The sequence below is a fragment of the Zophobas morio genome, unplaced genomic scaffold (genome assembly GCF_036711695.1).
Source record: "Zophobas morio isolate AGI-343-1 ecotype UQ-CSIRO unplaced genomic scaffold, CSIRO_AGI_Zmor_V1 ptg000119l, whole genome shotgun sequence".
NCBI lineage: Eukaryota > Metazoa > Arthropoda > Insecta > Coleoptera > Tenebrionidae > Zophobas > Zophobas morio.
In genome coordinates, this window is record NW_026972224.1 from 116,036 (window position 1) to 235,973 (window position 119,938).

At 25.2% G+C, this 119,938-nt stretch overlaps 8 protein-coding genes and 2 long non-coding RNA genes across 12 annotated transcripts; 3 read left to right on the top strand and 7 right to left on the bottom strand.

Annotated features, from left to right (window-relative positions):
• Positions 1-7,229: 7,229 nt before the first annotated feature.
• LOC135145055 (exocyst complex component 6-like) lies at positions 7,230-12,480 on the bottom strand. The gene is made up of 28 exons (XM_064077182.1): positions 12,418-12,480; positions 12,254-12,360; positions 12,109-12,200; positions 11,923-12,036; positions 11,632-11,695; positions 11,544-11,576; positions 11,432-11,490; positions 11,278-11,373; positions 11,163-11,208; positions 10,907-11,028; positions 10,770-10,844; positions 10,017-10,122; positions 9,879-9,967; positions 9,578-9,678; positions 9,374-9,446; positions 9,273-9,316; positions 9,006-9,138; positions 8,856-8,950; positions 8,530-8,667; positions 8,448-8,478; positions 8,284-8,396; positions 8,063-8,218; positions 7,931-7,997; positions 7,837-7,876; positions 7,717-7,775; positions 7,553-7,662; positions 7,396-7,495; positions 7,230-7,294 (listed from the first exon to the last, which is right to left on the bottom strand). The coding sequence occupies exons 6-28, from the start codon at positions 11,569-11,571 to the stop codon at positions 7,265-7,267; spliced, it is 1,911 nt and encodes a 636-aa protein (XP_063933252.1). The 5' UTR covers positions 11,572-11,576; positions 11,632-11,695; positions 11,923-12,036; positions 12,109-12,200; positions 12,254-12,360; positions 12,418-12,480; the 3' UTR covers positions 7,230-7,264.
• Positions 12,481-15,565: 3,085 nt separating this feature from the next.
• Positions 15,566-17,133, bottom strand: LOC135145061 (uncharacterized). The gene is made up of 4 exons (XM_064077188.1): positions 17,081-17,133; positions 16,043-16,691; positions 15,829-15,943; positions 15,566-15,770 (listed from the first exon to the last, which is right to left on the bottom strand). The coding sequence occupies exons 1-4, from the start codon at positions 17,081-17,083 to the stop codon at positions 15,566-15,568; spliced, it is 972 nt and encodes a 323-aa protein (XP_063933258.1). The 5' UTR covers positions 17,084-17,133.
• Positions 17,134-17,165: 32 nt separating this feature from the next.
• Positions 17,166-18,466, bottom strand: LOC135145063 (pre-mRNA cleavage complex 2 protein Pcf11-like). The gene is made up of 5 exons (XM_064077189.1): positions 18,370-18,466; positions 18,157-18,236; positions 17,942-18,097; positions 17,450-17,581; positions 17,166-17,390 (listed from the first exon to the last, which is right to left on the bottom strand). The coding sequence occupies exons 1-5, from the start codon at positions 18,464-18,466 to the stop codon at positions 17,211-17,213; spliced, it is 645 nt and encodes a 214-aa protein (XP_063933259.1). The 3' UTR covers positions 17,166-17,210.
• Positions 18,467-32,615: 14,149 nt separating this feature from the next.
• LOC135145041 (uncharacterized) lies at positions 32,616-33,673 on the top strand. The gene is made up of 4 exons (XR_010283309.1): positions 32,616-32,703; positions 32,753-32,813; positions 32,873-32,933; positions 33,578-33,673. It is a non-coding gene; the product is annotated as an uncharacterized LOC135145041 (long non-coding RNA).
• A 171-nt stretch (positions 33,674-33,844) lies between these two features.
• Positions 33,845-39,239, bottom strand: LOC135145069 (nuclear factor related to kappa-B-binding protein-like). Of its 2 annotated transcripts, XM_064077196.1 has the most exons (13): positions 39,180-39,239; positions 39,066-39,117; positions 38,809-39,013; positions 37,905-37,984; positions 37,792-37,835; positions 37,172-37,265; positions 37,032-37,107; positions 36,375-36,462; positions 35,154-35,260; positions 35,004-35,089; positions 34,709-34,756; positions 33,994-34,042; positions 33,845-33,943 (listed from the first exon to the last, which is right to left on the bottom strand). In XM_064077196.1, exons 3-13 carry the CDS (start codon positions 38,936-38,938, stop codon positions 33,864-33,866), a joined length of 882 nt encoding a protein of 293 aa, XP_063933266.1. In that variant the 5' UTR covers positions 38,939-39,013; positions 39,066-39,117; positions 39,180-39,239; the 3' UTR covers positions 33,845-33,863. The 2 variants fall into 2 exon arrangements, with proteins under 2 accessions (XP_063933266.1, XP_063933265.1); XM_064077195.1 differs by having other exon boundaries at positions 37,792-37,984.
• Positions 39,240-48,646: 9,407 nt separating this feature from the next.
• LOC135145064 (uncharacterized) lies at positions 48,647-53,996 on the bottom strand. Its single transcript, XM_064077190.1, has 8 exons — positions 53,987-53,996; positions 53,825-53,932; positions 53,467-53,570; positions 52,826-53,005; positions 50,027-50,140; positions 49,501-49,586; positions 48,835-48,957; positions 48,647-48,772 (listed from the first exon to the last, which is right to left on the bottom strand). The coding sequence occupies exons 4-8, from the start codon at positions 52,932-52,934 to the stop codon at positions 48,647-48,649; spliced, it is 558 nt and encodes a 185-aa protein (XP_063933260.1). The 5' UTR covers positions 52,935-53,005; positions 53,467-53,570; positions 53,825-53,932; positions 53,987-53,996.
• Positions 53,997-54,952: 956 nt separating this feature from the next.
• On the top strand, positions 54,953-64,436 carry LOC135145065 (protein KRI1 homolog). The gene is made up of 23 exons (XM_064077191.1): positions 54,953-55,004; positions 55,055-55,104; positions 55,237-55,348; positions 55,406-55,464; positions 56,965-57,078; positions 57,333-57,421; positions 58,172-58,242; positions 58,310-58,379; positions 59,471-59,603; positions 59,663-59,750; positions 59,806-59,864; positions 60,331-60,378; positions 60,429-60,519; positions 60,579-60,680; positions 61,046-61,108; positions 61,606-61,730; positions 61,791-61,845; positions 62,023-62,110; positions 62,165-62,295; positions 63,277-63,416; positions 63,900-64,007; positions 64,052-64,218; positions 64,268-64,436. The coding sequence occupies exons 1-23, from the start codon at positions 54,953-54,955 to the stop codon at positions 64,434-64,436; spliced, it is 2,184 nt and encodes a 727-aa protein (XP_063933261.1).
• Positions 64,437-66,093: 1,657 nt separating this feature from the next.
• LOC135145072 (uncharacterized) lies at positions 66,094-68,044 on the bottom strand. 2 transcript variants are annotated; one of them, XR_010283310.1, is made up of 6 exons: positions 67,949-68,044; positions 67,450-67,525; positions 66,969-67,143; positions 66,824-66,896; positions 66,442-66,514; positions 66,094-66,254 (listed from the first exon to the last, which is right to left on the bottom strand). It is a non-coding gene; the product is annotated as an uncharacterized LOC135145072 (long non-coding RNA). The 2 variants fall into 2 exon arrangements; XR_010283311.1 differs by having other exon boundaries at positions 66,810-66,896.
• A 7,965-nt stretch (positions 68,045-76,009) lies between these two features.
• LOC135145066 (uncharacterized) lies at positions 76,010-88,444 on the top strand. The gene is made up of 12 exons (XM_064077192.1): positions 76,010-76,043; positions 76,543-76,643; positions 76,711-76,809; positions 77,185-77,277; positions 79,394-79,534; positions 80,094-80,162; positions 83,968-84,017; positions 84,371-84,477; positions 84,930-84,994; positions 85,108-85,203; positions 85,257-85,321; positions 88,300-88,444. Exons 5-12 carry the CDS (start codon positions 79,430-79,432, stop codon positions 88,442-88,444), a joined length of 702 nt encoding a protein of 233 aa, XP_063933262.1. The 5' UTR covers positions 76,010-76,043; positions 76,543-76,643; positions 76,711-76,809; positions 77,185-77,277; positions 79,394-79,429.
• An 11,852-nt stretch (positions 88,445-100,296) lies between these two features.
• LOC135145053 (uncharacterized) lies at positions 100,297-115,561 on the bottom strand. The gene is made up of 8 exons (XM_064077181.1): positions 115,488-115,561; positions 115,265-115,359; positions 115,070-115,176; positions 114,779-114,850; positions 113,995-114,131; positions 108,172-108,255; positions 101,533-101,647; positions 100,297-100,346 (listed from the first exon to the last, which is right to left on the bottom strand). Exons 2-8 carry the CDS (start codon positions 115,357-115,359, stop codon positions 100,297-100,299), a joined length of 660 nt encoding a protein of 219 aa, XP_063933251.1. The 5' UTR covers positions 115,488-115,561.
• Between the last annotated feature and the right edge of the window lie 4,377 nt (positions 115,562-119,938).

Sequence of the window (119,938 nt, forward strand, 5' to 3'; positions counted from 1 at the left end):
CCTTTAGGAGTTTTACAACTTTTTTTTATGGGATTGATAAGAAAATCTGTAGTCTTCTCTAGACCGTCTCGATTTTAATTTGTCGTCTAAGATTAACAAAATTTTAACCACGTTTTGGTTAAGCCTTATCCTATTAAGGTGAATTTGTTGGCCCCTCTCTTTAATACATTAATATCTACTTTTTTTTTAAGTTAAAATTACAACTTGAGACTTCATTTATTCGGCAACTGAGCTTTATAGACCCTTATTCTGCAATAATATAGTGTTCTGCTTACACGCATTCAAAAAGTTATAAGGTCAAGTTTTTATTGTAACTTAAACGGATGACGTGGTCCACGCGTAGTGTCATATGCACATTTTACGTATTAAAGCATGGTAGAACGGACGCAGAAATCAGCTGATATTCAAGCTACAACTTCTCTGTTACGTCTTTAAAATTAGTAAATCACGAAGTTTTTAAAGTTACTTACAGCTGGCTTAAATTAGGTAGACGAGTCCTTATTTGAAACATACTTGGTTTGCGATATATATTGTAAATACTAGAATGACTTCATGTCGTTATTGGTCAGATAAAGACTTTGGAGGAATTTTTTAGATAACCTAAATAATTATGTGCCCTCAGCCCCTGACAGTATTAAGATTATAATTCTAAACAATCTGATCGTGACCCAGACGCATCAGATATATTAGATGAAGTAATCGCTTTTAAGTATGAAGAGGACGGTTTAAAGATGGAACTACAAGGTCTTGAACTCCTCTTCCAAACAAAGTTTCGTAAGATAAAATTTTTCTTCCACCTGGAAAAAATATTGTTAAAATAGTAGTGTTCATTTATTTTTAACTTGGTTTACCAACCAAAAGTTTTTGCGATTTCCGGTCTCCAAAAATTTAAAACGACAGTGAAAAAAAAGAAAAAATTTTGTAAAATCTAAGCATTTTTTTTAAAAAATCTTGTGGTACCTTTTTTACGGTCCTCCACTCTTCGAAGCTGCAATGGGGCTTTGCCGTTTTTAAAGTCTATTAACATTTATCAGACCCTTAAAAAGGATAAGTTAGCTCTATTGTGTAGTTTATGGGATTAGATTGTATGCAATTTCAAGATAATTATTACATTCCTAATAGCAACTTTATTATTAATGAGCAGTTAGTAATTTTCTTGGTTAACTGTAACGTTTAGATAATATTACATGCCTGCAAAGCTAGGCAGGTAGGGCATGGAAGTATGCGATATTCAAAGTTTAATCTTCTAAATGATTTTTCACATGTAAGAAAGATAAGTGAACGAAGGGAACATCAATAAGCTGCTAACTTGGTTTCAAGGCTTACAGATCCATATTATCATACAAATCGCAGTGTAGTTTACTCACTTAAAGTTAGCTTCGTCGTTAGTATCAAGAAGACTACACTGGTTAATACTGTAAGGAAAAAAAATGAGATCCCTTGTTAACAGATTTCTTCCCTATAAAGGTAATAAAATAAATTATATTTTTGGTTTAAAGACATGTCGTTAATTTCCTACGTGCATAAAGAGCTAAGCTGTGCATAAATTCTTCTATAAAAGTTGTAAATGGATGATTAAATAGCTTAGATGATCATTACTTCGAAACTTTATAATTGTGGTGGTAAATTCAAAAGTCAATGTATCATTGCTTTTCAATAATTATTATAAATCATGTCATCTATAAGACTGAAATAATGTGAGATGATGGCATGTGTTTTAATTAATAAAGCTTCGAGTTATTAGGTTAGGTTAGTTTATTTTTTTGGTTGTGGTTAGAGTTTTAATCAGTACTAAACCCTGCTGACAGAAAGAACAATAAAAAAACAGAGAAGGGCGAAGTACTAGAGAAATCAGTCGATTGTTTATTAAGTGTATATGTTTATATATGTGGTCCGCTAAAGCAATAACCATAAAATTTTTAGATCAAATAATCTGAAAAATGTATCATAGCGTTCCAGCAGCGTGTTAAGCCTCCAAGATTGGCTACCGGGAATCTTTAAAACAGTACGCATGATTACTTACAGTGCACACTTAAATAAGTTAGATACCACACACCTGAGGGTATGCGATTTGCGTTTTAATTATTTTTAACTGGTGGATTTAATCAAGACTATTTTTAAATTGTGTATATATATCCATTTTAACCTTTAAAAAAAGGATTTCTGTTCTTTTGTTTTGCGGTGTCCTTTCAGGCTCTGGGGTTGCAAAGAAGTTTTAGCTTTATTTCCTATAGGGCAAGTTCAATTTATTTTGGTCTGTAGGGCGGACAAAGTGTTGTCAGTAATTTGTCTAAGGGATAGTTTTTTGGAAGCTTAACGTCTGTGGGAGTGTGCATTGTTAAAGAGCCTTAAAGCTCAAACAATAATTTAAACATTTTATGCCGAAGTATTTTTTAAAAAGAATTTCTTTTTTCTAGTATATTCTGTTAAATTAAATCTCTCGTAGAGAAAAGAATGGATAAAAATTTACTCATAACTATTAAATAAAAAGTAAACGAATAACAACAATAGCCAACCGGCTAGTAAAAAGGTGTAGGAGCATTTAGGGGATCCTCCGTATATAAATTTGGTCCCAGAGGTTAACAAGCTTTTATAGTACAACTTACAAATGCTTTTTTCCAAAAGTGGATTACCGATTAATGCACCTAGTCTCAACCAATCGGCTTTGAACTAAGAGCGTGCTCTTAGAATCTAGTTCCATAATTGTAAAAAGTGTCAACTTACACCGTTCAAGTGGGTAGTTGAATGCACTGTTACTTTCAAACTTCCGCCAACCTAATAATGTCACCGCGTCCACACAGTACAATCACAATTTTTAAAAATGGTTCACCTACCACCATGCATTAAGTGAAAATGTCCACTTGCATTTAATCATTGGACAATATTTTTAATTTCATCTTTAATAAATGATATCTGATATCTAATTGACGCGAAGTTTCGGCACCCCTCCAGGTATAGGCAGTGTGAATTAAGGGTTGGTTATTAACTTTGCTTGTTAATGGGAAATTAATTTCAGCCACTAACACCGCATAAAATAGTTTTTATCCATTTAGCATTTTTATATATTCCGCTCCGCCAGGGACGTTGCAATATTTTCTTGTTTGGTAGACTCTCAGACGACGGGAGGACTATTTAATAAAATTAATGTTCCGGACATTGATCTTCTATTGGGTTCTGATCCATAGCTTGCACGGAAATATGTCTCAATTTTATGTTTATGTGCTTTCGAAGCCTTAAGGCTAAAATTTTGGCTAGATTTCAGATATTTTAATACCGATTTAGCTGCCTTCCGATGTTGCTCAATATAGGCACTCATTTGCATTGAGAGTTTTTTGACGGCTGTTTGAATATTCGATCTTGAACAGCGTGCAAGGTTTTGAAGTGAACCCACTAGTTCCTGAAGAGGGCCATTATGTGTTACGTTCTCCTGTAGATCAAGTTCACAGTCAAGTGGGTGTTTGTTTGGTTTACAAATGTTCATATCATAGTGGAGTAAAATCCTCGAATGTAATCCATTTGGTCGTTTTGAAGACCGTGGGAGTGTACTTGAAATTTTCCCGATAATAGAGTTTGTAGGAACGTCTTTCAAAGCAATACTTAGACTGTTTATGAGGTCTCGAGTCTTTTGGATAAAATCTTAAAATTTTCACAAACATTTGAAAATATGCAGGATTCCGATTTTTATTGAGAAAACTTAATCCTTTGACTTTAGATACAAAATATTTAAACCAAAGTAGCCTGCTTGTACCGTAAAGAGTATTCTGGAGTTGTAGGCGGTATTTATTGCTGTTAATATTAGGTTCTATTAAAGTAAATTCGGCGGGAAAGGATATATACATCCTCTACTCTATATCTGTATGAAAAATAAGCCTTGCTTACATCAACTGTAAAGATATTTAGTCGCTATTAAGGGCGTAGACTTCAATTAACCTTACAGTTTCTTAGATACCCCGGGAGAAGTCGATTCGCTGAAGTCGTCCCCTTTAGTCCGTGGAAATTCTCTTACGCAAGCCTTGACTTAAATCTGCCGGCATTTTTTTTAATAGTATATTGCCAAATGACTGACTCCAATTTTTCACCTATCAGAGCTTTGACGGTTTTCCATGTTTTAAGGTTTCTAAGAGCTAAAAGTACAGTTTTCCACCGTTTCACCTGCAATAGTTCTTGACGGACTGGAAGAAACAACTATTTTAGAGCACCTGGTATGATAAATTTTCCTTTGATCATCGTTTTCATCGATTTCATCTCAGTCACCAACCACTACATAGGACAATATACCGTTTTTAAATTTGACCAGGAAACCATTTAGGTTCTTACGTGGATTAGAAAATATATGAACGTCAAGTCTGCCTACACTTCTATATTTCCCTATTTTGAGTACTAACATTACCGTTATCCTGCGGGATCATAACCAATGTAGCTGGGTCATTACGATATTCTAAAAATATGTCCCCCTGCCTTCAACTCCCTTTGAACTAATTTGAGGGTCAAGGTCAATAATTCGTGTCATGGAATTATCACGGGTAAAGGGCTTTGAGGAAGTACTCGTTGTGGTCTCCTTTTTTATTTTATAATTTCGAGATTTAATTATCCTACGGGGATTTACACATAAATCCTCATACACCAACCGCAGGAGTCTAAAGCAGGTCCAAGTAAAATGTCTGCACTAGGAGTTGGAGTAATCTTACCGTCTTGTTTACAGCTCTAGTAAACATGCGAACCGAAAGTCTCAAGTTTATCGATTTTTGGCTTGGATTTATAAACATTTTGCTAGCTTCCTGAGTATATGTTGACAATAAAAAAAACGGCGTGTGGCATGGAATCTGCCCAAAAATTCGCTAAATAATCCTGCTCTGTGTATCAAGGCCTTCGTCATTTCTTTGAGTATTCCATTGTGGCGTACAGCGAGAGGATTGTGAGACGGTGTATCAGGAGCAGTGAACGATTGGGTGATTTTACGCTCGTGACACATATTTTTAAGTTGTTGCCTGTTAACTCAGCTCCGTTGTCCGAATGTATGCACCCAACATCTTACCCGTAACCCGAATGCTTTGTCTAAAAAGTCTGAAAAGGAGATGTGTAGTTTACCTCCAAAGTAAATTGGTAAAAACTAGACAAAATTTGTGCTTTTGCATACAACTGTTAATCCATATACTGCCAAGGCCCGTGAATTTCCACATCCAGATGTGCCCAGGGGATAAATTATCATAACGTTGATTTTTCACTCTTCCCACGGATTTTTTGTGAAGTTCATCTCAGCGCATATATATCAGTGTAGACTTACATTTAGGTTGTAATTTTTAAAAAATTTTTCGAACGTTATCAATTTTAATGTCCCAATATGGTGTGCCAATCAAGTATTGACTTCATAGCGTGATTCTCGTTCAAATTAATATCTCTTACTAGCGGTCATTATAGGTATCGAAGTTTCCTCTTCTCTTGGAGGGGTTAATTTTCTTATAGACTCTTGCTCCATTAGAGTCAAACACAACAACATTATTACTATCACATATTAAGCCAACACGGACTAAATATCCACGAATAAATTCTGTTTCATTTGAAAAATATGTAAAAGTCGACTATTACCATCTATGTATATAGTAGTATTTGGTTAACGTGGTCTGCAAAATGTTGAAAATCACGTTTATTTTTTTGTTTTTAACTGAAATTTATCTAAAGATTATTATTTTATTTATGTGTGGTGTACTTTTGTTTAAGTGTATTTGCATGTGCACTTTTTAAAAAAAAACCTTACCTATTATACAATTATTATACAATAAAATGGAATGTAAGGAACCTCCATGTAATTAACTACACCAAGACATCCCTAAATATTCGTTTAATAGGTGTTACTATATAAAAATATGTAGTTTTGACTAATAACTCCAAGTTTAATAATAATATGAACTACAAAATAGTTGATAAATTATCTAAACAAAAAATGATGACCTTAAAAAACATAAAAAAGAGTAAGCGAAGTGGCAACAGAAGCCAAACTAAATCATTTTTAAAAAGTAAAACATAAAGTCACAACTAAATCCTAGAAGAAGAAGCATGTTATAAATGAACACAAAACCTTTTATTTTTTTAAATACTAGTGCTACACAAAAGCAAAGCCATAAAACACATTGAATAGCATGCAGTGAGAAGGTGTAGAAAGCTAACATGGAAATATATAATTTTTTAAATTTTAGTTTTTTTCCTTAACATTGCTTAAGGTATTGATACAACAGGCAAAACATCCAACCTAATATTTTACCAGGTCCGAACTTTTATCTTAGCGTCGCCAGGGAGAGTACATCATAAGGCGCCTTTATGATGAAGGCAGAGCTGTTGCCCTCACATTCCTAACACGTGCTCCACTTAATACTAATATAAACGACCTACAACACTATTGGTTCTTTTAAATTTTGATTTGGTAAGTTATATTACTGGAAAGCAAATTGTCGAGTTTTTAACACAAAAAATTTTTTAAATGGTTTATGTAAATTTTTTGTGGTTTATATTATTATATTGTAGGCTTTATTATTATTATTTTGTTAAAACTAGGATATTATTTTATTAATAAAATATACCAAAAATAAAAAAATTGTTTTTTCCACTGATAGCTAATTGTTGATCAGAGTTTACATAACAACTTATAGGAATAGAAAGAATTAAAGAAAGGCTTGAACAGGTCTTGCCATTTGACCACAAAGGTTACATCTTAATACTTTTATGTATATTTTAAAGTTAGACGCTCATACTTAAATATATTCTAATGCATTTTTTAAAAATGTCTAGCTATCTTAATGGGAAGATCTGCAAAGTTTAAAAAGAGAATTAGTAAGAAGTATAAAAGTTCAGCTGTGAGCGAGCCAAAAACTGTGGAGACTGATGGTAATCCCAAAATAATCCAGGAAAAAAAACCGCTGCCTAAAAACACCAAAGTTAACCCTAAAACTAAAGAAAAAGCTCGTAAACGCCTGTTAAAAGTTATGAAAAAGCAAATGAAATATAATAAAAATTTCATAATTTATTTTAATTTTATTAATTTATAAACTCGCACGGCGTGTAAGACGAGCTTACTAAGCAGAGGTTAACTGCATTTTTTAGTAGTCGAAGAGTAACTTTTAAAATTTTACTTAAGAATTAATAGATAAAATTTTTCAGGTATCTTAACTGGAGTATTTGGTTTGAGTTTGGTGTAAGTAAAGAAATACTTATAAAACTTTAATAGTGGAAATACTAATTTTTTTATTATAATTTAAGAGAATCGAGCAATTCACTGTTTTTCTCTTATAAAGGCCTTTTCCTAATTTAAAAAATTTGTATTTTAAAAGTAAGAAAAAAAAATTAACAATACAAATTAAGTTAAGTATTGCGGAGAGTATATTATAAAAATTAAGATCTGACCTGGATAAGTCTCTGTAAGGCGCTTTCCAGCGTGGACTTTTCTTTGTCGCTCCCCCATAATCGGCTTATCCCAATTTGTCCTCCAGAATCCGCAAGGAGTCTGCAATCAATAAATATTTTTACCAGAAAATTAACATTTTCTAACGAGCTCAAAAACCTCTCCAGTACGGCTATCACGTGTTCAAGTTTTAATTTGGCGTACTTTCTCTGCCGATGGTTGGAATTTACAAAATTATCAAAATCTTTAAGTTTGAAAAGTTGTATCAACTAGAAAAAAAATTGAGAAGGAAAACTTTTCTAAATATTTTTTATAATAAAAACCTGTCTGACGCCCTCAAACAGAATTTTTAACTGCGGCTCCTCGCAAGAATCACAAAACCCTATGTTTTAATTTTTTTTTTTTAATAATCCTTGATTACCAATCGCACTCTATTAGAGTACCTTCGCACATGATTACGTCTTGTTCGAGTTTATAAAAAATCTACAATTAGTAAATTAAAAACTATAATGGCAATCTGTGATGCTGTCTGAAAACCAGAAAATTGATTTTCGTGGCGGGATGCTCCCTTAAAAGTTTGTCTGGTCTTACTTCCGTTATAAGTCTTTTGTAGGTATTTTTTCAATTAATTTAAGTTTATATAAATTTTTAATTAAATTCGATGCTTACGCGAGAAATTCCGCGGCCATTGTGCGGGCAGCCTCGTTATAAGCGTCTTTTACTACATGCCTCGGAAGAATAGCGAAGGGGCCGAGCGTCATCGACAAGCGAAAGACAAGATCGTTGATGTATTTACTGGGAAAAACGTCAGCAGCGGACGGACACCTGGAGGGCGGACGGAGAGGCTAGTGAGCAATCTGATTTTTTTTTATTGAAATTTTTTTAAACACCAAATGTAATCCGCCATAGAAAACTGCTTTTGGACTACCGCCTTCAAAAAAGCAGGTACAGCGGCATCCACGTATTCGCGAATCTCGTAAAAACTCTTGAATCTGTTCTCGAACTTAAAGAAAATAATTTAAATTTTTGAAAAGAAATTGCTAAAAAATTTTACTGAAACGTCGGAAAGTTCCTCTGGATCATTTCTAAAAGATTATTAATCTTTTTAATTTAAAAAAGATTTAATGACTAAAAACTGTAGCGATGCTTTGCTGGAGTCTTCTTCTCTGCGTCGTATATACAAGCACAAACCGGGAAGAATCAGCGGGAGACACCGCAAACTTGTAGACGTAACTGCAATGATTTGTGAGTTTTGCTCAAAATCTATTGCATTACTGTTATAAGAATTAAATTCTACTTGCCAGTAATCGCTCTTGTAGAGAAATATATAAACGTAAATTTATATTTCTTGCCTAATACAAACGTAAAAATTTTATATTGTTTTCAAATACTTTGACTTTTAATTAATTTTCAGAAAAAATTAATTTAATTTTAAAGCTTTGAACAAAAAACGGTTATTCACGTGGCTCCGCAGGCATTGTTGATCTTCAATTGGATCATACGCTTGACTGCCGGCGAAATGGAAACTGCGCATAGCTTTTCAATGGATGCAAAAATCTAATAAAGATTAATTATTATTCGTCTCTGAAGAATAAAAAATTAATGATTTTACATCGTCGCTGGCGGGCTCGCCGGCAGGTTCGATTTTTTTAGCAAACGTTAACGAACAATCCGCAAATTCTTGAAGAGCCGCAAAAAGTTCAAGAAGAAGTTCGGAAAACGAAAGACTTTTCGGAAACACATCGCTTTGCAAAATTTAAGTTTTAGTCAAAAATGGATTTTTTTAAAAAAATATATCAATTTCTTTGATTAAAAAAAAATTGAGATCTTCAATGTTTGAATTAAAATTTTCAGATAAGCATTTAATTTATGTAACTACTCTGTTAACTGAAATGGTTTGGCTTGAAAATTAAACGGTTTGATCTATAAATCAGAATAATAAATTAATACAATTAAAAGCAAATTATATATATATAAAACTTTTTCTTCCCATTCGCGAGCATCTAGAATCACTAGAAGATGACTGTAGTCTTTCATTAATATATTTCCTATTCTTATATAAAATTAAATCGATTTTATTTAAAAATTCGGATTTTTTTTAAATAAAAATAAATTTTTTATTGCAGTAGGAAGTCTTTTTAAATACTAAATTTAATTTTTTTTAATTGATAAATAAATTTATACAAAGCACGAAATTCAAGGATCAGAAGGTAATCATAACGCTCTTTCGCATTTTCGTAGATGCCTTGGAGACGATGCACGCTATACTGGTAGGCTTGCATCCCCTTGAAAAAGTTAAAGGAGAGCATTTTTAATTCAAAGCAAAAGAAATATTAGTAGTAAAAAAAATCTTAAAAAAAATTAAGCGCGATTTATAATTATAAGAAAAAATCTGTTGCAATACTAAAATTTTTGAAAGTCAATAACAATATAATTGTTTTAATTAAATTGTTTTTTTTTAATTTTAATTATTCAAATTCGTTACTGTACTGAAGGCTTCAAGATTATTCTTCAGCTCAAGCAGCTGATCTTTATCAGTACACTTTTCCATTTCTTGCTGTAATGAAGAACTGGCTTTGGATGTTTAGATAAATTAAATTTTTTGCTGCAGAAAGAAAAATACCGAGTCTATCTAAAGCAGAATTCCATAAGTCATCGACAAAAACTTTAGTTATAAATTTTTCAGTCGTGGTTTGCACGCTGTCCAGCACAATAAAGAATCCCATAATCTTGTAATGTTTTTATATTTTTATATAAGAAATTAAAGAGAATTGTAATAAATCATTTATTTTGTTTAAATTTCTATATAAGCAATTAAAAATAGTTGTTACAATTAATAAGGATTACAAATTTAAATAAGAAATTAGAGATTTGTTATAAGTAATTTATTTTGTTTATATTTTTATTTAAGAAATTAGAGAGGTGTAAATAAACTTAAAATAGTAGAAATTTTTAAACAAAAAATAAATTAACTATTATATAGTGAAAGGTAAAATGATTTGGAGATTATGCATACTAATTTTTATAAATAATATGCTTAGATATCTGTTTATAGTATACTTTTTTGTTTAATAACGACAAAGGTAATATTTTAAAGGAAAAATTTTTTAAAATTATATAAGACGTAATTAATTTCTCTAAAATGAATTTGAATAGCTTTAATAATAATTACTTAAACAAATATATTAACTTTAGTGAAAATAAATAACAAAAGTACTCCGAAGAAAAAAGTGCAAAACTTTTTTAAATTATATAATTAGAAAAAAATTTAATTTTAAAATCCAAACCAACTTTTATAATAGATTTAGTTTTAAAAAAAAATAAATATTGGCTTATATGAGTGGCAAAAAATTGTTAAACAGATTTCTTAAGGCACCCTAGCAAGCAAAGCACGACATCTTTCTAGCGGAGTCAGCTCAGAGATGCCAGGATTGTTCAAGATGATTACGATCTACGCTTCAGCCAAAAAAAAAATAATATAAATCGAATAAATTTTTATATTTAGTAAATCACTTGTTTCTTTATGGCGTCCTTATAAAATAATTGGACATCCGAACTAATCCGGAACACTTCAAACACGCGCAAGCAGCGGTAAAGCGGAGTGCAGTCTACGAGCTTCCCAATGTCAGGGACATCTATTTAGTTTTATAATTATAGATTCCTTTTTTATATATAACTTTAAGTTTTAATTAAAATTAATCTTTTTTTTAAAAAGAGATCAGGCAGGTTAAGGCAACGTGTTGAATGGCGAGGAGAAAAAGAAGTACACCTGAAAATCCTAAAAAGCTGTTGGATGATTGATTTTCTTGGCGTAACTATAATAAGGAGAAGTAGATTAAGTAATATAAAAAAAAAAATTCGAGATGCGCAAAATTGGTATCAACCCGAAAAAAATGATTGATTATAGTATTTCCAATTTCACTGGCTCTGGATACCACAATATCCTCCATCCAATCTTGAAGATCAGAAATTACCGCACTCTTAGAAATTTACTATTTAAATTGATTCTAAATTTTTAATGGTAAAAAAAAATGTCACCCTCACAGATTCTCGAATTGTGGGGATACTATCTTGTACGAGCTCGTGCAGGCTAAAACCTAATTTATTGTTCCACTGCAGTGACATTTGTACTATTAACTTTTAAAAGAACCTTGAATTTTTGGGAGAAACGCTTCCATTTGTCCTAAATTTGTTAATAAAAATATTAATTTATTATAAAATTTCGTAAAAAAAATTACTTAAAGCCTTTAAAGCCTGGTAGTATCGCTTAGAATTAAGATGCTGAAGCACTTTTCCATAAGTCTATATCAAAACGTAATATGAAGGCCCTGAAACACAACAGGCTTGTATTTTGCTTCAAAAATTTACTTAAGACAGAGGCGGTACTAACTCAAAAAGATACTAATCTACTTTTCCTCAATTTTAAAATTATAATTCTTACATTGATATCGAACGTTAATAATCATAGTAGTAAAAAGAGGGTTCCATTTGGAAATAAAAATCTCTTTTCATAAATTTATATAAATAGCCTTCAAGACGGGTAAGCAGTTATCTAAAGCCTCCGCAGAAAGTGCGATATTTTTCAAAACTTCTCTATTTTGCAATAGATTTGTAGAAAGAGTCAGTTGTTTGAATCCTGTTTCCTGATAACCGGTTTATGCGAAAAAAAAAAAGATAAGAATTTACGAAATCTAAGAGTAAAAGAAAGATATCACCTGTAGCTTACTATTAACGCCCTTTAAGTCTAAACGTAGTTGAGAAATCTCTTGTTTTATTTGAGTTATTTCGTTTAATGACGCAAGAAAATCTAAAGAAAACTTCAAAACTAATAAAAGAAAGTGTTTTTTTTAAAAAATATACCTTGATAATGCAATTTGCATAATCTTTCGATTTCTACCTCAGAGCTTTTTATTAATTTATTTAAAGATTCGCGGAAGTTACTTAGTTGATTTTTTTCAAGTACCGCCCTGTTCAAAAAAATTTCAAACTTCAGATTAAAAATTTTCTATTGATAAAGTTGCAACCTGAGAACGGTAGTAATTTGAGTATCACTGGAAATTAAATTAGATAAGTGAGCAGCGGCGGACTCTTCCATCTCGTCTTTATAGTAAACTTAGGTGTTTTTTTCATTTACTAAATTACCATTATTTGGTTCTTCTAAGAATTTAAATTTGTTGATGGAAACAAAAATCTCTGTTATAACAATTCCAGGAGGCAATCTTATTAGCCTTCTTAAGCTCAAACAACTTAGGCTTTGCTGCAGCAGACCCCCCTCTAACTCGTCAGTCTTACCTCGTAATTTAGATAAGGGGACTGTAGTAAAGTGAAAAGCTTGCGCTTAGATACCCTAGGGTTAGCATATAAGTAGTACGATGTTTGTCTTATTATTTAAAGCTAACACTCTCTAAGACTAAAGTACATAAGGTTCTAAATGAACATCTATTTATTAAAGTTGCTCCTTTAAGCTAATAGTTGTGAATGAAAGCTGAGGAGGTTGATATTAAGTTACAAAAATAAGAATAAAACAAACTTTATGTTGAAGTTGAATGTTATAAGTGTTTTTCAAGCATCAAATCGGACGCTAGATATATCTTGCTAATAATTAGACAAGACAGGAACCAAGTAAAACCTTTGTTTACACCTGTTACTAACAGTCCTTATGTTAGAACTAAAGTCTAGGTTTCTTTTAGAAAAGGAGCTTAAAGACCAAAATAGAGTAAAAAAAGAATACCGGGAAACAGGATTGAAAGCGTGGTCCTAATCGCTAGTTAGGGTTATTTTAACGCTTAGAGCTCTAAGGCTGTTTTTTTCAGGGTCCTCAATGAATAATAAGTTCAGTATCCTAGACGCAACGAGGACACTTTTGCATATATGGGTTAAAACTAATCCGTTTTGTGAAAATTGATTTTAAAAAGATGAAATTACCTTTGTGACGGTTTTACAGTTAACGAATTTTAGTTTTGAAAAATGCATATAGAAACATATAATACCTTCGCAAAGGTTTTACACTCTGCAACGAGTGTGAATTATAAACTCTACAAGTCAGTAGTATTCAAGTATGCGATAATAAAAACTTTTATTTAGAATAAATGGCCATAGTGAATGCTTATAACTTTGGGTTTGCCGCTGTTTTACTATGAAAGGTTTCTAAGCCTATTTTTCTTTTAAAATCTTAAGTACTTTTATTTGGCTAAGTTCAATATTTTATGCAATATAATAAAAACAAAGAGAGAGTTATTAAGGTTTTTTATTCATTAAGTGTAATATCACTCTGATTGTAGCTGCTTTAGTTAAGCTGGCATACTTAACCCGACTGTGAATGGAGCACAGCAAGGCGTTGTTGTATAGTACTGAGAAGAGCTTATGTTTCGGAATTTAATATTCTCTTTATTGCTGAAATATCATGATTATAAACTTCATGACCCTTGGGAGGCCCCGGGCACAACCTTCCCCTTTTCGATAGGGTTCAAACTGACTATCTGGCGAAAGGGAAGGATAGGCTTTTTTATGGTTATTAGCTATATTTCTATCCTAAAAAATTAGAAATAACACACTTTCTTATTTTTATTAAGCATCAAAAGCAATCTTAAAAAAGAAATTTTCATATTCAGAAAACTGCTGTAGTTCAAAGAAAACTTAACAGTTCAGCTTAATAAATAATTAGTAGAAGCAAAATAGTTCATATAAGTGGTTAATAATTTGCTACCTAATATCACTTAAACTTTTAACTAACCATAATAACCAAGAGACTAATAACGTATATTATATAAGACGTGGTATAGCGCATAAGTTTTTATTACGTTCATTGCATTGGGACTGTATTAAGTAGTATATGACTGTGGCAACATCCAAATTCTTATCTAATTAAGCTAATATTTCCAACAATGTATGACCATTGGATATTTACGCACTTTCATGTTTTTTTAATTCAAACTTTTGACCGGCTCTTCTAATTTTAAAAAAAAGCTTAAAGCTTAAGAGGAGTTACTTTGCACATTTACGTATATATAATTACTATTTACTTTCACTTTTAATAACCTTGCACGGAAGAGTCTTAAGCTACGGATATACTCGCTTTCAATACACCTTAGTTATTATATAAAACATTCGTCTTAAAAGATGATTAGAAGCTTAGAGCTTACTTTTTTAAAAGCCTATCCCTTTGTAAAATGTGTGCAATGCTAAATTTTTAGTCGTTTTGCCAAATATGATATAGTGAGGTCAATTAGATTTCAAATGCATCTCTATAAATTACAAATTTATAAAATAATGTCAATGTCTTGTGCTTTTTAGGATGCGGAAGGCCGGCGGTGACTTGCTCCTACTTCCCGGTAAACAATGTAAAACTTGGGTAGAAGAAATCCTTAGGATAACAAGAACCCTAAGATAGAAACAAAATGTTTAAGGATAGGCAAAAGTATTTTTTGCTATAGTCTAATATTTTTGTAAATGCTTTCCCCACTTTAGTGAAATTCTATTTTTTTTAAGTGAAAGATTTAGCACGGTGGAATAAAGTTTTTAAAATTAAAACTCAAGGTTCGGTAAAGAGTTAAAACAAGGTTATAACCTTGTCATACACATTTTTTGTAATAATTTATATCAAGCCACTATTGCCTTTTATTTGCCATAGTTGTTCATAAACACTACGACAATGCTTATTTGTCAAAACATAATTTCTTCGTGGTGCGTGCATCGTAGGACAGCTACAATGCAATTGCTTAGGAAATAAATAAAAAATATTTCGCGGAGATGAAGATAAGCAATTTGGACGGAGGAAGTGCTAAAAGATCTTCAGCTTCTAACTTCCTTTCTGTGACTTTTCATTTTCAGCACAAAGGTAGTGATATACACGATCCTCAACCCTAACAGCGTTATTAAAGTGCCAGTCTTCCTTTTCTTCATTCCAGAATCGTTCAAACTTTTCCCCACATACTTCACATATTGAGCCTTCTGAAGCAGGGCAGCTAACCTTTATAATTGAATAACATTTTCAAAATATCGCTATAGGTTAAGAATTCGTAAAAAGGCACCTGGACAATAATTTCTTTTTTAGTACTAGAATCTTCGAAAAATGTGTTAGCGGACTCAATTTCCTTGCGACTAGTAACCTCAGTAAAAGCTATCCAGTTCTTAGTAAAATAAGGGGTAAGTAGCTTTTTCGGCCTAAAATAATTACGGCAAGAGTACTTCCTCTGACAAGAACCATCGCCTTGAGGAGACCTTCAAGTGTTTCTCTCTCTCGGCTTTGTTTACACGAAAATGCCAGTCCATATGTTCAGTAAGCCTATGGCTGGATCCTTCTTTAAACCTTAATCCACAACTAGAACACTGTTTAGAAAAGTCATCATACAAACTTTGTATGGCAGATTCATAGCGCCTATTAAAAAGCACAATATATATATAACAGTGTGCCTAAGCAAACAAGAATACTGTACTTTGTCAAGGTTCGGGGGTTACAAAGATTTATTAAATCTATAGCTTCACCTACTTTTAACATTTGCTGGTGGGAGTAATAGATGGGCGTCTTTATCACAGAGATAAAGTTTGGTCCTGTATTATAAGAAAACAATTGGGTGTTAGCTTACTCATATATAAAGCAGCTGTTTTAGATGGTATCTGGAACAGAATTAATATGGTAATGCGGTTAACCTGAAAGGGTGTTATCGGGTAGTGAGTCGATATAAGGGGTGAATCCTGATACCGAGCCAGTGGGGACTGCTGCTGAACCCTGAACAAGAGATCCGAAGGTGTGTGGAAAGGGAAGTTGAGGGGGCTGCGGGGGGATCAAAAGAGGTGGATAAGCAGCCGAGTCTGCACCGGTAAGAGTCGCAAGCTGGCCGGGCGGTATATTCAAGGGAAAGTTAGCATCGCCCGTGGACTCATACAAATTGTCGAGGATTCGGTACAGCGAATGCGGTTGCAAACCGAAAGGTTCTTGTAGAGAAGCAGCCTCGGCCTCTACATGAGACAAAAATGGCTGCTGACCCATATTCAAAAACTGGCGGGCGGGTGGTGCCTCCTGTCTCTCAAACCGCTCAATTAACGGGCGGCCACGATCATCCAGCGGCGCCATAGACGGGTGCGGAGAAAATTGAACATCCTGGGACAGTCGGGGCTGTTTTGCAACCGCCTCATCAACAAAAAGGGAGGCGCGAAGGCCGTCATTACTGCTAGATAGTGTATAGTCGGAGTGCAAATTCTCTGTACGGTGGGTCGCAGTGGTAATCTTGTCCAACTCTTGTAGCAGTACTTGGCGCTCAGCAGGGCCTAAACTACCCTGCCGTAACTGTTCTTGAATCTTAAAGTTTCATATAAAATTATAAAATTACTTGGGCTATTTTTCTTAAAGCATAGATATATAAGAATGGAGGGGAGAGAATTGTAGCCAACAAAGTATAGAAAAAGGAAGGGTGTACTAATAAAATTAATTGTATTTTTTTTAAAACTAAATAAAACTGCAGTGAAAGGGGGTAAGATAGGCATGCCACTTGTCTTGGAGCACAAGAAAAGTACAATGCTCCGAAAAATTATTTACGAATGGACAATCAGGAAAGTTCTAATCTTTCCTATAACAAGCGTAACAATTGAATTTAATGGAGCCTGACAAACCGCAAAGCTCAAGACTAATACTAAAATAACGAGGAAACACTTGATTGATATAAATAAAGCACACAAAAGAATTTTAACCATTTTAGTAAGTTCTTCAGTTTCTCTTTTTAAAATATTTTTTTCATATTCAATCTTTTTATCCGCTGGGTCAAAATTTTCTTCAGATGGAGTCACGCCAAAAACTCTATGACTACGCTTATAGCCGACTTTATCTTTGTCGGCAAGGAGCGCTCCTTCCAGCTCCAGCTGCTTCGAGCGGGATCCCGAAAAAATGTCGAGTATCACGCTCCTTTTTAGAGAGCCGGCTAGGAGAAATTTTATGTGCTTGTCGCGTGGATGGAGGCCCAAGGGGCCTGCTGAGCCTGTCAAAATTTCGGGTGGAAGATTTCTGAATGAGCAAAGAGAAGAGTAGATCAAAAGTTAAAAAAATAACGTGAAAATAAAAACCCCAAAGTCGGGGTTTATATAAATGCTGCTTTTCGAGGAGGGAAGGCCATTTTTAGCAGTGTGTGGCCTTAAAACAGCATCAAGGCGATTGAGAATGTCAGCCGAGAAAATCCCGTTCCAGGTTTGCCGAACCTGTGATTAGATAAAAAATAGTTTATAAAGTGTAGCTGGTAGAAATAAAAATAGTTTAAATTAATTTAAAAAAAGATTTATTAAATTAATATAAGCAGAAGCAAATACTATTAATAGTAATACAGCGCTTATCAACGGTGTAAAAATGAAATTATAATAGCCATCAAACGTACTCTTCAAAAATAAATAAACAAAGAAAAAAGCAAATCTCTTCGAAATCAAGTAAACTTGCAAGAAAAGTAGAATTTAAAATAAGCTCAAAAGCAGATAAGTAATTGTTACAACACACTATAAATCCACGACAAATATAAAGGAAAGTTACTACATAAAAACCTGACTAACAAATGGATAAGTATTAACCTTTAGAATTAATAATTTGGTGCGCTCGTCTACGCAACGGTAAGCTTCGCCCATAACAGAAACTATTTCAGGTTCAAAAAGTTTACGATAGTGAGGCGCATTCTTAATCACGGAATCAATGAGATATATAGAAGGCAGTTTTAGATCTCTGTCTACCTAAAAATTAATAAGTATCTTCTCTAAGAACAATAAAAATATATAAAATAAATACTAACTTTCCTAATACGCTTGACAATGCACTCAACGTAGACAGTTGCATACCGGGAGTTCTCGTCGCATAACATAGACAGAGCCCCTAAAATAAGACACATGCTATCAATCTTAAAAATAATATATTATATAAAACTTTCCCTATTGATAAACTTTAGAAAAAGAAATTAAAAAAAAGGACTGATAGCTTGAATTATACAACCAGGCACAAGGAATACCTATAATGTGTTGTGAAGGCGTGACAAGCTCTTCTAAAGCATAATTAAAATCTTTTCTGGCCTGTTCGAAATCTTCACTAACACTTTTATTAAACATCAGTATTTAAACTTGATTAGTTTTGTTTAATTTAAACTTCCGTCAAAAATAGATGGCAGGGATGCTTCGAGGATTAATTTTTTAAACTTAATTATTAAACTCTTTCTTGAAGCTAAAAGAGTGCTATTGTAAAAATTTAAAGCAATAAACAACAAAATGACCTACAGAATAATTAATGTTATAATTCAATTTTTAAACCCATATATATATGCTCACTTATAAGCAGAAATGTATTGCTCACATATATATATAGGCTGACTTATTTAAAATACTACTAAAGATAAGGTTAACTATAAAAAATTTACAATATTTTTATTAATTTAATTTCTAAAGCAACAGCGGTGGCCTCCCAAGTAAATAATTTCTTGCAGACCTTTAAAAAAATAAAAAATAAAAATAATTTTTTATTGATAAATAATAATAATGAAGACTGCCCACCGGGGCGAAAAGTCGGCCCTTTCTCCACGCTCCACAAAGTTGACTTTTTAAGGCGTGCTTCTTAGAGTTTCTAAAAATGCTTACCATTTTGGACACGTCATAACCCTATTTTTACATCGCATGCTTTTAACTAAAAGTCTCCGCCATCCTCGTTATTAGTATTAAAAGTTCTTACGCTATAGTTTAACATTGACTTCGCTTTCGCTTTATTTACTAACTGCCGTACTATTTAATCATAATCTTCGTCAAAAACCTAATTGTGACTTAAAAATATCCGATTAATTTTTAAAAAAAAAACTAGAGATAAGTTGATGAAGAATAAGCGAACTAGTGGGTAAGTTTGAACTATTAATAGAAAAATAAAGCAATTTGCACCTAATTTTATTATTTTCGTTTTTATTATATGGAAAAAGTAAGCATTATAAAGGAAGAGTGTATCTAACTACTTATAATACTTTTGTGTAAACAATGTTTATATAGATTCATTTGATCTATTAGACAAAAAAGCCTACATTTTCTGTAAAAAATAGCTTCTAAGATGATCTATATCGTTATTATATTGCATTTAACAGTTAATTTACTTAAATTAATATTTAAATATTAAAATAATTGCTTAAAAAAAAAACTAAAAATTATAACTTAAAAATTTACTTTTCTAGAGTAGGCATTAGTTGAGAATGATCATATATTCATCTATAAATTTAGTTAACCACTTTCTTAGATGAAAATTTTCCATGTTTTACACGTTGGTATGCTTATAACCGGCGAGTCTAAATCAATTTATACATTTACGAGGATGTCTTCAATACAACTTCGACCTAATAATATTGCTTGACAATTATTAGTTTTGTACCCATCGATTACCTTAGATTTACTAATGTGGAACTTTTCTGGTTCAGCACAAATCTAACATCAATTTATATGGAGATTAAAGGTTGCTGTGCATCACGTTTGTTAATGTTCTTGAAGGGCCATTTTACTTAAATTTTTTTAATTCAGTTCACCGCATCTTAGAGCTTGATCAATTTAGTCTTTAAAAAACTAAAAAATTCAACGGAAAAAAAGAGAATATAACGCTGCTTTTTGTGAAATGACCACCTCCTGAATCAATTTTAACTCGAGATTTTACATTTAGTGAGGTTACCAGTGGAAGGACGTAACAAAATTTACTCTTCAAAAAAAAAGTCAGTAATTCTTGCATTTTCCAGGGAAATAAACGGGTAGGTCCGACGAATATTGTTAAAAAACCTTCGTGTTAATTTAAGTAATTTTTAAGAGCTATAACTTTGGTTTGCTTTCGATTTAAATAGTCTATTAATTTAGGGTCGAAAGTTCATTTCTTTAAGTTTCCAGTAAATTTAGGGATTATGTTTTTGGGGCTAAGGTGACCTAAAAGACTTAGGATCTTATTCTAATTTAGTAACAGAACAGTGTATTGCTTCGAAGTGTAAACTTAATATAAAGATAACGGGCTAGAAATTGAAACAGTGGGCCCCAGTTAACAATCCATCCTAAAAGACAACAAGCAAGCATATTCTAGCTTTTAAATTCTGACTCGTATCCTTGGAATAAAATACAAATTTATTAAAGCATATGCCAAGTAGATAATTTTAACTTCTTCAGGCCAGAAATGGTTATACGTAATTTATTATGCTTGTTGTGAGCACAAAGATAACGGTAGAGTTTTAACTTGTCTTGACAAGATAATTAAACTCCACATTCGTATTTTCAGTATTTTAAGGTAAATAATGAAGGTTTTACCTAAGAGAATATTTAATAAATTATGAGCTAATTACTACACTACGTACGACGCTTTTCCCTTCATTCCCTGCCGTCTCCTCAGGAGGCAAGATCTAAAGGTTGTCATATGTCCTATTGAGAAACACGAGCCTATACACCGGATCTCGGAGACCTGTTCTAATATGTTCCTTATTAATATTTTTCAATCGGCAATAAAGGATGTTAAAATTAGAGCTTTTTATCATAAAAAGCATATCAAACGTTTATGATAAACGGTATTAAAACTTTTCAATATTATCAGGATTTTTGTTTGTAGAAAAGTTGCACACGTAACCACCAGACCAGAAAAATGCGAGTTGGCACCAACGGAAATCGAAACGCGACCTTGAGGTTGCGTGGTAATGCTCTAACCCCTAAGCTACGGTGACAGCTCACACACATCTCCGGTCGTTAAATTACGTATATATCTTTTGTTAAATATAATAATACTAATGCAAGAGCTGTGATGCATTTCAAATATAAAAAAACTTTTAAATTTTTGGTGATTTTTTGTATTCAAGTGTGTTGAACAAATATCGAATTTAAGCTTTACGGGTGTTCACCCACATTGAAAGATGTGAGACAGTAAATTACTTAGGGAGGAGACGGACATACAAATTTCTTACATTTGATGCAAAAATATTTTGTTTTGGAGTTATTTATGCAGAAAAAACATCTTTTACTTGCTTCAGGTCGTATTTCTTAATAATATCTGCCACCTTGATTACCAGCTATCTCCTATCGTCTGTCTCTCATAGAACGTGGCACGTTTGTTTCCGTGGGGGTTCGGGGTTACAGCTTGATTGAGAACAATATAATAACTTAAATTTCTGTGATATTAAAATTTTATTAATTAATTTTTATTAACTTAAAAGCAAAAGTTAAACACTTCACAGAAGAAAGCGGTAAGGTATTTCGGGGCGGCGGATCTCACAGACTTTTTAATTAATAACTTTTTAGCTGTTTGACGTCATGCTCTGCCACTTGCACCACAGATTTTTTTGAAGCAGACTTTAAGAAGGTAATGAGCTCCTTCCCTCAAAAAAAATTCTAAGAAAAATAGCAACCATATTTTCACTCGTAGGGTCTCACAGACTTGGCGTCTCGACTGGAGGTTACGATATATTAAGTGACTTCTTGCCTTTCATTAGATCAGTTTTCTCTTAGGATAGAGGGGTTTCGTATTTATTGTGTGAAAATTTCCTTAGTTATGGAGTCATAAGGTTATAAATTACATGGTCTACTCGGTTCATTTATAACTGAGGGTTTAAGTATTAATTAGAAATGTGGTCTTGAGTTTTCTTACTAAGATTTATCCTGTAAGCCTCGATTAGTTATAAGGGTTACTTAGGAGTTTATTAGAAGACTCTTTCCTAGGACCGGGCTAAAAAAAAATTTCAGATGATTGCTGAACACCAGTTTTTTAGCTGAAGAAGGCTGCGTTTGTATGGTCTCTAATTGTGATTGCTTAAATCCCTCTTTTTTAGTGCTTGACATAAGGTTGCGGAAGACAGTCTTACTAATTCTTTTAATTATAGATGGTAACGTTAATCTTAACGTATTTTTTAATAATGTTGGTAGTCATGTTGTGAATCTAAATTGTCCATAATTAGGTGCGTGCCTGGGGAAATGACTATAGCTAGGAATTTCTAACTTTATATGATAAAAGCTATGTATATCTCAGCTAAATGCATGGATATGTTTTTGATTGTGCTGTGCTTTCTTCGAAGACGAATATATTTTTACTAACACTAAGACCTTTCTTAATAAAGCTGATCTGGAATAGTGCTACCATATAAAACCAAATCTAAGTCTATCAATGCATAGGAAGACAGCACTTTATATATTTAGCCAAGTTACCTTAGCTGAATACTCTACTTTCATAGATAGAGTCATACAACTTAAGTACAGCCGTATAAAACAGCACTACTACAAGAGTACCAGTTTACTACTGGCCCTTTGCCGCTAAGATAAAGCGGCGGGGCATATAGTATACTCGCTTAGATTAACCTTTTCACTAATGACACTTAAGTCAAGATTACCTGGTACATCCCCCGCTTTCGTACTCAAATAGCTATGGCAAAATGTAGTACTAATAACCTCGCTCAGCCCAAGCTAATATACCTCTTATCAAAATAGATACAAATAAGAATGATACAAGGAAGGCCCCTGCCAAGCTCTAACGGCTCAATAGAGAAAGCACAAAAATCAAGGTCAGATGCAATTCGACTACTATATCAACAGAATTAAGATACAAACATCTACGAAGGACTTCATCAATTACAGCTCTATCACTTAAATTAAAATAAAAACCTTCGTGAAACTGTAACCAGAAATCCAATCAGTATAGATAATGGAAAAAATTACCATTATAGAGCAGGTCTTCCGGCCCTGGCGCCCATTCCCGAGTTGCCACTTTAAAGCTCTCCCAGGTGCACCATCGCCTTACAATTAAGTTAAGTAAAGCACGATTATATTTGCGAGCCTCGCTTGTAGTTATGACAAGCCAAAAGAGAACTCAAGCTTACTTTTTAATATATTCAGCTCGAGTTAAAGGAAGTCATGGATATAGAATATTATTAACTAGCAGAGACTGGAACAATCAACTCATGTATGGTCTTATAGCGTGATGGATCAGCACCAAAGTAGGCATATAGTTACAGTGGCCCTCCCTGCAGTTCGCCAGAAACTACCTCAGCATAGTTATACTGAATTTTAACTCTACCTCCAATGTTTTTTAGAATTTTTACGGTAGCGCCTGGCGCAAAGAGCAACCAATACTTCGCTAAAGAATGTACTTGACTAGTACGTAGCTCGCACGATATGCGCTGACAGCACCAAAATACATAGTACTAAGCTCCTAACAGTTGCCTTTTAAAGGAACTTTAAATGATGACCAAAAATGGGAGCGACGCGGTTATATATAGTACTAGTACCTAGTATCTACCATAGCAAAGAGGAAATACGCTAGTATCCAGGAACCAACACCGAATAACAGTGCTGGTTCCCGAGATACAGCTAAGACAACTTCAGACTAGCAAGAGGCACTAGTACGATAGAAGCGCCTAGCTCACAGAGCACCTTAAGAGTGCCAAAAATGACACATTATAATAAAAAAAAAAGTGCTTCTACCTATGTAAATAAAGTATAAAAAAGACAAAGTTGATTCAAAAAAGAGATCTGTTAAAGGTAGTAAATTATTGAACTTTATATCTTAGCCTACATCGCTGTGGACTCAGCCATAGCCTAGGATGTTAGCGCAAGACAGCATTTTAAAGAAAGATGTAAATAACGCTGGTACATGTACAGGATCGAGAAAGGAAGTTAGTTTCTATTCTTTTATAAATGCTTTTTGGAGCCCTAAATTATTAAAAGTGATCTCCTTAGGGAGTGAAAATAGTACTACTACTTAGAAAAAAAATCAATATTTATCTTATCTTAGGCACCCTTTAGACTCTGAATGGTTATAAAAGGCACATATAAAGCATAATTAGTTTATAAATAGTAGTTTCAACGAAGGGTCTCCAAAAGTTCTTTTAAAGATACAGGTATTATACCAGTGTATCAGAATCTCGACTCAGTGCCAAGAGGGGTATTGTATATCCATCATAATAGTAGATTTCTTAAAAGAGGAAAAGTCTGAGGTATGTTCTTTCATTTGCCTTACTAGCGAAAATAACCCTAACTTACTGTACCCTAGGAGTTTTAACTTAAAGCTATCTCAACCAGATCAGTCGAGCACTAGTAAGCAAAGGGCTAATTATTAATGAGTTTAGACAATTAAGTAGTCCGACTAAGTCTAAATCCTAGATGACAATTTTAAGTAGAAAAGTAGGATTACTAGCAGAGTCCTAAGAATTTCATGTTATGTAGAAGAGCCAACGTAGTGGAAAACTAATTACCGTTTAATAAAAGCAAGACCGCCCTCATGGTTAATTCAGGATACCTTGCAGGTCGACTAGAATAAGGCGGTCTTTAAGAGGAACTTTACGCCACCCATGAAGTGGGTTTTCCAAAGAAGGAGAGGCTTTAAGAGGGTATACCATGGTGCTAAACTCCACCTGGCTAAAACTAGTCCACTGAGGCAAGGAAAGATGTTCTAACTACAAGTTAGACTAAGACTAATTCAAGCTCAAGCAAAAGTTACATAGATTTTTACCATTTTTGAACCAGTTAAATTTAGCCGACACTTCTCCAGATTTAAAACATTGCCCATTAAATGAAGGATCACCAACTCAAACTCTATAGAAGAGATAACTACGTGGTAAGCACGATCGCTAATGGAAGGTACCATAATTTTGACCATAAGGAAGAATAGACCCTGTAGTTATAAACAGAACATTAAGTAATTAGCTCATGAAGCTATAAAGTTTTCTACTGGCATAGCATAATAGGATCCAAGCTAAGGGTCGAATGCCAGCGATGCTAAGTAATACATAAACAAGCTTGTCCGATCCGACTTTGATGGAGTTGCTTAAACTTAAATCCTTGTCTTATTTCTATAATTTGATATGGAGACCTTAGGTTTCCCTCCCATCCAAGAGTACTCTTCATACAAAAGAATGACCTTATCGACTAAAAGTAATTCGGATGTATCGTAGCACTACTTAAATTAAGCTCAAATATATTAGATACAAATTAAATAATTTTATTCCGTTTTTTTTACTATATTACATTAAACTAGATTTAATTCCATTGTGTTATATACTAAGACTCGAGTCGAAAGATAAAAGAAATGCTACCGAAGTCTTGAAAGTAAACCCTTACCTAGATCGTAACTGAAAACCCCTAAGCTGTATTTAACGTGAGGGAAAAGCCGCTTTGTGGCATGGTAAAGGGAAGATCTTCAGCACCTTTGAGGGTAAAAGTAGGTGCCTTTCACCCTGGATCTCGTAGTAGACAATATCAGCTATAGCTGGACCATGTTTTCTACTCAAGCCGAGTCCGACAATAACTTTTTCCCTTTTTTTTCCGTTTTACTTTAATGAACTGTTATTTCTAGAGTGTTAGCTCGTTATCTTGTCCATTAGCAAATTGCTTTTATGTAGTTAAATGGTATAAACTTTTTTCTTCCAGTAAACACAGTGGTTCAATTCCATTATTATGCAATCTTACTTGTAGCAGTTAGCTGCCCTAGCATGGTGGGCTTGATTATCTTAATTTCTTTAAATATTTGCTTGAGTCCACTGTGTTGGGGTTGAGAGACCAAGGTGATACAACCTACCAGCTTTCACACTCACAGGTAGAAACTAATAAGAAACTTTAAAATTAGGAAGTAATCTTGGTTCTCGAGCATTAGGTAAACAACCTTTCAAGTACTGTGAAGGAAGAAACCCTGTAAGGAAATGAAGTAGAAAATGCAACCTAGTGCTGAGGTGTAGAGATTAGTAAGTTGAGCTTTACTAATTGAGCACTTAAGTCATGCTGGTACTGACTGTAGTTATCTAACTAAATTTTAAAAAAAAATGGTAGAGAAGCTAATGTTTGGAGTCCTGCGCCGGTGGCCGAGTAAAGTGTTATTGCTTCTATACGGTTAAAATGCTAAGTATTATTTTAGGGTACCTTGCTATGAAGTTACCTATATTTTAGTAATAAGCTCTGGGTACTCTCTAGCTAATTTAACTTGGCCAAAGATAATACCCTTTTATGTAATAATACTATCAAAAAAATAATTAAGGTCTTCAACGGACCTGTGTAACACGAGCAGTTCACGCTCGTGCCTTGATGTTTGAGCATCCCGTATGCTTACTGTACTTTATTTATCTTTGACTTCTTGCGGGATGTGCTCAAAATTCTTGGTAGCGATCTAGGCTATGGTATAAAGTTGGTAGGTTGGCAGGCTAGTGTTATACCTCAATGGTGTAGGTTGGCGCTATGAACGGTAGCTTGATGCATATATTGTGCAGTGGACTGTTAGCTGTACTCGGTGCTTCCGCAGAGTCAAGTACATTTTTAATAGAGCATGGGTTAACCTAAGTTCCTAGGCTATTATTGTAAAGAGGCCTAAGGAGATCTGCCCTATTATTCAAATTCAGCAGTTTTGCTTCGAGTTAGTCTTCACCGAACAGCAAGGAGGGCCTTGGTTACTATCTTCTGACTTTGGTACTGGGTATGATTGCACACAATGTGTAGGAACCTACCGACTTGATGATGTTTAGCAGTCCTCTACGTACTAGACTTTCTTGGACTTTAGCTGAAAAGATAGAGTAGGCTTAAGGAATATTTATATCTTAACTTCAAAGAAATGCTTAACAACTTAGGACCGTGAATTAGTTATAGCACTGAGCTGATAGGTACTCGTTATAGGTCTGTTTCAACTCAGGTAAACTTGTGTTGGAATTCCTACAGGCACATTATCCTTCGGTGGTTTGAATTTTTTTTTATATTGCTTTTGTGAGTGCATAGTTTTAATACGAAGTTGGGCTCGTTACTTATGGTTTCTTCTTTTTAGTTTCAAGCATAATAAGTTTCTTTGTTCAGATATCTTTCTAAGACATTTCTTGTAGAGTTTTTGGCAGTGTTGGCATTATAACTCTAACTGGGGTTGCTTTTCTTATCTTCGTGAACTAAATTTTTTGGATAATGTTGTTTAGTTCCATTCAGCTAAGAAAGTTTGGTTTGTACCATTCTTTTACCTTGTCGCCATAGTCTATCTTGTAGGGTTCAATTATTCCGTGAAATATTCCGTCTTTATAGTAAAGTTTTAATGATTAGAGTTTTCTCGGGTCATCTAGTTTACGTGTTATGTACTGTTTGAGTGTAAATGATAGATTTTTTGATTAGTATTCATTGCGTTATATGTTGGTAGAAATATTTTCTTTTGTTTTTCTATGCGGTCTAGTGACTTGTTGTGCCTCTTCGATGGTGCTGTCCACCTGATAATAAGGAATAATATAGCTAAAGGGTACAGAATGAATAATTAAGGATTAAAAAAATAGGGGTTACCTTTATTATTAATTTGCATCACATATACATTGGTATTTAATAGTATTTATAAAAACATAATTTTTGTGATATTGTAAAATTTAAAATATTAGTTATTTTTTGGTAACTTTTTTTTATTACACTGGCGGTTCTAATGTTTATAACGGTATGCGTGAGTTCAGACAGCCCAACTACAACCAAAAAATTTTGTAACGCTTAGCGCAGTCAATTTTTTTTGTTTCATGTGAAATGTTTTGCATAGAAGTCACCAGCTGCAGGTAGCGAAGAAGCATTATATAATAATATGTTTAAACCTCTACAATTAAACTCTTATTCACGAGAAAGGATACAGAGTATAAATTTACTAGCTTTCAGGTTATAGTTTACTACGAGAATTTAGATTTTTAAAAAATTGTTCTTTATCGTAGCATGTGCTCTAATGAGGAGTTAAAAAAACCTTCTGCAAAGGTTCTAGAGTTAGCTTAAGATAAGCCGAATGGTCCTCATTTGTATATATACTGGGCGAGCGTTACAAGTTTTCGCTAACCGTTGCCACACACCATCTCCGCCACTTAATAATAGCGTGATAGTGGAGGAAAGCGACGAGGACAAAGCGGTGCTCTTTGCCAAACATCTTCTGCTTCCTGCATATCTCCAATCTGATTAACTTTTAAGGAGAAAGGCAAGACATCGCAGGACCTCCCGATTATCTTTGATGGACTTATTAAATCGCGTTTACCTGATGAATCACTTATATAGTTTCTTCACTTTCAAAACGGAATGTAGCTGGCCTCGGCGGTATTACTAACGAAATGCTGGAAAAGCTGCCATCGGTTGCGATTAACCATCTCTCCTGTCTTGCAACTTCTTCAGTTTCGCTTGACTCCTTCCCACCGCTATGGAAAACGGTCACTGTCGTGATGTCTACCTAAGACTCCGCGGGCTTCAACGGGCCCCTGCAAATATCGCTCCATTAACCTTCTTTCAGCGGTGGGCAAAACCGTGGAGGCGGCTCTACTACACAGGCTTGAAGAGTTTGTAGAAACATGCAGTGCTTCCAGCATTCCAATTTGGATTCCAAAGAGCCCATCGAGAACACAACAACTACTGCGCTTTGGGGCGCGGACAGCTTGGAGCTTTAACTTATACGGGTATCTTATTTCTCGATGTTGAAAAAGGCCTTTGACCAGGTACGGCTCGAAGATCTTCTACGCAAACTAGGCACGCTAGGTTCTAAGTTAGCCCTCTATAGCATACTTACGTCGTTTCTATGCGGTCGCACCTTTCGAGTGAGAGCTGGGAGTACGCTGTCGCCTTACCGTCGACTAACAGCTAGTATTCCGCAAGGATTTCTGCTCTCGCCCCAACTCTTCGCCCTGTACATGCGAGATATCCCACTCCCTGCGGACCCTCACACCCGCGTTGCATACTATGCCGAAGACAATGCGGTTCACGCGTTTTTAAAGAGCCCCCATTATTACGGCAACGCCTGCTTAATTATCTGGAAACATTTACCAACTGGTGTAGGCAGTGTGGTAAATATTAATGGAAGAAGAGTAATGCAATCTTCTTCTCAAGATGATGCATCACGCATCCCCCACCTCTAACCCTCGAAGGTGTATAGATCCCCTGGGGCTCCCAGGTCAAATACTCGGGAGTTTCTATCGATAAGCAACTAACTTGGAGGCAACATGTAAATTTCGTTACGACTTAGGTAAAAGCAGCAGTTCACGCACTCTACCGCTGTTATGTGTTAAAAGAACAATGTCATTGCGCAACAAAAACTGCGCCTTTTTAAAGTACGCGTGCGTGCGCCCTATTATGACCTATTGCTTGGAAATATGACAAACCGTCAAAGTAAAACATGCTCTGCGATGACCGGAGCACCTTTTTCCTTGAGGAACGGTTCGTTACATGACGAGTTGCTCCCTTTTTCCGAAAGCAACTTCAGTTTCTTTTGAACTTGTTAGTAGGCATCCAAACCACCAGTTGATTCAAGAACTTGCATATGAACTCTGAAAAGGCTCACGATGAGCTTTAAGCGCACAATTACAGTTTGTTATACCTTTAGCACGTATGTAGAAAGTTTATGACCTGCTGAAACTGAAATGGTCTAACCTAATAATATAAGTTATCTGCAAAGTCAAGCGTTCTGCGCTCGATATTACCGAGCATCTGCACTATTCATTAATAATAGTAAAAAGTATTCGCTACCTTTAAAGAACGCCATAATTTTATATACTACGCGAGAAGAGAGTGAACAATTCTGTAAAGAAATTAAATTTATAGTTTTGTTACATTGCCCACCGCGTTACTCTTTTCTGTGCGGAAAACTATAGCGCACTGTTCTTTTTAAGCAAGCTTTTTAGTAGAAATGTTAAAAAAGAGCCAACTTTTTTTGTTTTCATAATATTTGTAAAGTTTAAGTAGCTTCACGGTTTCGGATTCTAAAAGTCATAAAGTTTATATGTGCACTTATTAAATGAGAAAAAAAAGTTTATAAACTACTTGAGATGTTAATAGTTTTATAAAGGCTATTCTATCTTAAAGAGGTGCCTTCCGTCTTAAAGGATTTTAAAAAGTTGCTGTCGAGTACATGTTTTACTGTTTCACCATATAACACGCTTACGAGGGATCCACACCGCAACTGTTTTATACATAAAATTATTTTAAAAAAAGGAATTTATACTTGAACTTTAGGGTCTAAAAAAAATAACTGAAAGCTGCTCCCTTTTACTTTATACACCGATAACTAGCAATATTCCACCCTATTTTTCACTAGGAGGCCCAATGGAGGACCAGTTTACTACTAAATATAAGTACTACGTCAAATTTGATCTAAGAACAACTTCTATCTCATAGTAGAGAGTAGGAAGTCATGTTTCAGATTATATCTAAACCCGGCCCGGTTCTTGTAAATAAAGATATTTTTAAATAGGTGTTAATATGTCCTACAAAAAAAATTTTTTTTTTTCAAATTTTTTTCTCTTAGAAAAAGACACTATCTGCTTTTTTGAATGGCAATGTATAACCTTTTATTTTAATAAAAAATAGTTATACATACTTTTCTGAACTGCCTTAGTTAATTTTTATGTCTTCTCTAAAAAGCCTAAAAGATATGAATAAAGGAGATATATACTATAGCTAGTTAAAACGCAATTTTATTTCTACTAAGGCTTTAATAAGTGCTTCCTTAAATATTTTAAGCTAACTTAAGGGTAAAAAAAAAGGTTTATTTAGGCTTATTTTAAGCTTACTTAGAAAAATAGTTTTCATATTTTAATTAATTTATTTTTCTCTAGTCAACTGAAGTAGAAAAGTGTTTATTCAGAGCGAAACCATTTAGGAGTCTGAGGTCTTATATATTTAGCGTATTCTTCCTCAGGACAATCTGAAAAAGTAAAAATTAGCGTGGTAATTAAATTCTATCACCTCCGCTAAACTAATATTATTGTTAAAACTATATTTAATAAAGAAAAGCTGCACCGTCAGAAAGTATGAGAGTTCCGTTATTAGAAAAATATTTGGTGCCATAACCAGGGTACAGTTTTCTAAATTGTTCATTGGACAACTTCACTATCTATAAGAAACTTAATTAGGAGATATATAAGACTTTAGAAAGAATTATAATATATTTAACCAAAAAAAAAAAAAATTACTTTCACAGGCCTAACAATAACTAAATCCTTAATTAACTTTATTTTAGAATTAATAGAGTGAGAATTCTTATGAATGAGAGTTTGCAAACGCTTCCTGAAACCCAAGGTCTTCAAAGCATCTCTTTTTTTTAAAAAAAAAAATTTAGCTTAAAGTGTACAACAAATACCAACATTAAATTTTTGAGGGGCATAAGTTAAAACCTCTGAGAAGGGTTCTTTTTACAAAAGGAACCTGTGAAGGTGATAGCCAGTAATCTAGAAGTCAAGCCGAGATCTATATCTGCTTGAGTTTTTTTATCAAAAGAAATTTCTGGTTTAGAAAGAATCTCTTCTAAATTCGTAGAGTTAGAAGGTCGCTTAACGGGGTTCGAGGTGATAGTAGGATATGCACAGAAAAGTTTGAATAAATTATAAATATAAAGACGTGGAGTTTTCGAAGTCGAAAAAAGCAAATTTGTTGAAACCATAAGAATGACCTACTAAACAAAGTCGATAGTAGCTAAGCAAACTTTTATTGGAAAAGGTGGAAAACGCTTTAACAAAAAGGGGGCACATAGAAGAAAACCAGTAATCATTAACGAGGTTATGGCTCATATGATAAGCTACTCCATTAAATAAGGTTATTAATTCCCTTCGTGTCACAAAGAAAACGTGTGCAGTGAATAGACAAACTGATAATTATCTTTTTTCAGACGTAAATTACAAAATAAAAGTTTTCCCTATGGAGACATAACGACAGTAAATATAATAAAGAATTGATTTACTAAAGCTGTTAGGAGAAATTCAAGCTTAGCTTATAAATAGGTGCTTAAACGTTGTCTACTAAGCAAGAGAAAAAACGATTTATTTTCCCTTCTAGTAAAGCTAAATAAATATTTTTTGCCATTACGAAGCAAAGGAACATTTTAAATTTTAAGTTAAGACGGTTTAAATAAGCGGTTGATGGGGTCCCTTGCTGGGATAGTAGCCACAAAATTGTAGCTTGTAGTAGTTCTGCAGTTGTATTATGAGTTATGCTAATAATTTAAAGTCCTTTAACTACAAAAGATTTTTTTAATAGTCATGATATTTCAAGAAGACGATGAAAACGACGACTATATACCACCCGATAATTTGGCAGTGGTAGTTACGCTCCCTTTTTTTTTTATAGTAATCAACTGGTCACAAGTAGGTCGCGCCTGGTATTTACCGCTCGGCTTTACCTAAAAAAAAAAACTTTCTTTTTTTAAAAAATTTAAAACTGAAAAGCATTCTTGTTCTCTTTGAGGCAATTTATTTTAATTAAAAGTTAAAATAATTAGCGAATTACCAGGCTTTTAGGAGGATTATCCTGAGGCCAACCTTCATTATATGAAAGAAAATGGAATTCAATTATTGCAGTTTGGTGTTCCTGGAAATAAAGAGCCTTTTTTTGATATTCCAGACGCTGTTATTCAAGTATATTATTAATATCTACCATAATTTGTTTTAATAAATTACCATTCAGATGGCACTTTCTGCACTTTTGGACACAAGAAATTATCCTTTATTAGTCCACTGCAATAAAGGTTTTATTTTTTTTTTAAAAATTTACAATTTTTTTAAAATTATTTTTATTGGAGTCTAGGAAAACATCGAACGGGATGCTTAATTGGATGTTTGAGAAAAGTTCAGGGCTGGTGCCACACGTTAAGTTTTGATTATAAAAACTTTAATTATTATACTTTCAAACTTTTTTTTGATAATTAAGTAAATAATTTAAATAATTATTATAACATTAAGAAATTTTTTTTGCTGGAAATTAATTTTATTACTTTTTCTAACTATAAAAACTTTAATTTTGTATTTTTAAACTTTTCGTTGATAATCAATTCAAGTGTTTTATATATATAGTTTAATTTTTATTATAGCATACAAAAAAATTTATGCTGAAAATTAAATTTATTACTTTTTATAACAGTAAAAACTTTAATTTTATACTTATAAGGTTTTTATAGTGATGACCAATTAAATTGTTTTATTAATAATTTAATTTTTTATTATATTGTAAAGAATATTTTGTATTTTGTATTACTTTTTCTAACATCAAAAATTTTTTTATAAACTTTTCACTGAAGACCTTTTTAAATATTTTTTTTTAACTTTATGAATAATAAAAATTTTGTTATTTATTTTAAATTTATTACTTTTTCTAACAGTGAAACTTTAGTGTTATACTTCCAAACTTTTCATTAATAATTAAATTTATATATCTTTTAAGAATTTATATAAACTTTTATCATAAAATTGCAAAATTTTGTGATTTGGTTTAACTTATTACTTTTTCTAGCAGTTCTATATGTGAAGAATATCGTCGCTTTGCCTTTCCAAAACCACGAACGATGGATCAACAATTCATTGAACTTTTTGATGTCTCGCAAGTAAAATATGATAAACGCAGTAAACCTTCATGGCTATAAATCTTTTGAAAATTTAAATTTTTTTTATAAAATTAAATTTTCTTTTTTGGAATTTAATTAGTTTCAAAAGAAAATGAATTTTAAAATTTAAATTTAATTTTGTAGAAATTAAAGTAAATTTCACTCGCTTCGTCCAGTTTTATAGGGCTCACTAAGCAATTATAATCGAAGGGTGTTTTCTTGTAGAGATTCTTCGCTGGAGATATCTTCTAAATTAGTGCCGCTGTCATTTTCTTCACCTTTTATAATTTTGAGTAAAAAATTTTTTTAAAAAAATTTTTTTAATTACCAAAAAGTTCATGCATTTCCTCACATAAACTTTCATAAGATTTTCGATGCTATAAAGGGATTAAGTTTTTTTAAGTAATAATTTTAAAGATAATTTTATGGATTTTGTTAACAAAATTAGTTTTTCATTTTGATTGATTTATAAGTCAACTTTTTAGAGTTGTTATATAAGATTTTCATATTAACTTTGCTCTAAATTTATAATTTACTTATAAGGTTTTTATAGTATATGTTTTTCGTGTTGATTTGCCATTGATCAACTTTTAAAAATTTAAATCAATTTTTATTGATTTGAAAAACTATATATTTTGGTTTCTTCTATTGGCACAAAATAATTAAAATTTAAAATTCCTTTATGAGTTTTTATTTAAAAGTTATTAGTTTCCGTGTTGCTTAATTTTTAATTAACTATTTTAAAAATTTAATTCTATTTATAGGGAATTTATGTTCTAAAAAATTAAAATTTTAATTTCTTCTGAGATAAAAATAATCTAAATTTATAATTTTCTTGAGTAGAATACCAAAAGCTTCCCTTTTTAAAAAAAATTTTAAAGTTCATAAAATTTTTATAAGTAATAAATTACTTTATATTTTAAAATGTTAAAAACCCTAAAAATGAAAGAAAAATTAAATTAAAATAAATTTGACGGGAAAGAAAATAGAAAGATTTTAAAAATTTTAAAAATTTAATAAAAACTGCCTTAAATTTTTAATACCTGAATGGAGGGCCGCAAGTTGTATTTACTTTTTGCAGGAGGATAATCCTTTTTAGTGCAATTAAAAAATTAAAAAAATTATATATATATCGTGTAAAAAATATTAATTTACTCTAAAACGTATATATAAACATTAAGAATTCTAAAAAAAGTTGGGAAAAGGATCAAATTAAGTAAAATAAATTAAAAATTTAAAATTTAATTGTAGCGAAAAAAACTAAAAATAAATTTTTTTTTGTTATTACTAGAATTTAAATAAAAATTAAAAAAAATAAAGTTGAAGTAAATCTTTTACAGTTACAACGGAAGTTTCGCTTTTAGTTTCTTTTATGAATTTTGTTTTTAATTTATTCGCTTCTTCAGAAAATTTTAATTCATTTTCTAATTTTTTTTTTTAAAAAAAAAATCAGGCGAGCGCATTAATATCTATTATAAAAAAAATTGCCCATCATTTCAGCAGTTCTGTTGTGATGCAGATTGACCCAAACTTTTTCTTGGCTGTCGTATTTCACGCAGGGATCCGCTTCAGCGTGCAAACGATCCAAAGCACAGCTTTGTAAAAATTTATAGTTTATACAAAAAACTTATAGTTATAAAAAAAGAAATTAAAATTACTAATTTCTAGAAATTTTACTTTTTTTAAAAAATCTATAATTAAAAAATTAAGCATCAGTAATAGTTTTGTAGTATAAAAGGAAGCAAAAGGATAAGTAACAAAAAAATAATAGTTCTAAAGAAAAATATAATTATTTTTCGAAATTTTTTTTATTAAGAATTACAATTTTTAAAATAGACATTAAAATTTTTATAGAAAAAAAGGAAGCAAAAAAATACTTATCAAAAAAAATTAGTTATAAAAAAAGGTTATAAAATATTTTTCAAATTTTACTTTTTTAAAAAATTTATAATTTATAAATTAGGCAGTAGTAAAAGCAAAATAACACTAAAAAAATGTTATAATTATTATTTTTCATAATTTTTATAAAGGATTATTATTTACAAGTTGTGCGATACAAATATATTTAGTAAAAAAAAAAGCAAAAATATTCGTAATAAAAAGAAAATTATGGTGGTTATTAAAAAAATAAGTTAATTAGAATTTTTTTAATTATACTTTGCTTAAAAATTTATAATTTATAATTGAGAAATTATTAAAAGTTTTATAGTAGAAAAAACCAATACTTACCAAAATATTTAATTTAAATTTCCATATAAATCAGGCATTACTAAAAGTTTACCGTATAAAAGGCATTACTTTTCCAAATTAATTTTTTTAAAGTTTTTAAAATCTATAAAACTTTTCAAAAGTTTTTTTAATATTGTTAAAATTAATAAATCAGCATTACTGAAATTTTAATAGTAAAAAAAGCAATACTTTTCAAAAATTTTTTTTAAAATTTTCATAACTTTAAATAAGGCATTACTAAAAGCTTTATAGTACATACAGCAGTACTTTTTAAAAATTATAAGACACTACTTATAAATTAATAGTAAAAAAAGCTAAACATTTAAAATTTATTGCTTTTAAAAATTTTCGAAATCTATAAATGAGGCATCACTAAAAGTTTTATGATAAAAAAATCTAAAAAGATTTTAATAGAGAAGAAATTTTTGCTTGAAAAAAAAAAATAAATTATAATGAAATTTATTATTCACATAATGAAACCTGACAAGAGTAGAGCACTGCTCTTCCGTGAGGTTCGGATTGAGGTATTGCGAATCTTTAAGTAAAGTGATGATGTCATCGCGGGTTCCTTTTCATCACGTGAAAAAAAAAACAATTATTAAAACCACACACTTAAAAATGAGGAAAATAAAATTTTTTAGTTACAAAGTAATAAGTAAAAAAATATTATATATAAATATTTAAAAAACTAAAAATAGAAAATAATAAAAATAAAACCGAATTAAATAAATTCAAAAAAAAATTTAAAATTTAAAAACTCTCGAATTACAAACTAATTAAGTGAATAGTAGAAAAAATTAAAAAAATGAATAGTAAAATAATAAGTAAAGAAGCCCGTATAAAAATAATCACGTGAAAAAAAGTAATAATTTAAAATATATATAATAATAAAAGAAAGTTTTTATAAAAACTATTATTTTTACTGCACACCATTAATTTCATTATTTTAAAAAAAATTGACATGAAAAAAAAAGTAATAATAATAAAAAGCTAATCATCATAAAATAATGGAAATAATAACTTAAAAAAAAAATTAAACACCTCCATTATCGTAAACGTAATGATAATAGTAAGTCACCAATAATCAAACTATTAAGTGGAGAAGCTCGAAACAGCTATAAATAAAAAAGAGCCTGCCTTGGCCGTTGGGCAGGCGGCTTACAGCATCTCGCACGAGCGAAAGAAGACTTACGCAAGCCGGCCGGTTGCTTAACTTTTTATATATATAAAAAAAAAATCAGCACAACTTTTTTTTTTTTTTAAAAAAAATTATGAACGAGAGCATAATGAGGTCGCGGCTTGGCTGGTTTGGAGTCACGGCAGGGACCGAAGCGCCGAAGAGGGCCAACAGGAGCCTCATAATCGTGCATTCTTCCGCGACAATGAATTATTTATAGAAAAGTTTATGTTAAAAATGTTATAAATTTTTAAGAATTGCATTATACATATACAATTATTTTAAAAATTAAAATTTTGAAAATTTATTCGTCGCACAAAAGTCACTTAAAAATAAATTATCTATTAAAAAATTTTTAATAAATAAAATATAAATTTAATGTGTTATATATATATTATTTAAATTTAATTGAATATAAATATTTTAAAATTTATAATAAAATAAATTTATTCATCGAATTTATATATAAAAGATTATAAATTAAAAAATCTTAATCGCACGAAATCCATCCGAAAATAAATTAGATATTGAAAATTTTGTGAGTATAAAATGTGAATATATTAGTTTTTACAAAAATCTCCTGAAAATAAATTATATATATAATAATTTTAAAAATTTTTCTATAAAATTTTTTTCTGTAAATAAAATAATCGTAAAAAAAACTTTATATTTGAAAATTTTTACAAAAATCGTCTAGAACAAATATAGAAACCTAATCACCTGTAAATAAAAGCCTTTTCTGGATGCCTGTACCGCTCGGCTTCCTGCAGGTGCCAGTCAGCAGCAAAAAAAGCCGGAAGAACTGCCAATAGTAAAACATGGGCACAGCATACCTGAAGCCGGAAAGCCAGAAGCTCGGACGGCGTACTTGGCCGGACGCGGTACAGTGAATAGGCGCCTGGACGGACCTGACCTGTGACGTCACACACGTAAGAAAGTAATTATGGTTATTATAAAATTAAATTTTAATTCAAAAAATAAAACTTTTATTAAAGATTTTAAAATTTTACTTATAAACTAAATACAATTAATATTATAAAACATTATTAAATTTAATAGGTTTAATAAATTTTATAAACTAAGTATTATTTATACCGTAACACAAAAACTAACTTGTTAAAAAATAGATGACTATCTACAAATTGTGTTTATTGGTTTTTTTATGGAGTCTTAAGAATAGCAATAAAAGGCTGTTAAAAAATTAAAAAATTATACTGAGCCAAAAAATTAACAAGAAATGAATTTTTTTGAGTAATAAAGTTTTTTAAACGTGAATTTTTTTTAATAAAAGTATTGCTCAATAGATTTTTTTTAAGTTTTTTTTTTGAAATTAGTCATCAAATTCTTTTTGTAAAAGGTTGAATCCGAAAAAAAAAGTTTCTACTTAAGTATTAGTACACACACCCAGGTCTTCCTTTTTTCACTATAAAAAAAACTTTCAAAGATTTTTTACTTATAAATTATAATCAAGTAGAAATTGAACACACGTGAATATTTTCTATATATGAGATTCATAGAATTTGATTCTTAAAAAATGCTCTAAAACAATAAGACGTGCAGGACAGCGGGTTCGAATTAAAGCTTTTTATTATTTTTTATATAAAACTAAAAACTTAAGTCTGTAAAACTTCTGTTAGTGAATATATTATTATAAAAAGTTACTAGAAATTAATAATATATAGGCACGTTTAAAATAAATACATCTTAATAAATAAGTAAAAAAAATCCTCGTGATACCCGCACTCACAGCGTCCCAGCGAAACTCGCTCGCCAATACACGTGACCTGTGTGTTCCTCCAATCCACTGCCACTCGTTTTTTTCAGAATCCACCTTCCTCACAAGATTTTTTCCGCGGGGTGTTGCCATGTGCTTAAGCGCAGAAGAGACGCACTGTGGCCAATCCAGGCGCTGCAGTTCCCAGCATCCACGTGACGTCGTCGTCTTTCAGCCAAATTTTTATTATTTTTGAAAATTTTTTTAAACAAAAATCAACTTTTTCTTGTAACCAAAGTTCAACGCATTCCTTTAGAAAAGTTTCTTTTGCTCTTTTTTTCATATATAAAAATTGGTATGAGCGATAATGAAAGGCTTGTAAAAAAAGAATTACCGAAAATGAGGAACAAGTTTGAAAATTTCATAAAGAAAAACAAAAAAAGAAGAAATTTTGACGGTTTTAAGAGTTCTCACTATTTCACTAATTTCGCTGTTTTTCTTGTTATTGCTGAGAAAAGAAATAGTAATAAATAAATCACCTCAAATAAAAATTTAGTTTAATAGAAAGTATATAAAATTTTGATAAAAAAATTTAAAGTTTTGTATAGAAAACTGTCTTTAAAAAAATCCAAAGTTTTAATAAAAAGATAATTAGAAAAATGTACTGAAAAACAATAAACCATTAAATACAAAATATACCTAAAAAATATTGTTAAAAATAGATCAATTTAAATTTATAAACTTAATAGTATAAATAAAAAATTCTTAACAAATATATATTGATAAATTTATATTCAATTAATAAACTTCCAAAAAATAAACAATAATTTTACTAAAAAAAGTGCAATAAATCATAAAATGGAGAACCTAAATTTTTTTTTTTAAAATTAAAAAAATGTTTTACTTTAATAAAAATATTAATATTAGTTTTGCTTTTTAAATTTAATGAATTAAAAATTTGCAAAAAAAAAATTAATATAAATAAATTTTAAAAGAGCGTAAAAATAATTCACGACTATATTCAACAATAAACGGTTTACAAAACCAATAAATATAGTACTTTTCAATAGTTTGTTTCAAAATAATATAATCAGATAATATTTTAACTGAAAGTTTAAATAAATTATGTTCAAGTAATAAAAAAATATTTAAAATAATGAATTCTTTTTCATTTACTTTCGATATAAAAATCATGAGCTAAAAAAAAAATTAAACAAAATTATATTAAACTTTATTATCTAGACAATTTTTTTATTTTTATAATTAATTTTTTTTTTAAAGAAATAAAAATCAACTTTTTATTTATATTTTTATTTTCATTTTTTTTTATACAATAAAGTAAATTTTTTTAAGTTGTATTTTTATATTCCGGCTTCAATAGAGCTTAACTATAAAAAAAGTCTTTTTAAATTTTATATTTAAAATTCTAATTAAAAAAATTAATATATTATATTTCAAAATTTCACTAATTTTTTTTTTCATTATTATTTTAAAGAGTTTATACTAAACAAATGATGAACGATAAAACTAAATATATAATTTTTAAAAAAAATAGAAAAGTTGAATTTCTTTATTAATATGTTTCAATAACACTATTAAATATACAAGAGATAATAAATACATGACATTAGTTTTATTCTTATTTATAGTTAAAAATATTTTTTAAAAAATTAATATAACAATTTTTTAATTTTTATAATAATAAATTTGAGTTAAAAATTAAAGAAGACTGTTAATATTTATAAAAGTAATTAAAATTTTATTTATTGATACTAAAAAATTTATCAGTTTTCTGTAATTCAACTTAAAATTTATGGTTCAAAAGTATTTAAATTAATTTTTGTAATTTATAATAAGTTAAAGTTTGAATAGAAAAAAAAATGAAGAACAAAATTCTTAAAATTTAACTTTTTTATTAAAATTTAATTATAAAAAGCAAAAGTTTGTGAAAAAAAAATTATATAATAAACTTATGCGATTTTCACTGTCTACAAATATATATAATTTTTTTATTAATAGTAAATTAAAGTTTCAATAAAATATAAATAAAAAAATAATTTTTATAATTAATATATTTAAACTTTAAATTGTTTACTAAAAATTATTTATAATTAAAGTTCATATTACGATGATATAATAAACTTTTTACTTTTTTTATAACTTAGTATGCGATTTTTATTGTCTACAAATAAATAAAGTTTTTAATATTTATGAAAAACTTAAGTTTTGTATAGATTATAAAAGAAAAAAAGATTTTTGATATAATTTCTTACAAATTTTGATTTTATATTAAAATTAATAATATAAATATAAAATTTTATTAAAAAAATGGAATCATAAACTTTTCAATTTTTGAATTCAATATGCGACTTTCTAATACAAAATATTTATAAATTAAATTTAAAAAAATTTTAAAACAGAAAACTGAATTTTAATTTTTTGAAATTAAAAAAATAATCTCCAAAATCAGCTCGAGTTAGTTGGTCACAAGTTTAGTAGATGTAGAATTCTTTATAAAACTTCCAGTAAACAAACAAAATATGCTAATTTCTGGAAAAAAAAATTTCAAGAGAAACATTTCCATAAAAAAATCTCTAACTTCTCAATTATTTTTAAATTTTTACAAAATAAAATTATAATTTTCTACTTTTAAAAAAAAAAAATAAAGAAATTAAATTTAAGTTACAAACAAAAAAATATATTTAAATAATACTGTTTACCACTTACTTGCTTTCTAAATCCTCTACATTTTTATATATAAAAATAATTTTTATAACGGCAAAAAGAAATTATGATTTGTTTTTAAAAAAATTAATTTTTTTACTTGCAAAATAATAAATTTCTACGTTTTCTATATGTCAATTTTATTTTCAAATTTTCTATTATTATGATAAAATTGCAATTTTTTTTTTAAGTTTACGACTAGCCCGTTTGGGTTTTGTTACATTAAAAATTATAATAAAAAATAGATTAGTTATTTATAAAAAGTAGATGTTTTATAAAAAAATAACATTAAAAATATTGCTAAATTACTTAATTGCAATTTATTTTTTTTTCTATTAAATTGATATACAAATTTTTTTATAACCTTTTTGAAAAAAAAGTGCTACAAAAACTATTACAAGTAAATAATTTAATCTAATATTTTTTAAAACTAAGTTAAATTTTCTTTCTACTAAGTTAATAAAATTAATTATAAAATTTTTTGTAGTCTCTCTTTAATATTTATAAACAACTTTTTTTTATAAACTGCTTAAAAAAATTTAAGGGTAAAATTTAATTATCTATTTCTTTTATATTTAACTAATTTTTTACCAACGATTTAATAAATTAATTATAGTTAATTTAGGAAATGCTCTTAAAAATTTATTAACAAAAAAAATATTTCTTTTTAATTGCTTTAACAAAATGCTTTAAAAAAATGTTAAAATAATATAATTATTCTAAAAAGTATTTCTAATTTCGTATCTACAAAATAGTAAAATAAAAATAATTTATTTGTAAATTTTTTTATAAATTTATTAACCAAAATTTTCTTGTAAATGCTTTAACAGATAAACAATATAAATATTTATAGTAAAAATAATATATTCTAATTTTTTTTAAACTAATTCAAATTTTATTTTCATTAGATTAATAAATTAATAACAATTTTTGTAATTTCTCTATGAAATTTATGAAACAAAAAAAATATTATTTAATATTAACTGCTAACCCAACTTTTTTTAAATTATTAATTTACATTTTACTTCTAACAAAATAAAAAATAAATAAATAAATTTTCAGTTTCTCTATTTAAAAAAAATCTTTTTTTTCTAATAAACTCGTTTAACAAAAATGCTATTAATATTATTATAAGTAAAGTAACAAAATTATACATTGTTTATTAAGTTGAATTTAATTTGAACTATAACCTTTTTTAAAAAATAAAAATCCAAAATCCAAATAAATAAAAATTGTTATCAACTGCCTTTTAGTTTATCAAAATCTATAAACTGCTACAATTACTAATTAAAAAATTTTTTAATTTTTTTAAAAAATTATAAAACAAGATTTGAATTTATGTTGTGCTTTAAGTCACATAAAATTTACTTTCAACTAAATGCAAATAAGTATAGAATATACTTTAACGGTTTTAAAATCTCTAAAAATAATTATATGGATGTGCCGCAAATATATAGTATATACTAGGTAACAGTACTCTTCTATACTTTGCTTCTACCCTACTAATACTAGAGGGCAACCTAGTCTGCTAGCAATAAGTACTACATCGTATGGGCAACTCGAGTCAACTTTCGGTCTACTTTCGCCAACCATACAGGACCAATCACTAGCATCAACAAGTTTTTATGGTTATAATAACTTGCTTAAATTTTTTAATTGCACATAAATTTAAAATAAAACAATTCAAGTTAACATAAACAAGTATTATAATAGAACTTACTAGTTTAGAATTTAAAGATAAATGTATAAATTTTTCTCAAAAATAAAATTAAAATGTAGAAATGCTAAAAGTAATAACTTTGAAAAAGAAATTTAAAATAAAAATTACAAGTATATGCAAAGCACAACACAAATTATATTTAGAATATTTTTGAAAATCAAAAATTGGCAACACTTTAATAAATATTATAAAGTAGTAAAAAAAAATTTTAAAATTTTAATTAAAAAATATATAAATTTTCTTTATATAATTTCTTAATAATAAGGTTTTTAATTTTATTTAAAATTAATTTAAAAAATTTGAATGAAGACTTTTGCAAGAACAAATGAGAATCTAAATGCCCAAAAGGAGCGCAAATTCCGTAGAAAAGTAGCCGTTTTCTTTCACTTAAATAAGTTTGAAGTTGATTTTCTTCATCAAAAGCATCGCTTTTCTTGGAAGAAAGATCCACCACCAAAGAACGAGGATCCAACAAATCTACAACAAAAGATTCCTCCTTTTGTGCACTTTCCTAGAAATTTATAAGTCAAGGAAAAAATAGAGAATAATAAAACGCAAAGAAAAACTTTTACTGAAGGAAGAGCATCGGAATCAAGATGATTCATAATAAAATTATACGATTTTTCAACTTTTTTTCGAATATTTTCGTCGTGCTTAAGACGTTTTTTTAATTGCAAAATTCTTTGAAAATTAAAAATAAATTTAATAGTATTATAAAAATTTAAGTGGTCAAGTACAAAGCCAAATCAACAGGATTAAGTCCAAAAGAATTTCTTTTTTTTAATTTTCTGTTGCAACTTGAAAGTGTTTTTAGATGGACAACTTTTTCTAAACGTAAAAAATCTACAAAAAATAAATATTAACTGTTTAATTTAAAGAAATTTTATAGAAATAAATAATATTGGTTTTGTAGTTGCAGACTTTCCAACTATATTGAGATACCTTCAGGATTAGCCGCTTTTTTTAAAAATATAACGGTTGATAACTTTATTGAGAAAAATAAAAAAAAAAAAATTAATCGAAAAAAAGTTAAAAATATTATAAAAACACCGAAGTGAGAAGGAAGTTTATCAAAAAAAAAAAAGCTAAAGTTTAATATATAGAAACTTTAAATAATTACCGTCTATCGTATTAATGTTATCTAAATGTTTTTGAAACTGAGCAATAGGATTATGAAAACCTAAAAATTTTTTCTCGAAAATTTGGTCGACGTCAAAATTTTCTGGTAGGAATGACTTAAACAATATGATTCATTCTAAACAAATCTTATAATAAAAACTATTTAGAAAACCTTTAAATACTTCTTTTCATCTTCATTAAGACGATAATCCCATATATTTTTATTAATAACATACCAGAGAGGTATAGTCGAGCCCAGCGCTACTTTTAAACTCCTCAAAAACTTATTAAAAGATTAGGTATTAACTAGTTATATCATAACTATTTTTTTAATATTTTTAAAAAAATATATAAATAAAAGCTGGAAGTTAACATTGTTCAAGTCTAGCGAGGATAAATCTGGAGGCGGAACAAAAGCCATTATCATTAAAGACTTCTATCATTGAAGTAAGGTTTCTATCATTCATTTATATTAAAGAAGTTCCTATCCTGGTGCTCGATCGAGGCAACAACTTCGAAAAGATCGTAAAGAGGTCAGCACTGCTAGACTAGAAGAAAAAAACAAGGGCGAGAGGATTATTTTTATTTAAAACTTTTAGTATTTATTGTTTCTTTATTAATTCGAATTAATCTTGAGAATATCGAAGGTTTATAATGTTTGGGACAGCGTCATTTTCTTTTAGGACGTCCAAATATTATCTATAGCTGTGTGGCAAACTCCAACTTAGTTTTTAACCATGACGTTAAGAGCACGTTACGCGTACGGTAAGTTCTTTGGTTAGAAAACGATTATCGTGTTCAGCTGAAGTTTAAAAAGGACGTCAGCATTCACGACGCGCCTATCAAAAGGTCCAGCGGTTTAGTTTGTCGTACATGAATCGAGGAGGATATTATTGAATAGTTGTAGGCCCAGCTCGACCGAATACACAACAGGAGTTTACTTTTGCTACAACAGAGGGTATAGCTTTTGGGCCACTGCCTTGACCTCAGGTATTGCACTTGAGGGCACCACATAGTAATCCATGCGGTTGATAGTGAACAACGTTGGGAAGGCAATGCACTTTTTTTGTTAAAGAAAAGTCTTGATGCGTAAATAAATAAGTTTTATTAACGACACCCGCCAGCAAATGTGTAGAGATAAAACTGTAGATGTTAACTTTTAAGACGATATCATCGTAACATTGGTGTAAAGAGTTTATGTCGCTCTTAGAGACGGCGATAGACCACTATTTGGCATGATTGTGGCTCCTAGAACGGCGCTATTGTGGTAGTGGCTATAAAAGCGTAGATATACGTATACCTAAGGTAGGAATAAACGCATAAATAAATTTATTAGACAAATTATATATATTACACGGTAATTAGGCTGTCCCTCTATGCCACAACACGTCTCACGGGGGAACAGAGCAAAAATATTAAATCCCCTCCCTTGGGGGTATGCTGATCTCCATTTCTATTTATGGCATGCTAATTAATGGACGCAAGTGAATAACATGATGAAAAAAATTTTAACATTTTAAATAGATACATTTGCAATGTAAATTTAAGACCTTATTTCTATGCTTCTCTCCTACTTTCTTTAATATGACAATTTTTTTTATATAAAGATCTACCTTGATTCTTATATTAAGTTGGATTTAATTTAGAACCCATACTTATAATACTTAAACCCTCGGCTTTATTTTATATAAGAAGTACCTTAGGTCAAATACTTTCTTTTATTATAATAAAAAAAATTAAACCTTAAAATTAAATTCTTAATAAAACGAATAAAAAAATCTAATTCCTGAAGCAGACCCAAACCTAGACAGCAAATGGTAAGAAGAAGTGGGTTTATAAACGTACAGAAGAATTTAGTTACACTATGGTGCAAAATTGTTGTAATGTTTAGAATTTAATATAGAATAACTCTTCAAAAACGTAATGGATTACTTTAAAATTTGTAGACAGTGTAATTCTATGTCCTAGCTACATTTCATTAATACTTGCTCTTATATTGGTTTAATATTCGAAAAGATAGGAGCTTGTAAAGTTAAAAGCTTATAAAAACAAGTTTGCGCGTAGAAAAAATTTTATTTAATGAACGAGGTATTAATATTTAGTATATCTCCTTTTTGCCAGAATCACTGCTTGTATCCTCTTTGGTATATACTAGAAACCAGGTTGTAGCATTGAGCAGGTGTCATATTTTTCCCTTCTGATAGTGCACGTGCCCAAATCTCATCCAAGTTAGCAGGAGCTGATGCCTAGATCCCAATTTACTCCAAGATTTCCCCTGCCTGCTCAAAGGGATTGAGATATCAGGAGATTGCGGAGGCCAGTCTAGTACTTGGAACGAATGCAATTAGAGCCTTGTAACCCTATAGATTGATCTTGGTCTAGTCCGAAAAAAATTATTATTCCCAGTCAGAAATGGATCAATTTTCGTACTTCGCAAACTCAAACCTTAGTGCTTGCGATGGTCTGTCAAAGTGGATTTAATTAACCTTTTTTTTCGCATGGAGACCAGTAGCATGCAATGCACTCGATAGAGTCGATCTTGAAACTGGTGAATTTAATGTTATTTCTAGGATTTTTGAAGATTTCTGTGCAGATTCAGTTGCACTCCATGTCACTTTTTGTACAAGTCGAGCTACATCCCGGTTTTTCAAGATCTTTAAACGCCCAGGTTCATTGCAAGGACGATTTGGAGCTTATTTAGCTTTGATCAAGGTTATTGGCCTTACTGACACCACATTCTCGAGTGACCTCAGTATAAAGCTTGCCTTGATCTAAAAGACATTTTACATCATTTTATCGATTGAAAGTTTAAGCATTACTAAATTAAGGTCTTTAAAAAAGCTATCCTTTTTTTGCCACTCAAACGCTTTAAAAAAACCCTCCTATGATGGAATGATCATGAAAATTTCGTATGAGATTGAAACAATTTTGCACGAGGGGGGGGGGGTGCACTTGCAAAAACGTTTTAATCGATATTTAAACTTTAAAAAGCGGTAAAGACTTAAGTATGAAAGCAATTCCTCTAATACAAACTACATTAAATAGATCTCAATCTAAACTTATATATATATAAATATATAAGGGATCAATAATATCAATTATTAATTAAAGCGTTATAGTATGTTTACAAAAAAAACATGGAAGCAATTTTGAACGATAACGCGCTAATAAAATTTTCCTCCTTGCACTATTAAAATAAATATTTTTAGCTTGTAAACAATCTTGATTTTTCTAAAATTAGGTAAAAGTGACGGGAAAAAAGAGGAGAACCATTGTCCTGTAGAGAGATGGTATTTATACCCTTAAGAGAAATACGAAATTTGAGATAAACATGAAATAGATGAGTTGAAGTAGACCCTTAGTTAGGCAATTACAGCTTAATAAGAGTTAAAAACCAAGCTAGTTTTATAGATAATACTGGGATTATTGAAGTCCGCAAACACACCTGACATCTAAGACTTGGAGGAAAGGTCCAGGTATTCTTTGGCTAAGGCCACTTCAAAAACAGATACAAGTAGCGATCACTCTTTATTTATTAACCACCTAGTTGACTTGCGCCCTTTGGCAAGGCTAAACTTCCTAAGAGAAAAAGCTTATTTCTCTAAACGATTTAGTAAAGTGACGGTGTAGACACGTGGTACCTAACATAAAAACACGTGGTAGGAACATGTGGTATAATAACACATGGTATATATACCACGTAGTATAAGTACGTGATTTATTATAGTTTACTCCAACAAATGGTAGAAGGGCGAACTTATCCTGTTATGTTTCATACTTTTGTCTCGATGAAACAGAACTTAACAAACTTCATAACTTTCATTATTGTAAGCCATGAATGTTTTAACTAAATTGACTCTAATTGTACATTAAGGATAAATATGCATCTAATAAATAGTTGGATTTGAAGACTGCGGGTACATAACATGTGAAACCAATGACTACAATTATAAACTTGTTAATATGCGCGTGCGTGCAAGTAGAGTACAAAACCATTAAATAACGTACTTGCTCAAAAGATTATGGTCTTTTGAGTGTAGTGCGAAGTAATTTAATAGCGAGTTCTACTCCTACCTTCCTTATGTTATATATATTGAGGCGCTATAGTGAAATTGTAAGTACTACGCGAAGTGGGAATTAGAACAACATCAATAAAGATTTATAAAATATATTAAATAATTAAACATCCTAAAAAGTATTAAATTCTCGTCACAATCTAAATTAAGTGCAACATAGAATTTAATTTTCTAAGAAAAAACCAAAACAAAAGTATTATGAAATATTAGTTTAAAAGCAGTTTACAAAAAAAAGTTATTCTTGATTAGAAACTGAATGACATTCCCAGAAGTTTTTTCAATGACCCTTCTCGTGTACGTAACACTTTCGTTAGTTACGGGATTCGTGCCAATAAATTGTTTCTCAACCTTTATAGTAAAATGTATTAATAAAAAACAATATTTAATATATAAGAATATATATCAAAAACTTTCATTAAAAAAGTCCCGTAAGCGTGTAAATCCCGCAAAGGAAGAAGATTATTGGCTTTTAGCCACTCCAAAGTCGACTTTGTACAACTCCGCACGGCCTGTTCAGCGCCCAGAAGGAGTCCCTTTTGCAAATGAGCAACAGTCGACAAAGAATTCACGCCACAATCATAAGAACGCCATAGTATATTTAATAGCGCCTTTATAATATAATAAATATATCAATAAAGTTAAAAACTTTTAAAAATTCTAATTATATATAATAATTTTCAGTAAATTTTTTTTTTTAAAGTTTTTACAAATATAAAACAGTTTCGGTTAAAAATTACAAATAAAATTCTATAAAATGTGACGAAAAAGAAACTTTTTATGTTATGTTACGCAAAAAAAAAAATTTAAGATTGCTAAAAAATTTAATTAATTAAAAGAGAAGCTTGCAAAACTAAAACAGATATATAAAAGTTACTAAAAAAAATAATTAAAGTTAATATTTCAAAATGAAATATTATAATGGAGAAGCTTACATTACATTTAAAGAATTTTTAAAAAATTTATTAAAAAGAATAAAAAATAATAATTTGTAATAAATTTAGAAAATAATAATAAATGCTAAAATAAAAATAAAGTTATAAAAAAAAATTAGAAAAGTTATAATAAAGAAAATGTACTTCACTTCTAGAAGAGTAACGGCCCAAGCGACAGTCAAAAGTAGGAAAAAGGTCAAAATTAAAGTTTTTATGATGGAGATCAACTCCTTAAAAAAAACACAAATCACCTTTAAATTGATTAATAATAATTATTGAGTGAATACTTAAAAAAAGTTGAAATAAACGATAATAATAAAATTTACGGACGAAGGTCAACTCCAAAAATAAAGTAAAAAAATAATGTAAAAAGAAAATCACTATTTAAATAGGATAATAATTATAATAAACAATAAATTTAATGAATAATTTAAGTAAAGTTATAAAAATAATAAAAAGTAAAAAAGTAATTTAAAACATTTGAAGTAAAAAAAAATTAAATAATAAAAAATATATATATAGAAGTTCAAAACATATTTTTAGTAAAAAAAATTAATAAACAAATAATAAAAATAAAGTTTAAAATACTTTAAGAAAATAATTAAAAAGTAAAAAAAAAATTAAAATATTTTCAAGTATTAAAAAATTAATAAATAAAGGGTATTTAAACCTTTTGAGTGAAAAAAACCAAATAGTAAAAATGCGAATCTACATGTGACGAAAGAAGAAGCGATGGAACACAATTTCTGCACCCTTCCATTATAAAGATGCTGTTGAAAGACGTCTAAAACATGAAATTTATATAGAAATAAAAAAAAATTCACAAAGAAAAGTTTTTTATAAAAAATTATAAAATTCAATAGAAAAAATAAAAAAAAATTTTAGAAAGAGTAAAAATATTTTTTTTAAAAAAAACAATACAGTAAAAAAAAACCAATAAAAAAAATATTCACTAAGAAATTTTTTTTCTAAAAAAAAGAATAAATTATAAAAAATAAAAAATAAAAAATTCTTATAAATATACCAAAATAGTAAAAAAAAAATATTCGTATTTAAAAAAATTCTGTTACAATAAATAAAATTAAATACAGAGAATAAAAAGACTAAACATTCACTTAACAATTTTTTTGATAAAAACAGTAACTTCAATAGAAAAAATAAGTATCCACTAAAAAGTTTTTTGCCCAAAAATATAAAAAAGAAAAAATATTCTAATCATTAAAAATTTCTTATTTTTTTGTAAAAATTCAATAAATAAATAAAAAAATTTTTCTAAAAAAAAATAACTTTATTTAAAAAAGGTAAGTTAATTTAAATATTTTTATTAAATAAAAATAAATTCGTTATACAAAAGTTATTAATACTTTTTTTACTTTCAAAATTTATATATTATAATGAAAACTTAAAATACAATAACTATATTACTATTTTCTAAAAAAAATAAAAAGATTTAAAAATAGAAATTAATTCGTAATTTATTAAATAATAATAAAATATATTTAATAGAAATTATTATTTAAGCATAAAAAACTATAATAATACGAATTGGAATTTATTAAAAATATTTCTATCAAATAGTTCATCATTTATTGATTATAAATAATATAAAATAAATATGGTAATAATTATCACATCATTATTATTTAAAAATATATAAAAAAAAAGATTCATAAAATTAAATTAGTATTCTTAAAATATAACAAAATAATAATAAAAATTAAAAGTTATAATAAATACTTCTAATGAAGCAATAAATAATCCGTGATTTATAAAATAATAAAATAAAAAATTTTAAAAATGATTTATAATAGCAAACATACTAAAAGACTGAAAAATATATATTATGATTATTCAAGCATACCAATATTATAATAATAATTAAAAGATAATATAATATTTCTGTTAAAGAATATATAAATAAACTCGTTATTATTAAAATTATTTATAATAATCAATACCTCAAAAATTCAAATGCTATTTATACTTATTAAAATATTATTATTATTTAAAGAAATTTAAAAAAGATGCAAAATTATCACATTATTAATTAAGCATGAAAATTATAACAATATAAATTAAAAGTTAATACAAAAATTTTCTACTATAGCAAAAAAATAAATAAAAAAGTAATTAAAAAAATTGATTTTTTAGAGTAAACAAGAAATTTACGGAATCATTTTTTTAAAGTAATTTGCCTCATAAAAATAAAATAATAGCACATATTTTTTCTTATTATTAACTTTTTAGCGGTGAAAATCTCTTAAATAAAGTTAAAAACTAAACTTTTATATGATAACACCTGTTAAATATTTTAATAATATAAAAAGGTGAATAAAAAATGTACATTTAATATATAAAACTAAGTAATAATATAAATGAAAATAAAAAAAATAAAGTAAAAAGTTTTATTAAAAGCTATCATAAATTTTATTTAAAAATTTACCAGAAGTATGCCTCAAAAAAAAATATATACCTTAATCCCTAAATTTTATTTAGATATAAAATAATACATATATATATATTGTATAATAATAAAAAGTAAAAAGTTTTAAACAAAAAGGTATTAAAAGAAGTTTACTAAAATTATACCTCTAGGAAATAAAAAATATATAATTATATAAATTAAATAAAAGGTAAAAAGTTTTAAACAAAAAATCAAAAAAGTAAAGATGAAAAAAAAATTCGGTAAAATAAACATTTCAGTAAAATAACTAATAATATTAAGAACATTAATAAAAGTCACCATTCAAGTAAAAATCTAAAAAAATCTAAAAATTTTAAAAAATCTAACAAATTAAAATTTTAATAAAAGTAATAAATTAAGTAATAAATATAAAAAATTAAAAATTTAGTAAAAGTAACCGTAAAAGTAAAAATGTCAATATTTATTTAATAGATTAAATAATTTAATATTTTTAATAAAAGTCGTTACTTAAGTAAAAATATAAAAATATCAAAAATTTTAATAGAAGTAATCATTAAAGTAAAAAAGTAATCATTAAAGTAAAAATCTGAAAAAAAATTAAAATTGTTATAAGTAATCAATCTTTTTAATCATTTTAAAAAGTTTTTTATTATATCATAAAAGTAAAAAATTAAAAAAATTAAATTCCAATAAAGTAAAAATATATAATAATTTAAATATTTTATAAATTAATCGACAAAGTGTGAAATCAAAAAAATTGGAATTTATTATAAAAGTAATTGCTGTAGTAAAAAAATTTAGTAAACTATAATTTTTAATAATAATTATCAATAAGTAAAAAATCTAAAAAATTCAAAATTTTTTTTTGATAAAAGACATCTAGAGGTTATTAGAAATTACAATATAAGTAAACAATAAAGTAAAAATCAAAAAAAATTAAAATTTATTATAAAAATAACCACTTAAGTAAAAAATCTAAAAAAAAAATTTTAAAAACTAAATTTTCACCAGAAGAAATCTTTTACGTAGAAAATCAACGCTCACTTTTTTTTATGGGGCAACTTGGAATTATTATTACCAGCTCATCGCTGTGAGTATAGCCATATACGGCATGAAATTTACACATGAATAATTCACAAACATCCACCATCATATTAGAAATGTCTACAGAAAGTTCGTGCTTTGAAATTAAATTCAGCTCTCGAAGTTTTTGAATCCACTTACCTAAATTAAAATTAATTATCGGCACTTCACGTTATGTTTACAATAAAAGTTAATAAAAAGTAAATAGTATATATATAATTAGTAATAATATCCAAATAAAATTTCCAACCAATTAAAATAGATACTATAAAGGAATAAATAATTTTAAAAAATAATAAAAATAATAAAACTTAAAAAAAAAAATTTAATTAAAGTTCAAATAAGAATATTAGTAATAAAAAAAAATAAAAAAGTTTATTATAAATACTTCAAAAAAAAATTAAAATTTTTTGATATTAATAATAATAAAGTATATATATTCCAAAACTTGTAATATATAATAAAAAGGATTAAAAATAGTTTGAAAAATATATTGACGGTTTGTATAAACTTTTTTATAACTAAACAATATTAAATTTTGTATATAATCATTATAAAAAGAAATTAATAAAAGTAATATTACGGCTAACAAGTAGTGATACCAAAACCATTTCCATCTAGTCTAAGAGAAATCCAATAAGATCCAGATATGAAATCTCCGGAATTGTCCGAAAAATTTAGTTGTTCACACTTTTTCACGTAATCACTGTAATAAAGATATAATATAAATTCTATTAAAAAAAAATATATCTACTTTATAAAAATAATATAACTAAATAACTCAATAAAATAAATTAAAATAAAATCAATTTTGCTAGACACAAATCAGTTTTGAGGTCTTTTTTATAATAAAATTTCTATGAAAAAGTTAAATATATAATTATTAGTAAAAACTTAGATATTATAATAAATAAAGTTAAGTGAAACAAATTATTATAAAAAACTTAAAAAAAAATTAACCCAACTTGTGTCCAGTAAAACTTGGAAAGACAAGGAGAAGGTTGATATAAGTCATTACTAATCCAGTCGGTACTTTTCTGGTTTTCCCTTAAAAGTTTTTCATAAAATCTGTAAAAGAAAGAAAAGATAGAGCCTATCAGAAATTAAATAAAAGGGAATTACTTATTCACTATTGAATCGGTTTTAATTATAAAAGAATCGTCTTTGCTTGTAATTGGTGAATTTGAGCTTTTCAGGCAGCTAGCAGTACTCTCATGGCTTTCAAAATTATTATTATTGTTATTGTTAATATTCTTATTATTGTTATTAACGCCGTGTTGAACAGGAAGTTTGCAATGATATTCACAAAGAGCGAAGCGTTTAACGGACATTAGAGTTTTGAATGTGTTATAATTTTTCATAACAATAATAAATCATTTAAATTACCATTTTATAATATAAAAATGAAGCAAATTACACACACAAACAAAAAATGTGTTCCAATAAAGTTTTTCAAGCAAAGGCATAAACGATACTATTTTACTTTTAAGCATACATCTTTCAGCTAATATTACCTATCACGTGTTATAGAATTCCTTTGTTTCAGCTAATTGCTTTGTATTTGCTACTATCAATTAGCTTGAAAGGAACATTCCTATATTATTATTATTATAATTGAACTTATATACTTTTTATGTCTTTGTTATGAGCCATAAACTTTTTGAAGACGACGAAAACGAAAATACTAATCAGCTTACTGTTAATCTTGATTATGCTGAAAAATTTGAGGCTAAAAAGAAAAAAGAGGAGTTGTCTAAGCGTATTATACTTAATAATTTTATTTATATTTTATTTCATTGTTTACTTTTTAAAAATTTTATTAAACATTTATGTTACTTTATTTGAAGTTAAAGAAAAATATGATAAGGAGGTGACAGAAACGGAGACTACTAGCGAGCTTGAAGACTCGGATGCAGAACTACTTACAGAAGAAATTGAAGTTTTTATTTATATAACTTATAGATTCCAAATTATTTAAATGTTATTATAATTTTTCCATGCAATTATAATTTTTCCATGCAATTATTCAGAGGTTACTAAAGTTTATTATTATTTCTTATAAAGCGGAACATATTAAAAACAATTTCTATGATAAAGTCTAAAGATGAGTCTATTTACGACAATAAAATAAAATTTTTTGGTGAGAATATTTTTTTTAAAGCTGCACGGTTGTTATTTTTATTTTAAAAGATGATGAAACAATAGAGGAAAAGTATAATGGAAAGCTAATTAAAAAAGAGGTAAACGTTCATTCTATAATAGATAAATAGGGAGGAAATTTTAATTTATATTTAAATTAATTAAATTAGTTATTTTATTCTAACTTCATTTAATTTAGTTTTAATTTTAATTTTAACTATTTATTTTTTAAGCCTAAAGCATTTACGCTGAAAGATTATGAAGTTGGTCAATTAATTAGTAAAGGTGCGGAGCGGGCCTTCAACGAAGAGGCCAGTGATGCTGAAAGATTTGATTCCTTAAACGGTTTTTTTAAAATTATCAACGGAAAAAAAAGATTAAATTTATTATTATTTTTTTTAGAACTCTCATATGCTGAAGAGCAAGCGAAATTAAAGGAAACCATACGAAAGCAAGCGCAGGTTATTTATTTCTTTAAGAAAATATAATAGAAATTAAATTTAAGTAATAATAATTTTTTATATTAATAGGTTATAATTTATTGCTTTTTCTTTTTGTTTCCATTTTTTTTTATATTTGTGTCATTAATTTCTTGTTAACTATAATTTAATTTTTGATTATTATATATATTTTTGGTTTTATTTTATTGCTTATTTGTAATTATGTAAATTTCCATTTCAAGATTTAATTATTTTTAATTTTTAATTTTTATTGGTTTATTCGATTTAGTTTAGTTTTTTTATTGACTTTGCTACTTATTTTCTTTTTCAATTATTTGTTTCTGTATTCTATAATTGGAGTTAACCTTATAATATATACTTTCTTGGTGCTCTAAAAAAGTTGGATTAACATTAAATTTTTAATTCCATTTTTTTAAGTATAAATTCTTTACTTTCTGCTTTTCTTTTTTAAAAAAATTTAATTTATTGATATTTTATAAAGTTATATTGATTTTAATTTTTTTTTAAAATCCGCAAATTTAAATTTTTTTTTATAATAATTAACTTTTATATATAATTATTAAGAGTTTTGTTTAAATTATAAATTTTTTTATTTGAATAATAATTTATAGTTAACTTTTTCTTACTACAATTTATACTTAAAAATGAAATTTAATTTTTAATTTTTTTTTAAAATTTTTAATTAATATTTATTAATCTTTCTCTTTAATATTACTTTTATTATAATTTATTATATTTTAGATTTTTTGAATTTTATATTTTATTTTTAAATTTGAATAAAATTTTCAGATTATTTAATTTTTCTCAATATATTATAAATTACTTTTGGGATTGTCTAAATTTAAATTAATTTGTACTACTATTTTTTTTATAATTATTTGATATTAATTATTTTTTTTCCTAAATAACTTATAAATAATTATTTTTACTAAATTACTTTTTTAAAACTTGTTATTTATATAAATAAAATTTGCTAATAATTTATTTTTTATAAAAAAAATTAACTTTTATCAAACTTGTTTGTGACTTTGATCTAAATTTTAATAGTTTTGAATTATTTTCTAATTTTTTTTTTATATGTTATTCTTTTATAATATTTTGAAGTTATATATTTTTTATTATAAGTTTTACATACTTTTATTCATTTTTATTATAAAATTTATAATATTTTAGATTTTAATAAAAATAATTTTTTTTGAGTTTTAAATATATTTTTAGTTTTTTGAAAAACTTTATAGTAAAGTTTATTTATTGTTTATAGTAAATCTGTTAATTTTGAGTTAGAATTTGTTATAAGTTGCATTCAAGATTTCCTATATATTTTTAATTCTAATAACAACAATCACCATCTTATAATTGTATTATTATTTAATGAATTATTAAACTTAATTATATAATTTTTAAACTGAATTTATTTTTTAATTAAATTTAATTTTTTTATTTAAAATTAATTTTGAACATTTAATTTTTTTATACTTATTATTACTTTTTTATTTAAAGAGTTTTACTGAAGATACTTGTGAAGATCTTTTTGAGATCAAAAAGAAAACCAAAGAAGAAGAAGAAAAAGATACTGAAGACTATCTTGCTTGGCTGAAAGATCAGAAAACTTTAGTATTCTATTAAATTATTTTTTTATTAAAGGCTAAATTCATTATGAAATTGTAATAATAATAATACTTAAAAAATAAGATAATAATAAACACGATCATTATAAATCCTATTAAAAAAGTAATTTAACTTAACTAATTTAATTTGATTCTAAATAATTCTAAATTTTTTAATATTTTTATTGTTTAATAGATTTTTTATATTATTTTTATTTATGGATACTTATATTTTTTATCATTATTAAAATTCTCTTATAGGAAAATTCACGTGCTGTGTCCGAGTTGATAACTCTGAAACGCTATTGGCAGGATCCAAATTTGGATGAAAATGAAAAGTTTTTGAGAGAGTTATTATTATTATTATTATTATTATTATTATTATTATTATTATACATATACAACTTCTATTATAATAATTCTTAGTTTTATGTATTAATAACTTTAATTATAATAATTATGTTATTATTGTTATTACTTTCTATAACTGCTAGTTTTATATATTTATAACTTTCATTAAAATATTTTTTTTTATTTTATTATTAATAACTTTATTACTATTAGTTTAATATATTAATAACTTCTATTATTATATTTATATATTATTATTACTTATACTATTTGTTTTATAAATTTCTAACTTTTATTATATCAATTATTTATTTTTATTATTACTTTCATTCTTATTCGTTTTTTATATAGATAACTTCTATTATAATAATTATTTATTACTATTATTTCTTATTAATTATAATTTTTATATATTAATAACTTCTATTTCAATAGTTCTCATTTACTATTCTTCACATTATTTTTATTATAATTACTATTTTATTTGCTGTTATTTTTAATATTTGTAATTTTTTCATTTATAATTATTATTTTTATTCCTAATTATAACTTTATCCGATATTTATATCTAATAAAAGCCTTATTTTTATTTTTATAATAATTGTATTATATTTATTCATATTTCGTATTATTATTATTATACTTTTCTTTTTTACTTTTTTGTTTCCTCTTATAATTATTTATAAGATTTTTTTACTTTTATTATTCATATAGTATTTTTTTATTTTATTTTTATTATTACTTTTTAGTTATGTATTAAATAAAGGCTGGATCGATACTACTAATACTTTAAAGCACGACGAACTTTTAGAGGAGTTTGGTGGTTTTTTATTATTACTATTATATTATTATTCTTATTAAACCCTAATAAAAATGATTATATAAAGAAAAAGATGAAGAATGGTTAGAAAAAACGGACGACTTTGAACGGAAACACAACTTTCGCTTTGAAGAGGAGTAATAATACTTATACTAATACTAATAATAATATAATAATTATAAATAAATATACTTTATCTATAAAAATATAATAAATTAATATAAAAATACACTATTTTATAATAATATATATTATTTTTTATAAGTAAATGATAATAACAAATAAATTTATATACTAAAATTTTTTTTAAATAATAAAAGTAATAATGATAATAGTCAAGTAGTAGAAATGATAAATAATATATATAAGTAAATATTAATAATGAAATATAAATAGTAAACTTAAATAATATTAATAGTTAAGTTAATATACTATAAGTAAATAATAATAATAAATAAATATAGCGTACTAATATTTATTATGATAATAATAGTAAATAATATAAATAGTTAAGTAATACTAATAATTAATAAATATACTTCAGTAATCAATAACAATAATATATAAATATATAATACTAATATTTATTATAATAATAAAACTAAGTAATATTAATAGTCAAGTAATAATAATAAATTAAATATTATAATCTATACTAATATTTATTTTTAATACTAAAACTAAAGAATGAAACAATAATAGTAAATAAATACTGCTTTAAGTTTTATTATTATTATACTTGAAGGAAGTACTAAATAATGATAAATGTACTAATAATAATAAATAAATATACAGTCTTGTAATGCTAATATATATGGTAACTAAAGCAAGAAATCATATCAATAACGATAATTTATACTAATACTAATTATTAAAATAATTATAGAAAGTGGTATAAATTTTTGAATAATTATAATGAATATATGAATATGCTATAATTTATAATTATTTTAATATTTATTATCATAATTGAACTTAATATTACTACTATTAATAAAGAAATGTAATATTTATTATTATAAAAAAGCAATATTATTAATAATTTTTATATATAAGATACTCTAAAATAGTACTGGTAATATTTCTTAATATAATAAAAGTAAATACTGTAAATATTAATCTAAACATTATATAGAATTATAACTTCTAATAAATTGTTTTTTTAATAGGACTTCTTTTTTTAATTAAAATAATAATTAGTAAATGTATATAATAATAAAAATTATAGCAATTCCGCTGAACTTGTGCATTTTGGACGGTCTATCCCCGATTCTGTAAGAAAAGAGAACAAAAAGGAAAAGAGAAAACTCGTAAGACAACAAAGAAAAGAAAGAAAAGCTGCTAAAAAACGCGAAAAACAAGTTTATTTATATCTTTACTATTATATTTATTATTATTGTCACTTTTCTTATTATAATAGGAAGAACTTAAAAGACTGAAAGCGTTGAAACGGCAAGAAATTATAGAAAAACTAAAAGAAATACAAGAAATAACGGGAGTTTCTAAAGGCATTTTATGTTTATAATAATTTTTATTTTATTATTATCATTTACAAAAATTTAGAGGGTCTGGAAAAACTAAATGTAAGCGATGATGAATGGAACGAAGAAGAACACGAAAAAGTAGGCTCTATTATACTAATATTATTATCCAATCCTTTTTTGTTTTTAAAGCACGTGTTTTAGGATAAGTTTTTGTGGTTGCAACAAATTTTTTGGGTAGCATATAAATTTTGAACAATTTGAAGGTCTGATAATTTATCGTGAATTGTATTATAGAGAAAATGGTATGTAGCGGCCAATGGGGTGTTTTCTTTTCTTTTATTATGATTATAAAGTTTTGATTGGCTTGTGCTTATGGTAACTTCAACTATTATTTCCTGAATTAACATTTCATGTGGTTAACTGCTTATCGTTTAACAAGTCAAAAGTAGCCGAATAAGAATAAAAAGGCAAAATTAGTTAACCGTGGCAGTAGTGCTGCACTTTACTTTGCTTTATAGAAAGCACATGCTAAATTTATTATTAATATTATTGATTATTTTTAGAAGTAATTATAATATTTACTTATTATATTTGTTTTTTGTAGGCGATGTCACTTGTATTTGATGAAAACTTTTATGAAGCCGTAGAAGAAGTTAATATATTTACTTACTATTTTTATTATTATTATTATAAATGTTCTAGACCAAACCTGTCGTAGAAGATGAGGAACTTCAATACTTAAATGAAGTCGAAGCTGAAGAAAACACTTCTCCAAACATTTTACAAGAAAATGGTACTAATATTATTTTTATAATGAACATAAAAAAGAACCTAATAAAAATAATCTAATAGTTAAGAAAAAGACTGTAAGGAAAAAAAATACTGATGATGATTTTAGTTATAAAAATAGTGAATACTATGAAGGCGATGATTATGATTTTAATATGGATGCGGGTTGATAATATATATATACATATATTTATATCCGTATTTAATATACCCTGAACTGCTATTAAAGTAAATATAAAGACTATGAAACTTAAAGAATTTTAAGTAAATGAAATATTTTTTAATGCTTTATTTATTATTACTGTGTTGTTGTTAAAATGTTTCTAAAGAAAACTAAAAGATTGATAAGTAAGTGAATTATTTTTTAACATATAATATAACTATAATTTTTAATATAAATCTTAAAGATTTAAAGTAAATGAAATTTTTTGCAAGGCTTTATTTTTTACTGAACTGCTTTTAAAATATTTAATATAAAGAAAATGTTAAATGTAAAACTTAAAGAATTATAAGTAAAAAATGTTTTATAGACTTTATAGAGACGGATGCTGGCAACCATGAGAAACAAAGTCAAGACTTTTCAGAAGCAACAAGTTTTATTATTACTTTTATTGTTTTAAAACTTTTTATGTTATTTTAATTATTTACTTTATAATTTATATTTTTTACTAGTTATGGACTTATTATATATTAATAATATAATATATTATACCGACTTTATTAATATTATATTAATTATTGAAAAGTTTTCTTATTTCTATTATTACTATTTACTATAATATTTTAAATTTTATTATATTAAATATATTTATTTATTATTGTTGTTAATGTTTTTATTTATACTAATATTTATATATATACTATAATAATGATATATTAATTAGTTATTATTATTTTTTTTACTTATTTGTAGTTATTTTATATATCGTTTTTATAATATTTGTAATTATACCTAAATTAGTTATTATTATTATCCTTCTTTTCTACAGTTTTATGTGTAATTATATCTAAATTAGTTATTATTTTTGCATTATTACGTGTACTTATATATATATTAGTTATTATCATTTCTATTTTATGTTTATCGAAGATCACAAAAGAAGCAGGAAAGACCAACAAAAATTTTCTACTCTTCTAAAGAAAGTCGCTGTTTCTAAACATGTAAAAGTTGACGAAATTCTTGATGACTATTACGCTTTGGATTTCGAAGATTTGGTAGCTTTTTCCTTTTACCTTACCAAAAATATGCTTTTTTGATCCCAATTTGCTCGCTAGATTGACGATTTACCCGTAAGATTTCGATACAGAAAAGTTATACCTAATGATTTTGGTATTTTTGGGGTTTATTAATTTGATATAAGTTTATTTATTTAGCAGTTTTTTGAAAAATATAAATACTCTTTTATATTATTGAGTCTTTAAGTTTTATAACGAAAAAGTCTTTTAATATTTTTATTTTTATATAAAACGTACTATTTTCTTGATATTTAGTTTTATTTTCTTTTAGGATTGACTCCTGAGGAAATATTGTTTGCTGATGATTCAGAGTTGAATCGTTGGGTTTCTCTAAAAAAAATGACTAAATACCGAAGCGAGTTCGCTATTATTATTATTATTATTATTATTATTTATTCTTTTATTAAATATAGGCAAGACGAGCTCTATGATAAAAAAAAATATCGTAAATTATCCCAACGGAATAAACAAAAAATTTTAACTTCTTTATATAATAAAAATAATAGTAATAATAGTGAGAGTAGCTATCATAATAAACATGCAAGTAAAAGTAAACGAATTAAAACTGATAATATCAGTTATGATAATAGATATAATAATAATAGTAATAATAACAACAATAATAAAAAGAAGAAGAAAATTTTTTCGACCGACAGAAAATATGAAAAAGTCAATAAAAATATTGTGGATGATTCTCGTTTGAAGGCGTATGGGCTGGTCTAATGGCTGATATTATATTTTAAAGTAAAGCGCATGCATCTTTTTTTATCTTTTTTTTATATATATAAAAAGTAATGGTTGAACTATTATTTACATTATTAAACCATGCTGGTTTATTATGATAATAAATATATGAAGTCTTTACTATTATATTTAATGAAAATAATAAAGATAAATTAAAATTATAATTATGCTAAAACTTTTTAATAAAACTTATGGTTTTAAAAATATTATACAGAAAAATATTATTTTAGTGATCTCTTTCATAACTACCTTTTTATTTTTTAAAGAAATAGTTCCTGGGGTAGAGTTTTTATTAAAAGTATCAGTTTTTATTGGCTATCGCATCAAATTCTCACTGTGTTGATTTTACTAGTCTTAAGCCCTAAAACTAATATATTTTGTTAACTATAAGTTATATAATATAGTATAAAGCATATTTTAAACATTACGGTACTATATTATAGAGTTATTAAAAACTTAAAAATACAGTTATAATTTATATAACAAATTTAAAGTCTCCTGGAAAGCGCCACACCAAAAACGAAAACAACAATTTTATGATAAAAAAAAAGAAAGTTATGCGCGTGCCATTCCGTATACATGTATAACATTTAGTCCCCGAGGGTTAAACACTACAACTGATTTATTATAACAAATATTTAAGCAGAATTTGCAACTTTTTTATAACCAAGTACCAGTAAGGAAAATACCTTGAGCTCACAAAATAAGGCACTCTTTAAAAAATGTTTTATTATAAGGGGAGTATTTAAGGCTCGCCGGCCTTATTCTATCTATATTCTAGGAACTAGCGCCATTAATCAGAGGTCAAACCAAGCCCGAACCGAAGAGCAACCGCACAAGACAGTGCTCCCAGCCCAAAGCTGGCCAGAACAAGCTAATAGTGCGAATAGTATAGAAGCGACAATCCCAAAAATCATCTTAGTATAGTACTAACACTAATAACCAGTCATCATTCAAAATAGTTAGTTAAGATATTATTCTGAAGAGGCCTATGTCCCATGGACTTGGGACAGTGCTATTATGTTGCTCATTGTATAGACTTATCATACGCAAAGGTCTTCACACGCAGTTAGTGACGCTACAAGCAGAAGTATCTATACAACTTATATGTGTTCCATAATTATGCTAAAAGTGAACATAAAAAGGTAGCACACTACTTTAGTTGACATTCACAGAAGATTACCTCATGAAGTCAACACTAGTATACGTCGCGAGAGCGTCAAGAAAAGGCTATCTTATAAGTCATTAGACTGAATATTTTGTACAAAGCTCGTACCGTCGAAGGTAGTACCCTAACTGAACAGAATAGTATAGGCTCGAGACAATAGCAAAGGGCCATCTAATACAGGTAAGATAGAACCTGCTTCAAGATTTATCTGTTACGCAGTTTTTACCATTTTTAAGAGCCCGTCTTTCGGCGTGTTAGTACAAAGCCTTCGTCTCTCTACAGCAGCAAGAATACCTCAGTTCACCTTCCCAGAGCAGGGCACCCATAATCATGATGATCGTTTTGTAAGTATTCCACTGAGGTTCGGGTACTCTACTCTTCGCTTAAGCTCAAAGGGCCCAAATACCCTAGAGGGGTTACTAGACACTATCGAGGTTTAGATCCTTTAGATCCTTTACACATAAATGCTAATCCATCTGTGGTGGCAACCCCTTGTCTTCATTCTGTGTCAAACACGTACCAGGAGACGCAAGGAATAACTAACGTAACAGTCGCGTATAGAAAGGGGCCGATCTTTTTCCAACGCTTTACGACATGCATCTAGGGTCAAAATTAAGTCTGAAAGTCGTCAACCTTGCTTGCATGAAGAATGTACTAAACTTTACGAAGGATCACAGTTCCGACCCAACAGTCCGAGGCCCTTGACAAAACACGTTCTAGCGCTCCCATTGCGAGCCCAACCTATGCAGCCGCCACAGTTAACAACTATATAAAATGTGGTCTTACCTGCTACAGTCACAGCAAAGTTTAGGAGTCGTACTAGTAAAGTCAATACAACTCGAAAACAAGCAGATTTCCTGCTTGTTCTCTATATACAGGTTTTTGCAGCCCTTAAATTTATATAGTAAACATACTCTTTTTAATAAAGTGGTTTTTTTTGGATGTTAAAAATTTTAAATAGTGTATTAGTGCGATTGGGCATAACCTAAATGTTTAAATAAATTACTTTGATTGGATAACTTAGTAGGACGGAAAGGTTTAAGCTGACTGGATTAAATTTTATAAACTGCCCTGCTTTAAACTATTATCAGCACAGTCTGCTACCTATCTTAACCATTTTCACTAATGACTTCCATTTTTTAGTAAGAGTAGTTTTTTTATGTTCCCAGTTCGTCATATTAATTAGTTAAGTTTTCCATTAGAAATCGCGGAAAATCAAATTTTTAAAATCAAATCTTCTGAGGACTTTGTTATTAACTTAACTTTTTTTAAAGGACTCAACTTCACTATAAAACGGATGGGAGAACGTTCAAATTGTAAGCGTTTTAGCTTTAAAGTTGTGCGTTTGGTTTAGGTAGTTTTGCTTTTTCTGTCACACCAAGATAAATGCTGCTTGTTCTATGTTTTTTTTTTACTTTTTGAAACGCTATGTTTGCTTTAACGACCTAAGTCAAAAGCTTTGGAAAGAAGTGAAGATAAACTCCTTTAGTTGTTACCCTCTATTGCCCATTACTCAGTTTAAGTTTCTTTAAAAAAATTTTTGAAAAAGGTTAAGCCGGCAAAAAGGCTTAAAAAGAAATTCATTCAACCATAATGGATAGTTGCAACGAACACTTAAGAATATTCAATACATGGCTTTTTGGTTATTATAAATATAGATGCTTCCCGCCTTAAAAATTTTTATACCTTTTTAAAGTATTAGTTCAATTTTATAATAAAGAAGCGTTGAAATTGTTTATATTAAAAGTTTATAATAAATCATAACTCAAAAATGCTAGGATGTAGAGCTCTTACCACAATAAAGCGTAATTTTACTAAAAATCTAGAGATATTTAACAATCTGCTTGCTTAGTGGTGCGTTTAAAGGTTGGAAATGAAAACATAAATCTATAACCTTTAAAATTATAAATATTTTTTAAGATGTAATCTATTTGAAAGCGTAATTAAAACTGAAGTTTGAAATCTGTAACCTTGCCTTTTTTTTTCCGGTTTTATATATAACTTGAAATTTTAAAACTTAGATATTTTATTTAAAGAATTATTTTATATTAGGCCTACCTTTGCCGTTAGGATATAAGTTAGCCCTGCTCAGATTTCTTTTAGCTTGTGTATACGCTATGGACCACGTGAGAGTTATACGCCCGACGGTGGCCTGCGTCGGCTCTATTTTTCATTTTAGAGTGATTTACTGGGCGGTTGTGCTTCTAAGGCGGCTAGAAAGCTATTATATTTAGCTTCCTTATAAGCTTCGACAATCCTTTTATATCATTTAAAAACTATATTAATTCCAAATATTATTATAAAAATAGTTTTCGAACCTTTAAATTTGGAAAAACTATACCTGTAAAAATAGAGGCTTTAAGTTTAACAACTATAATAAGAATATTTAAAAACTAATTAAACTTGTAATTTATTTTACATTACAAACAATTAAGTTATATACAAATCTTTATTAAATTCGTTAAATTTAATAACTTCGTTTCCCCAACTTGCCCAACCCGGCAGCAAATTTCTAGAAAACAATTCTAGCTTACTTACAGGAGTAATAGAAGTGAGGCAGTTTTTTGGTGATAAGTGAAGCTCTAATAACTCTACAGAGAGAATAAAAAAGGTTTTTAAAGGTTAACGTAATATAATAACAAATTAAGCTTTTTTTGCTTTATTTTAAAAATTATTTTATATAAAGATGAGCCAACAAATAAACTTTACGCGCGTGAGAGACCAACATCTCTAAAATAAGTGATAACGACTTTTTAGAAAAATAAAAAAAGGGTATACCCTCAAGGGAAGGCTTCTGAGAGTGAATGCGACTTGGTATGCTCCCAAATACTACTTCATAGGGAAGTTTAAACTATTTTCAGAATTGAAATTATTATAAAAGTCAAATTAAAAAAAAAGTAAAAGAAGTTAACCTTTAAGGTTATTAAACTTAAATTAATAAAAAAATTATACAAAGTTAAGTGTTAATATAGAAAAAATTTAAAAGTATTCTATCAAATCATAAACTTTATTTATACTCGTGTTTTTAAACTTAAATTACAAGTAAAAGGTTAATGATAATAATGTCTTGAGCTTGTAAATATATGAAAAGTAAAATAAATTGTTGAAGGTAAAATTGTAAATATAAAAAAATATATAGTAAGAACTGGTTTCCGAGAACCAATAAAAACAGGCTCATATGGCTTCCGATGGAGAGAATCGAGCGAAGTCACCAAATGGCCACATTCTTTAAACTTTTTTAAAGGAAAATATACGAAAAAATTACTTAAATACTTTCAAATCTGCTCTAAACGTTGCTTATATACCTTCAGCCAATACCAAACGCCCACATAATTAATTCTCCAATGGGGAAAGAGTTCCTGTTTTATAAACTTTTGGAACTTTACTTTATTAGTACACCAGACCGCCACAAAGCCGTCTTCGCTGAGCAACGATCTTACTGGTGTTTTTAGTAACTTGCGCGGAGGTAAAGAGTTATATCTGTTTATAATTTTATAAAAAGAGTAAATAATTTTTGCTTAAATTAAAAAAACCTTATTTATATAAAACAGTGTAAGGATTAGCGTTTATCATTAAAGAAATAGATACAAAAAAATAGAGTGGAAAATAAAAATAATAAACATAAAATCTAGGTAAAATTAAACTAAACTTAAGAAAATTAAATTAATAGGACTACTAACAATACTACACTTCTATATTCTTTTAATAGTGAAATCTTACAAAATAAAGTTTTTCTTACATGAATAAACTTGCTAATAATGCTGGACAAGTAAAAAATAAAAATACTTTTTCCCTCTTTTTACGCTTTTATTGTCCCAAGGAGGGTCAACAACAATAATAGAGAAACCTTTTTCTGGCTTTACTAAAAAAAAATTTAAGTGAGCTTAAAAATTTAAAAAAAAAAATTAAACAAACTTTTCTACAATAAAACTAGTTGAAGTGCATAAAATTTTTATTTCATATTAAACCTTTAAAATAAATACTATAATAATAGAGCCAGCGGGTTAAATTATTTCATTATAAAACGGTAACTTATATAATGTATGTAAAATTCTTCTTAAGTTCACCCAAGATCTTTAAAAATCTTTGCTGTAGAAGAATAAAGTGATCACATACAGAGTCAAACTTATATAAAGAGTATTTTATACTAAAGCTAAATAATCAGTCCTGCAATAAAGTTAAACAAAATTCAAGTAGCATACAAAAATAAGTCATATTAAAGTTATTAATTAAATAAAAATTAGTCAAACAAATTTATTTTAAAAATTATCAATATGAATTGTACCTTTCATTAAGTTGCCTATATCCTGAAAAGAGGACATATAAAAAGAAGAATGAGGCGGAATTATATAACTCGTGCCGAATGCAAACACTGTAAGTGTTTTTTCTGTTAATATAGGTATAATATTTATAATAAAGCTTTTTTGTAGTAATTAATAAGTTTAAAATTTCATAAGTAAAATAATTTAATTATTATAAAATATTTAAAAATTAATAATAGTATAAAAATAAAGCGGCACTATGTTTTAACGGAAGTAGTATATCTCTTTTATATATTTTAAAGTTTTTATTAATTCAGTTATAATACGTTGTAAAGGAGCTCTAACGTTTTTATAAGCCTAAAAATCAAAAAGTTAATAAAACTAATAATTATGAAAATTCTTGATACTGTAGTTTTAACTTGGTCGAATTTAAAATTACAAAGAAAATTTGCAACACCAAATATTATTTGCTTACAAATATTATATTAATCCTATTGAAAAAACTTTGTTACAACATCAAAATACATAATAAAAAAAGTAGTAACTACTGGAGTGAAGAAAGGAAACCTTCAGTGTTAAAAATTATATTATTAAATATGTCGTAGCTGTTAATTTTTTGTTTGTTTTGTAAATATAAACTTCCAACTTCCTGTGGGAATGCTCGAGCTATACGACCGAATTCGGTGTAGTCCGTGCTGGTAGAAACGTTAAATTTTTCAAAGTGCCCACAACAAAAGTTTCTACAATGCTCAGTAGAGCTACTTTTATTTTTATTGATAGCTACTTTAATATGTTCGTATGCAACTTGAAGTAAATTTACAATTTCTAAGTGCAAATCTTCGCGTTCAATCTGCAAGAAAAACACGTGAAGAAAAAAGTTGAAATAACACAATTGTACAAGTTTGTAAATAGTTATTACCTCACCAAAATTTAAATTTTCCAATTTATTTTTTTTTCCACTTTTCTTGCTTCTAAACTTTCTTTTATTATTAACTATATTAAGGTTACTATTATTATTAATATTACTGTTTTTGTTGTTATTATTACTACAAGAGTTATAGCTTTCGTTATATATCAAATTTTTTTGGCGCAAGTTATGACTTATTAACCTAACATTGACCTTCTCAATTATCAACGGAGTAAAACTCTTCAATATTAAAAATTTAAATAACAAAAACACAACTTTGTAAATACTTTTAAACACAAACCTTGTAAATTTCCGGGTTACAGGTATAAGGAGAGTAACGTGAATTTAAAAAAAGCTCTTGATTAATTAGATTTAAATATATATTCTTACTCTTACATTTAAAAAAGGCGCTTCAGCAGTTTCAATAACATTTCGCACAACATCTGACCAAACAATAGACATTACACAAAAAATTAAATACCCCTCAATTATTTTAAACAAGAAATAGTCAGAATATGCCTTTTTATTTATTTATTAATAACATTTGAATAAATAAAATTTTTATATTAAACGCTTTTCAAAAGGGACAGCCTTTCTTAAAAGCTTTGAGTTTTCTTCGGGCTAATATTTTTTACATACACGCGGACAGCGCGACCTCCGCGCATGGCAGGTAAGTGCATTGCTTCACAATTAATTTTATAATTTTTTGATAATATAAAAAGAAATAAAAATATAAAGTATGAATAAATAAAACAAATTAAAAAAAAGATTAGTAATAAGACAATAAGCAAAGGATATAAAAAAGAGAAAAGTCTGTAAATAGACAAAATTTCCTTCGGGCTTCTTTATTAAATTCTCAATATTTATTAAGATAAATTTTAGTAAAGATTTCTTTATCCAATTAAATACTATATCTACAAATATTAGTTATGAAATGCATGTTCTACTCGATTAGTGTTAAATCTATTAGATGGATTACTTTATAGCTTCTTTCTACTTTCAAGAAATGCATGTATTTTAATTTGCTCTACATAGAGTATCATTTAATAAATTCCTTTCTGCCAGAAAACGACTTGCCCAACTGTACATCACCATGCATTCGGCACGGTTCGCAGCTGTTTGTTTTTAACCAAAAAAATTGAGGTGATTTTATTTAAAAAAAAATTTCGTGTTTATATTATTTTCTCTCATTTCCGAAACATTTGATATACTAAGAGCATAGAATGTTAGGACACTTCGTTAATTTCAGGATGTCAGTTTTGTTCCGTTGTCAGCGAAAAGAGTCTTACCGACGAGTGGTATGGACTAGTCTGTCATGGTCGGTCAAATACTTAATGGGTACAGCTTTTGCTTGATGCTCCAAAAAAGTTTGCTCTTTCGCTGTGCGTTAGAGAGTGTCTTTAGATATCTTAGACCACTATAAAATTTTAAAGCTGATAAAAGTTACATAATTATTCATAGTTAGTTTTACCGTATCTCAGTTGAAATTACAAAACAATGCCTTATACTTGCTCCTGAGAAGGTTGGAACCGTATAAATAAAATTTACTATATATATAAGTTCATTATTTATTAGACCTCTCTCCATATTATAACAAACAATAGATATACCCTAATATTATAATATCGTTAGCATATCGCAATTTCCCTTTTCTCTTTTCATAAAAAGTAATTATTTGTATTCCTACTAAAAAGAGCGTGTTTTGATCTTACATCTTCTGGGTTTGATGAAGATTTTTTTATTCAGGTGTCTACATATAAAATTATCTTTATTTCGTGCTTGTGAGTGCTTTTAATTACTTTTTTAAGGTGTTCTTATGACTGTTTCAAAGTTTATTGAGTATATAGTACTAACGATGTAATCAAAAAACGTGCGTCTCTCATTGTATAAACAAATGGGTGCAGGCAATTTATTTACTTTACCTGTAAAGCATCACATGTTGCAGGAGCAAAGTTTTTAAACATTAAATTTCGCTTTAAAGTTTAAAACTATCACACTACGAAGTAAATGGCGATAGCATCTTTTTTTACTGTTTGAGTTGTAATGGTGGTTTTGGCTATTTGTACGCAGCTTTTAATAAAAAACTCAAATACATATATTTTTGTAGATAAGACTTCGGTTTTAAGGAGCATTTAGTCAAGGCTTGCTTAAAAAAATATTTAGTACAACCAGTAAACTAAGTATTTACTTAGTTATTCTCTAAACTACTTTTTTTTTTTTTAGGCACAGGCTTACTACGGCTGGTCTTACGACCTTCGCTTAACCTGAATTCCCCATTTTTTGAAGGGGTTAGGGCACGAGTACCTACCAGTGTACGCTTTTTAAAGAGCTATAATGTTTTTCCCAAAGGAGTGGAAAAAAGCGGAAAAATATCGGGTGCGTGTGGTGGAAAACCGCGGAAATCACCATAGGGAGAGGCACTCTTTGAACAAGATCCGAAGCCACTTGGAGTCACCGGCCAGCACCACTGGCAGTCGGGCCTCCCCTATTATGAGCCCCTCATCTAGAAGGAGGGAATCCTCCACTCTGCGCATACTAAAAAAAAAAATTTATACTATACATATTAGTGCAATTGATTTGAAAAGGTACCTAATAAACAATAAATAGTTACCCTTAATTATTCAAATTTTTAATCCGTGCTGTAAGATTAAATTTTAAAGACTAGTTTGTTACTATGCGTAATTATAGTAAGACTCTCAGTTAAAAATGTGTTAACAATAACTGAATGACTCAAGTTTCATTGGTTTACTCTTTACCGTAATAATCTTGTGGGATGGCTGGAATATATATAGTATTAGTAACTAACACTATTCTAAGAATCCGCTACGATTCGAACGGCACAAAAGACCAACCAAACGTGCGATTTCCCAATAACACAACAGACTTAAGTCATGATAAAATTTTGATGCAACAGTGTGTGCAATTGTCATGTTAGCAATAGATTTGCAGTAGTTTTAGCTAAACTTTACCCATTATATAGATCTTTCAAGCGTGGTTTTCAGCGGACCTCAAACGACATGTAGTTTTATATAAAACTTAGTATGACCCCACCCAAGATTTCACCAAGGGATTCCCTGCTCTGCCTCGGCGTAATAGATTTAAAACTGCTCTGGCAGGCAATGCTAGTACTTAAAGCGAGGCATTCATAACCAAGTTAAACAGTGGTTATCTGTTTGTGTTGTTTCTGTTATGTTTAAGCTATAAAGTCAAACGTTAAACCAAGAGACACTATCGGTAAGGAATATAAAGACACCAGGCACAAGGTATGTTTCTGACCATCATGTTTGTCCTAAGGTTTACAGGGAAGATTTCACCTGCCTAAAGACTTTATTAAGCAGACGCATTTTTACCATATTTAAGAGTGTATCTTTCGATACGAAGCGTGAAGCAACCTGCGACTCTACAAAGTAATGCCAAACTCTCAACCCTAATATTGCACAGGAAGGTACTATAGTCATAGTCACAATATTCAGATGGTTCAATCATTACAATAACCCGTGTTTTAGCTGTAGTAGACAAAGAGTTACCTAAGACCTTTATCTATCGTAGAGAGTGACGCGACCCGATACAACAGTAGTCTACTTTAAGATATTAACCCATCTTTGGATGGGACTCGTTTGTCATCCCTAGATCGAAAACCTGGAAACCGCACGGAATAATACGTCGGCCGACGCTAATTTTATATATAGGCTTGTCTGCTGCAAGCACTTATACGACGATGACCCTGGCGACTAAAAGCAACCGTTCCTTCCTTAAGAATGTACATTGCCATGAGGAAGGATCAAAAGGTTCGACTTAATAGTCCAAGGCACATGAGATTCAGGCGCCTAACGCTACCATTAATAGCACCAACCTAGACACCTGCCTGAAAAGGGTCTTTAAAGGATAACTCTAGTCAACCTCGCTGTGGTTGCAGCGTTAACAAAAGTTGCTTACGAGTCCCAGCACAAAGGGTAAGGTTTAAAAGGTTTAAAAGGTTAAAGTTGCATGCAGGGACAGCCGCAAACAAAGAGACAGGAGAACGAGCCTCTTATCTTATTCGATGCGTTCCAGCACCTTATACATCAAAAATGACTCGTCAAAGGTCTAAAATAGTACCTCTACCTATAGAAATTAAATTTAAGAAAAAGGATAGTAAATTTTAGGATTAGCACAAGGTTAAAGCACTAAAATAGATAATGTTTAAATCGAAGCTTTAGATCGTGGTTCTGATACCTTTATGATAATGAGAAGGTTAGTATTTTTACTTGTTATAATTATTAACAAGTTAGGATTAAGGTACCTTCCTGCCTAAAAATGGTAAAATGATAATAGTAGCGTACCTGATACAGGTCTACTGACGCGTGTAGTCATAGAGTTAGTTCAATAAGGCAGCACATAATTAGCCAAAACTACCTTTTTAGTTATAATAGTATCGATACCCGGTAATGTTAATTATTAAATTAGATGCTACTTACTAGTTAAAAATGAATTAATGCATAAAAACTAATAAATATGTAGTTTTTACTAGTAAATAAGTTTAGGTTTTGCATTTAGTTAGATGCACTTAAATTTAGGTAGGGGTTAGGTTTAAAAGCGCCAACACTTGTTAGTAAAGTAAGTTAAGTGGCATTATTCCAGAGACAATTCGATAAACTGACCTAAAATCGTTAGGATTTTGGTCATTTGTATATGTAACCTTTAGCTGTAGGAGATAGAGTACATTCTTTAATCTTAACTATTTTCCTTAGTCATTTTAGGAAGTATTAGCCAAGTTAGCCAATTAAATTATGGCTCAAGCCTAATCGTGAAGTTACAGTTTGGTAATCATTCCTTTGTTTAATAAGGTTACATTAGCCGAACGTCACAAGGAAGCGATTCGTCATAGAGAGTCTTAGATTTCCTTCATTTTGCTTTATTAAATTGTATTTTCTTTTATTTTATGGGGTTAAATTGGATTTTCTTATTGCGTAAGCTATTTTAGATGCTTTTTAGTTTAGGCTATAAATAAAATTTAACTTTCGAAAATAAAATGCATGAATTTAACGGAGCTTTAATCTTCAAAAAGTTAACAGTTTAGCCCTAAAACAGTTTACATTCAGTAGTGTTAATTATACAACAGTAAGCATTTAGATCATGATACCTTAGTCGACAATGACACAGGTAAGCTTTAGCACCAACCATTGTAACCGCAGGCCGAGACTGCAGGTTGACAAATAATAATCATGTTAATCTCTCAAGGCTAATGAAAAAGTTCCACTTTAGTAGAACAAAACTAAATAACACCCTTTAAATGCTAATTAGATCATTCTACCAAAGTAGAATAAAAAAAGGAATAAAAGTTATGTTTTCCCTCTTTACGATGACTATTCAACACGAAAGTAGTTTAATAGTCCCCTGGTTCGAGTAGGAAACATAACCTGTCCCTACGGGATATGTTGCCTACTACGATGCCTACGAGGAAAAACATAACTTTATCTTATTAAAATTTTTGGTTTGGGCACGCGTTCGTAAAGGCTGGTCAACGTAACGTGTGTGCTTGTCATTCACGTTTGGGTGGGAAAATCAGGTCATAAATAGTTCTTGTCAATAAATGAATGTTAAAAGTATAATAGCTTGACCTAGCAAACTGGAGGTATGCAGACTTTATAAACCGACTAACGGCTTCTAAAAGGAACAAGGAACAAAAGGCCAGCAACAGGAAGCAAAAGGCCGACAGCTTAACTGTAAAATTAGTGTTAATATACATTCACATGCTAGTAAACATTCTTGATAATTAATTTCAATATAACGCACTAATGATATTGAATTAATTAACTTGGCAGTTAGGATGGGTATTGGCATCGAGTTATAAACTTACGATACCAGATGGAGGCCCCTGCAAAACTAAAATTAAATAAGCTTGGTAAAATTTATGTGAAGCCCCTCTCAAGGGCCAAGAAGATCCTTTTAGTTTGGTTCGCAGGGTGAGCGTGTCATCCGCTGAACCACCTTTAATAGGGTGTTTTGTTTTGTACCTCTTATGGGTCGCTTAGGTTAAATTTATACCACCTGTTAGGGTAAAAAAAAGAAGTCAGCGTGAGCATAAGTAAAGATGCAAATATGTAAAGGGCCTAATCCATTTTAACACTGCGGTCTTTGACAAAAAACATAATATAACAATTATAATTAACTACAAGGTTTAACAATTATTCAAAATTCACAAAGTTTAGATCTAATACAAAACTTATGAAGAAGTTTACCTAAATAGTGGCAATACAATTTTTATAAACAAAATCTAGAAATTCAGTATTACTTGCTAAATAATACAATTTAGATAGACTTTATCCACTTAACCTTTATCAGCTATTGCTGTTAGCATATGCTTCTCTTACAAACATTTATTTCTATTCTGTATGTGATGCGTGAATAGTGTTAATTTTTGTAGTAAAAAACAAAGGGGGAGAAGACTGTTTTCTTGTTTAACCTAGATTCATTAGCTACTTGGAGACTTTAAGATATTAAAATTAATGCTTTAACTGGGTAGAAGAAAAGCAATTTACTTTTTAAGGCTCTTATACTTTGTAATTTATAAATTTATTATTCGACTAATTAAAACGAGCAAGGATACGGTAGCACGTTGAATCTAAAAAGCGAATGTCGGAGTCTCGGACCTGCTTTCTAGGTGATTAGATTTTAGAAATCGCACCGCCCAGTTAAGGCTGATTTAAGAAAACTTAAGAAATAAATAAAAAAGCAACAGTAAACAGAAGGTGAGAGAGACATGGGCGGAAGGAAGATAAGAGGTTTTATTAAATGGGCTGACCCACATCATTTATTTATGATAACCAATAGAAATCACTCTTGATGGCAAGCAATGTTTCTTTCTCTAGTAAATTCTTGCTCTCGGGGCGCCTGTATAAATTAACTATAGCACCTAAGCCGAGGAGGTGGGAATAGAATAGAGGCAGAACCAGATTTTCTTTCGTGCTATACGCTTTCACTCGGATAAAAAAAATGAGATAAGAGATGCATCATTTAAGCAAAAATATTACCAATCTTAAATGCATCCATATGCATAACAGCCCCACAAAATAGCCGTATTGGGCTATATTTTTCTGAAGACGCACGTGCGTTTAGAAGGTATACATATACAAGCATCTGAAAAGAACGACTTGGTGAGCCTCCACGTGCTCTACTTTTTCTTCATGCAGCCGTGGTTGTCCTATGCAGTGCCGCATTGCTAGGCGATGGTATATTTAATTCAGCTTAGACCCTTTTGCAAAGCAAACATTTTTTTAGTTTTCCGTCTTCTTTTATATTAAATATGTTATCCTTTAAAATACTAACATTTTTCTTCTCGTCGAAAAGGCCCCGTTTGTATCCTTATAATAAATGTATTGTTTTTGAAAAAGTTAATGAAGTTTGACCATTTACTTAACTGACTGGCAAAATATATAAAAATATAAATAATAAAAATATTTTATTAAAAAGTTCAAAAAGAGTTATATAAAAAATAATCATTAATTTATTATAATAATTTAAATAGACATAAAAAATATGCTATAATAAATAATAATTTTTTATTATATAGTACTATGTTATATGTTGTTTAATATTTCTGTGTTGTTTAATTATAAAAATTTGTGGCGTATAAATAATTGTATTTAATAATTTTTTTTATTATGCTTAATATTTTTTCACTATTTATATAATTAACAATTTGTTAATTATAATGATTAAACGCTTTAGTTTTTCAAAGTTATTCCGTTCAGAAGCTAAAATTGGCTAATTATTCGAGGAAAACTTTATATAAATTTTCTTTCTTTTCTATAGCCGCTCTCACTGCATTTGTATAACACTTCTGTTCTATTATTAATACTAAATTTCAGCGTTTTTGTTAATTTTTTTGGATAAAAGATTTGGTGCGTAAGGCATGAATATTATTCATTAAAAGAAGAAAGAAAAGCTGACCACGACCGATTTCCTCCTCATTCGCATGTTTTAAAAGATTGGCAGGTGGAAAATTATTTATTTTTTTCTTTAATAATTATTCCATTTTAATTGTATTATAAATTTTTTCTTTTTTTATTTAATTATCGGTCTTATAAAATTAATTGTTACATCTAACCCTTTTGTTTGTTTATTAAATTATTAAGAGAGATTTTGTTTTAATTTTTAATTTATAGTTTGTTATTATATTGTTATTTATTTCTTATTAATTCATATGTTATAAAGTTTATATATATTTACTTATACGCACACCCCTATATGTTTGTCAGTTGTTAATTTTACTTTTATTGAATTATTTTTTTATTATAATTAAATATTATTATCTTATTATAAAGAAAATATTTATGTTAATACTATTATTGTTATAATAATTTTTTATAGATTTTACTATTAAAGAAGTTTCCAACAAGAGTTCTTTCCTCCTTATGGGGGAGAATCCACGATTACGAGTTACCTGCATTTCTTAGAAAGCCTGTTAAATTTATATATTTTTAATTGTGATCTTTATAACTTATTATTATTATTATCATTAATATTATAGACTTTATAGAAAAGTGCAATTGTTATTCGTATTTGGGTTATTTTATAATATAAATAAGTTTGATTTATTAAATTAATTTCAATTTTTTTTTTTCGATTAAAAGTTGATTTCTATTTAATTAATATTTTTATTTAAATTTTATAATTTTTTTTAGGCTTATATTTTTAGTTGATTTTTTAATTTACAAAAAAAAATCTCTAAACTTTTTTATAAGACACGTAACAGAAATTTACATGAACTTAAATAAATTTTAAGTTATCATCATAATTAAATAATAAAAATGGAAAATTTACATTTTACTTAATTTTTATGACATTTAGTTTTTTTTAAATTATTTGTTAAACTTTTTAAATAATATTAATATTTAATTTGGAGTTACTACAATTTCTTAAATTGATTTTGTTATTTTGTTATTTTATATAACTTTTCATTCCTCTTTAAATTTATTTAGTTAAAATATAATTGTTTTTAGAAATTAAATTATTTTACGATTTTATAATTTGAAATTTTAATTTTTGTTATTGTTTAAGTTTAACTATTTTTGGCAACACTTTAGTATAAAGTTATATATTTAACTTTTTCTTTTTTTTACTTCACTATGGAAATAATAAGAATTATAATAATATACAAAAAATATATTAATAAAAAAATAATAAGGAAATATGAACATTAATTATAAAAATTTTATAAAAAGAAAATAAATTTTTTAATTAAAAAAATAATTTATTAATAATAACTTAAAATATAAAAAAAAACTTTTATTTTTTAGTTTTTATTATTTTCATATTAATGAATTATATTAATATTTTATATAAAGTTTTTATTTTTTTATTTTTTTTTACTCTACAATATTTATAATATAATAAACTTATTTTATGATTAATTTATTTTATATTTTTATTGTACACAAAACTTTTTTTTTCTATTATACAATGTTATATAATAAACAATTTTTTATTTTTATAAATTATATTCTTTATACTTTTTTATATATAAGAACTCTGGTTATTTATTTTTTTCCGATAAAAAAAATATTTTTTAATAAATTGTTTTTTATTATAAATAGTAATATTAATACTTTTTTTTATATAATAACTTTTATTTTTAATTTTTCTACTATTCAATATTTATTATATAATTCTTTAATTTTATTTATTAATATATTATATTTATACTTTTTTTATATAAGAACTTTAATAATTTATTTTCTTAATATGCAATATTTAGTTATATAATATACTAATTTTTATATATTTATTAATAACTTTTTCATGTATAAAAACTTTTATTTTTAATTTAAAAATTATAAATATTTATATATATAAAAACTTTTTTATTTTTTTTTTATATAATATTTATTATATAATAAATTATAATGTTAAACTTTTTTATTTATGAATACTTTTATTTTTTTTCTGTTGTGCATTATTTATTATGTAATATATAATTTTATATACAGAAAACTCAGAACTGTTTTCATTTTACTATACAATATTTTTCTTATAACTAAAATAAACTATTTTTCCGTAGCTTTATTATTCTTTTGTTTAAGTAAAAATAGTCATATGAAAGTCTTTTCGGACGAACTTATAAATTAATTTTTTATAGATTTTTATAAATAGAAATAAATATATTAATATTTTTCATAAAGTTAATATAAAATTTTATTAACTTATTTAAGTTCATTAATATATAATATAATATATAGTAAAGAATACATATTATATATTTTTATTAGTTAATACTAATAATGAAATATGAAATATTATATAATAAATAGTAAAAATATATTATTTTTTTACTTTTAAGAAAATACTTGACATTATTAAATAATACAATTAGAGAATATAATATTTTTTAAATAATACTAATAAAACAGTTTCATATATTCATAATAAATATATCGGTTAAATAACATTTATAATATTTAAATAGTTGGTAATACTAAAAAATAATAGTAAATTTTTCTGAATAATATACTAAATAGAAAAAATAATATTATTAATAATAAATTATTAATAACGTATAGCATTTTCATATAATTATTAGATTATTGGAGCCTATTGCTGGCTTTTTAACTGCAACATGCAAGAAGCGCAGCGCCAGAATTTTAAGGATTATAAAAGTCTAAACGATTTTTTTACCCGCCAACTTTCTCCCTTGGCTAGACCAATTGAAGATTCTATAATTGTGTGCCTTTTCTTTTATTATTATTGTGATTATTATTTGACTAGTCCAATAGGTGTTGCTCTAAATTGTATGCTTTTCTTTTTTTCTTTATTATTATTTTTCGATTATTTATATTTGGTAGACCAATAGAAGATGCTATAAATGAGTGCTTTTTATATGTTTGTTATTATTATTTAGTTAGCTCAACTGTAGATGCTATAATTTTAGGTTTTTATCTATTATCTTATATTTATTACTATTATTTGGCCAGACTAATAGAAGATACAATAATTGTATTTTTTTTAATTAATTAATTATTATTAATCGTATGCTTTTTATTTATGTTTATCATTATTTATCCAGCAATAATAGTTTTTTTTAATAATTTCTTTTTATTTATTATTATTATTGATAAATAAATGATAATCGTTTATTATTTTTCTTTTTATTTATTGTTATTATTATTATAAAACATAATTGATAATCGCTTTTATAAATTTTTTTTGAGGTTGCTCAACTAAAATTTTTAAATTTAAATTAATTTTTTTTAATCTTAAATTTTTTGTTAATATATATAAAGACCAGTCCAGCGGATGGACGAGTTCTGTATTTGGGTCCTGTTCCAAACGGAAGAGTGGAGGCTGTTAAGGTTTTTTCGATTTACAAATTTTATAAATTTTTTTTAATAGTTTTAAGTTATATATAATTTTTTTATTCGTATTAATAAACTTATTTAATAACTTTTTTATTGAAGAGCCTTTACTTAATTATTATTAATATATATAAATTTATAAAATTCATTATTTTTGTTTATCTTTTTTAGTTTTTGTCTGTGTTTTTGAGTTCTCTATTAATATATATTAAGCAATTTTATTCTATTTCTGTTTATTTATAGAAATTTTTTTTTTTATACCTTTTTGCTTATTTTTTATAATTAGAATTAATAAAAATAAAAATAAAAATTATAAAATAGGCAAATTTTAAAATTGATACAAAATTATAAGAAAAATGAAAAATTTTTTTTTAAAAATTTTTAATTTCATTATACTTTGTTTGAAAAGTTGCGCCTCAGAAATATTAGAGCCTTTCACTTTTTTATAAATATATAACACTTTTAAGTTATAAAAAAATTATTATATTTCTATATATTATATATTTTTTTCTACTTGTCACTATAAATTTATATATCAAACTTTCTATAAATTTGAATTTATTTTATAAAAATGTTTTAAATTTAATAATAAAAGTTTTTTTAAGTTTTATTTTGTATTTTTTTTATAATCTCAGAAGATTAAAAAAAACTGTAATTATATTTTTTAATTTAATTTCGAGTAAATAAAAAAAATATTAAGCTCTATACTTCTCCAAGTTTTTTAAAAAATTAGAATAAATTTTTTGTTTATTATAAATTTAAAATTTATAACCTAAAAAAAATATAACTATTAGTTATTTTTTATAGGAAATTATAAAAGTTTTATATATTTCTCCTTTTTTTAATAAAATATTTGTTCATCCCAGAAATACTTATAAAGTAAATTAAAGAGTTTTTGAAGGTTCAAATCTTTACAAGTTTTTAATTATTAGTGTATTTTATGAAAGATTTATAGAGATTAGTAGTGGCGGACTAATTTTAGAGGTCGTTTATTTAATTTACACAAAAAAGCCACAATCTATTAATTCCAATTTTATAATTTTTTTATTATAAAAGTACTAAAGCTTATTATTACTGAAAGCAAAAGATTTTATGGTAAAGTAAGACATGAATAAAATATTAATTTTATAAAAACTTAGAAAGTTAAAATTTATAATAAAATTAGGCTTGAAGAAAATTTAATAACTCCATCTTGAAAATGTTTCAATTATAAGAATATGAATATTATTTCTAAGAAGGAAAAGATTTTTTTAGCAAAGGATGTAGAATAATTCATTAACTCTATTTTGAAATTTCATTATGTTTATGACATAAAGGCGTGATTTATTACTAGGAGGTTTAGGTTTTCTAGTAAAGTAAGACTTCCAGGATATATAATTTATTCCATCTTGAAATATTATTATTTATAGGGAGAAAAAGATTTTTTTACATGTAGAATAATTATTGGGCTTCAACATGACGTAATTTATTACTAGAATGTTAAGGGTTTTTAGTAAAGACATTTAGAATAAATAATTTACACCACCTCAGGAAAATTTATTTTCTATAAGAAGGAATTTAGTAAAGATTTGTAGATTAATTCTTTAAATTTATCTTGAAAATTTCTTATTATTTAATAAATGAAAGCTTAATTTCTTATTAGTGGGTTAATATAATTTACCTGTGTAAGACTTGTAGAATAATCTGTAAACTTCGTATTAAAAATTTGCTTATTTATGAATATCAAAGTTTATTGATTGTTGTAAGAAAAACTGTTTTTATAATAAAGCCAGACATGGGGATAATTTATTAACTTCACTTAGAAATAATGTTTCATTATAGTAAAATAAAACCTTAAGTTATTTCTAGTAGGAATAAAATAACGTTTTTATGAAAATTTGTTTAATTTCAAGCGTATAAAAGCTAAACTTATTATAAGTAAAGGATATTTGTATAGTAAAGTAAGACCTTGACAATGGTTTATTAACCTCATCTTGATTTGTTTAATTTTAATTAAGAAAGCATGATATATTGAAGATTAAATTTATTGGCAAGGTAAGACATTTTCTTTTAAATACTTGGCTTATTATAAGTATATAATAGCTTAGTTTATTACTAGAAGGAAAAATTATTATAAAGTTAAACACAGAATCATTTATCAACGAAGTTTGAATATTCAATAATTTTAAAAATAATAAAAGATTTAGGAAGTTAAGATTTTATAGTAAAATAAGAATTGTAAAATAATTTAGTAACTTTTAAAAAAAAATTTATTAAATTTAAATTTGTAAAATAGTTAAAAAGTTCAGATTTTACAAAAGAGTAAGATTTTTTCAAATTAATTTAAAAAGTTGGTATTAAAGAGTGCTTGAAGGCCCATAATTATATAAGAGTAGCAGTAACTGCTAAGAAAAACTTTTAATTTAACTTGATTTTTATTTAATTTTGGAAAATGGAGAGCGTTAAAATAAATTATACCTTTAAAAAAGTTAGAATTAAGAGATTCGATCTTCTTATTTTACTACAAACAAGTTTTTCTAATATTTCGTTTTTTTATTTGCTTATTACAGATATGGTATATACGTAATGTTAGTAGATACACTTACAAGGGCTATAAGATTTAATTAAATAATAAAAGTAAAAGAAATTCAGTTTCAATTTTTTTTTTTATATATGCAATTCATTACCTAAAGAGAATGATTTAGCTGAAGAAAACTATAATTGTATATGAAGTTGATATCTTTAAAAGTTTCTAATAATTTTTTAGTTTTACAATTCAGATATTTTTATATAGGAATAGTATTATTAAAATTAATTTATAAAGAGTGATTTAGGTAAAAAAATTATAAGTAATTTTATATGAAGTTAATAAAATTTTTAAAAGTTTCTTATAACTTTTTAGTTTCATAATTAAGATATTTTCATATAGGGATAGTATTATAAAATCAATTTAGCTCACTAAGAAAATTATAGGGCTTAATATAAAGTACAACTTATCTAAAATATTAATTATAGTTTTGGTTTACTATGATGAAAGTATATAATGTAATATTGCCCCGTTCCACTGCCTTTGCCTTCAAGAAAATTTTTTAGCACGCCAAAGATGAACGCTTTTTTTAAGTAATTTATATATTCATAGGGTGTTACAGTCCGCATAAACCTCTTGTATAAGTATTAATCTCTTAGTAGTTTATAGTTATTTTACTTTTAATGTTAATGTGCACGGAAAGAAGACTTATCAAGCAGTTTTCGCTATGCACATAAAATTTTATCAATAGTTTTTTAAAACATTCAAATAGTAAAATGAAAGTTTGGAGTAATACATACGAGGCTTTTCTGCGGATGGATTTATTTTTCCTTTAGGTTTCGCATATATATAAAATGTTAAAAAAAAAAATTTCCAAGGAACTTATTTTATATAAGCGTGCAGATTTTATTTTATATATAATTTAAAATTGTCAGACCTTTTATAGAAATCGAGAACTTTTTTTTATGGCCAAAATTTTGTTTGTTTTAGATTTATTAAAACTAAAGAAAAACTTAAAATCTCGAAGTGTAATTTAATTAATTTTTTTTTAAATAATAATCTATATGTACAAGAAAGACAGGCAACGAGCAACAAAAAACCCTAAACAAATTTAAAAACTTTGTTTTGTTTTCTTTTAAAATAAAAATAACTGTAATAATATCAAAAATATTAAAATTACGAGCCATTTCTTTTAAAATTTTAATAAATAACTTTTTTTACAAAAGAATACTTAAAATACTTAGATAATTTTTTTAATAAAAATGTGGCTGTACAAAGTTATCACAACTTTTTTAGGGGATTTCATATAGTATTGAAAGATTTCTGGGCGAAGTTCCTATTCCAAGGTCAGTTAGTAAACTTCCTGAGACTTTGACTTTTTAAAATTTATAAGGCTATTTAATTTATCGGAAGGGATAATTATTTAATAAATAACTTCTGCTAACTTATTAAAAATATTACTATATATAAATAGCTTTTAATTTTATAATTTTTACAAAAATTGAAAAATGTTAACTTTTGGAAGTATTTTTATAACTTTAAGTTATCAATTTTTTGTTTAATAAAAACTTGAGAAGTCAGAATATTTTTTAGGTAAAAAAAAAGCTTTTTACTTTAGTTTAAAATATAAATTTTAATTTTGTATTTTAAATATGAATAAACAAATTATAATTTAATATATTTTAATTTTTTTTGGCAGAGAGGGCTATAGCTTGCAACAGATAACAATTTATTTGTCCCCGAGCGATTGTCATCGATTTCATTCGCCCACCAATTGGAACATTCGGAAACGCGTGCATTTCCCTGGTAATAATAATATTAATAATTATATACAAAACAAGTATTGAACCTTTCTAATATTTATTTATGTTAAAATATATTTATTAATAACTAAGTATAGGAAATTTCATTATTATACTAAGAAATAAAAATACTTATAAGAATAAATAATATTATTATAATAAAGAATATTTAATATTAAAGTAAATATATTAATAATATATCTCTCTACGAATTAATTATAAACTATTATACGAAATATTTCTTTTATAATTTAAATGAATAATAGTTACAATAATAAGTAATATTATAATAAATTTAGTTGGTAATAAACCGTATCATATAATTATAAACTAAAAAACGAAACACTTTTATAAATAAAAATACTTTTGATAATTAGTAAAATAATATTATAATAAAATATATTTAATAATAAACTAAATATATACAATAATATTTATAAAAATTTATACTTCAAGGGGATTTGCTATCAGTTGCTCCGCCCTTAACGCATGTTATTGAGGGCCTTTTTAACTATAACGAGGTATATTTTTTAAAAAAGTTATTATTTTTTAACAAAAGTGTATAGTTTATAGTTTATTATTACTATTTATTAACATATTACATAACTTACTTGAATCATTATTATTTACACAGCGAGTGGCTCTGAGTGGCACGTGGATCAACGGCTTTTTTAGCTTTATTGCCATTGGCGCTTTTAATGTCGGGTCCATTTGTTTCTATTTCGATTCGGTAATTTTTTTAGTGATTTTTATATAACTTTTTATCCAATAAAATTCGCATAGGAGCTGTCCACCAATTGTAAAAAAGATAGTAAATTGCGGGAACGAAAGTTTAAACACTTTTCAGAGTTAATATTATAAACTTTTATATAACATTTATGCCTTTTTTATGTTCCATTAATATTTCTTGATTTTATAATACAATACTTGAATTATAAATTTTTATTTTCTCTTTTACTCTACTTTATTTTTTTTATAAATATTAAATAGTTGTAACATTTCTGTTTTATTATCAATATTTTAACTCTGTAATGAATAAAATACAAAATAGGTGATTATTATTATACTTTATGTATAATTTTTTATTAAGTATTTTTATTTTATTTTAATAATTTTTAGTATACTTTTTTTCTTTTACCAATATTTTAACATTTTGTAATAAATAAAATATAAATTATAATTATTATTAATATACTTTATGTATAGTTTTTTCTATTTATTTTTAATATGTTTTGTTTATAATAATTTTTTTTAGTATACTTTTATGTATTATTAATGCAGAATGTAAGTATTTATATATTTCTTTTTATTATTGGTATTTACCTTTTTTTTTAATAGTTGAATATTTTATAGTTTTATTAAAAATTCTGCCGATCATTAAGTTTTTTAGCTTTTTTTAGTCTAAATTTCCTTTTCTTTCTTTATTTTTCCGCGTCACTAATTTTTTTAATCTACCTTGATTGGCCCTTTTTTCTACTGATATTAACGTTATTATCGGAAAGTAATATTTTTTTTTTAGAAAACTGGTGCAGCGAAGTTATATATTTTTTAGTTTTTTTTTTCTTACTAAAAAATATATAAATTATTTGCTATTCACTTATATTTTAAAAATAACTTTTGAGAATAAATTTTCTTTATTTATAGTTTTATTATTCTTAAAAAAAAAATTTTTTATTAAAATTCATAAAATTATATTTTTTTTTAAAGTAAAACTTTACTTTAATCATAGTTAGTTTATATAGGAAATATAATAAGAGTTTTTATCATTACATAAGTAAGCAGCACATGTAGAAAAGACAGTCAGTATGAGTAAATAATAATAAAAATAACTTGTATTAAGGAACAATATATATTTAATTTTTTTATGAATAACTTTTTGTTATTCACTAAAAATAGTAATAATAACAATGTAATAAAATTATTATGATAAAATGAAATATAACTGATAACCGAAATTTGTTATTTATAATTTTTATAGTAATAAATATGTTAGAAGAAAGAAATGTGGTTAATATTATGCTTTTTCGTAACTTCAGGGTTCTGTAGTACTGCTTTATTTTCCTAACAATTATTTAGACCCGTTTTTGGGCCTCCCTCGTGGTTTTGGTAGAAAATGGATACTTTATTTTAAACTTTTCTTAGTTAGCAATGATGAGTGCATACAGAAAGTGCAGTTTTTCGAGAAAAACAAATTTTTTATTGTAACAATGTCATTGAAATTTATAAATTGAATGTCTTAAGTGCCCGGTCAATATTATTTTGGTAGTATAATTATGAACTTTTTATTAAAAGTCAGACTAAAACCATTGTTAATCAACAACCAATTATCTGCTTTAACAACTGTTAATCTTATTTTTTATTGGTCGACAAGAATAATTGTAACACGTAGAGAGTAACGAGTTTTACTTATTTTAAAATGGGTCCCATTTAAGTGTCTTAAGCGCTTTTAAAAAAACTTTTGAAAAGTTTTTTTACGGTGAAACTTTGTTATTTTTTTATTAATAATAAAATAATAATGATAATGTTTTACTATAAAAGTTGATAATCTAAATATTCTTTATTATTATTATTATAATATATTCAGTTGTACATTATATCACATTTTTAAAAAAAAACTTTTAAAAAATATTTCGCGTACTGTAGATTATAATTGTATTAAACATATAAGTATATTATTCAAAAAAATTATATCATTATTAGATAATAATATAAATAAATGTTTCTACAGTTTAATAATAATTTTAATTTATTAATAATTAAAAAATATACTATTAATTAATAATTTTTATTTTTTATTACTTTTGATTAAATTATATACTTTTGTAGTTTAGAAAATAAATTTTGTACAAATTTTAAAATTATTTGTATTAATATTATTATTGTTAAAAGTATATTAAATTTTAAGTACTTTTTAATATATTAATAGTTACTATTTATTAGATTGTCTATATATTATATTTTAAATGATATTAGTATATTTTTTATATAAATATTCTTATAATATTTATATTTCTTATGATATTATTTTAATAATAATATATTATATATAAAATTTAGTTTCATCAATAATATTTTATTATTTGCTTAATATATTTATTCTTGATTAATATTATTTATGCATATGAGTATAAGCATATCAGTTATAGTAATAGTAATATTACTATTGAAGTTTGGTACAAAATAGTAATTTTATATCAATTTTTATTCTTTACAAAGTCTTATAGTATATTAATAGTCTAATTCTAGTAAACTTCTTTATATTATTATATAAAAGAAATTTTTTATATGATAAAATTTAAGCGCTTTTAATAGTAATTATTATAATGATTATTTCAAGTTTTTAAAATATATAATAATTATAATTCTTATTATTCTAATAATATCATCATTATTTTATTATTATTGTCCTAAAAACAATTTTTACAGTTTTTATTATAAGAGTAGTTTTATTATAATTGGACAATAATTATAGTTTTTACTCTACAATAAATTATATTTTTTTTGTACAATTATTTTTTATTATTTTAATTATTATTATTATTTTTAAATTATTTGTTATTTACTTTAAGAAATTTTTTTATTATTAAAGGCATGCCAAGGAAATATACTTTATAATATATATCTTTTACATTTTTATGTATTTTTTTTAACTTTTAAAGATTCCATGTTGAGAGAATATTCATATTATTTTTTTAACTTTTTTCTAATGTTTGTTATATATTAGAATATTTTTTCATTATTTTAAATATTTTAAATATTTTAAATAATTTTTTACTCTTTATTATTAATACCTCACGCACTTAATAATCTTTTTGGTGCCTACTAGTCCCTTATTGGTTCCTAAGGGAGAAGAAATTGGATTATTTAAATTTGGATCTTGCATCGTTTTAATATTTGAAATGCCCCAAAGTTTTAAATTTCTTGTAGCTCCTGGCGACAAAGTTCGTATTGGCCAATCGCTTGTTAAATAAACAAAAAATTAACCCATAGTTGAGTTTTTAAATTTTCTTTTCCGGCTCTTAAATTAGTCGCAATTATGTGTGTAAGCTACCACTTAAGTGTTGCCCATGTATGCATTTGACAAAAGTAAACAAATGTCTGGAGCCTTTATTCCACGTGCTGCTAATCATTTTTGCTTACCTTGTATTTTCCTAAGAAAACGTCTTATGTAAAACTTTAAAGTTTTTTTAGAATTAAATTTGCATATTTATGGGTTATCATTGATTATATATGACTTGTTCAATTTCAACATTTAGAAAGCTGTTTTAATATAGTAACACTGGGTTATTAATTAATCTGTATCATTAAGACAGTCGTTTATCTATAACTCATATTTTATTAATTAAGTTTTATTTTTATTTTGCACAAGTTTTAGAAAAGAAGCTCGAGATCATGTTTTTACTTACTTTTTAGTATACCTTAGTTATCTTTTTAGCGCAGACAGTCAACTGATCTATTTGTACGGCTTTAATTGTTTTAGTCCGTTTGTTAGAAAATCTTGTTTATACTATTGCCTAACCTTTACTGCAGGAAAGCTCTACAAATGATTTTCTTTTACATAAACATGTAAATGCGGTGTCAAAAGTAACATTCACTACCTCTGAGATAACCAGTTTTCTTTTTAATCCCTTTACTGCGAAAAAGCTCAAGTTCATGAGATTTTCGCGAAGTAACAAATACTACTTCGGGAATAGCTTAATTTCCTTACAGTTAGAAACCTCTAGCGATGTTGCTCTTAACCATCTTTAAAAAGAAATCTTTTTTTTTAACATAAAAGCATCACAAGCAAGTAGATAAAGTGTACGTTTAGTGAAAATTTTAAAAATAAGATCGAAAACGAGTTTTCTAAATTTGATTCTTAGTAAAAATCTAGTGTGAACGGTAACGCTTTATAATTTTTAAAGTAGAGATCTTTAATATTAAAACATTTCAAAGTTTTTTTTCCTGTTATGATTCTAAAAAAGTCTATTTAATCCTAGCGACGCTGGAACTTTTTAGGCAAAGATTCTGAAATTATAACTACATTCCCTTAAATATAATTAGCTTAAAAAATCCCCTTATTTTGATATTTTTTTAAAGGATGATATAATAAAGAAATAGTAGACTATTGTAGTGGAAGAACGTTAGAGCGCTTATTAGTTTTGCGTCTAAGAATGAATTCGGTTAGCAATGATGTAGTAGCAAAAACTTACATCGCAATACCGCTTAGCGTTAGAGAGTTAAGGTTGCTCCAAAATATATATTCAACCTAAAAAAGACTTAAAAAGAAATTACACATACAAAGGAAATTTTCTAAATCTTAATAGATGTCTAGTGGAAGCCGATAAATTGCAACGTAAAAATAGTTTAAGGTTTCTGTAGTTTTAATAAAGTTAAACTTTATTAAGAAAAGAGCAAAACTTGCACTGTGCGTTTTGTAAGAATTATAATTTAATTGCCCTAAAATATTTCTTCTATTGCTAAGGAAAAAAAAGATTTAAGTTTCTCTAAATTTTTACTTAAAAAGTTAACGCCGCGAACTGTTGGGCGTGGTGCATGCCAGCTTCGGTTCTTTTTAGTGGCGTTCTGTTTTTCTAGTTTAGCTACTATATGAATATATATGTAAATTTATATAGGGTTAGGGTTAAGGGATAAGTGCTTATACTTTGAAGCATCTTTTTAGAAGCCTTTAATAATAAATGGTAATATAATTTGTGCTTCGTAGCATCTTTAAGTATATTTGAAGTAGTACATGGTAGCTTTTATCCTTTAAATAAGAGTTCTGTTTTTCTAGTATAGCTACTTTTTATAAGTTTGTAACTCTTAGCAAAATAAAGTTAGTATAATTAGTACTTTGTAGCTTCTTATAGAAGCTTTCTGTTTCTCTAGTTTAGCTACTCTATATAAATTTATAACTTTAAATAATAGATAATAGTAAAATTAGTGCTTTGTAGCATCTTTTAGATCTTTCTGTTTGTTTAGTTTAGCTACTTTATTTTACTTAATAACTTTATATAGTAAATGGTAATCTATGATTAGTACTTTGTAGCATCTTTTAGAAAAATTTTAACGTAGTATAAAGTAGTTTTATTTAGTCAAATCTGTTACTAATGTACTTTATTATAATCCACTTTCTAAGCTATTTTATCTCTTTAGTAGTTTGTTTGTTAATTATATATTCGTTCTTCCCTATAAAGAAGTTCATAGTTGTTACTTTTTTATTATTTGTAAATAATTAAGTGGATGACTAACTACTTTTTTTATGAAGTTTTTTTTTTTCGTTAGTAAAATGTATACTCTTTAAAAAGATATTTTTTTTTAAGGGCATTTATTTAAGATATATTTAAACAGAGTAAAATTGTTAGTGGCTGTCTCGGATTCTTCTAAGACAAACTTCCTTTCTTCATACAGGTTTTTATATAAACCAATTATAGTAAGTTAAAATAGCTAGAAATAGCTGCTAGAGGGTAGATTTTATTTACATTTACTACAGAAATTATAGTGTAAAGTTTAAAACAAAATTTAGTTGGTATTTATTTTTTTTTTAAATTATTTTTTTATATAAAAAATATCTAAAAAATTGTTTATAAATCTTTTAAAAATGAGACAATTTTTATTTTTTTAAGGGTACATAACTAAACTTTTGAGGCAAATTTCAATAAATTCTCCCAATGCATAACCAATAAGAATAATAAAAGAGCTCCAATAGTAAGAAGTTTCTAAAGAAACTTGATAGAAATTGTTATGTGTAAACTTTATGACTATTTTTTGAATTATAAAAATAACAAAACCACGTGCTTATTTTATAATTATATTATTATTTGTTATTATTATTATTTATTTTTATTGTAATTTATTATTGTCTTATCTGTTATTACTATTATTTATTATTATTATTACTTAAAAATAAAAATAAATAAAAAAAACCTCTTAAAGCCTCGATATTACTGGAAAGAACCAGTATATTAACGACCCAAAGAAAAGTTCTTCTTTCTAAAAAGTTATTTATTTACAAAAATAATAGAAAAATAAAATATAATATTATTTTATATTTTCTAAGGAAAAATGAAGAAAAATTTATAATAAAATATGAAATAATTTTAAGTAAATAAAAATAAAAATTCGGGTATTACTATTCAGTAAATAATAATAATAAAGTAAAGCTTCCTTTAAATATTTTTATTAATTAGATAATCGTTATAAGTAAAACTTATTACTATTAAGTATATAATAATATAAAGAATAAATCTTTTATAATTACCATTATTATAATATTAAGTAAATATAAGAAATAATATAATTTATTAAGGAAAGCCTTATAATAATAATAATAATCTTTTTTATAACACTATTAAGTAAATTTTATAATATTTAATATTTTTTTGTGTTACTATTAAGTAAATAATAATAACAAATAAATAATTATAATATTTAACAGTAAATAGTTATAATAATAAATTAAAGTAATACTAAGAAATATTAGAATTTTTAATTATAAAAACGTGATAATATATATTAGTAATATTATTTAAATTTTTAAATAAAAAATTAGTATAAAATTTACATAAAAAGTTTGACTTAACCCTTTTTATATTATGAATATTATGTTTATATTATTAAAATATTTTCAATTTTATTTTTTACTAAATTTTTTTTAAAAAAAGACTTATATAAGTTATTGCACGTAATATATTTATCAAACATAATAGTAATAATAAAACTATATGAATATATATAAATTTTATATATAGTATAAAAATAATAATAGGGGTCATAATAATAAGTATTACTATAAAAAATAAATAAAACAGTATTTTAAAAGAAAAAGAGAATGCGTTAGTCTATTTTTATTAGAGAACAAAAAAATTAACAAAGAATTATTAAAGCTAAATTTAATGTAATACAAGTAAATAATATACTTTATTCATAAATTAAAAAAGTTGCCCTGCTAATAAATCATTACAATTATTAATTTTTGTTAAAAATTTAAAAATATTAGGCATATTATATTAACGATAATAATAATTATAAATATTAACAATAATAGTAATAATAATAATATAATAATAATAATAGTGCCTTGATAATCCCAAATCCACATAAGCATAGAAAGCAGCCGCGGATAGCCACTTATGGTCATTCCAACAAAAACTCTACAATCACTTAAAATTGCAACTAAATATTACTAAATTGGAAGCGCTTTATTAGAGTTTCATATTAGTACGACTTTTTTACAATTTAAATAATTTAGTAGTGCTTTAATAATAAGCGTAACAATTACTGTTGACTCGGTTACAAACTAAAAACTAAAAAACTTAATTGGTTGCGCTTAAAAGAGGACTCAAATTAAATTGCGACAAAATACTAATTAAAAAGTTTCAATAGCAATTATTTGGTAGGAAAGGTTTAAAAGTTGCCAAATTTGAATAGTTATTAATTGATGGTCGTTTTTAAATTACAAGAATTGCTACTAAATGAAGTCAAATATATCTACGTAGTTAATAGTATTAGTAATAAGTATAGATTAGTTAATAGTTAATAGAAAATAAAGTACACAATATTATGATATTATTATTATAAACTTTTTAATAACAATAACATTAAAAACTTTATACAAAAATAACAGTAATAATAATAAATGTTACTTGGCCTCTTTGCCTGTGAAATTACAGTAAAGCCTTGAAAATAAAACTACACTTAGTAAAAAGCTAGAAAAACCTGTAAAGAGTTATTGGTAAAAAAGTAATAGTAATGGTATAAATACAGTCAAAAATATAAAATTAATTATATTTATTGTTTAAATAGTTTAGTGAAGATATTGAGGAGTTGTATATTCTAAAAAATATTTTTTTAACTGCTTAACTATATAAAAATATTAATTAGAAAATTTTCTATAAATTTTTTCAAAAAGGGGTGGAAAAAGCAATTGTATATTAAAAACTTTAAAACATTATTTCTATAAAGTTTAGCATAATAATGATTAACTTATTATTTTTTATTTCTATATAAAGTTAAGTTTTGTATTGGTTTATCCGTTTGACTATTGTACTTTATTATAAAGTATACATGAATATAAGAAATTGGTAAAATAATTTATAAGCAGAAGAACTTATAATTAATATTATATATATTATAATAAATAAAAATTATTATGAAATGCAAAAGGGTTGTAGGAAGATTTATAAAATAAGTAAAAAGTAACAAAAAGAAAAATATTTTTGAAATTAAAAAAAAAGAGAAGCGGAGAAATATTATTGACTGCAAAAAGGTGGTGAAAGTTTTTTTTAAAAAATATAATATAAATATATAAAAATAATGATTAATTTAAAGTTATTTAAAAAGCAAATAAAATTATTGTTTTAATTAAATTTTACAAGAATTCATAAAAATTAACAATAGAATTAACTTTAACTTTTTTTTTTAGAGTAATATATCTAAGCTATTAAAGTTAGCAATCCATAAAATTTTATATAAAAAGGAGAGCCAGTCCTATAGAAAATAGTAATATTCTCTTCTGACTTATTCAATGAAAAAATTAACAGTTATAATTATTGACATATAATAAAAACTTAAAAAAAACTCGAGTATTATAATAATATATTGAGTTTTCATAATCAACTTTAATATATATTCATGTAGCTTATAATACTGTGAAAGTATGTTAATAATAACTTTTAAAAATTAAAAGAATCACTTCACTATTAAAATAATTTACTAAATTTTTAATTTAAAACTTTAGTATATTTTTTAGTAAAGATTTAAGTTATTTAGAATAATATGTGATAAATACAATTTATTTAAAGTTTTATAAGTTCTTCGAAGTTTATTATGCTCTGAAATATAATGAATACAAATTGTTAAAATTTGCGTTTCCTAAAAGAAGCGTTATAGTAAATTAAATCGATTACTGCGATTTATAAAATAATTATTTCGCAACAAAATTAAAAAAATTATTTATTTTTTTACTATCTCTTCTATTATAATTAAAAACTTTTTAAAAACTTGCTATAATATAATAAAATATGAACAGAATTCTAAAATTTTTCGACACTTTTAAAGTTAGAAGCCTAACGAAATTAAGTTATTGTTAAGTATATATATAGTTATAAATAATTATTTTCTTTTAATATTTAAATAAGCAGTAAAAGGAAATTTTAAGTAAGCATCTACCAAGAAAGGAGGAAAAGGCAAGCCAAAATATTGGAATCAGTAAAAATCCCTTTTCAGTAGTTCCCAAAGGATGAAAAGCTTTTATATCTTATTTTTTGAAAAAGCAATATTCTAATTTTCACAGTAAAATTTCAATATAGCTTACAAATATCGCATAGAGCGCAGACGATAAAGAGCTTTAGAATTCTTGCTTTTTTTAATTATTATTACTTTTTTTTATATTATAAATCAATATATAATAAGCTAAACTTTTTGGGACGCTGTTTGAGAGAGTATTAAATATTAAGTGTCGATAAACCTTGGAGTTTTACAAATATTATCAAATAATAATATTTCTATATTACTAATCTTTGCATTTTTTACCTCAGTTTTATATAAAAGCATATCAATAAACACCACAATACTCTCATACTCAATGTAAGGATCGACAACAAGATTGCAATTTGCCTATAATGTGGAAAATGTTAAAAAAAAAGGATGAAGTTTGAAAAGTAAAAATTTACACAATAGGTTAATCTAATGTGAGTAGAACCGTAAACTCGGTAAAGATTAGGAGAAGGTGTAGCGCAATGCACGCAACGATAAGAGCATAAATTATTATGATTATTATGATCAATATGGTTATTATTATTACAATTATAATTATTATTATTATTATCACTATTTATGTTATTATCAGGACTGTAAATAATACTATTATTACTACCTTTATCATACTTATTAGTATTGATAGTATAACTATTATTATTATCAAAAACTTTACTATTATTATTGATCTCCTTACAAATATTACTAGTAGCATCATTTATTTCCTTAACGTTAGTCTTCTTGGTGTAAAATTGAATGTAGGTTTTTAGTTTTTTGTATATAAGGCCAATAAAAGAATCTGAAGAGGATGGTTCCCTTCTTCGAGAAAAGGAATCCTGTCCCTCATTATCGAGTCTAGTGAAAATTTTTAACATTTCCAAACCTTCTTTTTTAGTATTAATATAAATATAGTCCTAAATTGATATTTTTACAATTTTTAAAACTGTAGACAGGTTTCAAAAACAGAGAGAAGAGTAAAACTTTGTACCAGTTAGTCCCGAAGTAGTGTCAAAAGTTACTTGAGTAAGATATAAAAATCTTGCGAGGGCCGGCCTTGTCAAACGACTAGATGTGTATAATTTAGTATTTTTTTAAATAATTCTTAGTAGACATATTTTAGATTGTTTTCTTTTCCTTTCTTTTGCAACCAAATTAACATATGTTTCGTGTAATTTAAATAAGAAGGGAAGGGGGAAAAAAACTTAAAAGTATAAATATTATGTATAAACCACTTAATATCTCGACTAATACAGTTATTAATGTTTTGTGATAATAAAGTTTACTATCATTTTATCTATTTTCGCTAAAAAAAATTATTTTGTAAAAGTTATTAATACAGTTAAACTGAACAGTAAATAAAATTTTCTTGTGGTTGCCTCGTTTTTTTTTCTATTCTTCTTTGTTATTATAGTTGCAGATCCCAAATCGAGTTATATACTTAAACTTTATTTTAATTGGTGGACTTACTATTTCATGTTAGCCTTTAATATCTAAGATAGCCAATCGCCGAGACAGTATATCCCTTCCAATTTCTTTAATATTTGTTTAGATTAGTATTGAGTGCATATATTATAAAATTTTTAAACCGACAGCCTCCAAAAAGATAAGTTAAGTCTGATTAGATTTTTTTGTTCATATGCTCGTCTTCTGTAAACTTATTTGATAGAAATTTATAAATTTACTATGTTATTATTTCCCTAACGGTTACTGTGTTTTTCTATTTACAAAAAATATTAGTGCGAATATCGGTTACTAAGGATCTGCACTTTCTCTTACAGAGAAATTTGCTTTCAAAAAAGACTTTTTTTAAAACTCTATAAGAAAATACACAGTGTAGAGTCATTCGTTGGCAAAAAACACTATATGTGTTCGTCATTTTACACATCTGTTCGTTCGTCGAACTAAGTGAGGAAGCTTTGCTAACGAAGTTATAGTTTTAAAGGATTATATATTCAGGGTGGGTGTTACGATTTAAAATTAGAAAGAGATAAAATTGATAAATAAAAAAAGGATGAATAATAAGGACTATAAAGTAAAGTGAATACAAGCTTAAAGTAACAAGAAATCAAAAATAAAAAAAAAAGAGATGTGAAACCCCAGTTAGCCTTTTATTTATTGATTTTTTCATTTATAAAAATAACATTCTACATAAGTCTAAGAACCTTTAACTGCTTAATCTATCTTCCCCTCGTGTTGAAGGGGGGTGGTTTTTTAACCATCAAGAAACAGAAGAAGTCGCGAAGAAATCCTTATGGAGGGTAAAGCAGTCCCTTCAGTCTATGCCAACTGGGCTTCTAGATATTTTACTACCTTTTAACTAGTACTTGTTTCGGCCGCTTGTATTTAGCATACCAACTGGGGTCGTACTTTAGCGCTTCAACCGAGCAACATGTCGGTGTGTTGGCTGTATGCTATTAGAGATGGTTGTGCGCGGTTTATTTCAAGGTCGTCTATAGGTTTTAGTTGACAGTCTTTAAGTAGATGACTATTGCTCAAAACTAAGGAGCATTATTAAAAATTCGCAAACACTTATTTTTTAGTAACTGTACTTATATAAGGTTTTCCTCCGAAGTAGCCCGGGCTATTAACGCTTACAGCAATACTGGTTTTGTATACTCCATATAGAAGAGACGTTTGTTACAAAGTAAAAGCCTGCTTGTGCAGCAGAGAAGAAAATACGAACTTATTTTAGCACCACTTTCTTTACTACATAATTCTACCTTCAATTGAATTTGTTATCTACTATAACACTCAAGTTCTTGGTATGAAATTCACGGAATAATTTGGTTAAAATAAAGTGAGTTCCCCAAAGGTTAGGGATACTTCGTTTCCCAGAGAACAAGTAAGGCATTGCTTTTTGAGTTGTTTATATTAATTTCCATTATTGTAACCAAGCTTTAAGGATGGTAAAATCGCCGGTAGCTAAAGCTTGCGACTTGAAACTGTAATAAAGGGCGAGGTCGTCAACATATTGAGCGATTGAAACTGTGCTCAATTTGAATATATCAAATACATATATTATAAAAGTACGGGGTAACAATAAAGCTCCTTGTTGGGACCCGGCAGTTTGTCTTAATGTCTTTGGCGTTACCTCGCCTATTTTGGCTATAAACATACGATGAGAAACGAGTACAAAAGCTTTATCAACGAAATAAAAATATTTGATGGAATCATCTTGTACAGCAACTCGTAGTGTCATACCCTATCAAAGGCTTTAGTTACGAGCACAGAAAATCTTATATGCTGTTAGTTTGCAAAGTGTTTCTGTTCGAAGCCAAACCGCTTTTCGCTAATTTTTTTTTTAGAAACTAATTTCTGTAATATCTTACGGATAACCACTCTGCCACTTTCCCCGGCACGACAAAGACTGATAGGGAGATGTTTATATAACCTGCATTTACTGCTATACTTTGAAATGAAAATAATTTCTCAAATTTTTAGCGGTTCAAGAACGAAGAATTGTTAAAAAAGAGAGTTAATGATGTTTGAATGTACCTAAGGAACCTTTATTTTAGGGTGTTTGAAAGTAGAATTGGAGATGGAATCGGGGACCCTTTAGCCTTTTACATCAAGAGTCGCAGTGGTTTCCGATATTAACTTCCCTGATTTGGGAATTCAACATTGGAGCTTTCATTTTAAGAGAGAGTGCTTTCTAGAACGTTGTAAAACTTTTTTACTTGCTCCAAGTCAAACTTATTAAATTTAATTGTCATATTTAAAGAGAGCGAGTAGATCAGCCCAGCTGTTTTTTTCCTCCTCCGCTAAGACTTTTCGCAAGCGATATAATGAATTTATTATTGGATGACGGCTTTAGCTGTCGCCGTTATACAGAAAGGATCATGAGATGCATCTAACGTTTTTATTTTAGTTCCATAGATTATTATCAGAGCGCCTAAAAAAAATCTTTAATGTATTGCTTTACTTGTTAAGGTCTACTCAATCGGGGGTGTTTATTTGAGCTCCAGTCTACCATTATTTAATATAGTTTAATATATATACATTCAATTGGCATAAAATCTAGTAAGATTAAAAAAGATAAAAATTGTTAGCACTAGTACTCAATAGCTTACTTTTAATTGAAGGTAATTTTATATTAAAAGTATACTAAAATTTCCTAAATAGTGTTGGTTCGTTAGACTACCTTAGATAAATTTTCTTATTCTAAAGAAATTTTTATGATGATAACGCTTGTGTATAGCTTGATAACGGGTTTATAGAAAGCCTAGAGTTTTGTTATATTCTTTATAATAAAGCACCGCCTTGTTTCTAAATAGTTCTAATTTAACTGTTCTGCTTTAACAGTCGATAGTTTTTTATATGTTAAAATTAAGATTTACTAATGAAATGTTCTTCTTATAGTTCTCTTACTTTTATATTGTCTTAAGTTTGCTTTTATTTGTTATTACAAAGTTTCTGAGTTTTTATAACTCTAATTCGGTTGAATTTGCGCTTTCTATTTTCAGAGAACATTAAATCTTTAGTTGGGCTATAATAAACGAGGCCTATAGGGTAGAGGGGCGCGTATGTGCCCAGTTAAACTGAATGACACTATACTCCTTTTGATGAAAACTTTCTCGTGAGTCAGTAGAAAAAACATTGCTGCCAATTTGCTAATAAAATCATAATACTTTTAATTTTTATTAAAAAAAGGAGCGTTGCTTTACTAGTAAACAACAAAAGTATATACTGCATTATTAAGTGAATTCCTACCAATTTGCTAAGTATTCGTTCAATTTTAATTTATATTCTGCCAAAACGACTAAACGGGTGTTTTTAACAAAATATTTTCAATAAATTTTACAATTATTTCTGATTTTATTTTTTTTAAGTATTTTTTTAATTGGTTAATAGTTATGTTATAGTTAAAGTGTAAGGGATTAAAGTTTGAGGGTTTAACATTAATACTTTTCACTAAATTATTTAAATAAACACTTAAAAGAGTATAATATCTATAAAAAAAAATGTTAAAATTATACAAAATTTAAAATTCATTTGGACAAATAATTAACTTTACCGTATAAGTAATAATATATATAACTAGTTATTCATATATTAATATAAAAAAATTAATAAAAAAGGAATTTATTGCTATATATTTGTTGTAAATACTAAACTAGCACAAAAAGAATTCTAAATTTGGCAATTTTTTTTAAAATTTTGAAATTATTATTTTTTTTATAAAATGGATTTTTGAAAATTTTAAAAGTGACGGAGAAAAAGAGGAAGAGAGATCAATATATTTTCTCGTAGAGGGAGGGAATTATACCTTCAGGAGGAGAATTACAAGATGTACAAAATGGGGAACAGAAGTAAAAACACGTGCTATAGCATGTGATTTGTTAGAGTTAACTCCAACTAAGAGTATTAACTTTTCATATAGTAATAAATCTCTGAAGGGAGTTTATATCATTTTATATAATATAGCAATATAGCTCATCTTTGTAACACTTAACTAATTCTTTTTGGTTACTAAATATACCAGTTCTTTTTAAAAAATTGAACAAATTAAAAATTAAAAAATTTTTATTTCGTAATAATTTTTTAAAGTATTTAAAGTTGATTAAAATATAATTCATTTCGTTCAATTTTAATACTGCAAAAGAGGCTCGCCAATTTCTATTATTTGAGGAATTGTACCTAAAATTTAATTACAAAAGTTTAAGCATTCCATTTTAGTATTAATAAAATTTTAAACGAACAATGAAAGATTATTTATTATATATTTTCTCTCCTTATTACTTTCTTATTTATATTTTATTTTTATATACTTCTCTACATTAATATTTAGATCTTTTAAATTATTATTAGATAATTTATAATTATTGAAAACAACAAATATAGAGCACATTCTAAAAATTAAATGCTCCCAAAAAAAATGTTATAGATTTTTATTAATTATAACAAGTAGAGAATTTTAGGAAAAATAAAACATTTACTAAAGTAAAATTTGTCAACTTATAGAAAATCAGTTAAAAGTAATAATTAATAATATTAATTAGAGAAATCTGTAAGATAATTGTTTAGTATTAGTAAAAAGTAGAAATTTGTAGAAAAAAGTATATAATAACTTTATAGAGTTAAATTTAATAAAATCCGTAAAGAACTTTTTTTAAAAAAAGCTAAAAAAGTTTAAGCAAAATGAGATTATAGTAAAAATCATATAAAAAAATTAAAAAATTCGTTAATAGATAAAAGAAATGTTACTTTAATTAAAATTATAAAGCATTTTATTCTATTATAAATAACAAAATTTACTTTATTATATATTTTTTGTTATAACTTTATTTAAGTAAAAAGTTTATTACTATTCTAATTCAAAGCATTTTCTCCAAAATAATTTCAAATCTTTATAAGTAAATTTTTTTTAAAAAAATTAATAAAAACTTTAATAAATAAAAGTTAAAAGCATTTAAATATATAACTTTCACTTGTATAACACTTTAATAAATAATAAAATAAAATTTACTTTAGTTTAATAAAAAATTGTTATAAATTTATTTGGGTAAAAGTTTTTTGAAGTAAAATTATAATATTTTTTTTTAATTTTTTATGGAAACTTTTATTTATATAAAAAGTTTATGTTTTAGTTACGCCAAAATAATGTTAAATCTTAATGAGTAAATATCATTTATAAAACAATTTTTGATTTTAAAAAGTTAAAAATTCTATAAATAACTTCCACTTTAATAGAAATTGGAAAACAAACACTAATAAATAATAAAGTTTACATTAATTTTATAAAAATATGTAATAATTTATTTTAATATAAAGTTTTTTTTTGTAAATTTAAGAAACTTTTGATAATAGGAAAAAAGTTTATTACATTTTAGTTCAAAGCATTTAGCCAAAATAATTTTGAAGATTTTTTGAACGTTTATAGAATGAGCAGACGAACAAAAGATTAAAGGCGCTTTCATCGCTTTCGCATATTTTCGTGCCTTTGGAAAAATAATTTTTTTAAGAAAAATAGAATTTCACTGCAGAAGTTTATTAAAAAAAATTTCTAAATTATTTTTTTTTAAAAAAAATTATAAAATAGAACTTTTCATTGTTTTTATTATTAATAAAAATAAGTTATTATTATAAAATTGTGAACAATTTGGCTATGAAATACTTAGTATAATTAACCTGAATAGATGTTAATTTAATTATTAATAAAAAAATATATAATTAAAAAAGAGATTTTTATTAAAAAGAAGTTTATAATAAATTATTCAAATTTTTTAAAAAAAAATTAATTTAAATATTAACGAATTCGTTATAATAAAATTTATATTAAATTGATTAATACAAATACTTTTTTGAATAAATATTTAAATATAATAATTTTAAAAGCTTAAAATATACTCATTTAAGGGTAATAAATAAATAAATTGTAAAAATAACTTTTATAAATTAAGTATTTCAAATTCATAATAATTAAAAGTTCATAAAATTGTCATGTTTAACAGTTTTTTTTAATATTTTGAATTTAAAAGAGTTATCAAATATTTAGAAAAAAACTAATTTATAGAAAATGTGTTTGAACAGAGAATTCTAAATTTTAAATATAAAATTATGATAAATTCAAAAAGAAAAAAAAAAGCTTAAAGTCTAAATATTATTTTAAGTAAATTTAGATTATCAAAATTAATAATATGATAAAAAAATTTTAAAGATTTCATGGTAATATACCAAAAAATAGAAAAAAATTGAATTTTTTTTAATAATAATAATAAGAAAACAAAAAAATAGAAAAAGATAATAATAATTATGTATACTAAAAAATTATGTAGAGTAAATAAATAATTTTATATAGAACTAACAAATCTATTATGTAAAAGTATTTTTAAGATAACAATATTGTGGCACCGAACAATATTATTATAATTATGTTAAATTGTATCATATAATTTATTTTTTTATTACTTTATAAAAATTTTTTATTTGATAAACTTTTAAAATGGCAATATTGCCGTATTAAACAATTTCTCTTATAATATAAATTTTTTATAATATTTTCAAAGTCAATGTAGTCGTACTAGATAATTTTTTAATATAATGTGAATTTCGAACAATATATTTGTTTAATTATAATTATATAGAATTGTTATTAAATAATAATTTCAGAAAGTCTCAATATTGTCGTAATTCACAATTATTTTATAATATAGTTTCTGTAATATTATCATATTGAAGTAAATAACATTTTTATAATAAATTTTATGTGAACTACGAGTTATAAATTTTATGATACAGTAAATTTTTTAATTATAATTATAATAAATTTATTATTAAATAATATTGTCAAAGTCGCAATATTCTCGTATTTTAAAAATTTAAATAAAATTTTAAAATTTTATAATATAATTTTTCTTCTATTACTTTTTAAAAAAATTATTAGTAAATAATATTTTTTAAAAAATTGTTTTACTTAACAAATTTTTTATAATAATGTTAATGTAAATTTTAAAGTTAAAAAAATTAAATTTATAATTGTAAATTATTTTTTAAAGAATTTCATATAAAATCAAAATTTAATTTTTTTTATAATATAACTAATTCTTTTTATTATTGTTATAAATTAATTAATAAATAGTATTTTCACAGTCACAATACTGTCGTATTTATCATTATTTTTAAAATAAATGTTATGAAAAAAAAATTTCGAATTATGAATTAAAATATATAATAAAATAGGAGTTACCAAAAAATAAGAGTAAAGTGCTATAATAAAAGTTTTTAAAAATTAATTTCCACATATTTTTATAATTTTTCAAGAATTTACTCAATAAAAAATTTTATTGAAAATAATTTAGTATAAATAAATTAAAAAGTGTTAATAAAATTTTAGTGTAAAACGAACTCATATAAAAAAGTTTAGAAAGATAAAAAGAAGTAAATTTATATAAGTTTAACTGTAAAAGAAAATAAATTTCAGTAGTAAAGTTTATAAACAAAATTTTAAAAAAAAATTTTCTTATTATAAAAATATTTCTATAAATTTTTAAAAATTTACTTAAAAAGTTTAAACAACGATTTCGAGATAAATAATAATAAATTTATTCTAATAATATTAAAAAGTAGTATTAATAATTTATAATAAAACAACTTATATAAAAGTAAATTAAAAAAAAATTATTAAAGTAAAAGAAATAATTTTAATGTGTATAACTAGTTTGCTATAATAAATCTTAATTAATAAATTAAAAAAAAAATTCTTTAATTCTATTTAAATTATAATTATGTAAAATTTATTAATTAAATAATATTTTCAAGGCCAAAATATTGTTGTACTTTACAATAAATTATAGAATTTTTAAAGTAAAGTTAAGGAATTCATAAAATATTTAAAATTTATACAAAAATATTTTCGTTAAAAGGATATTAAAAATTGTTCAATTTTAATAATAATTTAATCTTTTATTTAAAAATTTATTTAATTGTAATAACTTAAAAAAGTTTCGCAATTTATAATAAAATAATTATTAACAAACAAACAAAATTTTAATATTAAATAATATTATTTTATTAATAAATAAAAATATGATTTTTTTTATATTTTTAATAAATGTGTAAATAATTTTATACTTTTAATAAGTAAATTTATTTTATGTTTTAATTTGTAGAATATATAAATATATATATATATATATATATATATATATACTACAATGATTGAGAATTATAAATCACACGCTTAAAATATTTTCTAATAATAAATTTTTATATTTTTTATAATACAATTAATGTTTATTTAAATAACAGAGTTAACTACAATAATAAATAAATAAAAATTAAATAAATAATAAAAGGCTTAAAATAATTAAAATAACAAAAATGTCAGAAGGTTTTAATAATAGTAATAAATTAACAAAACATAATAAGAATATTAAAAGTTTATTATAGATATAATAAATAAATTTATAAAATTTCGTAGAATTAAAAAAAAGTATTTTTCCTCCTCTAATGATTGCAAATTATAAACTTTATAATATATATATTTATTTAAATAACTGAATTATTAATATTGCACTTATATACTTTTTATAAGATAATATCTTCTTTACCAAATTCTTTATTAAATGCGAATAATAAATTACACGTTTACAATATTTTAATATAATAAACGTTTATTTTATTTTTTATGTTTATTAATACAAATAATAAATTGTTTATTATTTTTTATTTATCAATGAATGCTTATTATATATAACTCGCTTAATATATTCTAATAGAAATTTTATTTATTTATTATATCTTTACATATATAAAAAAAGATAATAAAAATTGCTCTATTAATAAAAACAATTAAAAATTTTTTGTTATCAGTTTTTTTAATAAATAAGAATAATAAGTTTATTATTTAACTAAATAATTATACCTATTATTTTTGGGTAAATGTATATTTTTATAATAATCAGCTTGAATTTTTAAGTAATAATTATCATACTGAATTATTTAAAATGAATTATTTAATAATAAAAATTATATTTTCCTTTTTTAAAAAATTGCGAATGGTTTTTATAAATAATAATAATAAATATATATATATTTTTATTATAAATATTATTATATAAAAAGCACTTCTAATATTTATTTTCATAATAAAAATCTTTATATATAATTTGTATAGTATTTATATAATAATACAAATAACAAATAATTATATGATTATTTCAATATAACAAGTATCATAAAATATATTTTTAATATTTTTTTTTAATAATAATATTCTTAAAATTTATATTATATAATTTAAAAATTCTTATATTATTTTTTTTCTACTGTTTATAAATATAAATAACAAAAAATATATATTTTTTTATTTTTTTAAGCTTTTTTGTAAAAATCATAAATTTATATTTTTCCTTTTTTATATAAAACGCACTTCTACTATTATTAATATAATAATAATAACTTTTGTATACAATTTATATATTAATTAAATAATAATACAAACAATAAACATCATTAATTTCATTTTCTTAAATGTAAAAAAGTTTTATGAATAAAGAATTTTTTTATATCACAATAATTATCTTTTCTTATTATAATAAAATTATAAAAACTTATATAATTTATTATCTAGTTTTTTATCAATATTAACTAATAATATATTTATATCATTTTTCCTTTAAACTTGTTAATAATTATATAATTCTAAATTTCTATTTTCTTATTATTATAAATGTTTATTATATAAAGCGCACTCCTAATATATGTTAATTACTAAATATTTAATGTATAATTTATTTATTACACAGATAATTCAAATAACAATATTTATTTTTTTTATTAAATATAAAAGTATACGTTAAAGATAAATAAAGCACTTCGATTATTTTTATAAAATAATTTTAATAGTATAAAAATTCTAAGATTATATATTTTCTATAACATAATATATATACTTTACATTTTCTCCGTTTATTTAATAAAAAAAATTATATTTTATATTTTTGTTATAAATAAGAGTTTACATTTTTTTAATGATAATCAATTACTCAATATTTTATTATTAATACAAAAAATATATTTTTTCATTTTATAATTACAATAATAATAAATTCAATAATATTCATATATTTCTTTAATGCGTACTATATTTTAATCGCCTCAATACTCTTTTAAACTTTCATAATTATTAATAAGGAAATTTATTTTTTCCTGCAAATAATAGTAATAAAACTTTTAATATATAAAGAAAACTTTTCACAAACATAATAATGTTATAATATTTTATAAATTTATAAACTTTTATTAACTATTTTATCTAATAATTTTTTTTTACTTGTTTTCGTATGTTTTATATATTATTTATATTTATTATTATGAATATTAAATATTAACCAAAATACCTCTAACTCCTTTATTTATTAATAAAATTTTATTTCTGCATATTTGAATAATAATAAATATTCAACATAATATTTCTAGAAAAACTTTATAATATTTTAATATTTATAAATAATGTTTCTAATAAATTTTAATACATTTTAAACTTTTCTAACTTTTTTGTTTACTAATAAAATATGTAATACAAAACTTTAATAATTATATATATTATATATATATTAATTAATAATACGTACATTTATTAAATTTTAAAGTTTTTATAACTTCTCTTATAAATAAATTTATTTTCCTGCAACTTCCAATAATAAAACATTTAAAAAATAAAATTTTTTTTTAACATTTTTATATTAAATTTTTATAAATAAAATTTCTGTGCAGTAAATAATATTTTAAAAACTTTTCATATTTTTTTGTTGATAATAAATTTATATGTTTCTAAATAGAATTTCTATTAGAACTGATTAACTTTTTAACTTTTATTAACTTTTTTGCATACTTCCATAGTAAAGAATATTTTTTATAAAAAAACTTATGTTATAAAAAATTTTAAAGATTATATACTATAAATACTATTAATTATATAAAATTTTCGGTAAGTTTTATTTATTCAAAGTAAATAAAAATATTATAAAACACAATATATTTGCTAAAGGTTATAAAATTTTTAATAAAAAATATAATAAGTGAAAGTTTATGTATATTTTAAATAAGTAAATTTTTATAGCAATGAAAGGCGTGTTTGTGTAATAATAAATAAATTTATTTTATTTATAAAATGTATAAACTTTATTAAAAAAAATATTATTTTATCATTTTTATTATTTTTATTATTTTTATTATTTTTGGTGGAAGAAAATTACTTTAACGATACATCATCATTCACTGCATCGTTATTATTAAATTTAATTATTGTAATTCTTCATTAATATTATTTACAATAATAATTTATTAAAGTTGTAATTATATTTTGATATAATTTTTAATTATAATTAAAAGAAATTCAAATAATTTATATTTTTTATAATTATTATTTACTAAAATAAAATTATACTTTAATTATATATCATAAATTTTTTTAAAAGTTATATAAAAATATATTTTTTTAAAATATTAAATTAATTATATTATAAATTTAGTAAAAAGTAAAATCTCTTAAAATTAATATTATTATTTACTCTATTTTTACTGTAATCAACAATATTGTTTAAAAGTTTTATAAATATATTTATATAATTTATATAAATCCAATGATATTATAAGTCTAATTAAAAGTTAAACGTTTAAAAGTATAATTATTATTATTATAACTCCTATTTTACTAAAGAAACTTTTTTTTAAAGCTAATTAAATGTAGTTTTATTTTTACAAACTCAATAATATTATAGACCTAATAAAAAATATAATTATTATTAAATATTGCTTTTTTTACTAAAAGATCACAATATTTTTTTATATATATATATTCAAAATTTATAATACTATATGTTAATAAATAAATTAAATTAGCAAATACTAAAAAAACACGACATATATTTTAGATAAAGATGCATAATAATATTAATAATAATAATAATGATAATAATAATAACTATTATAATAATAATAAGAAGAAGAAGAAGCTTACCTGCCTAGAAAGTTCTTCCTGTTGTTCAAAAGGAAAATTAGCAAAAATGTCGTACTTCGTACCAACAAGAAATGAAAAAGCGGTCTTTTATTATTTTTATATACAAAAATAATAATAAAGCTATAAAGAAATTATTTTTTAACTAAATATAATAAAAAATATTGTTATACTAATAAAATAGCAAAATAGCGGATAATAAATTTAAAATAATAAAAATAGAGTTTTATTAAAAAAGTTTATTAGAAAAAATTCAATTCCTGTAAAAAAGAATATGTTCTGCTGATATAAAAAGATATTAGTGAATTATACATTTTAATAGTTATAAGTAAAAAAAAGTCAATAAAATATTATTTCAACCAAAAATTATACATAGAAGTTCAGATAAAAACTTATTTATAAATAAAATATTATACTGAAAAAAAATTAAATGAAAAGTTTATAAAAATTAGTTTACTAAAAATAAATAAGAATTTATAATATATAAAGTAATATTTTTTATTTAGTAAAAAATAATTATATTTATAAAAATCAAAAAAAAAAAGTTTAAAATAACAAAGAAAAAAATAATAACAAAATTTAAACGAAAAAACTGGAATTTATAATAAAATTAAAGAAAATTTTTTATTTAATAAAATATTATTGTCTTATAAAAAAAGGAAAAAAATTAAAAATAACAAAATTAAAATATATTTTTGAAAAAAAAAGTTTATAAGTTTATAAAAAATAAATATTAACAAAAATTATTATGTTTATATGAAAAAGCTGAAATTTATCATAAACTTACAGAAAATTTTTTATATAAAATATTATTAATTATAAAAAACTTTAAAATAACAAAAATTATTTAGATATATATTGCTAAAAAGTAATAACTCTACGAAAAATAATTAAAAAAGTTTATAAGAAAAAGCAAATTTTTAATAAATATTAATATATTTAAAAAAAAGCAAAAAAGTTTAAAATAACTGAAAATAATAAGAACATGAAGGTTAAAAAAAAGATAATAAGTTTATAAAAAATAAATATAAACAAAAATAATTAATAAAAGTTTATAAGAATATAGTAAAATTTTTAATAAATATCAGTATATATAGAAAAAAAAAAGCAAAAAGTTTAAAGACACAAAAATAATAACATCAAATATTTAAAAAAAGGGTATAAGTTTATAATATATATACTACTATAAACAATTATAAAAAATTTATAAGAATAAATTGAAATTTATAATAAACAAAAAATGAAATTTATATAGTAAAATATTATAAAAAAGGAGAAAAAAGTTTAAAATAACAAAAATAATAAAATATGTATTAAAAAAAAATTAGTTTATGAAAAATAATTATTAAAAGTTTAAAACCTGATAATTATAAAAAATATTATTCCATTATTAAAAAAGGCAAAAAAGTTGGAAATAACGAATACTGATGAGGAAAAAATATTAAAAAAAAAGATAATAACTTTATAATAAATATATATTAATATATATAATTGTAAAAAGTTTATAAGAAAAAACTGAATTTTATAAAAAATATTTTAAAATAAAAATTGTATAAGTTAAACAAAATTATCTATAAGTAGTTGGAAAAAAAAAAGGTTTTTACTTTATATTTTTTGATAATACCTTAAAAATTTTAACTTTTTATAAAATTTTTTTTAATCTTTAGTAATAATAATTATAATAATACTTTTAAATAATAATAATTACCTCTTTTGTAAAAATATTTTAATAATATAATAATTATTAATAACTATTTTCTTTAACAAAATAATAATAATAATAATAAGAATTTCATATTTGTATTATTAAAATAATAAAGAACTGAACTTAATTTTTTTTTAAATATATAAAAATGTTAAAAATGTATTTTATTAATAAACCAAATGCATTTTTTATAATAAAAATGAATCATAAGATTTTAAGGATATAAAAAAAAATTATAAAATTCATAACAAAAAATTATAGTCGTGCTTTAAAGTATAATAAAAAACTTTTCAAAAGTATTAAAAACATAAACAAGTATTCAAAACTTTTTAAAAAAAATAAAAGATTAATTATTTTTATGAAAAAGTAAATTAAACAATAATATAATAATTTAAAAAAGTATGTAATTTTTTAATTTAACAAAAAATTATATTAATAATATTTGTAATAGAAAATTTTGAATAAAAAATTTTATTAAAAATTAATAAAGCACTAAAATTTTAGTCACACAAATGAAATTATATATTAGAAGTATTCAGAATATTAAAAATATATATAATAATTCAATATATTAAAAGTAATTAAAATAAAATTTATTATTTACTGAAAATCCTTTTTAAAAAATAAAAGTTATATAAAAAAAGTTACTACTATTAAAAATAAAAAATTATAACAAAAATTATTTAAAAAAGACATGCAGAAATTTTTTTATAAGTAAAACACAATAATAATAAAAAAATATACCAAAAGTTTACTATTAAAAATTATTAAATAAACAAACTTTATTATGAAAAAGTAAAATGTTACTAGAATAAACTAAAATAAAATTTAAAAGTTAATCAAAAAAGTTTAAATTTACTTTTTAAAATAATTGTATAAAATGAATTTCATAGTAAAAAGTAAAAAAGTTTTTTAAATATACTAAAAATAAAATATATAAGTTAATAAAAAGATTGCAATTTTTCATTTTATTTTCCAAATTTTATTTTAAATAAAATTTCTAAAAAAAAAATTAATAATAAATAAAAATTTTGATAAAAGTTTAGTGAAGAAAAATTTTAGTATTAAAAAAATTTTTTTATAAAATATTTATAAATAACTTTTAAAGTTTATAAAAACTTATTATAAAATTTATAATAATTAATTTATAATAAATATTAAAAATATACTAAATTTGAAAAATTTTAGTATTGATAAAAGTTAATGTTTCCTTTAAAAATTTACTAATAATAATCTAAGTTAATAAATGAATTTATAAAAAGGTTACTTATAAAAATTTTTATTTCTTTTATGTACTATAAATTCATAAACAATATTAATATTATATTTAAAAAAAAGTTTAGTAAATGCTAATAATTAGTATATGTTTGTTACTTAATAATAAAAAAAATTAAAATATTGATAAAAGTTTACTTTAACAAACATTCATAATGATTTTATTATTACATTTATTTATTGATAAGAAATTATGGTCTATATAGAAATTTTTATACTAAAAAAATTTAAGTAAACAAAAAGTAAAAAAAAAATTATAAAAAATTATTCATAAAATTATAAAATGAAAAAAGCTACTAGAAAAAAGTTATATCAAAAACGATTATTGAAAATTTATATCATAATTAATAAAGTAAAGTTTAATAATAAAATGATAAGAGATATTTAGAATTATTTTTATAATTATGTTTTAATAAGTTTATTATAGATAGTAATAATTAAAAAAAATTGCTGAAATTCATTATAAATAAATTTCATCATAATAAAAACTATTTAATACAATTTTTTTAAGGGAAAATTTTATTTAATGTAATACAATTATTAGTATTAAAAAGGAAATCTCGTTATTAAAGACAAATGAAAACTTAATAAAAAAATTAATCATAATAATAATTAATGAAATTCTTATAAAAAATATTAAAAGTTTACTATTTTCTTATAGTTTATAAAAAGTATAAAATAATATTATTTATGAAAAAATAAAAAAAATTATTTATAATAAAATTTTTATATAAAAATAAATCATAAAAAATTTTATATAAATTTACTATGATATATAATTAAAAAAAAAATTAAAATCGTAGTATATATGAAAAAATAGTTTTTAAATTAATAATACAAATTTTATAAAAACCAAATAATTATTAATTATCAAAAATTATATTATATTAATTATTTATAGAAAATTTCTAAAATATTATTAAATATTAATTATAAATAATTAATAAAAGCCACTAAGAAAAAATTAAATATTATATAATTATAATAAAATTTAAATAATTAATAAAATATATTCAGAATTAATTTATTAAAGCGAATTACCGAATAAAAAAATTATGAAAATTTTTAAGTACTATAAAGTGTTTTAATTAAAAAAAGTTATGTATAAAAATTTTTTTAAAAAGAAAAGTTTATTAATAATATGAAAACCTATTACCTATTATTATATATTTTATAAGAAAAATTAGAGTTTACTAAAAAAATTATGGATTAATAAATTAACGTAAAAATATATATACTCAGAATTTTTTTATTACAAATTTGTATTAGAAAATTATCGTTTAAAGAACTAAATAAGAAAATAATGAAATGAAAGTAAAAATATATTATAATAAAATAATAAAAAGGAAAGTTTACTATAAAAAAATATTATATAACAATTGTGAATTTTTTAATAGGAATAATACTTTATAATATGATAATATAAAGAAAAACTTTACTATTAAAAAAGTATTATAAAAATTAAAAAAAAAATAATTAATATAATAGAAAAAGAAAAGTTTACTATAATAAAAATATTATATAAAAATTGTAATTTATAATAAGAAAAAATAAATTTTCATTTAATAAAAAAATAAAAAATTTAAAAAAAAAAGTGTTATATATTGATATTTTAAGTAAAAATAGTTTATAATATATTAATAAAAAAAATAACAAATTATGTAATGAAAAAGATGAAGCAAAAATTTTATAATTAAAAAAACTTCATAATAAAGAAAAATTTATAAATAAAGTTTATTTAAAAAAATTTGCTATTAAAAGGATTTAAAATAAAAAAAACATTTTAAGTATGGAAAATAATTACTAAAAAAAATTATATTTCAATTATTTTATAAAAAAGTTACTAAAGAAAAAAAGTTTACTCTAGAAAAGGTTAAAAAATAATTATAATTAAACATATTTTTATAAAGAAAGAAAATTATAAGTTCAACTACTTTATAAAATTTTACTAATAAAGATAATTATAAAAAAAAATTATTTGCGAAATTTTTTAAAAGAAACATAATAATTTATATTAATATGTAGTAGTATCATTATTTACTTATGAATAATTTTAAACGTGTTTTATATTATTATATATAATATAATAACTTATAATATTAATATTTGACTTTAATATTAATTATTTTATTTATACAATAATTTATAATGAAAATATATATATATAATAATATAGTAACTATAAAATAATATTTGCAAGAATAAGAAAGAAATTTAAATTTAAAAAAAACCAACTTTAGATTATTAATTTGATTATTATTATAAAAATGAGTCGAATTTATAAAAAGTAAAAGAAAATAAATAAAAGAGATTTGTTAGTTTTTTTAAAAAAATAAAAAATAATTCGTGATTTGTAGAAAGATGAGAAAAATTTAATAAAAGAAATTTCGGTTTTTATTAAAAATAAAAATATTATAGAAAATACTTCTTCGAAAAAATTAGTTCTCTAAATTATAATCAATATAATATAGTAATTTTTTATTATTATATAATCTAAATTTATAATTTATTTCAATAAAAAAAAAGTTGAATTCATAGTAAACTGTTTACTAAATTATTTTAATTTTCAAATTTTAAGAATGAAATTAATCGTTTACGCTATTGAGCGCTTTTTAAATGAAAAAGCTTACTAGATTAAATATAACTCAAAATCTCTAAATTAAAGATAACGAAATTTATATTTTTAATTAATTAATAAAAAAAGTTGGATTTATAGTAAATTGTTTACTAAATTATATTTAAATATAAAATTTCAAAAACGAAATTAATCGTTTACCCTGTTAGGTAACAAAATTAATTTTAATTTAAAATCTCTAAACTAAAATCAATTTAATTAATTAATTTACTTTGTTAAAACCACGCGCTTGCCTATACCACTCTTTTACGCTGTTCAAAGTCTGCTTTCTTGAGAGATCAAACAGAAAAAGCAACGCCACTGCATCGTTACACACAAGCGGAAGCATATTTACGAATTCCTTTTGACCTATATATATAATTAAAGTGACAAATTTACCTCAAAAAAATAAAATTTTTGATTTTACTCTTTACTTTTTATTATTAATTACTTTTTCTATAAAACTATATATTAACGAAATAGAGTTTACACTTTTTTTTTTTTAGTTTCTATTACATATTCCTTTAGTCTATAAATAAATAATATTATGAAAATTTCGAATAATCACAAAAAAAGTAAAATTTATGACATTAAATACTTGAATTTTTATAAATTACTTCTTTATACAATTATATATGAACGAAATAGAACTTTACCCCTTTTTAACTTTTTATTATATGTTCTTTTCGTTTATAATCAGACTATCATAATAAAATTATATACTCACGAAACAGAGTAAAATCTTTAACTTTTTACATTTTTAAAATTTATAAATATTTCCTTTTATCTATAAAAATATATATTTACAAAAAAAAATTAAGTTTCGGTGACTTTATACTTTTTTACTTTTTATTATTTATTCCTTGTCTATAAAATTATAATACAATAATTTTATATCACGAAAGATAGTAAAATTTTAACTTTTAATTTTTTTTTTTTAACTTAAAAATTCAAATCTTTTTTTACTAAAAATTAATAAAAAATTAGATAATAAAGGCAGAAAAGTTTTCTTTTACCGCCGAGGTCCCAAATACTAAAGGTAATTTCCGTTTTTCTAATCACAATAGTTTTTTCCATAAAATTAACTCCTATAAATTTAAATTTTATGGAAAATAAAAAAGTTTGTACTAATTAAAATTGAGATAATTACTTAGAAGGTCACAACAAGTAGAATTTATTTCTTTAAAAAAAAAGGTAATATAATAAAAACTCAAGATCTTTAAAAAATAAAAAACTTTTTATATATATTTAGGTAATTTCTTACAATTTTTTTTAAAAATCAATAATTTTGTTTATTTTTTTTTTACCGAGCGTATTAACGTACTCTTCATCAAAAATTGAATCAACATATTTAACCATTAAACAAGTTTTTCCAACCTGAGCATCTCCTATCATACCGACTTTCACGACCACACTACATATATTTAAAATTACAATAAATTAAAAAAAAAAAATTAAAAAAAATTAAAAAGGAAAAGAAAATGCAAAAAATATATAAAAACTGGTTATTTTTGGTGCTGATATTATTAGTATTATTAACTTCTGTTTTAGACGGAGTAACACTAGTATTTGTGTTATCTGTAAAAGCGGAGTTCATCTAGAAGTAAATTATGTTATATAATTATTATGCTATAAAACAATATTATATTAATTGTTTATTAAGGTGAAGCAATATTTACATATCCAGTACAACAAAAGATAAAAATTTTAGTAAGGTTTCTTAACTTTAAAGATTTTAAGGAAAGCTGGAGGTAGATAAAAATTGAATAAAAAAATCAGACTTAGTTAAGGTCAAGATGGAGCTTTTACTTTATTTTTATTATAGCTCTAGTGCATACTAAAAAATATATTACACTTTTTTGTTATATTAGGAGATGGCCTTTCTCCTAACAAATAACGAATAGCCATATAGGCTCCAGAGCTGCCCTCGTAGGTTTAAGTAAATGATTGCCTTGGAGAAACTTGATTGCAGTATTTATAGATATTTGAAATTCTTAATGTTTTACATCTGACACAAAATTAGTAGTATCCAAACTACTTTTAATATACTTTTCCTGTGGAAAAAGTATTTTCAATAGTATAGATAATAAACTTTATATCATTAATTATATATACATTAAAAATTATAAATATTTTCTGGAAAATGTTAAAAATTTACACACTACTTTGGATATTTTTTAAGCGGAATAATAATTTCTTTAAATTATTGATATCAAACTTTATTTCAAAAACTATAAACTCTAAGTATTATTAATATAGTTACTTCTGATAAAATGTCAAGAATACAAACTACTTTAATATATTTTGCTTGTGGCTAAAGAATTTTATATTAGTATAGATGAACCTCATTTAATAATCACGTAAACATTTGGAATTATTAATACTTTTACACCTGAAAAAATGTGTTAACTGTAAACACGCCAAAATGCAAGCAATCGCTAAAGAAAGTTTTTGCTTTTTATTAGTAGTTTTACAGAGAATGTTATCTAATGCACATGGAGATAATACAATAACTTTATTGGCTAAATTATAAAAAAAAAAGCTTTTGTTCATTTATTTTATTTTAATTCGTTCACTTAAGTTGATTAAGCTGTACGACTTATTTTAATCATAATATAGCGTGCGATCTTTTTATGGTTTTTATTTTAACTATTTTGTTACTGGAAAAGTCATATAAAATTCTTATATGAATTACACAGAACCTTGTGGTTTTTGTTTTGTTGAAATATAATAGTTGCAATATACAAAAATTGTTCTGGAACAAGATCTATTATTTCATAGGTGCTTGACTGTGAGTTAGCCCCAGAAAAACAAAACTTTCGTAGAAGGAATAGCCTCATATAAAAGAAAACTTAAGGGGTTATACGTTTTTTGGTAATTTTATAAAATTCAGTAGAAAATACTCTAGTGGCCGCTTGTAAAGAATACTAACTCTTCTTTACCATGGAGAACTTGCATAAAATGTATGAAATTCGCGAATCATTACTATTAATGAAAGAAACTGGAGTACTGTTTTATGAATACTGTTTTATATCAAGTTCATAAGCGATTGTAGAACTTTTACTATAAAAACTTCAGACTCTGGCAAGCATGCTAGAGATTAGCTTTTCACATACATTCGCTTTGCAAACTTTCGCTTTTCTTGTAGTCCCATTAGCCTGACTTGTACAGAAGACAGTTTTTGTTTATACCCTCACCTTATTACGCATATGTATTATAAATATTTAATAAAGTTTAGAAGGAAATTATTGTTGGGGGCCAATTGAAGATAAGCAGGTTGTAACTGTTTAGTTCATTTCGCATCTCCCTTCACGTTATGTCGTTCTCATGCTAAAATATTATTACAGCTGAAGATTGCGCTATACAGCTCGGCGTTCATGTCATTACCAAAATTAGCTCAAAAAGCGATGACTTAACTTTACACAATTGAATTTTAAAATGGTCCCTTCGCTACGTTTCTCTAGAGATGGAACTTTTTTTTTTTAAACAAAACTGACGAGGGTCAAGAAAAACTAAGCAATATCTGGTTTTATCTGCTCAGATTACGCAAATCCAGTCATTCAGCGATTATTATTCGCACTCAACATTAAGGTTTAGCATAAGCACTTATGTCTTTTGCGATGAAGTATAAAGAGACTACCTTCTTTAAATTAGTGCATATAGTTAATATGAAATGACCTTGTCTATGGTGTTGAAGGATGCCGAGCTTGACCATTCACTATTGGAAGCAGTTCAGACAATCACTTGCATTTAATCCTTGTAAAGTTCCCACTTTTACTACTTTTATGGCATTTATAGACGAGGAAAAATTGTGTATTTTTGGTTAGAAACTAAACTTTCTTTTGTCCCTCAATATCTCCATGCAAGTTGTTTTACTTGGAATATTTTTTTTTACGTTGCTTACTGTCGGTTTGCTAAGGCGAGAGAGCTAGGTAACCTTAGCAGAAACTCGGTATTGAGGCTAGAAGGTAGGACAGAAGGAATATATATTTAACTTTAAACATAAAAAAAGATTTCTTTCAAAAGCTCATTTTTGTTTTGCTAACTGAAATAGTTGGTGTAAAAATAACTTCCGGATTTTTATTAACTCTCATGACTATTAACGCCTATTTATAAAGTCGATCACGAGATGCCTGTAAGTAGAATGCTATATTAAAATATTATTTTAGTAAATTAATCAACTATGATGTTTAGTAATAAAAATTTAAACTTGTTTGTGTTAAAAACTATCTTTACGTCAGCACTATTAACTAAATGTTACAAAATTACATAGTTCATAAATTTTTAATCTAGGTGATCCACCTATTAAAGATGTAAATTTTTTTTAATCTCAAAACTAAAGAAGCGGACCTTTTATATAGTTTTTTTGATAGCCATAACTCGTAGTTAGGAAATGCCAAACTTTAAAAAACTTAAGGACCTATAATGTATAACGAAGGTAGTTCGCACGCTTAAGACTGCTGTAGTCTTTAAGAAAGAGTTCGGAACAGTCTAATAAAACTGTTCTTTTCTTTGTAAATGTTACTATTACCTTTATTTATACAGTGCTATAAATTATTCGTAAGTTCCACGCGAAAGAGAAGATCGAAGTAACAATAATGAAATGCGTTATGCGCTTTGTGAATGTATTATTTGTCCTTTTAATTTTAGAGAATTTATTTTTAGTATCCTGGTTCCTTTGTGTCAAGCGCGATTAGTTAAGCTTTACTTTGACCAAAAAAAGAAATACCAAGATAAGCTGTATAAGGGAGGTGAACCTGGTCATTATGTACACGTGTTATTAATATATATTATATACAATAGATGACTTTCTTACTTAGTTGTTGGCCCTTTCTCGTTTTTTCTTCTCTGGTGCTTCCCTTTCAGTTGTCGTTGTTTACTGACTTAAAAACTGAGTCTTTAGCCCATAATTCCAAAAAATAAGAATTTATTAAATATATATTAACAAAACCCTTAATGCGGAATCTTTTATATTTTTAACGAAGGTTAGCGCTTATTCTTCTTGAAGGTAAAAGCATTCAATAATTGCAGGGTCATATTACGATTTATTTACTAAAATAGAGACAATTCCTTATATTATTAGAGGTTTACAACAATCATTATAAGCTCATTTCGTTAAAGAGACTTGTATATCTTCATTTATTTATCTTTTTAAGATGCTAAAAAATTGACAGGCTTTTCTGGGGCCTGTTAACTTTAACACTTTAGAAGTTCTTTTAATAAATGTAGACTTTGGGATATGCTAAAAGTATTATAAATGGAAAATATAAAATTGAAAGATGTATAAAAAGATTTATAATATTAATATATTACGTTTAAAAATAAAATAAAAAGGGTTATATACAAAGTAGTCATATGAGATGTAAAGTAGAAAATATGGAGAAAGTTTACGAGACAGTTTATTGTCCTGTTTACGATATCCTTTACACGTCTTACAAAAAAAAAATATATCATATTTTTTTAGTAACTTATTCCTACAAGTTACAATGATATTTTTTTTATTAATTCAAACGTGATGTTATTTCCTTGTTTGGTTTAATAGTCATTTTTTACAATATTACTTAAAGACTGTTTAGCATTGGTTGAAATCCTTAACTAGAATTAGTTAACTTTCGAATCATAAATTTTATTATTATGATTTATTTTTTAGTTTTTATTTTTGCTATCTTTCTTTTTGTAAATTTGTTTATGTATTCTTGTATATTTTTTCTTTTAAAAAACATGACTTCTTGAAAAGTACTTAAAAAGAAAGCGGAGAAAAAAACCATATTTTTATTATAGAGGAAAAGATATTTTACTATAACAAATAGACTAATTTTAGTTATTCAAACCGACGCACATCTCATTTTAAAATATCATTAGTTTTATAAATGGTGCTATAAAAATTTATTATTACTAACTAAAGAAAAAATTTTATGGTATAATCTACTTTACTGCGATACCTCAACCGAGAATTAAAAAATTCAAATACTCGCAAACAGCGCAACCCAAAGGAAAAAAATAATCACGTAACTATATATTTCCTTAAAATTCAATACTAGAGCGCCGTGACAACGTAATTTTAGTTACTTTAAAATAAAAACTTCACTATAGTATCTCTTTACCTTGAAAAAATCCTGTAAAAAAATATACTCACACCAAAAGCTCTCCTCTTTACGCTTTAAACTACGCAGTAT

Coding starts and splice junctions, on each gene's coding strand:
- LOC135145055 (XM_064077182.1), bottom strand. CDS start 11,571: ATGGAAGCGTTTCTCCCAAAAATTCAAG. Junction 7,663..7,716: donor TGTTTGAGGGCGTCAGACAG/GTTTTTATTATA, acceptor TTTTTTTTCTAG/TTGATACAACTTTTCAAACT. Junction 7,295..7,395: donor CCTTACAGAGACTTATCCAG/GTCAGATCTTAA, acceptor TTTTTAAATTAG/GAAAAGGCCTTTATAAGAGA.
- LOC135145061 (XM_064077188.1), bottom strand. Junction 15,944..16,042: donor ACCCGATAACACCCTTTCAG/GTTAACCGCATT, acceptor CTTATAATACAG/GACCAAACTTTATCTCTGTG. Junction 15,771..15,828: donor AACCCCCGAACCTTGACAAA/GTACAGTATTCT, acceptor GCTTTTTAATAG/GCGCTATGAATCTGCCATAC.
- LOC135145063 (XM_064077189.1), bottom strand. CDS start 18,466: ATGTTTAATAAAAGTGTTAGTGAAGATTTCGAACAGGCCAGAAAAGAT. Junction 18,237..18,369: donor GCCTTCACAACACATTATAG/GTATTCCTTGTG, acceptor GTCTTATTTTAG/GGGCTCTGTCTATGTTATGC. Junction 18,098..18,156: donor TTGTCAAGCGTATTAGGAAA/GTTAGTATTTAT, acceptor ATTAATTTTTAG/GTAGACAGAGATCTAAAACT.
- LOC135145069 (XM_064077195.1), bottom strand. CDS start 38,938: ATGGCAACACCCCGCGGAAAAAATCTTGTGAGGAAGGTGGATTCTGAA. Junction 35,090..35,153: donor CAGAACTGCTGAAATGATGG/GCAATTTTTTTT, acceptor AAAAAAAATTAG/AAAATGAATTAAAATTTTCT. Junction 34,043..34,708: donor ACTTGCGGCCCTCCATTCAG/GTATTAAAAATT, acceptor ATCCCTTTATAG/CATCGAAAATCTTATGAAAG.
- LOC135145064 (XM_064077190.1), bottom strand. CDS start 52,934: ATGATGGTGGATGTTTGTGAATTATTCATGTGTAAATTTCATGCCGTA. Junction 49,587..50,026: donor TGGTTTTTTTCACTCAAAAG/GTTTAAATACCC, acceptor GTTTTTTTTAAG/GAGTTGATCTCCATCATAAA. Junction 48,773..48,834: donor ACGGGACTTTTTTAATGAAA/GTTTTTGATATA, acceptor TTTACTATAAAG/GTTGAGAAACAATTTATTGG.
- LOC135145065 (XM_064077191.1), top strand. CDS start 54,953: ATGATAAAGTCTAAAGATGAGTCTATTTACGACAATAAAATAAAATTT. Junction 57,079..57,332: donor TGAAAGATCAGAAAACTTTA/GTATTCTATTAA, acceptor ATTCTCTTATAG/GAAAATTCACGTGCTGTGTC. Junction 60,520..60,578: donor AAACATTTTACAAGAAAATG/GTACTAATATTA, acceptor ATAATCTAATAG/TTAAGAAAAAGACTGTAAGG.
- LOC135145066 (XM_064077192.1), top strand. CDS start 79,430: ATGCAAGAAGCGCAGCGCCAGAATTTTAAGGATTATAAAAGTCTAAAC. Junction 79,535..80,093: donor CAATTGAAGATTCTATAATT/GTGTGCCTTTTC, acceptor ATATATATAAAG/ACCAGTCCAGCGGATGGACG. Junction 80,163..83,967: donor GAAGAGTGGAGGCTGTTAAG/GTTTTTTCGATT, acceptor CAACTTTTTTAG/GGGATTTCATATAGTATTGA.
- LOC135145053 (XM_064077181.1), bottom strand. CDS start 115,359: ATGAACTCCGCTTTTACAGATAACACAAATACTAGTGTTACTCCGTCT. Junction 114,132..114,778: donor TAGTATTTGGGACCTCGGCG/GTAAAAGAAAAC, acceptor TTATATATATAG/GTCAAAAGGAATTCGTAAAT. Junction 108,256..113,994: donor AAGCGCGTGGTTTTAACAAA/GTAAATTAATTA, acceptor AAATAATAAAAG/ACCGCTTTTTCATTTCTTGT.